This window comes from Sturnus vulgaris, chromosome 11, assembly GCF_052056855.1.
Source record: "Sturnus vulgaris isolate bStuVul1 chromosome 11, bStuVul1.hap1, whole genome shotgun sequence".
Lineage (NCBI taxonomy): Eukaryota > Metazoa > Chordata > Aves > Passeriformes > Sturnidae > Sturnus > Sturnus vulgaris.
Window position 1 is genome coordinate 6,582,229 of NC_142253.1, and position 142,399 is coordinate 6,724,627.

At 47.1% G+C, this 142,399-nt stretch overlaps 2 protein-coding genes across 4 annotated transcripts; both read left to right on the top strand.

Annotated features, from left to right (window-relative positions):
• Positions 1–4,493: 4,493 nt before the first annotated feature.
• PRICKLE2 (prickle planar cell polarity protein 2) lies at positions 4,494–106,419 on the top strand. Of its 3 annotated transcripts, none has more exons than XM_014873113.2 (8): positions 4,494–4,574; positions 73,879–74,062; positions 85,575–85,688; positions 87,399–87,536; positions 88,188–88,391; positions 90,046–90,232; positions 92,535–93,398; positions 103,710–106,419. In XM_014873113.2, exons 2-8 carry the CDS (start codon positions 73,931–73,933, stop codon positions 104,576–104,578), a joined length of 2,508 nt encoding a protein of 835 aa, XP_014728599.1. In that variant the 5' UTR covers positions 4,494–4,574; positions 73,879–73,930; the 3' UTR covers positions 104,579–106,419. The 3 variants fall into 3 exon arrangements, with proteins under 3 accessions (XP_014728599.1, XP_088027421.1, XP_014728591.1); XM_088171295.1 differs by lacking the exon at positions 4,494–4,574 and adding an exon at positions 48,751–48,897; XM_014873105.2 differs by lacking the exon at positions 4,494–4,574 and adding an exon at positions 63,676–64,191.
• A 27,178-nt stretch (positions 106,420–133,597) lies between these two features.
• On the top strand, positions 133,598–140,102 carry PSMD6 (proteasome 26S subunit, non-ATPase 6). Its single transcript, XM_014873100.2, has 8 exons — positions 133,598–133,864; positions 134,932–135,137; positions 135,633–135,778; positions 136,800–137,019; positions 137,128–137,236; positions 138,246–138,414; positions 139,575–139,652; positions 139,797–140,102. Exons 1-8 carry the CDS (start codon positions 133,720–133,722, stop codon positions 139,891–139,893), a joined length of 1,170 nt encoding a protein of 389 aa, XP_014728586.1. The 5' UTR covers positions 133,598–133,719; the 3' UTR covers positions 139,894–140,102.
• The last annotated feature ends 2,297 nt before the right edge of the window (positions 140,103–142,399 follow it).

The following is a 142,399-nucleotide window of genomic DNA, read 5'->3' on the forward strand; positions in this document are numbered from 1 at the left end:
CCAGCAGCTGTGGCACTTAGAGGTGTTTTTAAGCCTTCTTTTTGCTGTTTGAAAGGCTTCACACAATAACTTCCTAATAACAGTCAGACATTTATTACCTTCAGGGTACTAGATGGAGACAGGATTCATGTTGAGCTGTAATTCACCTGCACAGGCTGCTGGCAGGAGGGACCACGAGGGGACTGACTCAGTATATAACAGCCAAATTCACCTTGACATCACAGAGGGGAGAAATGGATGGTCCAGCATCAAAATGAGAGCTGCTTTCTGCCTTACTCCAGTGCTTTCTGTCGGTGCTACCCCTGCTGATGGTCAGGGCTGGACTGTAAGAGGCACAGGGGTGTCAGAGCTGATGGAGGGATGCTGAGAGCTTCCTGCATGTGAGTATTTTGGAGGTGAATTCCTGACATGAGGCATGGTTTGTAGGATAGAAGAGCCAGGGGCACTTTCCTGGAAAGACTAGCAAATTTTCCTGGCTTCACACACAGAATTGTTCTGTCTGCCAGCTAGCTCCCATCCAGAATTGCTGGACCAGAGCTGAGGGCAGACTTTCCATGGTCTTTGGTAGCACAAGTTGTCCCATATTTCCCATCTCCTGGCTGCAGCTACTGCTGTGGATCTGCAGCTCCTCTCCGTGGGTGGTAAGGGCTGCCCACTGGGCTTGGACACAGTCACTGCTGCTATTGCACATGCTGCTGTCCTGCATGGGATGGAGGCCACCAGGAGAACAGAGCCCTAATGACAGCTCTGCCCTGCTGCTCAGGCTGCTCTTCTATCCCATGCCAGGCCCTGTTCCTCCTCCCTTGTGACCAAAAGCTAACACAGGAGCTGCATTTTACCTTTCCCTGAGCTCTTTGATTTTCATTATAATTATTTCTCTAGTATCAGGTGCAACAGGGAGCAGGAAGCAAAGAGCATCCCTGTCATTTCCCTCCTCTTGGCCATCCACAACTTCAAAAGGGAAATGGGTCCAACTCACAGTGCACGAATGGAGCAAATTGAGTTCTAAACTGGTTTAGTCAGGAAAAGGGCTGGAAGGAGAGTCATCTCTAGGCAGGTTTGATTGAAACAGAAATGGGAGGGAAAGATGACGTATGGAACAATTTAAGTGACAGCAGAAACAATAATTTGTCAGACAAACTGTCTAGCATGGATTATACATGTGTGTCTGTTTCTGAGCCTATTTGACAGCAGTATCTGACACCCCCCACCTCCAAGCTAAGTCTGCCTCCACTCAAGAGAAAGATCTCCATGTCTATAAAAATAATAATGCAAAATCCCCTTTTGAAAGTAGTTCTCATGGTAGCACAGGTAGGGCTGGAGCTTTGTTGTTGTCCCCTGCCCACCCAGCCATGCCAGGATGGTGCATCATCCCCTTTGCACATGGTGAGAACAAGGGAGTGGGTGTTTATTTCCTGAGAGTTCTTTACTCTTGGCAGCTTTTCTGGGGGAGGAAAGAGAAGAGGAGCATTCAGGCCAATGAGATAATGTATCCCCTCCCTTTCCCAAATGCATCCCAGAGATGATGCTCTGGCCTGGCTGTTTCCTTATGGAAATGGACCATCTGAGCATCCCTAAAAGTGGATGGAGTCATCTCAAGCAGCCCTTCATTTACCCTGGATGTCTCAGACCAGAGAGAAATTGCTGTTCTCATGAGATATCTAGGAGTCCCTAAGGACCTGACTTCACTGGGGTCTGTGCTATCTGAACATTTTCATGGCTCTGCATGGACCTGATTTCCCCAGATCTCTCTACAGGCACAGCAGAGCAGAAGCAGTGAGCACCCTTCACCCTTCTTATCTGCATCTTCTGCATTCCCAGGCTGAGCCCTCATCTTCCCTCTTCTGAACACAGTGATGCAAGCTCAGAGCCTCCCCTGCCTTTTGCTTGTGCCACCCCCTGTGCCTGCAGTACCTGCTGGCATGAGCCTGGAGGATACAAGCATGCAGGGAAGTCTGGTAGCTTCATGGACAGCTTGGGATGGAGGGAGGGGACCAGCCAGCCTTGTTTTAGGCAGCAATTTAGGACCTGCATCTTCATCAGCAGACTGGAGCTGTGATTCAGTACAGCCACACCTCCAAGGAATTTATCCTCCAACTTTGACTTACATTTTCTGTTTTAAACTCATAGCAGATGTCCTCACCAGCCCTGTTATTGAGGGCGCACAGCATCTCTTGCAACAGCAGAGCAATTAAAGAGGATTTGCAGGTCACCTTTAAAGCATTTCCCACAGCACGTTGAATCTTGTTATAAGTCCTGTACCCAATACTGCTTTTATTTCAGCAGTTTTAATTGGAGTTTTAAATATTCTGAATCTTATGCAAGACACCCAAAGTGCTGTAGGTTTTCAGGCCCTCTCTTGCATGACACCCTTTCCCTGAAATCCCATTGTCCTTCTGTAGAGATAACAGTAACTCAGCACCCTGATGATGTATTTGACACTGGATACTGGCTGTAGGTAGAGATGTTTCAACGTGAGGTCAAACCCCAGTCTGCAACCATTTGCCCACTGTGTGAGGAAATGTATACTTAGAGAGATCGCCTCTTCCCTTGAGAGCTTATAACATATTCATGCACCACTGTATGAGTTGGAAACTGGGAGAGAAACCAAGAAGGAAAATGATGAGGAAATTTAGCAGAAGGGAGCAAAAGAGGGAAGCTTGGAGGGTTTTGGAAAGGTAAAAATAGCAACCACAGAAAAACAGAGCAGGGAGCATTCAATATTTTCCCAGTGCCATGAAGAAAGCCTGTGAAAAAGGAAATTTTCTCCATGATAAAATTCTCTATGTGGAGTTTTTTTTCTTAGGTTGGGTTTGTTTGTTTTATTTGGGTTTTTTTTAAGGAAGCACAGTATTTATGGCAGGAAAGAGTAAAAATCTCTCCAAAACTTTTTACCTGAGACTCTCCAAAAGGCTATCTCAGCTACAGAGCCCCCAGCCTCATTTCAGCCTCATAGGGAGAAAGATACAAGAGAAGAATTGACAAAAATGAGAACTGATTAAATGAAAAAAGAAATTATCAAGGGGTTACCATTTTAACCAGCTGTGAGGCAGCAAGGCAAGGGAACAAAGAGGCAGGGAAGGAGGGGAAGGAGCTGACAGGATCTGCAAACAACCACAGCCCTGAGTGAAGCTGTGAAATGCTAATGGGGAAGCTGCTCCGGCCCCACTGGGGAAGAGTTTCGGAGGAGCCCTGTGCTCTGTGAAGCGTTTGCTGCTCCTCCTCTCCCCACCGGTTCATTTTGCTCTGCCTTGTGCCAGATGTGCTGTTTGATTGCAAACCCCAGGGGCACGGGGTGGTTGTTGGCTGTGGGCATTGCTTTCAGTGCACTGTGTAAATGACAAGAGTGGGCTGATGCATGGGCAGCCCCACGGCTCACAGCCCCGTGGATCCCAGGATTACAGCTCACAGTCTCATGGATCCCAGGCTCCCAGCCCCATCGATCCCAGGCTTCCAGCCCTGCTGGTTCATAAGTATCTGTGGAGGGACCATGAACTCCGGGGCTGTAACAGGTGCTTTGTGTCCCAGTCCAGCATCTCAGGCTGCAAATATATTTCCTGTGACAGTGTTTTTCCTGCACCGTGCTCGTGTTTGTGGGCTAAATCAGTTCTCCTTGAAGAGGGGATCAGACGCCCGGCAGGAATTCTGGATGCCTGTACTGGCCTGGGGCAGTAAAACCCCCTGCACAGCGCAGGTAACCTCAGCGTGCGTCTGCCCTTGGCGAGCTCAGCTTCTTTATCACACCCGAGCTCCGGAGCGTAACGAGGACATTGCTCCAGCCCCGGGGGAGCGCGGTGCTCCCGGGGGAGCGCGGAGAGCCCCGGAGCGAAGCGATGACAGCGGGGCGGGGAGAGTCGGTCCGTGCCGGGACAGGGGAACCGGTCCGTGCCGGGGCAGGGGGAGCCGGGGCGGGGAGGAGCCGGTCCGAACCGGGACAGGGGGAGCCGGTCCCTGGCGGGGCGGGGGGAGCCGGGGCAGGGAGGAGCCGGTCCCCATTGCGGCAGGGGGATCCGGTCCGTGCCGGGGCGGTGCCTGCCGGGCCGAGGGCGGGTGAGGGGCGGGCTGCGGCCGAGGGGCGGCCGCCGGGGGGGCGGGACGGGCCCGGACGGGGCGGCCGCTGCTGCCGCGCACTCGAGCTGGGCTGCGCCGGGCTCCGCGCCGGGAGCGCTGCCATGTTCGGCCGCGGCTCCCGCAAGCGGCTCTCCAGCCGCTCGGTGAGTGCCGGGGGGGTCTCTGTCCCCTCGTCCCCCGCTCCCCATCCCGCTCCAACCTGTGGCTCTGTCCCGCCGCCCGCCCCGCCGCTCCCCGCCGCTCCCCGCCGCTCCCATGTGCCGCTTGCTCGGCGTGCGTCCCCGCTCCAGCCCTTCCCCTGCCCTGTCCCAGCCGTGCGGGTGCCTTTCCCACGGGCGTGCCCCTTTCCTTATCCCCGGGTGCCTGTTCCCGTCGCCCCCGTCCCGCAGCCGGCGCTGACTCTGCTGTTCCTTGCAGCTGACGGCGTCGGGGGAGCCGGAGCGGGGCCAGCCCTGCAACACCTGCGGGGACCAGTGCCCCGGCTTCGCCCTGCACAAGTGGAGGTAAGGCCCGGCGAGACCCCGAGTACCCCCGAACCATCGCCCCCGTCTCCCCAGGTCCCATCGTGGCTCTCCTTTCGCAGGATTTTGCGGCGCCCTCCCAGTTCCTTGCGCATCCGGGGTGCAGGTGTGGCTATTTTGGGGGTGCTTGTGTTAGTCCGAGGCGCGCTGCCCACCCACATTGGGGGTTCTGGGGACGCGGGTGTGCCAGCCCCGCACAGGTGTGCCCGTGGCCGCCGCCGGTGCGGGGCGCAGCAGCGTCCAGATGCGGGACTGGGGTAACTGGTTTGGTAATTACCAACTCGCAGCTTCCCCGCTGCGGTCAGGAGCCCGTCCTGCTGCTCCGGGTCATGCCGGGGGCTGGAGCCGCCCTCACCTGTCCAGGACAGCCGGGGTGGGGTGGGGTGGGAAGGGAAAAATGGGGCTGAAGGGGTTCTGGCGGTCTGCACCAAACCGCTGTGTGAAACTCCTGCCTCCCCTGTCAGTGATGCCAAGCAGAGATTTAGCTGTTGGAATGGATGGGAATGTGTGGGAATGAACAAGTACTCTTGTCTATTTCTGTTGTGTCTCTTTACAAACCTGGCAGTGCCGGTGCCTACTAAGCACAGCAAGCCCTGACCTTCTCCTGGGTCAGCCCCTTCTCCCCTCCCCACGTTCTGCTGCCTCGAAATGAGTTCTGCTGATGGGCGATCTGGGACTTGGTGATATTAAATCTGGGCTGTGGGCTCTGGGAGCTCTGCACAGTCTTAGTAGGCCAGGGAGCCCTTGGCGACCTTTTAACCTTATTTTTCAGGGTATACCCTTTTCTCCAGCATCTGCTGTGCCTGGCGTTCCTCCCAGCCTCTGCCCTACTTCTCAGAGCTGTGTCTCACCAGATTAAAGCTTGGATTCAGAACAAGAAGGGGGATTGATATATTCCTGTTGAGTTGTATCTTAATGTTTAGCCTTGCAAATCATTGTTCCCTTTGGCATTTGCCCCAGGGTGTGGTGGGACGGGTTCCATAGGCTGATCTCTGCCCTGAGGGATGCACAGCAGCAGGTGGGGCTTGCCGTGGTCCTCAGACTGTTCTGGGTTTCCTCAAGCTGTCCTGGGTTTCCTCGTGTCACTGCAGAGCCGCTTTGTAATATTTAGAAGTGTCAAGGAGAACTTTCGAATGCAGGATAAGAATAAAAGCTGTGGTCACCAACAGTATTTCTCCCCTGCTCCAAGGAGTTGGGAGGTGCTGTGCTTCATGTCTCATTATGTCAGAGAGTACAACTGTACAGTAGCTTTTGTAGAATTAAGTGAATTTTGGTAGCATCCCGCCAGAGGCCAAAAGGTCCAGCAGAAGGGGGGCACACAGCTACCTGGGGAGTGTCAGATGAGAGGGATGCTGCAGCTCTTTTCAGACTGTGCCCTCTGGGTCACATCCTGCCAAACCCCATGTGCAGGAGTCTCCAGACTGCCAGGACTACCCATAACCATCTCCTTTACTGAGGAACCCCAGGCATGGGAGAGGATTTTTTGCTAACACAGTCTGGATTTTTCCAGCAGCTTTCTCTCAGGAATGAAGTGGTTATGTCCCCGGGGGCAGGAGAAGGATGGGGCCCCTTTGGGTATGGGTGGGGTCAGCCCCCAGAGGCATTGCAGCCTGTGTGCTCCGGGTTTGCATCCCACTGAGCAGGTTAGACCTTAGACCAGGACTCGATGAGCTGAGAGCCCTCCTGCAGACATTCCCATTTAATTGCCTTGATGTAAGAGTAATTACGCAATTAAACCAAATAAAGGCAGTCTATTTGCCAGAATACAATAGAGAGGAAATGCGTTCATTTTTTACTAGCCAGTGGTCTATTAATGCCAGGAATAGGTAAGCAGGCAAATTATTCACAGTAGTTTGTAGGTTGAAAACATGCTGAGGAGCCTGTGCCCTCTGTGCAGGAGATGTTGCAGTCAGTGATTGGTGGGGCTGCTGACCTCAACATGCAGAATGAGATTGAAAGAAAACAAGGAGATCCTCAGATTAGGGATATAAATCCAGATCAATTGACCTGTAGAGACTTGTAAGGCTTTTTATAATCCTTTGACACAAGAGTTTTGCTGATAAATGTAAATGGGATGTTTTTACTTCAAAGATGCAGAATGGTGATAACACTTTAGGGAGACAGAATTTATGAACTTGCATACACTGAAGCCATTGCTGAGACAGGCATTGTCTATACCTAATTATGCTGGACTGTGTATTTTCTACTTACCTGTGATTTTAGGTGTGATCTGTGCAGGCACTCCCTCAAGCAGGCAGATTGCTTTGTTAGATGAAGATTCCTGTGCTTCTATGTTGCCTTAAAAGCCACTTTTCTCAAAGATGGCTCTGAGCATTCGTTGCATTTATCATTCCTGGAAGCACAGGCATGCTTCCTGAGACAGGGAAACCTCTTGAAAATAAATTATATTCTGCAGAACTGTTTTCAGAATAAGACTGGTCTCTGTACTGCAGATGATGTGCAAAAAGAAGATTAAGGCGATTGTTTAATAATTAAATAACGTCCCTGGTTTTTGAAGTTTGTTTTTGAATCTTCGTAATTTTGCTCTGAAATTATAATCCCACATTCAAGGTAGTGGGTGAATTATCCTGTAGCAGTGTCAGTATATTTAATGCTAATCTGGTGAAAGCAAGGAATTGAAAACACCTCAGTTAAACTGGAGCCCAACAGGAGCCTACATCTTACTCTGTCAAAGCTCTCTTCTGCACACCATAGATCTCTGCCTCTTGTTGTAAGGCAGAAATTCAATTTTTAGTTTTAAATCGTTTAGTTCAAAAGAGGACAAGTAAGTGGTTTGTCTGAGAAGGATGAAGACTGAATTCCACCCTCCGTGGACACAAAGTCCATAAAGATACAACTATCAAACTATAACCAGTAAAACCCTGAATTTCTCATGGCCCGAGCAGAAAAATGATTCCTTCCTCTTGTCTCATCTTTCTGCTGTGGTGGGTTGTCAGCAAAGAGCAGAAGGACTGAGTTCATCTGTGTGGGCTCCAGTCTGGAAGATGGAAATGGCATGTACGTAACCAAATCCTCATTAATAAAGGTGGCTTTGTGTGGAAAAAGGGAAATCAAATTCAATAAAAATTGAACTCCTTAGGAGCCCGGTTGCTGTTTTCTAATCAGATCTGCATTACATTAAACTGTGTGCCATTCAGCTTGTTAACAAGCTTTGGCATTAAATAAAGCTGTCACTGGAGTTTGGTGAATGAATAGCCATTAGGAGAGTCTTTTGCATAATGTCTTGCAGAGAAAAGCCTTCGAGGGAGGTGGTCCAGGAGCAGGGAAGGGAATTTATAACCTAGTCCTGGTGCAATTAGTGTGAATATGCAAACCTTAAAGGTGACAAATGGTTGGCTTTTGCTGCTGTTAAGCTCACTGTGAAGAACTAATTTCAGATTTACTCTGGGTGAAGTAAAATTACAGCCTTAGTGCCGCAGTTAAAATAGCGGGTCCTTCGTGTGGGGAGATTGGCATGTGTTTAGCACACGGAGCCTTGGTTTGTTTGCTCCTGGAGAAAGCCTTGCAAAATACTCTTGCAGTTCAACAGACCTTGCTGTTCCCTGCTTCTCTGCCTTCTCCAAACCCACCAGCTAAAAACATAGATGCAGGACACCCAGGTCTCAGGATGGTATTTGAGCTTTGGTGTGAGGAAGGAGGGATGTACCACCTGGTTTGCAAAGTCTGCAGAGGCAGTGGCATACGGCTGGTTTCTGAGGGAAGGAATTTGGATGCTGAGACAGAGAAGACAATTTTAAAAATAGAGTCTGAAAACCTTTGGAGAAGTCTTTGTTGCCATAGTTATTCTTCTGGTTTGCAGAAGCATTTGAAAAGCAGTAATAAATATGACATAAAGACAAAGACTGGTTTGCCAAGGTTTTAGTTTCAGTGTGAGATTATGTATTACATCTTGGAGCATCTTTTCCTTGAATACATCATGCAGTCTTTGTCCCTTGGAGTCACATTTTGCCAGGGAAGAGATCTGCTTCTCTTCATGCGTTGCTGTCACACGTCGTGCTCTTAATATCAGTGGTGTGTGTTTGTATAGCACACAGTCCCTGCCCCTTGCCTTCCAGGACAAATCTATGTGAGCTGATGTAGTATTCAGTAATATTCCATATTAACAGATTTTGCTGCATACAGTTGTTTTGAGCATTTATTTATTCATTTCCACAACTCAGCATTTTGATACAATCTACTGCAGTCAGTCTCACTGAAGTCTGATCTCATCTGGCCTTGTTGGATCAGGGAGGGTCTGCAAGGATGAACTTTTCATCTTATCAGGAAAGATCTGCCTGGAGATGCCAGGTGACCAGCCCAAAGGGTTGTGATTGACCACTGGATCACAAAACTCTATGGATAGGGAAGAGAAGTGTGTCATGAGACAGTGACCCAGAAGGAGGTGGTGGACCAGAAGCCCTGTGATGTTTGACATTGTTTGTGATGGTGCACAAGTCACTTTGCAACTCCCTTCTCAGCCTTGTTGACTGTAGGTAGGGAGTTGCTCATGGCAGTGGAGGTTTGTTTTGTTTGTGTGTTTGTTCACTGCCCAGTGCTCTGGACATTGTGCTGTGTACGGGCAGTGAGAAATTCTGTGTTTGCAGCCTTTATCTGCATTCCTACAGCCCTGATCCTGCCCAGGGGAGGTACACCACAGCATGCTCCTGTATGCATCCCGGGGTGCCTTTGGGTCTCCAGTTTGATGCCTAGTTCCTCATCCAGAGAGCAGAAACAAAAATATTTGCAACACAGCACATGAACGAATAACACCGAATTCTGAAGCATTTGTTTCTACTTCCAAAAAAAAAAAAAAAAGTACAGATTATTGCTTCCATATGTTTTCAGCATTTTTCATAGGTTATGTCTCCTGCACACACACACACTCCCAGCTTTTCCCTGGCATGAATAACAGGCTTTGTGCCTCTCTTCTTTAGAATTCAGATATTCCACACTTCCTTAATGTTTATTTGAAAGGATTTGGAGATGTGAGAATAGCAATGCCTTATCTTGAATAGGCTGATGTTCCTATCACTGCCAAGGTGAATTGTGCTAGTCTGAAAGGTTTTAGAAAATTCATTTTGCAGTTGGGAACTTGCTGAAATGGACAAAATTCAGCCAGTGCAGGTCTAGCCCAATGCAGATCCTGAGGTGAGTCCCTAAGGGGCTGCAGAGGGCTAAGGGTGCTACTATCCCTAGGGGACCTGTGCCTGTCCTTAGGGCTGGGCAGGAGTCACCTGCTTCCCAAGGATACTGTGACCCTGGCGGAGGGCATGCAAAATAAAAAAAAAATAAAAAAAAAAAGGTTGATTTCTTTTGCTGATTTTAAAGCCTTTCACAAAGCAGTTGGTGTCATTACTTTGTTTTTAATTTATTTTTGTGTACTCATTTGGTGACAGGTTCAGAAAGGAGAAGCCATTCCCTGCCAGGTTCTTCAGGGACAGTCAGAGCCCTTCAGCCCCTGTGCCCAGGGTGGTTTGGTGTGGGTGGCTGCACTGGGGCTCAGCTCAGGGGGATGCTGCACTGTGCACTTGGCTTGGCATCAATGACTTCAGCTGTCCTATTTTCTTACACCTGCGAGGTTAAACACTTGTGTAAGTGGAAAATCTGTCTTTTTGGGACTTTCCACCCCCATGGTAGTAGAGGGAGCAGAGGTAATGAGTGATGGCTCATGCTGCTCCCACTGTTCCAACAGCAGCTCTACCTACCAAGGGGCAGCCAGGCTGTTGGGATGGGAGTTTGGATGGATTGTGGTGTAGGTATCAGCTTTATCCTGCCCTGGGACAATTTTTTCCTACATGTTGAGTGCACAGTTGCATTTAAGGAACTCCCAACCATTTTTTCTGACTTGTGGGTTCCATTTCTTTGTGCCCTGCTGCTGAAACAGCACTTGAAACAGCACTTAAAACAGCCAAGACTGATAAGGTATCCTGTTTGTGTTGGCTGGGAGACAGAGTATCCACATTACCAGAGCATTACAGTGTCAGAGGCAGTGTTGTCGCTGGCAAAAAGCCTAAAATAAATTCTTTAATTTTTTTGTATGCAATGTACAAAAGAGCAGGTGAGGTATGTACTTGTTTCCGGGCAAGCCCAGGGAGCCTGTTTGAAGTCCTTTACAAGCCACTCAGGATTGTATTGCAAGAACTCAAAGGAGTTTGGACACTTGTTGATTGAATTTCAGCTGAGCACAGAGCTCTGCTCTGCAGCTGCTCTAACTGGAGCTGTTCTGCCCAGCTCCATTGCCGCTGAGCTGAGCTGCCAGCAAAAGCCAGAAAAGCAGAATTTCTCCTAGGGAACGGGCAGTGTGGGTAGATTTTCTGTCTGTTTTGAAGTGGCTTTGTGCAATTCTATTTTTATGAATGGTGTGAAAAAACACTTATAAGCTGTTGCGGGATTTGGGCTGATTTTGTGGGGTTTATTCTGTTTCTGGTGTGATTGTGAATTGTGACACCGAAGATGGATAGCTGTCTGCAGAGCAGACACACTGAATTTGGAGTTTGTGTGATATTTTACTTCTATACAAATAATTTTAAAATTTGGTCCCTTTTTTTTAAAATGACTACAACTGCTTCTTGGTATGAAAAGAGTAGAATGTGACCTGCCTGGTATGCCCGAGTGAGGTTTGCCATCTCGAAGGCAGAATTTGGCTGATTAGTCCTTTCGTGGTGCCCAAACACGGGGCTGTGCTGCTGGACACTGGCAAAGCTCCTCATGGAGCCTTTCCAGATGGATTTGCCCGAGAGAGACCCACAAAACTTGGAAGCAGGATGGATTGGCTTGCACTGGGCTCTCCTAGAAGCAGACACCCGTTGGTGCTGGAGGCTGTGGTCATGGATTTGGGAGCTGTGATTTAGTGGGATATGGTGAACTGATTTAACAGCTCGGTGCTGCTGGATGTCTGCAGTCCTGAGCTCCCCGTGCACCCACACAAGCCCAGGGAAATGGGTGAAATCGCTCGTTGAAGCCTCTGCTGAGCTGGTGAGAGGGAGGAGGTGGGAGATGAAGAGTTGCCCTGGTCCTACGACATGCAAAGCTGAGCTGTCCTCCCTGCCGTGGGCATCCTTTATCCCCGTGCTGAGCGCTGCTGCCCGGCGCGCAGATCCGCGGGATGCGTCCCGCTGTCCCGGCGGTGCTGTGCTGCCTGTGCCGTGTGCTGGGCAGGCAGGAACACTCCTATTGCTTTATCAGAGGGTTTGCAACAGGCCTTTCCCACCAGCGTGGCGTGGCCTGAAAGGAAAAGCTGCCAAGGCAGCGCTTTGGTGGGATAAGAGCTGGCAGCCGGGATCCCGCTGGAGGAGCCGGGCGCAGCTCTTTGGCCGATGCCACTGAGCGCTGCCCTCCTCTTTGTTGCTCTGGGCTGTAGAGAGTCCGTTCAGTGTTTTCAAGAGTTTTTCTTTGGTTTTGTTCTTTTTCTGTTTGCTTTAAAAAGCCAATCTGCAGTCTTTTAGACTTTTTCAAACACACTCTCCCCCCGCCCAGTAATCCATCCTTCTTGCACCAGTGAGTCACTCTTCAAATAATGCATTGCGTTTTCATTGTCTGGCTCGTAAGTCTATCACCGAGTTTAAGGATGGCCGATAGTATCAGCTGAGACCTTTGGCAGCTGGCTTTGCAATTTGTGGTGCTCGTTTGGGTATTTGCTTTTTTCTCCAATGAATAATCTCCCGGCCGTGGCGGTGGAAAGCCGGACTAAAGCCGGACTCTTCCTGCGCTCACAGCATCTCTGCGGTCACTATCTAATGTTGGAGGAATTTGTAACATTAGCAGAATTGTCTGATGTGAGGAAAACTAATTTCAGGGTAAACCTCATGAGCATGGCTGTAAAGAACATTTTTCTCATGCTTGCAGACCCCAGACGTGCAGCCCCAATGGCCAGAACCTTTCTCAGTTCCCCGGTGCTTGGGCCAAGAGGTGTTCAGAAAACTCAGGGTGCTCCTCTCTGCTGCTGGAGAGGCTGTTTATTCCCACGTGCGGCTCTGCTCTTCACAGGACCCTGATACCAGAGCTTATCACTTGGAGAGCTCAGTGTGACAATTATTATTCTCACTGCGGAGGGAGGCACTTTGTACTCAGCCATTGCAGCAAATATTTCATCCCCTATCCATTGCCCTTGTGTGGATGCTGCCGCTGCAGCGATAAAAAACATAATGGCTGCTCTTGCTGATAAGGGGAGTGTGTAAGTATAATTATTGAAATCCCTATGCAGAGCTCTGTGGATGGATGGATGCAGAGTCCCTGTCCCTGTGAGGGGTTTGTGTTGCTCTGGAGCCTGCAGCTCCTGGCAGCTGAAGTGGAGCTGCTCGGACACAGCTGTGAGCAATTAGTAAGGGATGTCTTTTCCCCTCCCTCTACTTTCTTTCCTCCTCTTCTCTTTGAAACCAAGTCACAGGCTCCAGGGAGTCCAGAGGAAAGCTCAAGCAGTTCAGCTTTGAGATGCTCCTGGACCAGCTTGAAGGTGGCCACTGCTCAGTTCATTCACATTCCAGCAGCAGGGTGAAGGTCTAAGGATCCAACCCAACCTTGTAGGAAGCATAGCCAAGGAGCCAGAGATTATTTAGATCAAGCTAATAAAAAAAAAATATTTCCATGGCAGCAGTAACCATAGGAAACCTCCTCAGCATGTCTTGGGTGGTTCCTGTTTCCCTGCCTTCATCTGTTTGCTTTGCAAGTGGAGCAGTGGTTGCAAGAGCCGCTGGTGTCACCAGGAGTGGCCCATGAGCCCTGCTGTCCCCAGGGGCTTGGCAGCCACACTAGGGATTGTGTCACTGCTCCTTGTTTTCTCTCTTGCTCTAGTTGGTAAAAAGATGCTTTGAGAGGCTTCTTTAGAGGCCATAAAGTCTCAAAAGTCTCTTTACCTGGTGTCAGCTCACAAATGTGCGTTTGATCCTTAAATACCCAAGGCATAAAAGCGAATTGTCTCCCAGGGTCCAATTCTTCTTCTTTTCTATAGCGTCTTAGAAAGATGCTTTTATATTCCCTCTGGCTCAGTTAGTGATGCTTGGCCTTCAACCAAGACAGGGAATCTAGGACAAGAATCTGTGAGAAGAGCAAGATGAGAAGTTATAAAAAACCACAGCGTTTTGTTGGCAGAAAAAAAAAAAACGGTAAAAGATTTTGTTTAAAAAAATAATCTAGAATATTTTTGATCAGCTTCATGTGGACACATTTACAGGAGGGCGTAAGAGGAGGCTTGTTTTCCTGGGTAGTGCCTCCTCTAGGAAATCCAAGCTGTGAAGTGAATACAAATGCTGGAAATGGAGAGGTTTTGCAGTGAGTCACTGGAAGGGATGAGGAACCAGTTGTTCTGGTGTGACTGTGCTGATGGACAGCCAGCTCTTCAACCTGACGGGGACAGGATGGCTGCCTGGAAGCACCTGGGGGCTTGGGCATCTCAAGCCAGCACCCAAGGGTGCTGGGACGCCCCTGTCCCCCTCCCACCCTCCAAGGGCAGTGTGGAGGTGTCCTCACGGAGCTCTGTGAAGCAGATGGGCTCTGCTTGCAGAGCTGAGGTATTGCACAGAGACAGGTTAAAAAAAGATGTCTCCTTCTGTGGGAGCGTGACACAGAGAGAGAGAAAATACATCGTGGTGCCAGTAACTGGGGTTTTGATGGTTGTGGAGCAGACAGGGCTGCTCTGACCTCTCCAGGCTGTTGGGTGCTTGTCGTGCAGGGTTTGCTCTGTGGAGAAGGACCCGGCTGCTCTTTGGCCCGTCTGCCTTGGGTGGAGCTGTGCAGAGATGCTACTGGGCTCCGTGTCCCCTGTATTGCCCTGACTTAGCAGATGATTTAATCCCTGTTTTTGCAAAACCCTAACTCAATCAAAGTCAGACTTTTGCTTGAAATTACACATTTGAAGAAGTAGCAGCAGGAGGGGGACGAGGCTGATTCCCTTTCTCTTCTCACCTGTCAAACAGTGGGAGCACTCATTACAGTGCTGTGGCTGAGCTGTATCATCTGTGTTCAGTGCCATGAAGGCCACGTGTCTAAAGTACAGCCCCTTTAAATGTCAGATATGAGGAGAACTGGGACATGAGAAGACAATAAGAGCTAATATTCCAAAGTCAGGTTTGTGCAGCATAGCTTGGATTTTTAATATCAAGTGCATAATTTATTACAAGGTGTAGCAGTTCGAAATACATATATTTGAATATGTTTTAATATTATCTTTCCTTCCAGTACCAGGAACAATGCTACTTTACAATAGAAAAATGATTTCACATTGCCACGTGACAGTTTCAGCTTGTATCTCTAATAGATGTGTGGTTTGCTGAAGTGTGAAGGCTATCTGATAAATGCCTGAATAATAAAGCTATATTGTTTGTTCTGATCTCCCTTTTTCATTTTCAAGTATATAAATAAAACATTTTCACACTGGACCCCGTGCAGTTCCAGCCCAGACTTATTTACTTTCTGCTGATGTAACTTGGAAGAGACATGAATCTTTCAGTCTGACAGGAGAAATCTGGTGGCATGTTGCGCTCGAAATGATCAAATGTAATGTTAATAACTGTTTTCCTAAGAAAGTTATAAGTATTTTAAGAATATTTTTAAACAAAGAAGCATTTGTCTCATGTACAGCAGAGGGCACTCGGCATCGCTGCTGTACTACTTGGCTGCTGCTCCAGCTGCCCGAAGGGAAAAAAAAAATCCCTGTGCTTAAATTAGAGTTTGCAGAAATTAAATACTCTGTGTGTGTGTTTGCTTATACAGGGGTGTGAGTGTGTATATAAAAAGACACAGGGTGGCGTACATATAAAAATAATCCCAGCACATAATGTAAAACTTAAATATTCGTAGTGGTTGCTGAAGTTGGGTGAAGCACATGTTGTGTTGATTAATGCTCTGCCTGCTGTTATGCTGAGCTTCAGAGGGGACTGAAGTGTGCTGAGAGGAGAAAATGAAGAGGCCCTGGCTAGTGAAGGGTTGCAGTCTTCATCTTCCTAGGATGCTGGGAACTACCCGAGCAAAGGAAAGATCTTGAAAGATGGATAATATTGGAGGGTGCAGAATAAAGAGTCCTTCTGTCTATAAAAGCAGTAGATCGAGGGTTCTGTGCTGGAGTTTGCCATGCTGAGGTCTCGTTCCCAGCAGCACCAGAGCTTGTGGAGTTGCAAGGTTCTGGTGCAAGTCCTTGAGATTGTTCTTTTCTTTACCGTAGAAGTTATCTGTGTTAGGAAATTTAAAATACTGGGGTTTGTGCCTGCAGCAGGGAGCAGCCCTAACCCCGAGGATGCTGTGGAAGGGCTGGATGCTGGCTGGAGTGTTGTTAGTTGGGAGATGAAGCACCTTGCTAGAGGAGGGACCCCATCCTGGAGGTGTGAGCTTCATGGTCCAGAGCTGATCACAGACACTGGGGCCATCTCATCTTCTGTAATAAGTTTTTTCCAACAAAAATATACTTATCATTTTTGTTCCATTTAGCTGATTACTCAGACACTGCCAAGGTGTGTTTCTAGTTTAACTCTTAGTGCACCTTGTGTTTTTCTTTTAAGAACTCCAAAGCCAAGTCCTCGATCAACTTTTGGCTGAATTGTAGCTCTGTTCAAGTATTCTGGGCAGCTGGATTTTGTGCCATGCTTTGGGTGACGTGTTTCATGGTAAAACCATATGATGCCATGCTGAATTTTCAGATTTTAGTAATTAATTCAAGAGGAATTCAGATTTCCTCCTGTCTCCCCTAGTGAGCTGCTTGGGCTTAATCTAAATCTCTCAAAGCAGGGTTTCTCCAAGGGGCTGGAAGTATCAAGACTGTTGTATAAAATATGGGGCTGGCAACAAGAATGAGAGGACATGTGGTTCAAGATAACCAGTTTATGCAAAATACACAGCTGGGTGGATTTTGCTGCAGAGTGTCTGTGGAGAGTGTAATGATCAGAGAAATATGGAAATGCCGGAGGGGCTTTATAATAATGGGTGCTAATTATGATGAAATGGATTTGGGTGGTAGGGAATAATCCAAGATTACAACTGTAAGGTTTTTTTAAAGTAGCTCCTGCTATTTGGGAGGGCAGCAGAGCTCCTTGTTACATGGCTTAAAACAGCCTCACCGTGGGATTGTTCGCCCTTGGCTGGTTATTTCACAAGGGCTTGGTATAGCTCAGACATGACATAGGTGAGAAATTCCAAGGATACAAGCTGGCCCACGTGCTGCAAAGCACCTTCTCACGAGGATGAAGATGCTGTTATGTCACTGTGCCTGGATAATTACTTTTGTGGGGGTGTCACTGGAGCTGGGCTGTGGCATGGGGCGTTTTGTCCCATTATGGTGATGCCTGGACTGTGTGGTTTTGGGGCTGTGAGAGCAGTATGGTGCTGCCACCACCGCTGAGATGCTCCTGCCTCTTCTGGTGGGCTGGGAGGTACTGGGAGAGCTCTGCTGGGAATGAACTGCTGCAGCTCTGGGATTGGGACCAAAAGCAAATTGCAGCACCACAGCCTGGAGCACAGGATGCTGGTTCTGCCCTGCTGGCTCCAGGTTTTTGGGCAGGAGCACATGTGTAGACCAGGCACTTATCTGCTCATGCTGCTTGGCTTTTCCTTTCTTGTAAGGCTTTGCTGGTCTTTTTTTGGTGCTGACCATGCCACAGAGCACTGGACTGAGCACACAGAGTGCCTCAGGCACCCATCTCCTTGGGAAACAGTGGTTGTGAAATGTTTTGTTGTTGTTAAAGGAGATGTGGCAATGTGGAGCTTGTGAATTGTCCAGCCTTGTGCTGGAGACCAGCAAAGCTTTAGGACTCACGTTAGGCAGTGTCAATAGAAATGAAACTATTTAAATACACAGTTAAAATATGTTGTTATGTTAGCATGTGGACCTCCATGTAAGCTTGCTCTTTAACTAGATCAATTAAAGGACCCCCATGGAAGAGATGTTGGAGGCTGGTTAAAAAAAACCCCAGTCTTAACTGCTCGTTTGCTGCCAAGTGGATTTTGGTCTGAAGCGAAAGGCATAAATGCACCTGGGTTTGGGAGGTTTATCTCCACTTTAGGACTCCAAAATCTTAGGCAGTGGGAAGAACTGGGTTAAAAAGATGCTGCATGCTTCCTTTCAGGGGATGAAATCCAGCTGCCCTGTGTGCTGGCACACAGTGCCCCAGCCCTGGTAGCAGAGAGGGTTGTTAGCCATGGCTAGCACATCGTTGTGGTTCTTTTCCAGATGATCCAGGAGCTTGAGTAGTTCATAAAAGGAGTGATAGCCAAATGGACCAATAAAAGGAGTTTGTGGAAAGGCCCAATATATTTTATGAAGAAAGAAATGGGTCCTGTAATGCGAGGGTTGTGTCTTGTAAAATTTTGCAGGGCTGCAAGTGCTGTTAAACACTGGCTTCCTGCTCCAGCCGCTCCTCTGAGTGCACGCAGCAACTGCTGAAACTTCCCTTTTGACCTGAAATCTTCCAAGCTTGGAGTGAAATCCTGACCTCGGGGAAGTCATGTCATGAATTTCCCAGGGACCGAGAGAGCGGTCATCAGTGCAAGACCTGTGATAAAAGTTTTCGAATTAAAGTTGTCTGGCCTTTGTGGGTTTTTTTAGGCAAAGTGAAACACAGCTTTGCATCTTCTTAATGCTCTTTGATGGCAACAACAGCAGCTGGAAGACCAAAATTTGGCCTGACCATGGTTATTGCTGGGAAATGCCTTAGTGTGATCCAGGAAAAGTGAAGCTGTTTGGATGTGAGCAATGAGTGAGTTTGCAGAGTGGGACGCTCCGTGCACAGGAGTGAAATTTCAGCACAGGGGACACACCAAGGGTAATCAGTGATTTAAATCCCACCTCCCCCAAGCTGTTTAAAGGGTTTGAGGCTGGCTGTGGCACAGGGAGCTGGGGTGCCCTGCCAGCTCGGGTGGCACCATCTGTAGCTGCAGAGATCTCATCTCACCATGCCACCCTGAATGCTGAAAGATGGGGAGGCAGCAAAGGAGGCACAGCATCACTGGATGTGCCATTGAAAGAATGGGCAGAGAGCTGCAGGAAAGCAGAAAACAAGGATCTTGCTACTGATTCATTGTTTTCTATGTCTGCACAGGAGTGTCTGCAGCTTCGACCTTGATGCTGGCTGACCTGTGAGATTTTCAGCTAAACCTTTTTTAGTATTCTCCTTATGTCATTGGAATTTATTCTCATGGACTGCAGTGATGAGGTGGTGTTCAAGCCAGGCTTGAGTTTCTTAACTGGGGGGATAAGTTACTGAGGGATAAAAATTTGATATCATTTTTCTGTCTTGGCCCCAAAGAGCAAAGCTGCAGAGCTCAGCTAATCTTACAAGATCCCTGTCTTTTTGTTCTGACAGCTTCTGAGAATGGTTTCTGCTGCACCCAGACTTCAAAATAGGACAAACTCGCAATTTCCAACCTGCAATTAAAATTTGGCTTCAAAATCAATGTCTTTGGTCCTAAATGCTGAGTAGAGAGAAATTTTGGGTTGTGTCCCTCTTCAAAGTGACCACGGAGATGATGCATGCAGGTGTGTGGCCTTTCCCTGAGCCAGGGATGGGGTGACCCCAACTGCAACCTAAGAGAAGAGTCCAGATTTTAAGGAAATGGCATTACATTTCCCAGTCACTGGAAGTCTTTACAGTCGAGGGAGGATTACCTCTGGAGATGATTTGGTCATTCCCAGTTCTGGAGAACTTTGGCTTTGCTGAGATCTCCTCACTGGGAATGCTCAGCTCCCCTTCAGCTTCATGGGAACACCACAGTATCTCCTCTTGTGTATATCCATCTTTTTAAGCAGAGATGCCTAAAGAAAGGGGCTGTAGGACTGAATAAAGGTGCCAGCCTTTTGGCTACCAGGCCCCTTCCTGTGAGCCTTCTCAGAGGCAAAGGTTGAGTTTTACTGCTGGAGCTTGGCTGCAGCTCTCACTTTCCCCACAGCCACCTCTTGAGGGGATCAATGATTGGTTTTGGCAGGAACTGTTTTATTTTGTGCTTGGAAATGCAGTGATCTCAGCTGTGTGCAGGTCTGTGTGAGCTGGGTATTAGAGCTGCTTTGATGTCTGCACTGATATATCTTAAGGCAGCTCAGGATGATTTTATGCAGTAGCCCTAAGGTGCTAGCATGGAAAAAGGTGCTTTAGAAATGTAAATTCTGTTTGAGAACAGATTTTCCTCTGCTGTTCTCTCTCAATTCAGGATGAAGCGGTAAAAATGTAGCATTTAATTAAAGTTTGTAAAGGTTTGGAAATGAATTGCCATAAACATAAAAGATGTAATCAAATGTCTGCCTAATCCCCACCTTAAGGGCACATTAAATGCAGAAAGAGTATAAGAAACCAGGATTGAAAAGCAATGAGGATTTGGGAGTAGATCTTTTCTACCTGAAGCTTATAAATTATTTTACTTCAGGCTTAGGGATTTAGACATCTACGTACAATAGGAAGCCACGTAGCAGCCCAATTCTCAGTCAGCACAGCTGGCATCATTCTACTGAGTCATTTTAGCTACAAATCCATACAGCACAGCCCTGTGACGTGTGTGTCTGGACAGAGTGTGACGTGGGAATCATTCCTCAGTTCGTCACTGAGTGGGGGGGCTGCTTCTCTGAAGTCAGTAGGTAATTAGATAAAAGCACCTAACTGGTTTTCATTGTTGGAACAGAACTGAATGAGGAAAGGGAATGTGGCATTGCACAGTGTCAGCTGGGGAGCTGGGCTTCCTTGGCTACAGAGATGCCTTCTGCCATCTCCAGCTTCAGTCTGAAATTAAAAAAAAAAAAAAAATTAAACCAGCTTTTTATCCTGAAAAACTCAGCAGGAATCAAATGCTGTTATCTCTCTGAGATATTTTTTTACCTGTGTCGTTATTTTATCTCTCTCTAGAGAAATAAAATCAGGACATGTTAGAACTGTCTGGCTCCAATTGCCATTCCCCTGTATCTGTGGGAGTCAGGCATCCCAAAGATCTGCTTTTTCCCATAGGCCTGCTGGACCCTCAGGCTACCCCTCAGCAGGACCATGCCACGGTTTTATTTTGCAGTTAGTGATATTTGCCATTGCTCAGTTTTGGGTAGAAACCAGGCTGTGCTCTGTGGTCCAGCTGTGATTCTTGTTGTGATTTGTATGGAAATCAGGAATATTTCTCTTGGTGGAGAAAGAGCAGGGAGGTGTGACCAAAACCCCAGCTAGACCCATGTCTTATGATGCTTTGCTGGTGGCAGTAGAGCTTTGCAACCTTTGGGACCAAGGCTGGAGGATGTGGGATGGAAAGGGCTGCAAGGAGTTGGCTCTCATGGATTGTGGTGGAGGTGGTGATGAACCCTTAGAGGAGCAGAGGTGGTGGTTGGGATTTGCCCTTGATGGTAACATCAAGGAATCAGCAAAGGATTAACTCATTCTCTAAATGACAGGGAGGAAAAGAGCCTGGGCAAAAGGAAAGGGGCCAAAATACTGGTGGCAGAGCTGAAAGTAGCCTGGTTAAAGGTAAAATCAGTCCCATGTCTTATACTGCAGGGCCCCATGGAAACGGGGAAGGCTTTCTTTTTCTGTTGAATTGGGCTCTATGCCAGGTGAAAGAAAACATTTTCCCAACACCAAATGGAAAAATGCAAGGCAGACATCTTAAATGAACTGTTAAAGGAATAGAGCCGTGAAAAGAATACGTTTGCTGTGCACTGGGGTTATGGATTTAACAGATTTTTTTACTATATGCAACCTTTGCAGTTTGTAAAAAGTGAAATCTGCTGCAGAAACTCAAATTGTACTCAGGGCTGAAGGCAAACCTCAAGTTTCATCGCTGTTCCTGGCCTCGGCTTTCTCAGGAGGAATGGACAGTATGTCTCTGTCCTCCTCAAATCTTGCTGTGATTTTCCTTTCCCCTCTAGCCCTCTCCTTGCTCATTGTACAGATCATTGGCGGTTTTGCTCGGGCTTTAAAATATCCCAGGCTAAAAAGTGTGATCTGCATTTCAGCGATTTTTGATTACACCCACGTCCTATATTTATTGCCGTTTAAATCATCTATGTTAGTTTGAGATATGTTTCTTGTGAGCAAGGCAAAAAAACCATGACTCTGTTGCTAACTGTTGCTAAGGGAAAGAAGATATTTATTCATCAGGGCACTTCTTCAGTTCTGCAAGGATGGTAGCCATGGAGGAGGAGTGGAAGGAAAAGAACTGTTATGTATTTAAGCCCTTTCTGTTATTATTGTTGGAGTCTTGCCATATCTACTGATGGTCAGCAGATGTCTTTTTTCTCCCCTCCCAGCACTGTGCATCTTGGGTTGGAGGTGCAGTTTGGGTTATGGTGCAGGGCAGCTGCTCCCAGGAGCCTGGGGTGAAACCCAGAGGGTCCCTGGAAAGATCCACAGGGCTTTGGGGAGCCCACGGTCCCACAGGCGCTATGAGGCTCCCATCTTTTGTAGCTCTTTCTCCCCAGTCTGTCCAAAGACACTTTCTACTTCCTGGCTTCAGAATGTCCTTTTAAAAAATCCCATCAAATCAAAGCCACCAAGAGCCAAAAATGATGCACATGGCTGTGTTCCCTCCCTGAGCTGCTGCTGGGGGATGTGCTGCAGTGCTGTTAGCTGGCTTGTGCCAAGGGAAGAGGTTTTCCTTTCAGCTGTCATAGCAACAAGAAAATATTGTTTTGATGGGGATCAAATTAAAAATTAAATTTGTCTCTTTCCTAGTAAGCAAATTGCTCACTCATGAAAAATATAAATCACTTTGATCAGGGTAGATGTCTTTTTAAGCACCTCTGTGGATTTCCAAAGTGGATTCTGCAAACGCCTCATGCCACATTATGTCTCTGCTGGGTTTATGTAGAGTGTCCCGTGAATCTGAGCTTTATTTAATGCTAGGCTTGGGTTGAAAAACTTCCTTGGTGTTGATAACCAGCCAAAGCACTTGGGGGAGAAGTGGGGAAACAGATCTGAAAAGTTTCTGGAAGCAAATGGAGTGACTTGTCAAATGTCGCATTTCTATGTTTTCAACTAAAAAGCCAGACCAGCAAACATTCATTTGGTGGTTTACAAGGTGCTCTGGTTCTTGGAATGCAGAGGTGAACACAACCTGAGAGTGGAGAGGAGGGGGTGAGTCAGGTAGTTGGGAGTGACTGTGACAGTGCTGGGGGGAGAGCAGTGTGACAGTCTCACATGTGTTCCCACACCCAAAGTGTTTCCAGTTTGGGGGCTGTGTAAACCATGGTGATTTCCAGGTGTTAGGTGTCCCTGGGGCCTTTCTGTCCTATAAGTTATCTTCTTCCTTTGGGCCCAGGGGGACCTCTGGCATCCACAGCATCACTGGCCATGGCTTGGTGCCCTGCATGAGGTTACTCTGAGCCCAGGGAACTTCCTTCAGCAAGGTCACAGCATCCAGGTGGGGAAGCAGAGGAGGGACAGGGAAAGACCTTCCCAGGCTGCCCACAGGTCCTTGCCAGCCCCAGAGCTGCACTGATGGCCACATTTCTTCTCAAAGCAGTACTTGGAAGTTCGAGCAAGTTGTCTCCCTTTCCCTATTGGCTCACAGTATAGCAGCAGTTGCAAATTTACTCAGCCTATCTCATTCTCTCATCAGTTTATCTGTAATAAAGGTTCCTGATAGATAAGGAAGAAGCTTTGTGGTTGGATGTAAAGCAAAAAAAGGAAAAGGTTTTTCTTGGAAAGCATTTAAACATCACAGGCATTGATGTGAAATGCAGAAATGAACAACCCCCTGTCCAACGTTGTGCAAATAATTGGGTTTGTTTTGTTCAAAAGGCATCCTGGTAGCTCAGATGCTTAGATGGTTTGTGGATGTAGCCAGGTTGTTTGACTGCACGAATGACTCTGACCTGACATCTGCAGTGCAGTACAATATATTGAGGGCTGCAGAAGTCCATAGTGCTTTGATTGGAAATGATCTCCCAGACTTTGGTGACAGAGGGAGGCCAGGAACTTCCTCCACATTATATGGGCTGTACAAAGTCAAGCTGTCTATGAGAGGGGCTGTCCCTTTGGCCATGTCCCTTCAGCTGCCCTCGAGACTGGCTCTGGCTTGCCAGAAGCAGGGGAAGAGGGAGAAACCATCCAGAAAATAACCAGGTTCACATTTTATACCAGTGACTGGTGGGCTTTGGGACATCTGAGCTCTCCAGGTGCCCAGGCCCTGGTGAAAAAGTGGTGACTTTGTGCAATGACTGTGCCACACTCTCACACACTCTTGCACACTCAAATACACACAAACACATAGACACACTCACACACCCTTATGTATTTCAAAAAGCAATACTAAATTACATCTATAAATGGCAACATCTGTTACAGAAGCCTGGTCCAGGCAAATTGCTGCTTTGGAAAGTTGGTGCAGATTCTCCTGTGATTCACTTTTGTGCTTGCCAGAGTCACATCATACCCACAGCGCTTTTTTCCGGCTATGATAGGTGTGTCTTCTTTCTTTTACACCCACATCAAATTCCTAAAATAAGAGGAGTGTACAAGGGAAAAGTAACTGGAGTTTATTTTCCTCTGGAGTCCACGGGGCTCTGGAAGTTATTATTAGAGGTGAAGTCATCACAGAGGAGGCTGCAGCCCTCGGGGAGGGGTGTGGGCGATGCTGCTCTTGCAGAAAGAGAGGTGGTGGCAGCAGTGGAGTCCTGGGCCAAGGGGACACAGGCACCAGTGGGAAGGCTGGAGAAATCCCTGTCTACACCTTGTCCATGATTTTGGCTGGACTGGAGACAGTATTCTGCTGTGTGTCCCTCCTCCAGTGTGGTGGCACTGGCAGCAGAGCAGAACTGCCCTGGGTGCTCCGAGCTCCACCACGTCTGCAGCACTATCCCATCACTGGATTAAAGTGCCCACACCACTCTGGTAGCTGGATGGAGCTATTCTTTATTTTTACTTCACCTAAAAGAGAGTTGGATCCTTGTTACCTAGGAAACCAGCAGTCCTAATTATAAGGAGTTTGATTCATTGGATGTAAAAAGCTATATGATTCTCCTTTTTCTCTTTAAAAAATAGGAATTAAAAATGCATTTCATAAAATGATAACCCCGTGCCTAATGTAAGGATAATATTGAATGTTTTGTGTGTGAGTGGTGTCCTAGAAATATACAAAATGACAGTTCTGCTGTGTGTGTAATGGTGAGCCAGGCTGGGATCAGCAATACCATCCTTTGCTGCCCAGTGCTTGTGCTGAACTGTGGCTGCCCTCAGGCCAGCACTGAAAACAAATCAAAGTCATTGCATTCTCTGTGATTTTCTTGTGCGGGGGGGGGAGTTGGGTTTGGTTTGGTTTGGTTTTGGGGGATAATTGGTTTATTTTGTTTGGTTGGTTTTGTTTGTTTGGTTTGGGTTTTTTGGCTGTTGCATCATGTGTAGCACGAAGAGAGGAGATAAAGCCAGAGGGCAGAAGTGGAAATATCTCCTGCTGGGAACTCCAGATTGCAGCCAGGCAAAGAGCTCAGCACTGCTTGGTGCAGAAAGGATTAAAGTCTGTGCAGGGCTTATGAATAGCCCCATTGAGCAACTGCTGGCCTGGAAGCTAAGCAGTGGCTAAAGTGTTTTGCCAGATCTGCTGGAATTTGCATTTTTCAGACGGCAGTGAAGTAATATTATGGTTTACAGCAAAACAGGATGCGAGTCAATATGTAAGTGCTGAATAAAGAATGCTGCGTGTGTGCAGAGTGGCCTTTGCAAGTGGTCTCAGAGTTCATCCTCCCCAACCCTCTGTCCTTTGAGGGTAATAGCTGAAAACTGCAAAAATTAGGGAGTGTTTTCTGCCTTGGCTTTCTGGCTTCCTTGACTTGAAGCATACAGCAAGGGGTCCATCCCATGCCGGTCAGAGCATTGGCTGTATTTGGGTCAGGAAGGTTACCAGGAGGGCAGAGATTTGCACATGGAATTGATTATTTTATTCCATTTTTAGAATGTGCTTAATGTGGTTTAAGGCTAGAATTCGTCTTGCAACACAGATATTTCAATCCTGGCCTGGAACTGTAGCTAAGAGGAGAGCATTTAATACTTGCTAAATCCCTATTTCAAATAAACACGTGAGAGAGCAGCTTTCTGGTTTATTGGTGAAGAAACAAAGCTGATATTTTAGAATGTATCCAATTAAATTCTGCGGAGTGGGCTTTCATGTGAGGGTAAATACATTTAGAGCCGTGTCCCTTCAAGTATGAGAAGCTGGGGCTGATGAAGAGGTGTTTAGCTGTAACTTCATCCATGATTTTGACAAGGACTGTTTCCAGCCCTGGGTGTGGTCACTGATGAATTGGGAGCAAGCAACTCTGAACAACCTGGATAGAGGGAATGCTTTCTATCCAGGGCAGCCCAAGGGTGGTTTGATGTGTTACTGCACTTCATTTTTGTCAGGATGATCAGCACCACTCTTTTGAGGGAATAATTTGGGAGTGGGGAAGCAAGCAGCATATCCTGTTTGCAGGACTGGGATGGGTACCTGCACCGTACCTGTGTGCAAATGGGATGAGGGAGCTGGAAACCCCAAGGACGCTCATTCTGCAAATGGTTTTCAGTTAATGGGGTCCTGATATCTGTGATTATGTGGCAAATTGTGTGCTTAAACTTGCACACACGTGGTTTATCAAAGGCAGCAGAAATGACTCCTGTACTCACTATTAGGTGTGTGTTTCAGTGCCTTGTTGAATTGTAGAGAAAGCAGCTAACCCCAGCCAGGACTTCAGCTGGGCTTTCTCTGGACTGAAAGAAATTTTCAGCCTTTTAAATACATCAGGATTTTCACAAGACATCCATCTCTGCTTTTAAAAACCCATCACCATGGTATAGCCTATCAATGTCTGACAGCTGTGACCAGGTAAGAATTACCATGTCTTGAAGAGAATTTATGAAGCCACAAATTACCTTTTACCTATTGAAAATTAATGCAACGCTAGTGGTTTTGGACTAACACAAAGGAACCACAGTACTTTTTTCATTTAACAGTCAACTTGTGACTGATACAATTTTTTAATGTACACCTCCCCAAATGTTTGGAATGTATAAATATATATTGCACATTTTAAAAATTATAAAAACTATTAGGCAAGAATAGCACATTAAAATGTATTTTACGTGTTTTTCTTAGGCTCAGTTGGCCATATGTTAAAATAAACTTCAGCAATGGCAACAATTCTTGTTTGAGATTATGTCTTAATAAAATAGTATGTGGGTGGTAAATACAAGCAGATACATTTCTGCGCAGGAACTGGGATTCAGCTATTTTATATGATTCTTATCTAAACTATCCCCACTGAGTAGCTTCCACCTGCATCCTCTAGGTTAAGAAATGGTCCCATTCCCGTTGGAGCTAGCAGGACCTCTCCAGTGGTATTGGTAGGATGTGCCATTGCAAGGGTGTGTTACATCATCCTGAAGTGCCTGTGGGGTGGATGGAACCTTTGCAGCAGGAGTTTGGTGCAGAGCTGCTCCTCTGAGAGCACCTTAGAGCTCCTGCATCTTCTCAGGCACTGGGAGCATCCCACCCTGTTCTCTTCTATGAGGTGCAATGGTTGGAGTGGGGAGGATGCCAGGCAGGCTGGATAATAACTGTATTTTCACCTGACATTGTAGTAGTGAGGTGATGCAGCAGAAAATGAACAGTTAAGTCTGCATTGAAGACAGTGAGCGGTCTCCTGGTGTCACTGTCACCAGTCTTAGGGTTGGGAAGGGGATTGGCTCTACCTGGGGTCCATGCTGTCACTTTCTGGGGTGTCCTGGCCTCTCTGCCTCCCACCTCAATGCCAGACCCATCCCTGTGTTATTTATCTTCGCTGCTGATCATTTGCTTAACTTCACATTTATTCAGGGTTTTACTCTGCAGGCTGTTTTAATTGGTGGGGCTGCAGCGTTGTTGAGCTAAACTCAAGACAGATGGTGCTTGATCAGGGACCACACACAGAGAGCACAGAAATGGTGCTGGCCAGTCCAGCCAAGCAGGGTCCTGTGTGGATATTGGTGGGTGGGAGCCAGCCCCAAGTCTGGGATGTTTTGCTGAGCTGCCTTAAACACCTTCTGGGGAGAGGCAAAGGGAAGGGGCCATGCTGGATACAAGGGACAGCATCGCCTCTCCAGCTCACACACCTCTGTTTTCCCCATGCAATGGAGTTTTTAGTAGAAGAGCAGCAGAGAGTTTGCCAGGTCCAGCTCCATCACCTGTCACTTTTGCTGGAAGGAGGGGCTGGAGTGTGATGCTGGTCTCTTCCCCTTGCAGGCAGAGCAGGGAGCGAGGGCAGTGCCAGGCAAAGGCTTTCTGGTGAGGTGATGTAACTGTGGCCAGGCAGCATTAGCTCAGTGCACCAGTTGCCATGGCATTGGCACATGTTGGCATGGAAGGCTGGGATAGCACTCTGCCCAAATGCTCAAACAGTTTGTCTCATTGCTTGGAGCCCAGAAAGGGGCACAGGGATGATTCTCTACCAGGAGATCCCAAAACTTGTTCTCTGCAACACCTGCCCCGGGACCCCCCAGGGCATCACACATCAACCCAACCTCTGTGACTGTAGTGGTGCTCAGTCACTGTACCAGGGTCTGTCTGCACACCCTGACAGCTCTTCCTGCTGTTGTGGAGCTGGGGGGAAGGAAGGTGTAATGCTGGCTCCAACAGGTGAGGCTCCTCACAGTGCTCACAGGGCTCTCTCAGAAGATGCTGGCAGAAATGAAAGGGAGGAACACTCCTAAGGGCTTATGAGGAGTGGTGAGTGAGCAGGGGGGGCTCAGCCTGGAGGAAAGGTGGCTCAGAGGGGCTCACTCTCTACAAGTCCCTGAAAGGATGTAGTGAAATGAGGGTCAGCCTCTTCTCCCAGACAACAAGCAAGAGGACAAGAGGAAATGGCCTCAAGCTGCACCAGGAGAGGTTTAGATTGGATTTTAGGAAATAATTGTTAACTGAAAGGATTGTCAAACGTTTAACAGGCTGCCCAGGGAAGTGGTTGAGTCATCATCTCTGAAGGTATATAAAAGCAGACTAGAAGAGGCACTCAGGGACATGGTTTAGTGGTGGGCTTGGCAGTGCTGGGTTAATGGCTGGACTTGATGATCTTGAAAGTATTTCCTGGCCTAAACAATTCTGCAATTCTATAAACTTGTTCTGTCCTCGAGATGATTACAAGCACTTTGGGCACATGTTTGTGGGGTGCCTGCTTTGCAGCTGGGCTTTTTTCCCAAGGTGTGTAGGTGTCCTTCCTTCAGCCCAGGCACCAGCTGCTGGAGGTGTAGGGCAGAGTGTCCTGAAGAGATGGTCTTGCAACTAAGAGCACATGTTGATGACCTCAGACTGTGAGAGGCCATGATTCACCAGAGCCCTCTGATGAGATTAGAGATTTAACCTCTTGAATTTCTTGAGACCTCTGAAGAAGGAAGAAGCCACTGGTGCACAGACTTGTCCAGTCCTGCAGGCAGGCAGTGAGGCTGGTGGACAGTGGTTTTTTGAGCTGCCAGGAGGGCCAAGAGAATGTGCTGACCATGTGAAAGTGCAGGGTGTGCAAAGGCTTTCTCATCTTCCTTATGGAAATCGGTTTGCAAGTAGAAACAGTTCTGCAATTAGAAGCTCATCTGTCTGTGACTCGGTTGTATAAAACATCTTCACACCTTCCTTGGACTAAATGCAAGGTAACAAAGCTGGGATGCTGACAGCTGGATTAAGGGTGATTATCACAGGATTTCAGGAGAATTAACATGACAGTAAAATCAGAAGAAACCCTGGGAAACAGTAAGAAATACAACAGGAGAAGACACGTCCTGTCAGTCTTCCAAATGGCTGAGTGCTTGGTGTGGTCCAGTCAAAGCAGCTTGGGAAGTGGGAGCAGGTCCAGGGCTGTGGACCTTGGATACATGGCTGGATGGGAAAGGCAGAATCAGATATCTGTCTTGGGGTGTAACTCACCCAATATGAAATAAAATGCAGTCCTGGATTGTTGGTTGTGCTGCAGCCAGGGTGCTATTATGTGCATTTTTATGAGGCATTTTATCTAGGAGCGCTTTTTCTCTTGAGGACCCTTTAAATTGATATTCCACACTAACTTATTCTTATAATTGCATCATGTTTACTGATTCTGGCTCATGAACTTATAACATCTGAATGCTGTAACTGCAAGGCAGCCAGCTTTTCTGGGGGGGGGGGGGGGGGTCTGCCTTGAATAAATACAGGAACAGATAAAGTCGATTAATTAGCTGGCACCCAGCCTCAGTAACGAAGTGGCTCACAGGGTGTTTATCCCGGGAGTTGCACCTTGCCCTGGGCTCTGCCCAGGGGCAAGCAGAGGACAGGTTACCTTATTTCAATTGGCTGCAAGTCTGCTGGTGCAAGATGAAAAGCAGCAGAGTGGAGCCAATGTTCAAAGCTGAAGTCTAAAATCTCCAAGTAGAAAATGGAAGTAAACAGGAATAAGAAAAAGAAGAAAGCTCTTTATTGAAATTCTGATAAACAGCTGAAGTAATGCAGATGAAAAGTGAGTTTGTTGTTGTTAATGAAGTAAACAGGAGTTACACAGGATTTTAAATAATTTGACTTGTAGCTGTTTTTCCTTTTTTGTACTAAACTCGGTTGAGTTGCCTGGCCAGTCATTCAGGGAATACCATTTTACTGGGGAATATTGGTTTTCATCACACCAGCTGCTGATCTGTGGTGCAAATCTGTTGCCATAATATTGTAAGTGCTATTTCACTCGATTCCTGTGGCAGGGTTCCCTCCAGCTGTGGGGTAAAATGGTGACAACACAGCAAAAAGCTCTCCTGACCTTGCCACAGTCAGACATTTCCACTCAGAGAAATGTGCCTTTTTAGAACCTCTTGGGGCTTGCAGAAAATGGGTTTGCATTTTGGGCTGGCTCATGGTGCATTAAGGGGCTTGCCTGGCATGACAATGTGCTCAGAGCTCCAGCAGCTCCCTGGTAGCAAGCTGGGGTTCCCTCTGATTTCCACCCCATCAAAGCTTCCCACATTTCTCAGATTTTCTGCCAAAGTGTGAGTGCAGAGTTTCACAGGCCTTGGTTCAGGTGTCGCACTCTGTGTCTGTCATTAATAAACAGGATTTACATAAGTAAGAGGGTGGAATATTGCTCAGAGCCCTCGTTTGGTGTAGAGTAGCTCTCCACTGATAAACTCTTTATCTCGAGGAGGAAAATAATGTTTAAATGAAATGGATAAGCAAACAGCTGGATTTGGCAAACAGATGTGAGAAGTGGAGTAGAAATCAAATTGTGGAATTGTAACAATAGGTAAAATATTGTCAGGATTCACTGTCCTAGTTCCCCTCTTCCTGTGGTGCAGCAGAGAGGAGGAGCAGGCACGTGGTGACCTGCCCCACAGCCACCCAAGCTTTGGGTGGGAATTTCAACCCACAGTGAACATTTCTTTAAAATCACTGACAAGCAGGAAATTTTACAACAGCTTTGAGAACAGCACGTTGATGGCAACAAAGCAAGTTTTTAATAATGAGGAGTGGAGAACACTGTTATACTCCCAGGATCTGTTGCTCTAACACACAAGTTTGTACTGGGATGCTTTGCTAACATGATTTATTACCAGCCTCATTATTACATGGCCTTTCTAAATGATATTTTATTAATTCCAAGTGTTTGGTGCCTTTGTAATAGAAAAGAGCCAAATCTGACAGTTCAATAGTTTGATGTATTTTTTGAGATCTCTGTACTCTCTCCCTCCAGCTCCACAATGGGTTTCTTTACCCTGAATAAGGGCTTATGTACTGCACATGGAAGTACTATAGAATTAAAACAATTAAACCTTTTTTTTTTCTTTCTGTCTGAGCTCTAGCCTCACTGTCCATCCCAGCCATCCAGAGCTGGAAGAATTTGGGGGGAGACAAAAGCAAGGTGTGGCCATTTTCATTCAAATTCTTTTCTAAAGTAGAAGGTCCCATTTTGAGTCAATAAAATACCTTATGCTTAAAAGAGAAATCTTGATACAAAAGAGGCACAAATTACGGGAGAGCTGTCATAAAGGCTCTTTGGAAAAATGTAAGCAAGATATATGTGTGCTATAGATATAATGTATGTGTAGATCCTGTTCTTTTTTTTCTGTTTTATTTAAAAAGAGGTTTTTTTTCAGTCTCTCTATACCAGTGGTGTGGTCCCATCTGGAAACCATTCTTTCAGACCTGCATCCCTACACAACAGATCACAATTTTGTTGTTTAATATGAGCCCAGTTCCCCCGAGCATTCGGTATATCCAGGCACTGGATGTATTCCTTATCATCTATATTGCCTCATTAATGCTGCACAAACTGACCCTGTAGCTGTGCAGCTGCTTTTGTGTGCCTGGTGTCACCTCCTGCAGCCAAACAAAGGCACGTGCCAGGTCACAAATCTGGGCATGCAATGTAAAAACATGGACTTACAGGGCTGTTAACCACCACAGCCTAATTAAAGCTGGACTCCCATTTTCTAACCCTCTGACCCAACAGATTGCTGGAGGTTTTTTGTTTTGCTGGGTTTTTTCTTAAAAAAAAAAACAAAAAACACAAAACCAAAATCAAATTAAGCCTCAGATGAGAAGTCTGAAGGAAGGGAATTTCTGTGCTGGCTGAAGGGTCACTGGGTGCTGGCCATGTAGATGTACCTTGGAGGCAATTGGATGGGGATCATGTGCTTTAATTTGAGGTGCTCACCTGGGGCCCTTTTTTTTGGCATCCATGGCACTACACATAAATGAACCCCAAACAATTCTCCTTAATGAATTTTTTCCAGATGTAATAAATGTGAGAACTTTTTCTGCTGCTGGATAGGAGAACATGGAAAGTTCCCAGTGCAGCTCAATGTATAAGGGAACCCCACTCCTCCAAAAAGGAGAAAAGAGAAGTCAAGTCCATATGGAAAGCTCTGTTAGAACCAGGAAGAGGGCAGAGGTGTGCATGGGCTCAACCTTCCTGAAATCCAGCAGGATTTGTTATCTCAGTGAAGAAGCTTTTGAGCCCCTCTCTGTGTTTGTCTGGTAAGAGTGGTATGCACCCAAGGAACTATAGAAACAACAAATAATAACAGCGGCACTAAATGGCTTGCTCTAATCAAAAGCAGACTGTTGTGGTTGTATTTGAGCACTGTCATTACAAGAAACTCTGTAATGAGGATTTTTTTTCATTTTTCATTTGCATCAGATTCCCTGTATTAGCATTAACATCCTTCTGTGGAGCCCAAGATATTTACAAATTCAATGGTGCTGCTTCAGTCTTGTGGGAAGATTTTCAGTTCTTATTTAAATCACCCAAGACAGTTACACTAGGCAGATTGGAAGCATGAACTACATGGATAATGGCACACAAAAGCTTTGCTGTTGATGAGGGTCTGTAGTCCTATGCCTTTGGAGACCCAAAGTACTGATACGTAACATATGTAATATATATGATATATATATTGACTCACTGTGTTGTGGTTGTGATGCCAAATGCCCAGAGCATCTGGGAAGGTAAAGATGGACCATCCTTCTGCTGACAGCAAGTGAGGCTTTGTTTTCCTTATTAGATTAAACCCTTCTTGTAGGAAGCTTTGGATTTTGATAGTTGATAATTGGTTTATTCATAAGATAGTGCTCTTATTAATTGAAATGTGAGTTGCCATAAGTACTGTGGTTAATCTTCTCTTTGTAGCAGGGGAGAAAATGTATCTCAGACTCATCTTGACATTCTGTAAGCAGATTTTGCTGTGGCATTAGTTTTGTTTGCAAACAAGAAGCATGTTTATGGTGAAAGGAGTCTATCCCTAATTGCTTGGTATAAAAGCGAGGCTGAGGATTCGTAGGGGATTGTACATCCTCCTTCTCCCCTCACAGTCACCACAGTGCTTCTGCTTCATGATGACTTCACCTCCATCTCTGCCAGCTACTTGAAAGCAAGCTGTGTACCAGCCTCAGCCTCTCACCTCACCCAGGTGTGAGCAGGGATTGTATCTGCTCCTGGGTCAGTTATACCACAGGCAATCCCACCTTGCTGGTGCATTGCATGGATTTGCAAGCCCTAGTACTGCAGAGGTGATGGCTGATTCCATTTGATCATTTCCCAGAAAACAGTCATTAAAGCAAAATATCTTCTCATTTCTGCATCACTGTGTGATCACTCCATCTTGCAAGGTCATCCCTCATCAGCTGAGACATGGGGTCAACACCCTGGATCAACATGTCTGTACAATTTAGCACAAGCTTAAACTGAGAATGGAAACTCTCCTTTTCAGGTTAAGATATTTCTTTAGTTTTCAAGTATCCAGAGAGTTTACAGAGTTTTGGAATACTTGGATCTTGTGTCAGCTTTTATTCTCTTTGGCTTCCAGATGTTAATTATGGATGAACCAAGCAGTGATGCTGACGAGCCCATTCCCACACATAAATGCATATGAAGAATAAATGAGTATCTTGGCTGGAGCAAGCACACACTCCTGCTCTGCTTATGTGATTCCACATACCTTTGAAATAGATTCAAATCCACGTGTCACCATGTCACCATATGTTCTCAATATAGTGAGCATGTGTGTCTTGGGAGATGGAAATCATAGAATCAAAGTGTAATTCAGAGCCAGTTGTTGTCGGTCCAAGTTCATTTATCATCATCATTTTCCTTATCAGTTGTGATTCTGACTGTGGGCTGCTGTTGGGCAGATATTGGCTCTTTCCTGGATGGTGTGGTTGGTGTGTTTGGTTGCAGTGCAGCTGTTTTTTGGCACAATAACATGAACTGTGAAATTCCTTTTTCATAATATTATTTTTCTGCTGTTCATGTGTATGGCATCTTGGAAGTAGAATGTAATTTTGCACATGATTTTTTTACATTGTGGAAAAGCAGTCCAAGAGTATTTGATATTAACAAGATTTTTTTTAATGGGAAACATCTCTGTAGACAGAGACTCAAGTTTTCATAGCTGTCTGTTCAGTAACTACCAGTTGTGTGCTCATTTAAGCAGATGTGTCTCCACCCATTCATTCCCTTCAGTTCGTGTTTATTAGGATGATTTGTTTGGTTGCGAAGCTCGGAGGATTTCAGTCAACCAATTTGCAATAGGAAATAAGAGAATAATAAACTTTGCAGAAGTTGGTGCGTGATCTGATTCAGGTACAGGGGTTGCTAACTGTTTTTTCAGACACGAGCACAGCTGAGGTTGTTGCACACAACAATATCCTGCTGCTCTTGATTTCTTCCGCTGCCTCTTCCTGCATGCACAGACATAGCCAAGGTCGAGGATGCACACCATTACTCACACAATCAATCCCCCTTCCCCTTGGGGCAGGTGGCTGCACTCAGGGACCTTGCATGAACCCTTCTTTTCTCATTATTAGTTGGTTGAAACATTGACTTTGTATCTTGTGCACACACAGTTTTGCAGCAGGCTACCAGTTCGATACCATTCCCTGCTCTCCAGAAGATTTGCAAGGTGTTAACCATTCATCAGAGATTTGCTGTCGAATTCTGTGGTTGTTCAAAGTTCCCAGCAGCTGTTGGCTTTGACTCTCCCGGATACACATTGCAGAAACCACTCTCTTCCACAGTAATCATTCTAGCAGGAATATCTTGGCCCCGGCTGCTTTCCAGTGCTGTCTGTCACTGCTGGTTTGTGTGTTGGCACCACGTGCATTTTGCCACCTGCTGATATCTCAAATACAGTTTTGCACACAGGTGGGCAGAGTCCTTTAGAAATTACTCTAGCACTGTTGTATTCATCACAAGACATGAAAATTCAGCCTTTTCCTATATTGTCTTTATACATCATAGTCTTCTGTTGGGTCTTTGAAAGCCGACTGTGCAATGCACAGTTGGGCTATCAGTAAAGATGCTTGACACTTTCCTACAGTGGCTAGAGAATTGTTTTGAATGTCTCTGTAGATTTCACGTGGTTTGATAAACATGTTTAGTCAATCATCCCTCCCTCTCTGTTTCCTGCAGTGATAATGGATTGTAGAAACCTTAATAAATAAATTCAGGCCGATCCATCAAATAACCAGCTTGAAAAACATCGTGTTTTTCTCTCACTTGGTAAACAGATGCCAGATATTAGGGCTGCGAGTCACAAACCTGAGTGAATTTAATAGGGAGGTTCTCATCATTCCCAGGGCCTTTGCCGAGAGTTGTAAAATAAATGATCCTCATTAATTTTAATATTTCATGAAATCTCACAAAGTGATGGCATTCTGGGCACATTAATACAAAAGCTATAAAATTCACATGTGCCATATGTTATATGAGCACCAAATGGGATTCCTGGGCATCAATATCCTTTTAAATTTGGCTTCAGCAGTGATTCATGACATGCTCGTCCCTGATGAGAACCTTGATATTGCGAGTGACATTATTTCAACGTGTATTTGCTCTGCACAACTGGTTATTGGACTGGATTTATGAAATCCAAGTCTACATGGTGTTTGCTGGCTGTTTCAGCTGCCTTGGTCTGCGTGGTGGCATGGCACCACCAGTGAAGTCTCATTCACCCTGGGTTACATTGCTGGGCTCAGTTGGCCAGGTTAGTGCAGACCTGAGCTCTTTGATTGCTGCTTCCACGCTAATGAGCCAGCTCGGGTTTCTGCATTAAATTCCCCCTTACTGTTTTGTTTTCCTGCTTGCAGCCTCCCCAGGTTCCTCACATTTAGACAGCCTTGGCTAAAAGCAGGTTAGAATGTATCCTGTCTTGGTCTTCCTGACTCTAAAGTTTTTTGGGAAGTGCTCTACCCAGTCAGCATTATGAGGTGCTGTTTGCAAACTTAAAATACTAGACACAACTATACTTTGGATATTCCTCCAGCGTCTGTGCAAATGTCTGTAAAAGTGATCTGCCAGCTGAGTTTAGGGGCTTTTATAATTATTATTTTTTTATTTCTTGCTTGAAAACCGTGGCAGCATGGAGGCTGGACTGTGCCAGCATAGTCTCAGGCAACGCTTGCTACCTGTCTCTGCATTTTGCCCTGCCTCTCCTCGGACACTGCATCTGTTCATTTATCAGAGCTATCCATCATTTCTTAGAGCTCAGCCTGTCTCACCCAGACTACCTTGTGGAAGGGTGATGCTGTGAGGAGCCTGGGCATTTTGACATTGTTCCTTTGGCATGCCAGGCTCCCCCACAGTGCCTGCATCCTGCAGCAGCAGATCCTGGGTCCCTGTGCCAGTGCCAGCCCCAGCGAGGTGGCCAGGACAGCTTGTTCCTGCCACTAGCAGCAAAACAATGGTGTGGTTTGTTTGTGCTCACTTGCTGAGAAGCTAAACCTGTCCCTGAAAGGGGATTTGAGATCCACCCTCGACAGACATGTTTTGATTATAATTGTCTTAATGCACTTTTAACCTGGAGGTTACTCTGCAGCTCACAGAATGGTTTCAAAAATCCTGTCCCACGGGCTTTCCTGTGTGCTGGGCTTTAGTGCCATTAACAAGAAGTACAAAACTGTGGGTTTTTTTCTTCCTCTATTTGCTGATACTTAACATAACAGTCTAATGTGCTTAAAATAGCCCATGTTCTTCCTAAGGCACTAATACAATTTATTTCTTAGTCAGTTTTCAGTTTTTCAGGCTGCTGCTTTTCCTCTGAATAAACAGGTGTGCAGAGAAAGCTGAAAAAAAATATCCAGATATAGTTACTATGTAGGAAAGAAGGGATTAGTTGGCAACATACTTAGGGTTTTGTAGAAATAAGCCCATGAGGTGTGAGTCCTTAGCCCAGTGGAAGTGTAGTTGCTGCTAGACAGTATTTTATACCCTTTGCATGCTGATTTCATAGCACTGTAGATGCCCAGGGGTGGTGTGTGTGTACAGGAAAAAACAGAGGCCAGCACTCTGGATTGACACTGTGAGTTTATCCCCGTCTCTTGGATACCTCTTGAGAGAAAAGTCCAAGGTTCCCGAAAGCATCTAATCAAGGCAATCCAGGAGCAATTAAAAGCCTGCAGGTGTCTGTGCCGCAGAGTGGGTGTGGGCATTGATGAGGAAAGCATCAAGAAGCAACCGGGAGAAAGGCATGGGGACTGAGGTTCAAAATAGAAAACATGTTAAGTGAGAATGGGAGCATTGCCTCCCGCTGCAAAACGTGCCTGAATCCCTGTGCAGCCTCCTGGCTGCGGGGAGAGAGGGGAGAAGCCAGAGCTGGGAGATGAGTGGGAGCCCCATGGCACTCATGAGCCATCAGTGAGGAATTAGCTTGTCTAGGATCTCACTCATCCCCTGAGCATCCCCATTCCCTGGGTATCCCCATCCCCTGAGCATCCCCATCCCCTGAGCATCCCCATCCCCTGGGTATCCCCATCCCCTGAGCATCCCCATTCCCTGGGTATCCCCATCCCCTGAGCATCCCCATCCCCTGAGCATCCCCATTCCCTGGGTATCCCCATCCCCTGAGCATCCCCATCCCCTGGGTATCCCCATCCCCTGAGCATCCTGTTCCCCTGGTATCTTTATTAGGCAGAGGCTGCCCTGCAGTGCTTCTCTCCTCTCTAGGCCTTCTTTGTCCCCTTCTTGGTCCAAGATGGGAAGGCAGGAGGCAAAGACTGGCAGGACAAAGGCAGGGTTAAGCTTTGTGATAGTGCTGCCATATCACTCATTGGTGCTGGGCAGGCAGCTTGCTCGCAGGCAGCTCTCTGGAGGGAATAGAGTCATCTGGAAGGCTGAGGCACACATTTTTCCTTTGCTGCATGGCAGTGGGGTATCACTTTAAATAGGTTTTCTTGATGCGATTTCCACTGTTCACTATCCCCTTGGGATTTTGGCGCGTGTGAGGCAGGCGGGGCAGGTTTCCTAGGCGAGAGACGGTGCAGCACTGTGCCTGCTCACCCTGTGTGTCCCCAGGGACATGTCACTGTGCCTGCTCACCCTCTGTGTCCCCAGGTGTCCCCAGGGATGTGTCACTGGCTGTCTCACTCCTGGCACAACGCTGTGACATCCCGCCCTGGCGTTATCCGCCTGCCGTTCTGGAAGCTTCGTGAGGCTGGAAGAATGTGGAGGAAAAAAAAGATGCAGCTCCAAAAGGGGCTTAGGGGGTGTCACTGCGCCAAACCCAGCAGGACTGAGCAGGAGTTCAGCCCAGACCCTGAACAGATCCCTGCTGTGGGATGAAGATGAGTTGTGGGGATGTTGGGAGGAAACTCAAACTATGTGGTTGCAAGGAGGAGAGGAGGAGAAGCCATCCATGGGTCAGGCAGCCCTGGCCACCCCCAGAGCTGTTGGAATTTTTCATCCTTCCCCCTGTCCAGGGATGCTTGTTTGGGTTTTCTGGTGGTATTGCTGAGATGGGTCATTCCTAGCTGTTAGGGTACTCGGGGGTTAATCTGAGCATTTCTCCATTCTTCCAGCAGAAGGACAGCAAGTCCTTGCTGTGTTTTGTTTTTAATCAGTTGGCCAGTTCAAGTAAAGCAATGTCAGAAAAAATATCTTCCAGTGACAATATGATTAATTCCTTCTTAAGGAAAAATAACAAAAAGAGTTGGGGGTTTTTTTCCTCCTTTTTTTGCCATTACCTGGAGATGGTCTGACAGTAAAGAACCTATGATTAATTGCACCAAAGGAATTATAATAGACACCTTTTCTTGGCACCATCTGTATTTTGTATGATTTTGCTGTTATCTCGTTTGCTCCATGCAGAAAAATTATCTCCAAGACTGCTGTAAGGGATGTAAAATTCCTTTCCTTATTATAGATTGATCTTTGATATCTGCTTTTCTTCAGGAGCTCTTTTATTCCCACAAGTGATACAAACCTTTTGCTGTTTTCCATATATTGCACTTAAGTAGTTCAATACCTTTGGAAGCCCATATGAGAACATTTAATAAAGACTCAATGATTCCTGTATTTTGAAGGGTATATGATATGAGAAATCATATATTGTTTTAATAGCTGAATATATCTATGCTGTTGATTTCAGATAAACCAATATTTTTTAATAAGATAGAGAAATTATACCTTCTTTTTGTTGTTTATATCCACTAGAGTGAGAATATTTTCCCATCTGCGGTTTCCAGTTAAATGGATTTTCAATCTCTCTGAAATTTCTGCTCAAGTCTCAGCAATATTTGCTTAAGAGTAATCAGAGTATTACCCAAATCTCTGTTCAAAGCAACAGTGACCTTACCAGTGGTAAGCAATAATTGGATTATTTTCAGAGATGTAGGAAGGCTCACTGTAATAACAAAGGAAGAAATACCAAATGATAACACCACTTGTCTTCAGCACTGTAAGCCACAGCACTTCCATAGGATAGTTTTAATAGCTTAGCATATTATGGATACTGAGTGAGAAAAGCAGAGATGCAGGGATTAGATGCTGCCTTGCAGTTTGGGGGGATGCATGTGCTTATGGTGGGGGGTTCTTTTATTTATTATAAAATCCTTAAGGTTGGAAAAGACCTCTAAGATCATGAGTAAAACAGTTAACTCAGCATTAAACCATATATCCCAAACAATAGCCACATGCCTTTTTGGTTTTTATTATTATTATTATCAGTATTGTTATTATTGAAGTACTTTGGTCAGGGTGTGATGCTCTGTATGTACCCAGGGCAGTGCTCACCTGCCTGCAAGGTGAGTTTCAGCAGGTGCTGCCTCACTCTGATGGTGCACACACAGACACAGCCCAAAGCATCCTCCCGTGGTGGCTGGGACATCTCTGTGTCCCAGGTCCCTGCTCACACAGCCTGGCCCTGGGTGCAGGAGCAGCATTCCCCTGCAAATACCAGTGAGGTTTCCTCCAGAAGACACATTGGAAACCATTTGGGAGAGCAAATCCATACCCACCCAGTGCTGGTGAGCCTGATTGCCTCCCTGTCTGCTTTTAATTGTAATGAATTATCTGGCTCAGCACAGTGGGGTGCTGAGACTCTTGGCTGAAACTTGTGTAATTCACGTGAGTGTTTACATAAAAGCCAAGTAAATGTTAAGCTTCCTACAGATTCCAATATACATGAAGCCTTGTTTGTATTCAGTTTGGGAGAGTGGGGAAGCAGAGCAGCCCATATGGCTGTGCACTGGAGCAGGGAATGTGTGTGGCTGTGCATACACATGCACAGGTCTCTTGTGGCACTTCAAAACAGGGTTCAGTGGTGGCTGTGGTAGTCCTAGTTAATGGGTGGACTCGATGGTCTTTGGAGGTCTTTTCCAAACTAAATGATTCTATGAATTGCACATGTTAAAATAAAAATGTTGACCCTTAATTTTCCCCTGGAGTGGTTTTTGTCATTACTTACCTGGTTACCCTGCCAAAAAAATAATTCTGTATAATTTTGGTTTATTAAGAGAAGCTCAAGGGCACAGAGGAGTTTTTGCCTCTTGACCACTAAAAAAAGAGATGTGTGCCATCGAAGCTACCAGTGTCCTTTGATGTCCTCCCATGTGCCCATATCATGCATCTAATTACTACAAATGATCCTCCTGCAGCCCAGGCTGCTGTGTAATTCTAACCAAGTCTGCTCACCAGATGGGATCCTTTCTAGGCAAGAGCTGGGCAGTGTCTGTCCCCACACTGGTGACAGGAAGCATGTCACACAGGTGGGAGAGGTGTTGGTCCTGACCTGGGATGGCACCTGGCTGTGCCCTGGTGGGTTCAGAGGTGACCCTTGGCTCTAACACAGGGTCTGGCTTTCTTGGCTTCCCCCTGACCTGAGAGGAGCCAAAATTTGTGATGCTAAGCATCAGCCAAGCCCTTGTAATTGTCCTGGCAAGGCCGGGTTTGCTTTGAAGTAACCAAACCAGGCTGTTAGAGATTTTGCATTAAGATAATTCCCTGGGCACAGTGCAGCCAGGAGATCTCTATACCTGGATGTAATTTATTTTTAGAAAGCATATTTAGGTGCATAATGACCTCATTATCGTGCCAGTTGCAGCCCTGCCTGTTTAAGAGTATTTAATTGTTTTCATTCCCTGTGCACAGCCGTGTAAGTGGATAGGGCAGAAACAGGAGAGGAAGGGAGGCTGCGTGATGGAAAATTATAAAGAATGCTGAGACAGAAAGCAAAGTGCTTGTCTTGAAGCATCCCTGTAAGATTCCTTCCCCAAAGCATCCCGATATTCAGGGAACTTGCAGTGTTTTGGAGCTCTTTCCTCCAAAGAGGAGAGACGGCTCCTTCCATTGCCTTTCCAGGAGCCACAATTCTTTCCTCTCTTAGGTTTTTCTGCTGGAAAAAAAAAAAAAAAAAGTTTGAAAGGCAACCTAAGCTCCCCTTCATCAAATGTCTGGAAGCTGGGGATTGAGGAGGGAGATTCAGACACTGCCCCTTCCTAGCTGCTCCCCAGGGATTTCTGTCATGTCTGCTTGCCAAAATCTCGAGGTGTCTCTGCCCTTCCCCAGAGACCCCCCCAGCAAAGAGAGGAGCCTGCTGCACCCTTTCCCCCTTCCCCCTCCCAACCACATCTTTTGTCTCTTCAGTACTGGTCGTTGTCATCTCTTAGGCAGCAAATGGGACAAAATTCCCTGAGAGAAAGGAAAAAAAAAAAAAAAGGAAAAATCCTAACCTCCAACACCTCCTCACTGCTCCTGTGCAAGAAAATGTATAAAAGCGGGTAAAAGAGAAAGAAAAGGAAGGGGGGAAAAACCCTCTTATGTTTCTCTGGCAGTGGTTTTCCAAGGAGCCTTGATTATTCAGCAGCAGTGGAAAAAAAATACAGAAGATGTAAATAATCTTCAGGATTATGCTAAAGCCAAGCTTCAGTCATTTTCCTGGAAAAAAAATGCATGAGGCCTGTGCATTTAATAACGATCAACCAGAATTTCTCTAGGGCTTCTTATATTTTCATTAAAAGGATCAGTTGTCTTGAAGAGAAATGGTAATTCTGGTATCTACGAATACCCTTTGGTTGGGAAGCATGTGGTTCAGGTTGGTATGCTTCTGTGATTGGGCTTTTTCCTCCCGTTTTCTTTTCGTTATACTAATGTACATTCACATCCATGGTTACACAGTAAAGTGATCAAAAGCAAAGAGTTGGTTTATCATGAAATGGCAAACCAGGGCTGTACTTTGCGGTGCAGGATGTATCAAGATAAAAACACAACATGATTTTTAGCTTTCCCTGTGTTTATGTTTGGTGCCAGAGGTACTCAAGTGATTTTTCAAAGTGTATACATTGCAGTCAGGTTAAAAAAAAAATGATAGTATCTGTTGAAATCTATACAGGATCTTACTCACCCTGCTGGGCTTAATTTTAGACTATTGAATTTATCGTTCAAGTAGAAAAAATGGGTTTGTTGTGTGTATTTAATCAAGTGCAGGAAAAAAGTTTCACAGGCATCATTCATCTTTGCAAGCCAATTTTGATTTCCATTTTGTAGAAAAGCCCTTCCCCAGTAAAACGAACTCATTTATTGTGCAGATCTGATGGCACCGAGATTACAGCTGCTGGCAGGTACCAGCTGGCTTATGGGGACACTCCCCATATGGATTTTTGTTTTTATGGGGTTTCAGTGTTGAGAACTGTGTGTTTAATCACTGTAGAAACGCCGGGAGCCAAGGATTTAGGGATGCTTGGAAAAAAAAAGGGAAAGTGCATGGTGTTCCCATTGCAGCTTCCAAAACACGAGATGTGCTGCAGACGCCGGCGGCTGCTGGATCACCAGCAACTGGCAGGGCTTGGGATGCTGGTGCATCCTTAGGCAGCTTTTATCCTCCACATCCATGTGCCCTCCTGGGAAGCCTCATCTGTGGAAGAGGTGCTCATCCCTCTCACGGTGAAGCCAGGAGAGCTCAGGCAGTTCACTGGGTGTGAAGGAGGTCTGTGGTCCTGCTCTGCTCAGCTCCTGCTCCATTCCCCAGGCTCTGGCTGTTTCCATGGAGTGCAGTACCCGAGGTGATGAGAGCAAGGTGAAGAGGGGAATTGTCCTTCATAACTATTGTCAAGGAGCCACTCAATGAATGCATCTCTTCTGTGTGAGGCACAGCAAAGGTTACACCTCCCAGCAGACAAGGCTGCAGCTGAAGCGTCCTCTGGGGGGAACCCTACTGGCTGCAACTGCAGAATATTTTAGTATTTAATAAAGACTTGAAGAAATGTCATGATTTGCCAGTCTGGGCTTTGGTGGCACATGGGTAGTGCAGAAGGTACTTTGGCTGTGGTAGTGGTCACACATGTGAGCAGCCAGTGAGGTGCCTGGCTGGCATAGCTTGAGCAAATTTTGGGCAGGCAGGCATGGAAATCCATGTCGCAGGAGTGAGGTTAGTGAAAACACTTGGCTTTGTATCAGATAGCCCTTTGTGTGTGGGAGATACTCTGATTTATTAGTGCAAGAGCTTTTCAGGGTGAGACAGTGGGGCTCGCATTGCTCACAAACAAATCCCAGTCATCACTACTCAAACACCTGTTTGGGGTTTGTTACCAGCAGCCTTTAACTCAAGAAACAGTTTCTGTCCCTCCAGGTTAAGACATAGGCAAAGAACTGGCTGGGGGAGAAAGAAGTTATAGTTCCTAAGCTGCAGGAAGGGAGCACTGATATTTTTCATAATTTGAAGTACTAAAACCATAATCTTCCAGTTCTGTTTATGAGCACCCTGGCTGTCTCATACATCTGTGGGTTGCTACAGCAATATATTCTTCTTCAGGTCCAGGCGTGCCAGGGGTGGTGGCTTGTGAGCTATTCTGGCAATACCAAAGAAAAAAAAAAACACAAAAAAACCCCAAAACCCCCAAACCAAACAAAACTAACAAACTAACAAAACAAAGAAGAAACCTGGGAAGGGGGCAGGGAGGGTATGTGATGCCAAGTGGAACAGCTCTGTCTCACCTGCCTCGAAGAGAAATGATGGAACACTGAAGGAGACAGGCTCCATCGCACAGATTAATGTGCAGTGTTTGAAAGCAGCCAAGAACATTTTATACACACACGGCGGGGCTGGAAGGAGCTGGGTGGCTCATCTCTGCAGAAACCATTCCTTTCCCTAAGAGAGCATTTTTAAAAAAATAAAAAGGAGAGTACAAAGGTCTCCAGGAGAGCTCAGCTGCTCAGGCAGTTTAATTGGCTGAAAGTAGAGCTTTACAGTTGGGATTAATGTGAATATTTCTTAATAATGTGTGGTGACACATTGTCAGGAGTTCCAGGGTCAGGACTGCAAGGCTGCACAGTGGTTGCAATGAAAATTCTTGCCTTTCCTTCTGGTTTTTATTACTACAATAACTCCCAATAGTGCATATTGAAAGGGAGATGTTGTTAAGTTGGTTTCTTCATTTATTCCTGCAGAACTAGTGAGAAAAGTGGAATGATGAGAGGAATAACAACTTGCAGAGCCTGGCAGTGATACCTGTATTGTGGGTTAGCCAGTGGATCCACACAGGTTTTGACCTGCACACAGGGATGTGCAGTGCACCAGTATAAACCTAAGCAAAACCCACCAGAAAGCAAGTAAAAGTGATTTAGCAGTGCTTGAGGTGGCTTAGCAGGACCTGAGACCATTAGCGTTTTTACAAGCATTTTTCAGCTGGCCTTACTGCCTTTTAACTCTGTGGGTCTCCCCTAAGTGACCACCAGCACAGGTTGCCTGCAGGGAGGAGGTGGCTCTGCTGTCCCTGCTCCCAGGAGCCAGGGTATGTCTGCAGCTGTTGTTGAGGGTTATTTTGCTGCTCCTGTTTATTTCCCTTTTTTCCTTCTTTCTCTCACCTTCCCTTCCCTCCTAGTAATTTTAGAGCAGATTCTGGGAAGCCTGCCTCCTTGATCAGCATGTGTAATTGCCACCAGCCCTAATGGGATGCACTCAGAAGAATGTTTCTGTAATTTCCCTGCACTCCCACCTGCCCTTGCCCTCTCCAGGAGTGATTGCCTCCACAGCTTTATAATCAACAGCCCAGCACAGAAGAGAGGTTCCTGTGCCTGGAGCCACTGCAGAGCAATGAGGCTGAAGCCTTCCCCACTCCCTCTAAAGCCTGTGCCTCTCTAAATTAGTGGCACAACAGCGAGCAGCAAGCACACAGCTGATAAAAGTCTCAGCAAGGTGTTTGTTCCTGTAATGATTGTCTTTTATGCCCAGATAATTTTGATAGAGTTGGACTTCGAAGCCCACTGTCATCAGGGTGGAGTGAGCTGACCTGTTAATCATAAGAGGAATTAATGGGAATTACAGCTGGTGGAGCCCCCCTCTCTGAAGAGCTTGGTTCAGGGGTAGCACTGGAGGGGAATTTAAAAACGAAGCAGTGTGTGTTGTCTTTAGAGCTGCAGATAAAGTGGCAGCAAGGCAGTTCCCCGGGGAGAAAGGAGGTGTGGAGGAGATAAACTCCAGGAGCACAAACACCAGATTAACAGCCTAATTCTGAGGAGCATGAGCACACATGCATTTTCATTGCATCCACTTGGTAATTAATGGAGACTTTTAATTTAACCAAGAGGGAGGCCAGAGCCGCCAGGATTTGCGACTTTTTGGTGTCTGTGTCCAAAGGAGACCCGGGTGGGGTGATCCTGCATTGCCTCTCTTGATGGGACTCCTGTGGTGTAAGTTGATTTAGCACCATTGATGTGAAAGTGAGCTGAAATACAAAAGATTCCTGCTGATGTTTTTACCCCATCTTTTACCCCAGTCCTGACTATCTGCAGATATTACCAAACAGCTACTAGATAAACTTCACCAAGCATTTCCTCCCAGTTTTCTTTTCAGGATAACTTGTGTTTAAAATACCATATATCCATGCAGCCTGTAGAGATTAACAGAATGTTTATCTCATCCATGCAGAGGACTCATAAAGTCTTTAAATAGGCTTTATATTGGTGTTTCTCAAAGGAAGGGTTGATTATCTGGTCTCAAATATCCAAAATGTGGTCATTGTGTGCCTGAGCATGTGTACACAAGAGCTCTCTGATGAGTAGCTAGAGAGGCTGCTCAGACAGACCTTACTTAGGAATCTGTGAAGAATAGCACAGCAAGTTGCATTGAAATGCTGTTGTCATTGTGCATTCCAAATGCATGTGCCAGGGTGTGAAACAGAGGACAGCAATTAGTCAGTCCTGTTAATAATGAGTGTGGTGCTGGGAAGGGAAAAATGATGATAGAATGAGTTCTTTCTTTTGCAACAGTAAATGGAAGGTAAATGGCATTTGGTCAGTTCCATGTGTGCACTTCAGGAGTTTTTAAAGTCTGCTTATCAGTTTGGGTACTAACAGATAGGGAGGAGGGGTAGGTTTTATGCAGAAGCAGCAGCAGGCTTGTACTTTGGGAACCATGATGAAGTGGTTTTCTTCCAGGACAGCTGAAGAGGGATGCCCTGAGTGAAGGTGATGTCCTTGCCCAGCACTGATGGAACCATGGGCACCCCTGTGCTGTGCCTGCCAAGGAGGAGTTTCCCTGTCCACCTGGCTCCCTCCAGCAGCAGTGGCATTCCCTATTTCCCCAGAGAGCAGCAATGGAACTGCCAGTGCTTGGGGAATAGCACAGCCAGAGAGGAAAGGCTGGTTTGGGAAGAAAGAGCTGTTTCACGAGCAGGTACATGGAGCTGAGTGTCCTGAGTAGCAGCAGTGATGCTGTGGGATGGTGTTTCCTGTGACAGAGACCAGCAACGTGGGTTGGGACACAGAACCCACAGCCTGAGCACATTGCAAAGGCTACGTGGACACAGCCTTTGTGTGAAGTTTACTGTGTGGTTGCAAATGAGGGTGTGAAAGTCCCCATGCAGAATATGTGTTCAGGGAAGGGTGAGCACCTTTCCTCAGGGTGTCCTTCAAGGATTTAAGAGCAGGGAGAAAGTACATTACACTGATCTCTGATGATGTTGAGTCTGGCTCGGCTGAGGCTGGCACCGGGTGGCACAAGGGTGGCTTTAACTCTGTGTTTGTCATGGGGAAGCTCAGAAGGTCCCTGTTTGCTGTCCCATGTCCTGTGGTGAGGTGCTACTGCTCACCTACAGAGCAACCCAGGTTAAATAACACCGCGGGGAAAACTCAGACTTGCAGGGGAGGGTGGGGAGAATATATTTTGGGTAGTCTGTCAGTCAGCTTGACACTAATTGGTTGCAGTAAGTAATCGTTCTCCATGTAAATTAGACTCCAATTTCCTCTGTAGTCTGTCTGTTTGCTGTGTGGGCTTCGGTCTCTAATTAGGCTCTCACGTGGCAAACCTGGTTTGTAAGCTGCTTTTGTTCCTGGAGAGCCAGGCTCAGCCCTCCCCGAGGCTGCCAGTGCTCTTCCAGCCCCGCTCCCCTGTGGAATGTTTCTTAGATTAACACTGCCAAGTTCTAAGTTCTTCTTTTAATGTACATTTTGATTACTTCTATATTTAAAGCTTGCAGTGGTGGTGGGGTTAGAATGCAAAGAGGCTTATTGGATTTGCAATGGGAATACCCCTCCGAAATGCTTCCTCTGCGTTCCTGGAAGCTCACTGCTCCATGAATAGACCTCATTGAATCCCCAGCCTGTGCTCGGGCTGGGGCAGCTTGCCCACATCTGGATCGTGCTGCCTGTCCTCCGGAACACCTGGAGTGCAGACCACTGGCTCCCCCCTCGCTTGGAGGAGCTGTGTGAGCACATTCAGAGGTCACCCAGATGCCAGCCCACGCTCTGGAGCTGCTCCAGGGTTGCACATCTGTAACTGAGTGCAGCAATGTGCAGTTGCACGAGAGGCTTTTTTCCCTGCCTGTCGGTTGTTTGCAGATGAATGCAGGTTTCCAGGTCGCTGCCTGCAGCCCTGTGCTTTCTGTAGCCCGAGTGTCAATCAGGGTCAAGCATCGAGGTCTGTGTATAGCACAGAAAGATGTATCTCTACAGACAGTGTCTGCACCAGGCTGGAAAAAAAGGCAAACCGTGTGTTTTGGCCAGCCAGGCTGTTTGCCAGCAGCACTTTATGATTCAGTAGTTACCTTTGTGAAATTCAGTATAGCTTCAGGAACCATGTGCTGATGGTTTCTGCAAACCTTCTCCGTATGTGTTACAGCCCTGCCCCAGATGTGACAGGAGCACTGGTAGGCTTTCTTACAAACAGTGCTTTTATTGGCATGCTGAAATTTACCATACTGATTTTTGATCTGGTGATACAGGCTGAGAGTTGCCAGCTTTCTTCAACGCTCTCACATGGCTGTTGCTCCAAGTAAGTAAATAAGAAACTTTTTTTTTTGTGAGAGAGAGGCGAAATAAAACTGAGCACGGGGGTGTATTTTTTATTGCTTGTCTTTGTGTGATTTATACATTGGCAAGGTAACTTTGCTTTCATACCGCTAGTCAAAACTGGGAAGGATGTTGCCTCTGCGGAGAGCTACATTTAGGTGAAGGGACAGGATTGGATCGGGGTTTAGGGTTTTCACCAATAAGCTAAAGCTGTGGTGGGCGTCACTCCGGCAGCCTGGGACCAGGGACCTGCCCCCCCAGATGACCAGAGCCCCTGGCCGGGCACAGGCAGCCCCAGCTCCGCGTTCTGCCATCGCTGAGGATGCTCCAGGGTCTGTCCTGCCGCTCCTTCCCCCTGCCCTCACCCCTTCCCTGGGGCTTTTCCAGCGTGTGAATGCCTGCTTAGCCGGGGTAAGTCATCGCGCCCCGGGCACAGCATCTGAAAGTGTAAGTGGCTTTAATGCTTTACAAATGTTGGCGTGAGGAAATGGTTTTCTTTTCCAGCTCTGATTCCTGCCTGCCTCTGCGAGCATCGGTTCCCTTTGCAGGCAGAGTCCGGGGCAGGCAGGGGCTGTGCTGTGTCCTCTGTAACATTTGACTTAATATCCAGACCTGTAAAACTTTGCCTTGATGCAGACGTGACGTCTGTCGCCAGTCCCTGAGCTGCTCCTGCTTTTTCACTCTCTTTAAAACCCATGAAGAGTAAAACCCCGCGGGAGGCTGTAGCTTATCTTCAGCTCCGAGTTTCCAGACGTGCTGTGTGTCTTCTCAGCTGTTGCAAGGATATGTGTGGAATGACAGAATGCGGATTTTGGGTCTTTGGCAGCTGTGTTTAATGCAGGATAAAGGGGTATTTTAACTTTGGGATGTTGGATTTCTTATGCCTTTGTTAGTATGAATTCAGGAGAAAATCTCCAATTTTCTTTGAGGCAAAACAAAAGCTTCTTTTGAAGGAAACAAAGTGTTTTAAGTACTTAATCAACTTGCTGATTTCAGTTGCTTTAGGATAATTTAGGAATTAAACAGAAGGAGGCTGTGTTAGTAACAAACTGTGGTTTTGGTTGGAAACAAGGATTCATTCCTGCTGGAGAAGGCAGAGGAAGCCTCAGCCCATGGGCAGAGCTGCTGAGTCTGTTTGCTAGGCGGGGGGGTAGGGGTTTAACAGCATCCTCTATTTGCCTTTGTTTAGGCACTGCAAATTATTTGTGTGCTTTAGGATTCCTCCTCTCCTTGAGCAGATGTTTTGTCTGTGCAACTGGTGGAATAATTAGTGAGAGATGTGGCACTGGTGTGCAAACACCCCTTGGGGGCGGGTAGAGAAATCCCAGTCCATCCTGGGAGCAGCTGGCTGAGGAGCACAGTCAGCACAAGATGCCAGAAGCAAAATTCATATGGCCCAACGTATTTGATTTTATTTCTGCAGAGGGTTTGTTCTCCCCGCTGCCAAAAGCAGGCAGGGGCTGCATCTTAGGGCAGAAGACCCTGCTGCTGCTTATGGTGAATTTCTCTCAACACGTGAATCATTCACTTGGGATTTTTATGGTGGTGGCTGGGGATGATTAAGTGTTCAGACTGTAGGAAATTACCAGGAGATTTGAGTGTTTTCCTCAGTGGTTTTGGCCCCAGTAGTGGGGTGACATGGGAAGCTCTCCCTGTGTGATCAGGCTGACTGTAGATTTTGAAGTCGCAGGTTGTGTGAGCATGTTTTTGCTCAGCTGCCATTTCAGTAATGGCAGCAACATGCTGCTTCCTCTAATGATCTTGATTTAAGTTATCGGTTATTTCCTTAATTAGCTTCTTCATCTACTTACACCTTAAATGAGTCTAGTTGTTCACCCAGAGAAGGGGAAAAAAGTTCTTTTTTTTTTTTTTTCTCTTTCAAAGGGTGGCAGTGGCAATGTGCTGGTGTGTGTGGCTCTGACTCCAGGAGATGTTGGTGCTTCTTGGGGGATGACTCTCCTGGCAGCACGAATTTGAAATCAGATGTAGATGTACATTTATTCCTGGCATCTGTGCTATGCAGACAAACAAAATGAATTGAAGTGGTCCTTTGAAAGCCCTATTCGTGTGTATTAACTTGACTGAGGCTGGGGTTGTGTCTCAGGGATTCTGAAGGGGATAAAGTATCTTCTAATCGCCAGTGGACTTTATATTTCCCATGCACGAGCACATGGCACTGTGGTTGACCACCCAGTGTCTCCACACAGCATTTCAAAAGCATCCTCTCCAGCTGGCACCAGTTCCTCACCAGTATTCCCCACACACTGTCCTTTGCTGCACTTCTCCCTGAATCTCAAAGACACTCAAATGTTTCTCTTTGGACACTCCTTGTGATACGTGTGGCAGCAGCCCCTGCTTCAGCCCAGCCTATTCTGGCTTTAGTACTGTTCCTGCTTTAATACTGTTTATTCCTTTAATGCTATTCCCTTCGTTAGCCTTAGCTTCACACTCTGCCTGGCGCAGAACTCGCTGAAACACATATTGCGTAATGAGCCTGCTTCCATATTTAAATCGGAGAGACAGGAGCTGGGACTCTCCCAGCTAAAATGGAACTAAATGCTTGCCCTTCAGTTACATTGAAGCATTGAAGTGCCAAAAAACTATGTATTTGGGAGAAATTACCGAAAGTTCTGACGTACACAAGCTTTAGTCCTTTGAGTCTTCTACATTTTTAGCCGTTTGGCATGAATTTGGGCTGTACGACTTTCCTCTGTCAGAGAAAACATTTCCTGTGGCCCATGTGAAAGGCAGAGCATCACCCTGAAAAGCAAAACCACAAACGTGTCTCCAGCACCAGCACTCACTCCAGCTGGGACCTGCTTGGATGGCAGTGCTGGGAACCCCACGTGTCACGTTTGGCAGCACACACAAACCCCAGCCCCAGTGCTGCCAGCCCAGCTGGCTCTGGGCTCTCAGTACTCTTGTGGTCTTGGGTATCCCAGGGGAATTGCAGCTTCTGGGTTGTGAAATAGCTGAGGGTTGGTGGGAAGGACTCAAATACAGGAATTCTAATGGTCCAGAAAACAATATCCTAATATTTATATGTCATGACTCCTAAATGATTGTCATGATATTGTGCAAGCAGGCGTGGTACATCTTGTGGTCAGCTGTGCTTTGGACACCATGGTCACCAATATAACAATGCCTCTGGGTGATCCATGTTCCCTTACATCTGTCCTGGATTGCTTATGTAACCTTGGACAAATCATGGACACCCTCCAAGCCACAGATGGGGGAGAACAGCAGAGTTCTTGTTGCAGCTGTTCAGGAGTTGGTGTCAGAGCAGAGCCAGCCCCAGAGTGGTACCCAGGGATTCATGTATCTGGAGGGTACCTGCAGTGGACCCCTGTTGTAAGAAGGACCTCCAAATGCAATGGAAGAAGACATTAAAACCAAATAAACTAGACTCAAGAAGAAAATATATTGCAGGCTTGTCCCCTCTGCTTTTCTTCCTCTGCTGATCCTGGGAGGAGGTAGCTGAGAGGAAATATTTGCTCTTAACAGGGTTCGATTACCCTTTGCATTCCTTGGAAATCTGTGTTTGGATTTTGCCCTGTTGGTGTTGGTTTATGCAGTGATGTTTCCAGCAGATTGTATGGGTATAGTTCCAACTCTTGGTATTTTGTGCAAAGATAAAAAAGAAAGAAGGATGGTACTGAGTAATGAGGTGGCTATTTAATCACAGCAGGACTCGCAGGAAAATGTGCATTAAGTATTTATGGGACAGTATTCATTAACATTTTCACTCTGTTGGCACTGGGCAGTTCAAAAAAGCTGCCGAGAGAATTGGAGTCTGTGTTGCACAGCCACAGACCTGGAAAGGGCTGCAGCAGAGGAAAGGCATGAATTCTGGCTTTGTTACCAGATGTGTCCCTCGTAGCTGGCATTGCATTTGGAGTTGCAGCAGTAAGCAGGATTTCAGTAGTTTCACTTACCGTTCTCAAAATGCTTGTGGTAAATATTTTAGGTCTGCTTTTTCTGGCTGCCGTGTCTTATGAGAGTGCAAGTGGCTGACACTGAACCCCTGGTTTGCAGGCAGGCAATTAGAGAGATAAGCCTAAGTGACTTCATGTGTCTCCTTTTAGATTGCTCTGAGTTGATGTAAAGGGCTGGGATTAGCAGAGATTGAGTTCTCAGAGTGCTGGAAACCAGCTGTGGCCAGGGGCCTCATCCAACATGAGCTGTAGGTACCGAGTTACAGAGTGAGTTTTCTGTGGGCATGAAATGATGCCAGGAAGATTAGAACTGATGATAAAATGGTATTAATGCTTGCTTCATTAACAGCATAGAAGGTATCAAATTACTCTGGTACTATAAATCAAAAGTGTTTCTTATATTTGTTAACTGAAGCTATTTAAATGGTTGAAATACGTTTATTTGCTGGCCATTGCATCCTCAGATACAGGATAACAGCAAAGTGTATTAGATTTCCCACAGTGTTAATGGAAGGTCTGAAGCCTGATGGTTTAAATTTTCCTTTGAGATGACACGGGGTCTTGTGTTAGACTTTAGGATGCCTTGTTTTAGACCAGTGCTGTGAGCCCAAGACTTGTCTCAGGCTCATGTCAAATGCTGTAGTAGTTGTACAGGTCTGCCAGATTTGGGATTTGGGGCTGAAGGTCTGTGATGCTGGCCCTGTCCAGCCACAGCAAGCAGGTTCCCTGATGGAGACAAAAGTTCTTTTAGGATTACTGTCATCAGGAGACAGCCTTGTCCTACTTCTTAACAAGTGTAAAAGAAACGTATACAGAGAGAGAATTACCTCCTTTACCTGAATGCCTGTTGGATAAAATAAATGTTAATCTTGACTAATTAGTAAATGGATTCAATGTGGATGTCTCTGTGATCCATTTATGTACTTGAAACCCCCATTGATTTCCACTGGCACCATTCAGCAGAGCAGCAAATGAAAGGTCTGACTGTAGCCACGCTCTTGGCTTGCTGATACCTTTCCCCTGTCCTTCGTATGAGAAAGGAGATCCTGATGGCAGTCAGGACAGTGGTGTGGTTTTGTGCCAGATGTGCAGCACAGAGAGCTTCTCACTGAGCTTCGGCCTCTGGTTTATCCTGTTTTTTACTGTGCATGAGGTGATGCCTTGTGGCACCCCACGTAGATGGCTTTGATTAATTTGCCTCTGACTTTTCACTGCCTAAATGGTCATTCAGGAAACATCCAGCAAACCTCCTGGTTGCACTTATTCCTGAACTCTCCTGCCCAGCCTGGGCTTTTTCCTTTCATGAGGGGTTAAATTTCCTCAACATAAACATTCTCTGCTCTCCGAGTTTGTCCTTATTTGTTGTCTCCATACTCTCATTTTCTTAAGCACTGCAGGAAACAGTCCCTTGCTTGAAGAGCTTAGAACTCACACCTCCAAACATCTTCACAGCAGATACTTTCTGAGTGTCTTAACACCCACTAAAAATCATTGGGAACTGAATCCTTAACTACTGCCAAAATACACAGATACCCTGCGGATCTGACTGCTTCCCCTGACCACCTCCATTAGGCCAAGGGATAGCAGAAAGGAAGTGAGAAGAGTATTCCCCCCTGGAGCTTGAGCATCAGAAATTACTCAGAATTAGTCTGGGTCTAAGCCACAGCATATTTTTGCAATTTAGGTCCTGTAGCTTGTCACATCAGCAGATTTGCAACCCTTGGGCTGACTGTGGATGTTGAGCCAGCCCCCAAAACTGGTGGAAGAACACAGTTTTTTCTGTGCTGTGTGCTCACTGCCAACTTTGTTGTTCTTCAAGGGAATTTAGCTTAAAGATGCGTCAGGGAAGGACATTAGACAAATACCCATCAGTGGAGGAGGGTTGTATATGCCCACCGAAAATTGTATTTGGCATGTTTTGTCATTTTGTGTAGAACAGCTTGTCTCTGAGGCTTCAGGCACTTCAGAAAGTTGAGTATGGCAGGCTTGCCTCAACACAGAGGAAACAACGTTTTGTTCAAAGTCACAGGCAAAATCATAGTTGACATCAAAACTAAACCCAATTTCATGTCCCTCCTGTTAGCACACGGTGCTGCTCGCTCAGGTGGAGGTGGAGAGGCTGGAAAAGAGTGCTCTGCTCTGTGTCTTGTGTGCAATGAAGACTATCAAAGTCAGAACTTTTTTCACAGCAGAGATGCTCAGAGTGCAGCAAGTGTCAAAATCCTTGGCCATGGTTTGTGCTGGTGCGTGCAGCAGGCGCCAGGGAGGGGAAGGCAGCTGTTGGGCTGAGATTGCTGCTTATTGCACTAATTACAATCGTCTCGCTGGTATCAGGAGCTTCCCTTCTCCTGCCCCCATCTGTCAGGTTGGCCATCCATGGTTGCTCTTCTCTTTGAGAGACGTTTGAAGTGTTTCTTACCCCAGAGAGCCCAGAGTGCTCCCGTTCCTCTTCTCCGTACTGACACAAGGGAATGATCGCAGTTTGTACAGAGAAGGGATTTGGGGGCTCGAGCTGTTTGCCTTGAATTAAAGCCATGGAAGGGAAAGGCATTGTCCTTACTCTGCCACTCCACGGTTCTAAAAATTTCAGCCAGATGAGCCACCCTGGTCTAGAGTGTGCCAGCTTGTTTGGAATGGAGGGAAGAAGACCTTTTTCCTTTTTTTTTTTTTTTTTCTTTTTGCCCTGTACCAGTGCAACCAGGCTAACTACTGGTCAGAGCAATCCCCTCCAGTCAGGGCATGCCACAGGAAGGCTCCCAGCTTTAACCTATCCATGGTTTTCCAGAAATAGCCTCAACCCTCTGCTGCAGGAGCCTGGCTAGCCCTGCCTTCAGTCAGCAGCCCAGCTGGCCCCGAACTGCTGGTTTTTTGTTGCAAGGAGACCCTGTAAGTTAAACACTCAGCAGAAAGAAAGCCCCTCTCCTTGGGATGCCCACCTGTTATTTATTTCCCTGGGCTTACGCCTTGTCACAGGGTGCTGGCTTTGCAGAACACCCCCCTCCAAAGAAGCTGGCTGAGCTGCAAAACAATGGGACTCACTAAGTCTCCAGCAGCAATAATTGCTTCTAAAAGGCTGATGAATTTAGTCTGCTCGTGTTTAGCAAACATCTTTGCTTTGCCCTTTGAAGATAATGTTGCGTGTTCAACACAGCTTGGTAGGAGAAAAAAGAGGAAGAAATGGCCTGTAGTTTCATCATGTTTAATGAGCAGTGGCTGGTGGGAGCCATAGCATTCAATATTGCTGGTGTCCCCTGTTAATTGCCAGCAGTTGGATTTCTCCACCCCTCCTGGTGCTTGAGCTGTGGGCAGGATGCTCTCGTAGGCTGGCATGAGCTGGGAGCCCCACAGCTGAGGCTGGTGGAAGGCCAGCAGCAGCCTGGCAGGGTGATGTGGTGTCTCTGCAGGCTGTGCCTCGGGGTGGCTGTGATGGAAACACCAGCATCCTTCCCTAGCACTGTTCCAGGTGTGTGGGTCTGGGTCTGGCACAGTGAGGAGGGATGGTCCCATGACACTGCCTGGACTGGACCCCTCCAGGGGAGTGGGGACACTGTGGGACCCCATGGAGGAGGGAACCAGTGCAGGAATCATTGGCCACGTTTCTGGCCAGCCCTCTCCTGATACGGTCTTAATCCCTCCCTGCAGGTGCTGATCCCCCTGTTTCCAGAGCAGACTATATAGCTGCGTTTCCCTCTAGATGATGATAAGATAAAAGCCTGGCCATGTTCTACAAGAAGAGAAGAAGGTTTAGGGGATGACAGGCTGCTGCAGGAGGAAGGGGTGCTGGTTTGCAGCTGCTGCTGAGGCTGCCTTTGATGAGGGCTGTGATTGATGCTGTGTTTGGAGCTGGCAGTGACGTGCTGACCTTTCCCTGACGGGCTGAGCAGCTCTAATGATCTTGATGGAGCTGGCGATTTGTGTATTGGGTTTGATGTACAAGGCTTGACACGGCATGGAGAGATGGGACTAGACTATGACTGACAGCCCATTCCCATTAAGGATCGTGAGGCACAGGCTGTTCTCTAGTGATTCCTTTCAGTGAGAATGCTTTGACGAATTGCAGTGTAGCAGAGAAGTTTTGCTGTTAAATACCATCCCTTTAATAGCTTCCAAGCAGTTAAAAACAGATGAGAATGAAGTAATTTGCAGGCCAGAAGGCTTATCACTAAAAAGGCTGTCTTAATTATACACTTAATTAATATTTAGTGAATTATTTTTACACTGACTTTAATGTTGAGTCCTTAGGCAGATAAAACAATGCAGTGGCTCGCATCTGAGATTCTCTTTTTTTCTATAGTTCGGCTGTATAAGATTTCAAATCCTGGACTTCTTGCAGGGAACATTAAAACCTTTTAATTTCCATGAGTTGAGCTGTGTATAAATCACACTCTGGTTGGCACATCTCGTGGGTGCTTGTGGCAAGAGTAATGAATTTCATGGTTTGTTATGAGCTACTAAAACCAACAGAAACATAGAAAGCCTGTTGTAATCTCAGCATATCATTCAAGGAAGCAGTTTATTCCTAAGTATGAACAAATGTCAAGCCACGATAACAAGTTGTTATTACTAATTAAAACAAAGGGGAAAACAGCAAACATCTCCTGTCATGTGTGTGCAGTTGCCAGGCTGTCTGGAGGACACAGGAGCTCCATCCAGCTTCAGCCAGTGGGACAGCCAGGCTGGGAACCTTGCCATTGCCTAAGACAGGATGACCCTCTGTGTGCGTTCCAGGAAGGGCACTGGACCATGATCCTAAGAGGGCTGGGGCTGGGAAACCACCCAACCTTAAATAGAGATGCCACTTTTCAGAATTTTATTGTTTTCTATGTTTTGGAGGGTTTTTTTAAATCAAGGTTGGCTTGATTTAGAAGTCTTGTGGAGTTTGAGGTGTACTGAAACAGCACATGCTAGTCCATCTGCTGGCACTAGCTGGTTTTATATCATCCAGGGCCACTTCTTGCTCTCAGGGGTGAAATAACCCGTTTGGGCACCTTTCTTCCCACTGCTCTGTTGGGAGGTGAGGAGCCAGGTGCATTCCTGATCACATCTGATCTCCCTGTGTCTGCAGATACATTGGGAAATTTAAGACTTGCAAAAGCCCCTTCTTGTTCATGACCCAGTGTGCATGATTCCCTCCCTGACATCATGGGAGAGAATTGGCTGGATCCAAAAATATGCTGAATTTACCACCTCCCTTTGCATTTAGCACTCTTTGGGAGCAGGGGCTCATGTGGTGCCAGCCAAAGTGAGGGAAGCACCAAAATCCTGCTGGCAGCCAGGGAAGATGTGCACAGTCGGGTTTAAGGAGGTAAAAACCAGGCTTGTGTCACTTATCTGGGACTGGGCTGGCTCAAGACTGGCCTGTGAGCGTGGAGATGGTCAATTGCCCTGGCCCTGGGGGATGCACAGCTTTGGTGGTGGGGCCAGGCAGTGCATGACTAGTGCAGAGGAGAGCTCAGTGACTTAAGACAAGAATTCCTCAGTACATAACCACTGACCCGAAACACTCTGTTAGACAGGTTTGAAGCCAAAAAATAAAATAAAAATCATCTGATGTGACAGCGACCATGACAGTGTCAGGCAGGGAGAAGGGCAGCAGTGAGGGAGTCCTGAGCTGCTGCCAAGGCACATGTCAATGCAGACTTGCAGGGTTAGTTGATTATCCTGAAAATATATCTTTTATTTTGTGTAAATGGAAAATTAATTTGTTGCTGATCAAAGGTTTAGATCTTTGGACAACACACCACCAGATAAGCTGAAGATTTATGCATTTCCTTTGTAACATATTTTCAGTGAACATTTTATTGTTTGTGGAAAGGCCCCAAGAAAATGATGTGATTACAAAAATAACTGTGTTGAGCTTATTTAGCTTAAATTACTATAGAGTGCTTTAATGAGGCTTTTGCAGACATCATTAAAGGACACTATTAAAAGTGTTCAGATGAGAAGCCTATCAGGCTAGCAAAGGGGAGAAAACCACAGGAGCATCTGGATTGTTCACATTCAGTTACAAATTTGATTTCAACATATAAAAGTAAAAAACATATTAGTGCCGAGTGGAAGCTGGAGGCTATGAAAGCCTTATTGTGTTAAGCCCTCTAAAGCTTCTTACATTAAGGTGATTAAAAAAGGAGAGAGAGAGAGAGAGAGAGAGGGAGGAAGAGATAGTGATTGATGAAACCCTGTTGTTGGTGTGCTCTGTGAGTCATACCAGTGCTAGGATGGGGATAGTTGGTGGGTGAGGGTCCTTTTGGGGTGCTTTGCCGTGGAGGGCATTGGGGTACCAGGCAGCAATGCTCAGGAGAGTCAGCACAGTGTGCTGATCATCCCTGCATTGGTGTGGTTCAGTGCTGCCAGAGGACATGGGCAGCACAGCATGAGCTCTTGGCCACACCTCGCTGTCCAGCTCTGGCTGTGGTGCCAGCCAGGGTCAGGCTGTCTCGCTGGGTGAGTTGGTAGGAAACAGAAAATTGTCTCTAAAATCAGCCGCAGTGCGTATGGGCTGTGCCTCCCCTTCTGCGTCAGCTACTGCTGGGCTCGATGGTCTTTTAAAAACTGAATTCCTCCTTGCAGACTTGACAGCACAGATCCTTACCCATGGCTCTGCCAAAAACGAGTGGAAGGCAGCAGTGGTGACAGCCAGAGGAGTGGGTCTGTGGTGGTTGGTCTCAGGCAGCAGCCACGGGAAGGTTCAAATGGCAGTCCTGAGGAAAAGTGGAGGAGGCCAAGTTTGGGGATTAATGATCTGCATCTGATGTTGCTCTCTCTGCCTCTCTGTCTACCCTGTTTTTCTTTGTGATAAGACATCCCTGCTTTTAGCATTGAAAGCCGTGAGGAAGCATTTGCTGCCTTGCTCGAAAAGAATAAAGAAAAAACAAAGCCCATCCTCATTTAAAGTCCTGACCTGTGTTTCATGACTCAGATTCTCCAAGGAGCTTTCCCCATACCGTGGGCACATCCTTGTGTGTCTCCTGAAGAGCCAGGTGTTTGGCTGGGCAGAATGGGGCTGTACCCTGCCACATAGGGTCATTTCCCTTCCCTGTCACTAACAGCTTTTTGCAGTCATCTTGCCTTTCCCATCCAGTGTTTGCAAAGCTGTGCCCTCTCCAGCCTGCTGTTCTGCTGCTTGTCACTGCCGTGTGCCCAGGGACCACACTGAGCTCATACTGTGCTGGCACTGGGCTGAGAGCACTGGCTCTGCCAGTGGGGATTGCTCTGCAAATTACAGGGCAAGTGTGGGAACAGAGTGGAAAAAACCCACTGTAGTGTCCAATTCTGCATTTCTGTGGTCAGAAAGAGCAATGGGAAAGTAATCTATTGCTATGCCTGTGGCTGTGAGCCAGGATGGGCTCAGTGGTGGTGGGGGGGACCTGCAACCCCCCTGGTCCAGGACAGGCTGGTGGTGTGTGACATACAAGGGACAGTCTGTGTCCCAGTGGGCAGCATTTTGGGGTGGCAGAGTCTGAAGCCTCTTGTGACATCCCAAGGTAGCAGTGCTGTGTAGTGCCCCGGTGTGCTGCAGAGGATGCTCACTAAATAATTCAGAAAGGCAACTTGATCTGACATTCATCAGGTCAGTAGCCCAGTGACCTTGAGGACAGCAGTCTGCTGTTGCTGCGTGTGGCTCTGCTGTGCAGCCCATTGTCATCAGGAGAATCAACATTGTCACGTGGAACCCTTTTGATTGACAGACAATCAATACATCAGGGTGATGAAACACAGCATTTATGAAGCATGGGCTCTTGCAATGATTTGTTAAATTAGCCATAGGTCTGAGTTTGTGCAATTGGCAGAAAGTTTAGAATTGACTGAGTTTGGCTCTTTGTCATTAAAACTAGCAACAAAGGGAAGAAAGATGGTGCAACATTTACAAACAGAGCTGTCTGTTTCACACCTCTGGATTGGAGCAGGGGCTTCTTACTCTTGATCTTTCTTTATTTTTGCAGCTTTTTACTTCTGGTTTGCTTCATTGCTGGCAGTTGTCAGCATCCATCCTTATAATGGTGCAAGTTCTTCACCTAACCTTTGATAATGTGCTCCACCGGCTCAGTATTCTCTTTGCTGCCTAATGAAACACCCATTTCACCTGCATAATGTGCAGAATCCGTTAAGAAATCTTGTGTGCCTTCTGGAGTTATTCCAACACATGACCTTTTCACAAGTCTCACAGTAGGTAATGGTAATATGGAGCAATTGCCAGCAAACCAGCAGCCTTCAAAGCAGGAAGGCTCATTTCCATTTCTCTGAGACAGTTGTGTGTCCAAACATTACACAGCTTCTAATCTGATTTCTTGTCTCAGAAGAGGCTGTTCCTTGGATTTTGTGGATATTTAGATTTGCAAGTATTGGAACAAGAAGTCTGTCAGGAGTGATGACAATCAGAGCCGCTGTTTGGAGACACAAAGCTCTTCTGCTCACAGCTAGCCCTGCAGCTGAATTGTTACAGACATTGGTCTTTTACTCATCTTTTACTTCAGTTCGTGATTCTTACATCCATTTTATCTTTGTGGATGAGCTTAGACTGAAAAGTCTGCAGTTCCTGGTATGATCCCTTTGTGCCGATGATCAGAAAGCCAAGCAGAACTCACCTTTAGGATGGTTGGTTGTGTGGGGGTGACACTGCCACATGCCCTGGGGTGGGATCATGTCAGGCTGGTGCAGGGTGATTAAAGCTGCTGTAGATGGTGGCACAGAGGGTGTTGTACAAGAAGTGTGTGTTTGGACACTCATGCCTTGCCAACATTTCCCCTGAGGGCAAGGCTGGCTGAGGAGACTCTTGGAGCGCGAATAGAGACTTTGTTCCAAAGTCTTTGCAACTAAAGGGCCTTTCCTCCTTGAAAGGGAATGCCAATAAATTTTTACTCCTGTTGGGTGAAAATTAGTGCCTACAGGGCGTGTCCTATGGAGCAGGATGTGTTCCTTGTGCAGTTTGTAGCCCCGAGTCACTGCTGTGTGCTTTTAGGGATATGTTTCCACGGAACACGCATAATTTCTGCTCTACAGCATTTCTGCTCAACATTACCGTTTTATAAGCAGGCTTCTTGGTTTGCTTTTGCCCAATTCGGTTTTGTCTCGTTCTCTTTGTGTTGTAATTAACATGTTCTGAGTTGAAGAGGAAAAGTAAATCATCTCGAGGCCATGGCATGTTAACCACAGAGAGGCAAGATTGACAGCCTGCCTTCAGTGCTGATTCAGGCTGGAAGGGGCAAAATGGGCCAGTTTAGGAAGCTGAAGGATCAGGGAAGATTTTTCCTACAAGTTCTGTTGCTCTTTGTAGTTGGAGGAGTTGAAGGAGACCATCCTCAGCACTTCAGCCATCTCCAGCAGAAGCCCCTGCTCCATGAAAGGAAGGTCTGATCTGGCTGGATGCACTAAGAGTCAGTGCTCAGCTCTTGAACTTGCTGCTCAGACTTAATATAAATTAAAAAACAAAAGAGAGAGTTCAGATCTCTGCACATTCTTGGTTTGTCCCACTTGGCCAAGTAACTTGAGGAGGCTCTTAGTGAGAGCTGGGCTGGTTTGTCCCAGCTGAAGATCTCATACTTGAGATTCTGAGTGTAATTCCATGTAATTAAACCTAATTTATGAGCCTTAATAATAACAATTTAAGGCATTTGAGGCTGCAGAAAGGCTCACAGCTGTAGTTTCTGCATCTGTGTTCTGTAAACATAGCTAATATTGCCAAAATCAAGGGTTCTGAAATCTGGAGTCAGGCATCAAAAGTCAGGAGCGTGTAACAGAATGTTAAGGAAACTTCCCAGTCTGACCATTCACGAGGCTCTCTGGCAGTCACACTCCCCAGGCCAGAGACTTTGACTTTTGAGACTGAAGTCCCTTCACGGTGGCAGCTCCAATGAGCCAACAGAGCCACGCTTGGCTTCCCCACACACCTCACTCATAGCCAGACCAGGTTTCCTCCCCGGTTCAGCCCCACGTTTCCCATAGCAGTCTCAGATGCCCTGTTCCATAAAGTCATTTATTCCCGGGCAGCAGCACAGACACAGCCCGAGCTGGTGCCTCTGAGAAGAACCCTCCAAGAAAGGAACTCCTGGGCTTTTGTCCTCTCTCAGTCTGCCCAGGTGCAAGTCTTGCTCCTGCCCCCGAGTCGTGTTCGGCTCCTGCTCTCCTCTTCCTGTCCATCCACCCCACTAGCATCACTGGTCTTCAATTCCTTTGTTATCCAAAAGGTCGGCAATTCCCAGCCCCTGCAGTGTCTCAGTGTCCATTCTTCTGGCTGGCATCCCCCATCTTCACGGCCTTTTTTATCTCAAAGGTTGGCAGTTCACAGCCTCTTGTCTCGAGGTCCCACCCAGAGTTTAAATTGATTGCATTTCAATCTCCATCTCAATCAGGGTTCGTGAGCCCAGCTACCCGGACCAGGTGTATTACTCAACAAGAGGCGCTATGTGTTGGGAAAGTTTTATTTGCTTTCTGTGAAGGTTTTCTGAGTCCACAGAAACGAGATTTTTTACATTTCACTCGCTTTTTGCAAATGCTACAAACTGAGCAGTACACTGTCCTCCAGATGACTCGAATTATTCATTTGTGACCACTGAATTCCCAAACAACGCAAGAGATTTGGCAGCGTAGCTCCCTCTCTGCGTTTTCTTTTCCAAGGGGAAGGAAACACAGGGGGAAGAGGCTTAGCATCCCCCTGCTGACGTGGTGTATTCCTGGGGCTCGCAGTACTCACCTGAGACACACATAAAAAGGTGTGAATCGTTCATCTGTCATGAACAGAGTGAGAGAAAATATATTAAAACACGCAGTGACCAAAATGCCACGCTAACAACCTGTATTCCCCAGAATATTTAGCCCTGCTGGTCACAAACATGCTGCGTCTGAAAACCAGTAGGGAATCATAGCAAACTACCGTAGAAGATAATTGAGAGAGGGCAGTGAAAGCCAGGAGAAAAATGCTATGCTGCTCGGAGCCAGCGGATCATTGCGTTAACAGCCCGCGTACCTAAGGAGCGGTGCCTGAAGTTTGACAGCAAGTTGAGGTTGGGTCAGCATCTAATAAGAAGGGAGGGATAATTAGTGTCTTCACACCGTTCAATTTGGGCTGCTGGTGTGGAGCCAACTCTGAAACACGCAAGCGAGAGCGAGGAGGATTTTTTTTTTTTCTCTCCCATTGCCTAAACAGGATTTATTGATTTCGGGGAGCGGGCTTGATTTCCATGTAAATAAAGGGGCGTGTGGCCGGTCGGCGGCGCCGGCCCGGGTGGGATGCGGTGACTTTGGCTTGCTGACATCATTGCTCATTAACATGCAGGAGAGGAGAGCAATGCAACAGCAGAGCCCCGCGCCGCTCCCGCGCCGCCAATTATTCTGCATCGCTCCTCGTTAATGCCTTGCGCTCGGCGAGCAAATTGGACATCCTCTCGCCACCTCCGAGGGTCACTTAGCGAAAGGCAGGCTGGAGGGGGGAGCTGCTGGATTCATTCGGATTGGGAGCAGAGAGGGAGGGACCCTCCGGAGCCGGATTTCAAAGCGAGGCAGTTGACGCGCAAGCCTCAGACGCGGGGCAGGAATGGCACGTTTTTCCAGGGCAGCTTTCCTTCGGGAGCGCGCTGCGTGCCTGCTCTGAAAGGCTCCGCCAAAGCCCCGCTGGCGCCGGGCAGAGCCGGGAGCCAGGGATGCTTTATGGCACTGCGGTGCTCCGGCTGGTCCTGCGAGCATCCCTGCAGCCCGCAGGCACCGGGCACAGCTAGGACAGCCGGGCAGCACCGGAGACCCTTCCCTCCCGCGCTGTCACTGCCCCTGGGAACAGGTAAGGAGCTGCCTTGGGCCAGCCGCTTCCCATTTATCGCGGATTTTTAGAAGGGATAGAAAGTAGAAGGGAGAGGAGGAATGAGGAGCGTTCCATGGATGCACGCAGCTGCCTGCTAACTTTGCCCGGTGTGCTGCGAGGGGCTGCGCTGTTTTTCCAGCCTTTGCTGGTCTCTGTGTTTATGGATGTAAAAGGTTAATTGTTAAATTGTATTTCTGCAGCTGCAGGACGTCAGGGAGAAATGCTGATGCCATTGTAATGGAGTTTTCGTTTTAAAAATAATCAGGAAGGCTCAGCTGGCTCTAATAGGAGTTTAAAAATCTTCATCTTTTGGTGTTAATTGTATTGCTCTGGTAAATGCAGCCCCTAGAAGCCTGCGTTTTCTGCACATTTTCTGAGCAGACTGCATGCAAGCTGGGGCTGTGAAAGAGGACGTTGCCATTCAGATGTTTATTTTGATGGTTTTGCCTTCCTGAGAGTAGGAAGTTTTAAAGTAATAATCTTTCTAAGCCGTTGTTGTTCATGCCAGAATGGCAAACTATAAACCAACCTAGAACTGCAACGTAGGGGTTATGTTTTTCAGTGCAATCTTTTCAAGTCCAATTTCCTTTTCTTTCTTGTCCCTTGAAGGAACATTCTAAGCAGATGTGACACAGACATGACCTGTGACCATGGAAAGATTTTAATCCAGTTATTCTTTGTTTTCTGGTCATGATTCCTTGGCGGTGCTAAACAGTGATTGAATCTTTTCGAGCAGTTGAGGATTAGTGCTGGACAGAATAATGCCAAAATAATTATTTGCACCAGATGCAGTGTCATCCTTTCAGTTTTAGCTCTGTTATCTTGTAACTTATCTGACTTATTTTCATTCGGCGATTATTTCGCCTGCTGTGGGAGCACTTACATGTCTCGCATCACTGCATTGTGTTTATAAGGGTGCCAGCTTGAGCCTGTGATAAAGATTTGTAAAGTAAAACTGTCTGCAGCTAACAAGATTATATTTTGCTTCGTATTTTAATCTTCTCCCGTTGTGTGTTTTCTGCCAGCCAGGGCTTAGCAGAATGACCCAGCCTTGCGCATTTGCTGTTGGCAGCCTGGCTCTGGCTCAGCCAGCACAGGCACGGATCAGGCTGGCAGTGTTTGCTTTCACTGTGGGTCAGTATTGCCTGCCTCAGGGGACATTGTCTGAGCCTTAACTTTTGAAATAATGACAATTTTCAGCCTAGCTCATCCTGCTTCTGAGCGCTTTGCCTGTCAGCCAGGTTTTTTTCCTTTAGGATGTATGGCCTGGGAGATGCTTGGATTGCAGCATGTTTACTGGTTTCTGCTTGTCATGCTGCAAACACAAGTGAAGGCCCTTAAAACAGCACGTATAGCCCTGGAGCAGGTCGCTGGGAACTCACTTAGCTTAGCTAGTCTGGAGTGATGGGCTTTGAGCCTGGAATGGGATGGGGGAAGAGAGAGGCAGGAAGATAAATACTGCCTGTGGAGAGCCCAGAGTTATTCAACCTTGGGAAAACAGTGACGATCCGCATGCTGCACAGAGACAGGTTTCTCAGTGGACAGCTGGGTTTGGATCCAGGGTGCTGGAACCCCAGGCTTGGAATTTTCATCTTCAGTTAAGAACAAAGCAGAAAGGACCTCATACCTGATACAGCTCTCCATCTTGTTTGGCTGAAAAGACACCCATTAAAATCTGACAAGATAACCCTCAGGGTAGGGCAGGGCTTTGTGCACAGACCCGAATTGGCTGTTGGATGGGGAGCCCAGAGGGAGAGTTCCTCAGGGCTCTGCTCTTCCTGCTCCTCCACTACCTCCCCTGTCCCATCCCCATCAGCCAGAGGCCCCACTGCTCTCTGGGATCCTTGGGGTTGGGGTTGTGCTGCCAAGGGGGACACAAAACCCTCTTGGGTGTCCACAACCCCTGCATCTGCCCGTCCTGTACCTTCTTCTGCCTTCTATATTCATGAGCTTGGCTTCAGCATTGTTTGCCCACCAGCTTCAGGGTTATTACTGCTGCTGCTGCTGCTCAGCCTGTTCTTCTCTTCAACTTGTAAACTAGTGGTTTGCATTTCTTCTCCGTGACTGGGGAAAAATATGTGGTTATTACTGTTTCTGTATGCTAAGAGCTGGACCTTTAAGGGGAAAAAAAACAACCCTAATATAAATATGCTGAGAGTAGCGGTAAGCCTGTGAGCTGGCAGACTGCCTCCATCATCTTGGATGTGAAGGAGCAGCCTGTTGGATGCCTTTTCTCCTGGTAGCATGGCTGGGCAACAGGCTGGGGCTCACTGCAGCTTCTTCTGCCTCTTCTCTCCTCTTTGCTTGATCTGCAGCTCACACGGGTGTAGCACTTTGCCCACTTCTGTCTAACCTCTATGATTAAAAAAAATTATTGAATCTTCTGCAATATCCTGAGAGATCCAAGTTGAGAGTTCTTCTGAGAGCTGCTGAGTTATTAATATCCTTTAATTTAACCATCTCATCTTTATGCGTCAGAATTTTCAGTTTGTGTCAGGGGTTGTGGCTCATGGGAGCAGCCTGCCAGTGTGGTTCAGGTCAGGAGGGTGTTTCAACACCCTGCTGCTCTTATTCAGCTCACTGGAGCCCAAGCTGGGTCCTGTGTTCATTGCAGAGCCGTGGGGTGCACCTGGGCTCTCCAAAATGGCCTGTGATGCACCCCACATCCCCCACTGTGCTTTACCACAGGCTGGGAAGGTTGGTCATGTTTTTATTCTCATCCTGGGCTCTTGCTGCAAGGTCTGGCCACAGCTTTGTTCTGTGGTTCTGTGATTCTGTGTTTGCCTAAGAGGGCACCAGACAGATCAGATGAGGAATTTAGGGGGTTTGTGCATTGTGTTGTGTTTTGTCCTAATTCCTTGGTCTGCCTCTGGTGTGCTGGTGGCTGTTGTCTGCCATGTGGTGCCTCAGACCACAGACAGCAGGATTGGGAGCAGCCTGGAGGCTGCCCCAGGCTGTGCCTCAGGGAAGCAGTGGTTTGGGGACAGGGCAGGTGTTCTACCTGCTTGTGAAAGGGATGGTCCTGATGCATGATGGAAGCGGAGCAAATGGAAAATCCTCAAAAGCTGCTTTTGCTCATATTTGGCTGCAACTGGCAGTACTGGGGATAGTTCTTTTTTTATTCTTCTATTTCTTAATTAAGCAAGAATAGCTTTTGCATTGGTAAAGGATGAGTTTCAAAAATAAAATTAGTCTCCAGCCTGAGGCCAACCATGGACAAATCAGCTAGAGAGGAGAATTCTTCCAGGAGTGGAAATGGGCTTTGTCATAAAAGCATCAGTGCCATCCTGGATACCTTCACAACTGCTGCTGTGGGCATTGCATGAGTCAAGGGGGAACTACAAATAAAAAATACTCTAAAGTTGACTTGCCTTGAGGAAATCGAGGAGGGAGAGAGGAGAAGGTGGATGGGGAAGATGGAGAAGAGTCTAATTTCCAACTCCTCCATCCTCTTAGTGTTTCCCCACCTAGTGTGGACCTTCATGGAGATTTGGTGGCTACACGTGCTTTTCCTATGGCCTTTGGGATCTGGGGGACTTGTATTTGTAGATTGCAACTGGTTTGGTTGCTGGATTATTTCTCTTTTCCTTGGTTTCCTGGCATTACTGTTCTGCCAGCTCTGTTGCTACCACCTGGTGTTGATCTATCAAGCCAGCTGTTCCCACAACATGTTGTGTCAAGTCAGTGTTGGCATCCCTTGACTGTCCTTGCAGGCCACCAAGGGCACCTTGTCCTCACTTTGAATTTCTGCTATTATAGGTACCCATGTGCAATTCACCTCCTCTTCCTGCACCACAGTGGGCAGATAAAAGTTTTGCTAAGCTCTGTTTTCTACCCAGGTAACACAAAGTCTTTGCAGTTCATTCCCACTTGATAGGCTGGGGTTTTTTCAGAGCTGGGAAGTTGCAGAAATATTTTGTCTGGAGAGATGCCCCTTTGTCACTGAGATCCATGGGTCCTGAGGCCATGGGCAGCACTGGATGGGGGCTGCTGGGATCCTTTGGTTCAAAATACAGTGTTAGAGAAGTTGGAGAAGAGGCAGAACTTCAGCCAGAGCTGTCTGTTTTGAGCACAAAAGCTTGGGGCTCCTCTGATGTTTAGGAAGTCCATGGGGAAGCCACAGCTGGATGTTGGTTGTGGTTGCTCCGTGCCTCAGTTTCCCTGTGCTGGAGAACTGCTGGCCTCTCCCTGTGGCAGGGAGGACTGTTAACTTTTCCCTTTAGGTGAATGTTTGCCCTGCCTGTGGGGTCTGGAGAAACGGGTCTGTATAGCTGGAGCTCACTTGGGATGGGAAGATGCCTCATTAGCTCTCAATTGAGGGGAGGAGATAACAGGCAGGGATATAAAGATACCCTTGTTAAGAGACTCAGGGGTCATTTGAGCTACCCCAAATCCTGAGCCTCCTCTCCCTTTTCCAAGAGGTCTTGGAATTTTGTGATTTACTGATTGACAGCTGACCCAAAAGCCTTATTGCAGTCATGATGATGGCACGATGCTGGAAAGAGATCAGGCTGCCATGGATGCCTTAAGCCAAGTGAGAAGGGAATTGTCCGTCTGCATTTACACACCCCACCCGAGCGGAGCAGACAATTGCTTTTTGAGCGATTCCAAATCTTGCATGTTAATGTGTGCACAAATGCATGCAAATCCTGTATTAGGGAGCACAGCAGAGGCGTCGCCTGGCCGTGCACGGCCATGGCATTCCTGCTTCTGGCTTTGTCTGGAGAGGGAGCTGCTCCCTGATACAGCCCATTTATTTCCATCCCAGAAGAAACAAGTGAGAAGCGGAGATAAGCACCCGCTGGTGGGTGATAAGGGCTGCTTACCGAGTTCCTTCTTTGTCAGAGAGGAATTTTAACATTTCTGCCACAATTTTAAACTCTGCCTTCATTCCTGCTGTTACTGGGCGGCGTTGGGCTTCCTTTCTCAGAATATCTGGACCCCAGCCTGGGCAGGCTTTGCCTTGGTGCTGTTTGCTGTGGTTTGTTCTGCATGCCCACCTATTAAACGGGAAGAGAAGAGCCCTGTGGCCTGGAGCATCTCCTGCAGGCAGGGATGTGCTGCCCTCAGCATCCTTGGGAGTCCCATCCTGCCTGTGCACCCCAAATCCTGACACGCGGGGACAGGGAGCTCACGTGGCTCCTTTGCTGGAGCTATTGGCAAGGATCCCCTTTGCCTTGGTGACCGGCTGCCCTCCATCTCTCTTCCCCGACTTTTTAGCTCTGTTTGTGCTTTCCCCAATTGGAGTCTGCTAGTTTTTCACAGCAGGGAGACCTCATCTCTCTTCAGAAAGCTGGGGTCACACTCGCAGTTCTCTCCAGAGCCTCTTGCACAGCACTAGTGTTTTCAGCATGGTTTAGCTTTTTGTTGGTGCCATTGCTGAGATGAAAGGGTTGTGGGAGGCTCTAGAGATGGCAGAGGCTGTGCCTTGCTAGTAGGGCTGTACAACAAGGGGCTGCCTCGTCCCAGAGACCTCGTGGGTCAATTGGCTTCGTGTCAAGATCTGCGGAGGTGGACCAAAGCTGGGAGTTTACTTCTGCATCCCAAGCAGCAGGTACCTCGAAGCCAGGCTCTCTGCTTGGTGTGTTGGGTCCTGTTTGCTTCAGATTCCCCTTGTGTGCCTGTTTTCATCTCTAGAGAGAAAAGGGCTGGCGTGGGGTGGTGGATCTATTTGCACCTTCCTCCTACACCAATGTGGGGGTAGGAATGTGACTGGGAATGGGCTTAAAGTCTCCTCTGAGGAGAGGATTTACCCACTCTGCCAGGAGCACCATGTAAAAGCAGGCAATGCAAAATAAAACACATCCATCTTGTAACTTCGCTGGCCTTGAGGAGAAGAAATTTTTCAGTCTGTTTCTGAGACGTTGCTGCTTTGTACCATGTGAAGTCAATTCAAGGCAGGCTCCTTTCCAGCTAAATCTGACACCAGGAAATGTTCTTTTTCTCCCCATTTGCTTCCCGCCGTCCTGGCCCCTCTACAGGACAGCTCTGTGTGAGCTCCGTGCTGAGCAGCCCTGCTGATGCTCCCCAGCCCGTGCCTCCTGCAGCAGCCTGGCTCCTGCTTGCCTTTCCCCCCTGTCCACAAGCTACAGCTGCTTAAAAGCTCCTTTATTCACCCTCTGTGCTCAAAGCCAGGCGTGCTGTCAGCCATCCCTGCTTCGTTGTTTCCTCCCCAGCGCTGGTGATATCTCTGAGTCACCAGGGCAGGTTCTTCCTTGAGACAAGCTTGCAGACCTGGGATAAGAGCAAGATGGAAAGGCTCATGAATGAAGACGGGATTTCCAGACAGTGATTGGTGTTAATTTATTCTTGCTAAAAAAAACCCAGCTGCCTGCGCTCTTCTCAAGTTGTGCAAGGCTGCACAGGCAGCAGAGGTTGTTGTTGCCGAGGCTTTGGTGGTGGTGAGGCTTGGCCAGAGCCAAGCTAATGGGTTTCCCTTTGGAGGAGGTGCCACCCCACTGGGCTGCAGCTCCTTGTCCAGGGTAAGGTGTGTGACACACCGATGTGCTGAGCATCTGCAGGCTGTGCTGCACGTCCTGCACTAGTGACTAAGGAGCTGCTGCTGGCAGGAACAGCCAGGCAGGCTGCCAGCCATGGCCCTGCTCGTCTCCAACACCCACCAGCTCTCTGCTGTGGCAGTGGCACCCACATTGTCACTGTGGTCACTGCAGGCACAGGCGAGTGCTGACGTGTGCATTGTCTCGCTTCTTGTGGCTCTGCTCTGAGTGTGGCAGGGGAAAACGACTTTTTCAATTTCATCTCACATTTGAAATGTACATTCTGATATTAAATTTTTGCTATGGGGAATTATTTTTAATTATAGTGAGCTGGAAGATGATAAAATAAAGTTGAGTAAGTGAGACCTATGTGAAGAAGTCATGGAAACCTGATCATAGAAGTGGAAAGACACTCCTAGGACGCTGGGTATTGTTCCCATGAAACAACATATCCTAATGTAAAGAAAATTGTAATTAAAGCTGTTAATCATCTGCTTTTAATGAGGGGGGAAAAGCTGAATATCTCAGAGGAAAGATCTTGAATTTTGTACAGTTTGCCCAGGGAGGTGGCAGAAACCCCATGCCTGGAGATGGTCAAGCTTTAATGGTGCAAAGTTGTCCTGTCTTGGGGACATCACTACTGAGCAGATAGGCTACCTGTGGTGTTTTCATCATTTGCTTTTCTGACCAGGGAAGCCACTCACTGGCAGTACTTGCTTGGCTGATGGGGCAGGAGGGAGGGTGGGGTACACCAATTTCCTGGCCAGTCCTCAAGCTCCTGGCTGCACATGGTGTGAGCTGGGAGGATGGGGGTGGGAGTGATCTCTGGGGTCTAACTGATCATACATCTTACCTATTCAGTCTTTGACACTGTTATTACAGGTCCTGATTTATCTAATTTATTAAAAGCCAAGATGTCTGATGCTCTCCTGCCATCTCCCATGGGGAGATGGATGGGGAGGGGATGTATCTAGAGTGGGAAGGAGGAAGAAGCCTGTGGGTTGGCTTTTTCCCCATTTTAATGCTCGTGCTCCCAGTGGACTGTTGGGTTTGTCCCCCTTTGAAGCACATGATCAATACCCCAAAAGTCAAAATTTGGTTGAACTCCCTTAGAATGACTAACTCTAGTGCCAAATCTGGGGCTCTATGAATTATTCTTAAAATCTTGTTTCCTATGATTTTAATCATATCACGAAATGAGATGGAAACAGCAATGACACCAGCGACTTTACTGATGCAGAATACCCCTTCCATACCCTCCCACGGTAGCTGATTAATTAAAATATTCAAATGAAATGGTACCTTGATTATATTTTAAGGAAACAGCCAGAGGTGATGCCGAGACTCCCTGACTGGACGCAAACCAGACGCTGGAGTGTGTGGGGGTTGCTGTGTGGTTTAGATCTGATGAAAGGCAGGAAATGGGAAAATCTGGCAAATCTCCCTGGCTTGACTTAACGGAGCCTCTTGACTTTTGCTAGAGTGCGTTTTTTGTTCTGTAATGGCCAAATGGAAATTTAGACTTGAAGCTGGATCTGAGCACTGCTATGCTTAGCTGGCTTGTATACAGCAGTGAAAGAGAGGGAAAGGTGTTTAAAAATTCCAGTTCCCAGGTTTAACTATTGCTTTCCTCTGAATTTCTTTTCTCTACCGGAGAGCAGAGAAACCTGCAATGGCAACTGTAAATTTTCCCTTGATTTTGTGTGGTACCTTATTATTTCTCCCTTCTGCTACCCAAGTGAAACCTTATCTCGTTCCTCAGAAGTCAGTGGTGCTTCATTAGTGCAAATTAATTCAGAATCCTGTGTGGTTGCTCTAAAATAGATACCATTGACCCAGCCTGTAGAAAAGCATTGAGTTTTCAGAAATAGAAGCCAATTTATCAGCATTCCCTTTAACCTCTTTTTCTTTGTCAGGGGATGTTTTCAGCCAGGTTTGTCCTTCGCTGTTACCGTGGTGAAGGGGTGCCATGATTAGAGGGAGGACACCTGTCCTGTGAGGAAAGGCTGAGACCATTGGGATTGCTTAGCCTGGAGAAGAGGAGGCTCTGTGGTCACCTTATCAGCCTTTCAGTACCCAGAGGAGCCTGCAGGATTGCTGGAGAGGGACTTCTTACAAGGGCATATAGTGATAGGACAAGGGGGAATGGATTTAAACTGAAACAGAGTAAGTTTAGATTGGATATTAGGAAGGCTTCTTTACTGTGAGAGGGGTGAAGCCCTGGCACAGATTGCCCAGAGAACTGAGAGATGTCCCATCCCTTGAAGTGTTCAAGACCAGACTGGATAAAGCTCTGAGCAACCTGGTCTTGTGGAAGGTGTCCCTGCCCATGCACGGGATGTTGGAACTGAATGACCTTTAATGTTCCTTTCAACCCAAACCGTCCTATGAGTCTGTACTGTCCTTGCAGCCCTTCAGATAAAAGTTCAGCTTCAAGCCTGTGAAGAAAATCTGTCACAGGCCACAAGCTGCAGGAACAGCCCCTTTAAATAAGTGTTAGGAACAGCAGATATTTGCAGTGAATTAAGCTAATGGCTGTTGAATTGCAACCTGTGGGTTGTTCTTTCAGTTCTTGTGCTTTCCTCCCTTGCTGCTGAGCTGTGGCATGTGCCACCAAGCTAGATGGTTAAGAATCATTGCAGTGTGACTGAGGGTTTTGTAGCCTCCCTTAATTTAATTTAGCTTTATATGTTCAGACTATAATCAATTTTTATGCTACTTTAATAAGCAAATTTATGCTATCAGCATGCTAAAGAGGCTTGTCATTCACAGCTTCCCAGTCAATCTACCATTTCCCATTTTAGCAAAGTGCTCAGTTGTCCTAAATTCGGTAATGACTTCAATTCTGGCTGGCAAGTCAACCCCACCAGGCATGGCCTGTGCCTGTGCTGGCCCCTGGAAATACTCTTTGTGGTGCAGTAAAGGGACAAGCAATTGCATATCCCCAAACATGGGGCAGTTTAACTCAGATGGATTGCCAAGTGTTGTTACAGCAAATAGGGACTTTTATTTCCTCCTCATAAGAGAGACAAATCCTGTGTTACAAAATGCCTGTGCGTAAGAAAGGGTTTGAGTTTAGTCTCTGCAGACCAGCAACTGGCAGGAATCACTTTCTCATTTAAAGCACTGCTCACCAGGACATCTCTTTTTCTTTCTCCTCACCTTACAGGAAGATTTGCCTTCACTGTAAGTGCTCCCAGGAAGAGCACATTGTAACAGTTATGCCTCTGGAGATGGAGAAGACAGTCACGAAGCTGATGTTTGACTTCCAGAGGAATTCAACTTCTGATGACGACTCAGGCTGTGCTTTGGAGGAGTATGCCTGGGTCCCCCCCGGCCTGAAGCCTGAACAGGTAATGATGACACTACCCAGCTACCAGAAAATAATTGGTTTTGCATGTTCTTTGGAAATAGTTTACCTGATTTTTCTTCTAGGGCTGCGAGCACTTGTTGTGTGTGGTTGTTTCTGGGGGTACTAGAGAGACTTGTGGGGATAGGTCTGGTCTGAGTGCTCAAATAGAACAAAACAGACATGTGATCCTTGCAGGACCTGTGGTTTTCTGTGTCTGTGGATGTAATTGGTAATGGAGAGGGGCGAAACAAAATACCTCCAGGATGGGATTTCTTGTGGTTGTGCAAGGGAAAAGACATATCTAGTGTTTCACTGGGAAAAAAGCAATGGGACTCCAGTGTTTCCCAGGGGCTTAGTGCCTGTGTTCTGCCCTCCTGGACTCCTCCTCTCTGTGGTAAGTCCAGGGCAGACAGTCAAAGCTGGTAGATAACTCTGAAAAATGGGCCAAAAGCTTTGTGGTTTGGGTTTTCCAAGCATCATGTTTATGCTTTACTGGAAGGAACAGCTTAAATAAAGCTCAAGTCTCTTGATGCAGGATCGAGTGGGTTGGATTAGACCTCTGTGTGCTGTGTGGAGCGTGCATTCATTCTGCTCCTTCCAGCTTACATGATTCCTTTGATTTTTATGCTGGTCTTTTATATGTTCAACTCAGAACTTCATTTGCAGTGGAGATGGCAAAATGAGCTTAGCCTTGATTATTGCAGTATGATATGATACGGCAGTAATTTTAAACTCTATAAGGAGGCTGGAAGGGGGTGGAAAGCTTTCATTCTTATTGCCATAGTTGCTGTCCTTAAGTACTGTCTTTTCCTGTGCTTTTATTCAGACAGGCTTAGGAATTTCCTGAAATATTTTGGCACCACCCGTAGGCTGTAAATATTATCTGTCTGATTAGAGAAAATCCAGTTGTTTGGTGGCTTGTTTCTTTTTTTTTTCTTTGTCTTTATAAGCCTTGCTCAGTGCTCACTTGAAACTCCACAGCACCATGTGTTTCATTTGGTGCCATCCAACCGTGCAAATCAGGCAGCAGCCTTGTTTTCTGTCACCTTCCTTATGTCAGAGGCTCTTTTTTTGCCTCACAGGAGGTACAAGATGTGGTGTGTGGAGAAATGCAGATGGTTCTGAAGTAGCTCTGCTGGTCCTTCATGCTGTGGCAACATGAACTGGTTGGGTTTGGGGGTCCCTCCTGGTTGGGGGACCATACCCAAGCTGGTGCCACCTGCTCTCGTTGCTGGTTTCTGACCAGGCGTGTCGGCAGCTTCTGGAGCACAAGCTGGCCCGTGTTCCTGTAGCTTTGGGTGGAAATACAGGTATTTAGTGACAGATGGCACCTGACCAGGTAGACATGGTCTCTAATGAGTACATCATGGCATGGGCAGTGATTGAAACCCACTTTCAGCATGGTGGTGACATTGCAGGAGACCCGTGTGCTTCTTTGATCCCTTAGGTGCTCTTGTGGCATCAGGGAGTTTGGGGCACTCAGGAGGACATAGAAGTCCATTAGCTCTACCAGTAGCTACTGACATCTCATGCATTACTCAGGTTAATGTATTTTTAGGTTCTTCCAGCATCTATTTCTTGCAGAGGTCATGGTGCTCCTCAGTCTGAACGCTTGTTTCCTCAGTGCACTCTTCAGTCTGATTGCTGGGCCTTTCAGCAAATTTGCCACTTCAGACCTATCTCTAATCACCATGGAGATGAAGAGCAGCCATAAGCAGAGCCCTGAAATCCGTCCAGCAGAGCTCATCCCCAGCCCTTCATGGCTTTTCACGTGTTAGATGAGCCATGAAGATGGCAAAAGCGAGGTGTGACTTCCCTGGGCTGTGCAGGAGCCACACTGCAGGCCTGGTGTGTGTCCCTGGGTGAGGAGCAGCACCCTCAATTTCATGGAATAACAGAATGGTTGTCCCGTGGCTGGGAATGCCCCATAGTGCAGGAGGGGCCATTTACCTCCCATGGGGGTAGGAGATGCCTCTGCAGCAGCTCACTGGGGATGTGTAATTCTGCAGACATGTGTGGGTTTTGGGTCAATGAGTCAGGTGTGTGCATGTGATGTGGAGCCTCTGCAAGGTTGGTGCCTGCCATGGGGCAACTGGTGGGCTCTGCTCTGGCTGAGGGTACTGCTGTCAGGCTGGACTGAAAATACAGATTAACAGGCAGGGAATTTTTCTCTGCCTCCTGCTGTTTCGCTTTTGTATTTTTTTGGACGTGAAACAGATTAAATGAAACAACTTTTTCCGCAATATTCTACTTTATTAAAATCTCTGTGCAGTATATGAACTGGGGAGGTAAGTGTTCCCCTGAAAGACTAATGCAGTTTTCTTATTTTACTTGGACGACAGCCTTCCTACCTCGCTATTCTTGGGAGACAGCGCTCACGTCTCACTCAACACAGCAATTTACAGGATTTCAGTGGGGAGGAGTTGGCCTGCAAACATGACATCGTTTTTTGGCAGTGTCCACAGGTCATTTCAGTATTTGAAGAGTCCCTTCAATCCAAAGCTTAAATTGCTGTCATCTAGAGGGGAATCAACTCAAACCTGTAAGGTCTCACTGTACTCCTGGACACTAACTCAGGCATCAGCTGGTCTGGGATACCTGTCACTAGTGAAAATCATCTTGGTTACTCAATGTGCAGTATTGAAGACAAAAAGAGCATTGGTCCAGTGTTCACAGATACTGATCCAAACATTGTAATGAGAAGTGGAGCTGGAAGTTATTTATCCCTTATATTGTGGCTCATTGACTAAAGACTCATTGACTCTAAGACTAAAAAGGGCTTTACTCAAAAGCCATAAATGCAATATATTTCTAAATGTGTTTATAACACGGGGATTAGGATAGTAATTTAAAAATTGATAGCTCCCCTGCATAAGGTATGTTAAAAATTTTTCTGGTAAACCAACTAAAATGTATGACATGTCTGCTCAAGAAAGAGGGGTATAAACTGGAAGGACAATGGAAATGTTGTTTCATTGAAGAGCCTACGAGAGTTTAAGAGCTTAGTTTGTCCAGCCTAGCAAATTGTTAATTTGAATTGTTCTTCTCCCTGTTCATTATAGAGGGAAGAGCAGTTATCCAAGCTCCAACTTTAGCCCAAGAACATAGACATAACCTGTCTCCAGATGCGTTCAGGCAGGAAATTGGAAGAGGTTTGAAACCATCAGAGTTGTAAGGCTCAGTGACAACCTGACAGCCAGGAGAGCGACAGGTGAAAACCCAGGACTGAGCTCCATAAATCACAATGTGATAAGGAAACAGGGTTTCTTGTAGTAGCAATCAGCTACACAGGATGGCCAGGAGGCCTTTGTGGGGTCTAATCCCACTTGGATTGGAATTCGATGAGAAGTTGTCATACGGCAGAAGAGGGACTTCTCTTCTGGAAGATAGGGATGAAGATGGGAATGGCAGAGATGGCTGTACAGAAGCCAAGAAGGGGATGTGGGCTTTGTGAAATGCTCTTTTTTTCTGTCTGCAGTTCAATGGTTGGATAAAGAAATAACTGTCTTGAAATGGGCAAACACCTTTAGAAGTGTGTCCTCAGCAAAGCAAAATGCCAGACTGAGCCTGGCTGCAGAGACAGAGGAAGACATCTTTGGGAGTCAGCTTGTCTGCTGGGGCTGGCAGTCTGACAGATGATCCTCCTTGCACTGACATGAGTTTGAGGGCAGATGATTGAAAATAAGTCCTTTTGTGATGTGCTTTTTCACGTTTTTAGGCAAGGCATGTGTAAATACATGTGAATGTGCAGCCTTGCATTCCTTGGGGCTGTGGTTTGGAGAAATCCAAAGGGGTTATAACATGCCACTTTGAATTTCTGAATACAAGGGATTTTTTAGGATTTCTATCTTTATTGTGTCTCAGTATTAAGAGCAGCTGGTTATGGGCAGAAATTTCCAATTAAACAAAAGATGGGGCTCTACTTTAGCCTCAGTGTGGCTTTTTGTATGGCTCTGGCATGCCAACATCTGAGAACCTTGCATGTGCTGTAAGAACTTAATTCCCTCTGTTGTCAACACGGTTGCTCTGGTTGAGTCCCTTAAAAAGTTATGAAAATCTCATCTGAGCTAAAATTAGCAGTGTGAAGGTTCAGGGGGCCATTTTTCTCTAAGGCAGCCGTTAGAGCTTGGACCTCAAGAGCTTTGCAGTGGTGTGAAACTTGTAGCTGTCACAGGGAATTTATTCAGAGGCTAACATACATGTTAATCCCTCTTCTGGATATTTTGCAAGACCTGTTGCAAGGGCTTAAGTTATAAAACCTCCAAGTTTCATCAGTTGCCGTTCAGGTCACAGAGTGAGGAAAGGAGAATGGAGATGAAGCTACACTGAACATGCATTTACACCTTATATAAAGATTTTCACCATTCTGGTGAGGCAGAAAGTACATTATCTGGGCCAGGCATCTCTGGGGGACATGTGTCTCACTTGTGCCTGTGTGGCAAGGTCACTATACCATCTCGTTCTTTCTTGAGCCTTCTGAGTTCAGCAAAGTGTTTCACTCCTCAAGAGACTGAAGTCTTGCATGCGGCAAGGAAGGAGTAAAACAGACCAAAGCGACCCTGTGCCCCAAAGCTGTGTAGTAGTGGGGAGCAGACAAGCTAATTTACAGCCCGGTAGAAGAAGGGCCATGAAGAACTCTTCCTTCCTGGTAGATCCTGATCCTGAGAGCAGAGCAGGGTGCGTGGAAAGCCGAGAGCCCTGAGGAGAAGCTGTTATTCTGCAGCTGCCTCTCATTTTGTCCCCTTACACACGTGCACGCTGGAGTATTTTACCCAAAAGCTGCCTTTCAGTACATTTTGAAAAGCTCTCCAGTTTCACTTTGAGGTAGCGGTGAGTCCATCACCTCCCCAGTGAACTCTCTCAGTATCTAAATAGCCCGGCAGTTAGCGGCTCTTATTTCAAGGCTGGAGCTGTCTAAACCCAGCCTCCAGGCATCGGACTGTGCCGAATGCTTCCCAGCTGCTGCATGCACACGGAATGCTGTTTCTTCCTGTGATGCCATGCTGTGTGACTTGGGGGCAGCTGGAGTGGATAGGAGGTCCTGGAGCTGTTCCCCTGCCCTGGAACAGAGTGGATGGAGAAGTGTGAGCACATCCCGTGCTGCAAAAGAGCCTATGGTGAAACCGTGTGCCTGGATTTTGCTCTATTTCTGTATCCTGGGGTGTTGTCCTGATCATGGTTGTCCTGATCATGGTGCGCCAATGGAAGCTGTAAAAATTATTTAATCCTTGAACAATCTTATTATCAGGGAGGGAATCAGCTACTTTTGGTGGGTCACAGAAACCAAACCACTGGCCTGACAGGGTTTGCTCGATTCTGAAATTTGAAGAAGATATGTGGAGGTCAGCAGAGGTGAAAGGCAGGGAGTGGAGAAGGAAACTGAAAAACCCTTCACTCCCCAATAGAAACTTCTCCTGGAGCTTTATTCCAGTGTGCAATTACAGCTTTTCTGTATTGCAGTGTTATGCTGGTGTGCTGCCCCATGCCTTAGAAATCCAAGAGCATGTTATGTGGGATACCCAGGGGAATGATCCGTGATGATCAATGCAGCAGATGATCATTATCATTCCTGGTGCTCCCGGGGACCTTGAGCCCTGCATGGACCTCGCAGCATAGACCACTCTCGATGCTGTTGAAAGCACTGATCTGGCTCTTTTTAATCCAAGTTCAATTTCTGCTTAAAGAAAGAAAAATCATGTCATAGGCTTTCACAAGTCTAAAACGTGTGGACGCAGGGCCTTCATTCAAGCGTTGCTCTTTGATGCCAGCAGGAAGCGGCGCTTCCGCAGGATCTCTTACAGACCCAGGGCTGCTCCAAAGGCTTGGCAGGGATGGATGTCGCTCTCGACTGGGGAGCAGCAGCCTCAGACGCCTCAGCTGCCGTCAGCCGTGGGAGAGGAGCGTGCGGAAAGCCGCAGAGCGTGCCAGAACAAATAGCACTTAGGAAAAATGATTTTTTTCCTTTGTTCCCTGCCTTTGTCCCTCTGAGTTAGGAGCGGGTTTCCAAGAGCAAACCCAGCGTTGCGGGATGCCGGACTGCCCGGCGCCGGGATCGCCTCTGCCTCCCGCTGCTGTGTGCCGGCCCCTGGGTGCTCACAGATCCGGGGGGATGCAGACCTGCTCCCAGCTGGGCCTTTGGGCTCTCAGGGGCACTCTGGATCTCCCCAGGCTGCGTGCCTGCTTGCACCCCACGCTTGCAGAGCCAGCCAGCAGTTCCCACTCTTCGTTTCAGAGCATCTGGCCCTGCTGTAAGGATTGTTTTGCTTCAAAAAATAAATCAGTGCTTTGTATCCTAATGGCCTTGGAAAAGGACGACATGCCAGACTTGGGCCAAAGCACACTGAACCCGTTTTCCAGGCTCACACGTGCTGTCATCTGTGGAGCTTTTGTGTGAGTCAACATGTACGAGCACTTGCAATGTTTCACAGACATATTGGGAAGTTTATTTGCATGTGGTTTGTTTGGGATTTTTTCCCTCCTTGTTTTTCCAAGAGAGGCTAGCAGGAATGAGAAACATACAAAAGCATCAGGTTTGTTTCTCTGTCAATTTTAAGTGCTCAGTGTAAAGGATCATTAAAGCCTGACGTGTGCTGTTCAGAAGCTGGCACTGGGGAGGAGCAGGCAAGCCACAGGAGCAGCCCTGCTCGCCTGGGCCAGCACAGGCTTGTCAGAGCCACTGGCCGCCTTCTTCCCTCAGCAGCCAAATCCCGTGGGAGTTTGCACGCAGCAGTGAGCCAGGAGAAGGGGCCACAATTAAGCACGCACACATCAATGTGCCACCAGCTCCCTGTGCTGCCAAGTGACATCTCTGGGTGTCATGGAATGGGCTGCCAGGCCTGTGGTACCCTGGCAAGTTCTCAGGGGAAATGATGCTGTCCTGGGCATGGGGGGGGCGTTGGGGAATGCTGGTGTGCCTGTATTTTGAACAGAGTCCACTGTGTGTGATGATTTACTGCCCTGTGCCTGAGTGGTGGCTGACTCACCAAGGTCCCCTTTTTGGGGACATCTGCGTTCAGGCACCCTGCTGCACACAGGCCAGCACGTCCTGCCTTCACAGGGCTCTTTGCAAAAGCCTTGCAGTTGGTTTGGTTTGGTTTGGTTTCATGAGAGCCAGGCGGGATTGCCCAGCTGGCTGTGCTGGAGCTGTGAGGGCTGAGCAAGTCAGCACCCGTGCCAGGACACCGTGTGCTCCTTTGTAGTCCATCCCAGCCATAGAGTCATCCCAAACAGCCCGGTTTGGTGGGTGCTTTAGGAAGGGGTGAGTACAACCAAATGCTACTTCCCAACAGCAATTTGTGGTGTAAGAAATATGATATTTCCCCTCCACCTCCTTTAATTCATTGATCAAAGAGATCCTTCATCAATAGCTTGAATTTGCAGGATGTTTGCAAACTTTTTCTTCTAGGAGGTGTAAGGCTTTGCTCACAGATGTACTGGTGTGGGTTTTGTCTTTGGTCACCCTGGGACCGCTGGGACAAGCTGCAGTCCTGCCTTTATTTAGCAGGGCCAGGGTAGGTTTGCAAACTGTCAAAGTTAAACTGGAAACATACCCCAAACCTAAGAAGACCACAGAACACAAAGGCATTTGTAAACTAATGTAATTACTTTCCTCAGTGCCTTTGAATAAAGTTGGCTCCAGTTTAAAGGCTTTTTCCTACCCTGTTTTTACATTATGTTCTTTCCTTTCTCTGGTTTATTTCTTTTTAAATTTCTACCTCCCCCCTCTTCCCCTCCTCCCTTTTAGCATCAAGCCGCTATTAATTTCTAAAATGTATATCAATTTTTGTTAGCAAAACTTGGTGTTTGGACATTTTCCTTTTGAAGGTGAGAATAACACCTTGGGAATCTGCTGTGCCGTGTTCTGGTAGCACGGAGCCTGTCCAAATGGGACGTCCCTGGGGCAGGATGGAACTTGCCCAGCCTGCCAGTATCCTATGGCACCTAGCACCCACAGCTGTCCCCGTGCCCAGTGCACTGGCCAGACCATCCCCATGGCATCTGCGACCTTATGATGTTGTCTGAAGCCTTATTTTAACTCAGCGTGATGTTTTCCAGTTTCCTTTGGGATTTCTGTCATCCAGATGTGAGCAGAAGTCAGAGTGAAGTGGGACAAGTGGGGAAACTGAGAATGAACTCTAGTCCAGGTTTTAAAAACCTGTTTTTCACGCAGGTTTAACTCCTGTGTGTTAATGATGCTTGTTGGGATAATCACGGGCAGAGCAGATCTGTTGCGAGGGGAAATAGGAGGATGCAGAGCTGCTGTGTTGTACAGCAGAAGTATTTAATAATAAAACAGTTACAGATACTGCACAGTTTAAAGAGGAAATGTTATCTCTGTGGGGTCACTGCCCGCACTGTTATCCTTATCTGGGTGCACCTCCTGTTGCAGAGCCTGTAAGGGCACTGGAGCCATCACCAGGCACGTGGGGGGCCTCACCCTGGCCCTGCAAGGCTCAGCAGCTACAAGGCTTGTGCGTGCTGCAGCACAGAGCTGGATGGAGGAGGAGTTACTTTAGCATAAAACAGTGACCTTTTGTACAAAAGCAAAGTGCAGATTGAGCAGTTTTAGTTTTCCAGCAACAAGTTAACACTTTCTGCAGGCTTTTACCCTGAAAAGCCAGATTGAGCTAAGAATCCCCTATTCCTTCTTTATTTTTGAGCATCTCACAGGTCTGTGCCAGCTCAGCTGCCAGCTGCTCCCATGCCAGGTCAGAAATGCTGTCAGCAGCCATCTGGGCACAGAGGCAGGGACACTGGCAGCCTGTGACCCTGTCCCTCCCAGTCTTGGGTCTCCCATCCAAGGAGCTGGGTTCATGCCATGGGAATGGGTGATGGATGAGAGAGTGTTACATGCACAGGCCTGGCCTAATGTCAGCCTCAGCAAGGGATGTTCTTCAGCTCTTCATCTGCCCTCTGGATGGATCTCTTGGGATAGAAGTGATGTCCCAGGTGAAAGGATCTGTGCATCCCTCTGGTTCAGGTTTTTCCCCAGAAGAGGGTAGTGGCTGGAGAAGCAGTTGGCAGGATTTTCTCCCCATGAGATGTTCCACAGGCACTGGACAAGGATTGGCAGCTGCTTCTGCTCCATCCTCTCCATGGGCACTCCTGTAGAAGGTCCCCTTGGCTGATGCAGATCCAAAGCAAACCCTTTCAGGTTATTTCAGGCAACAGAACACAGGTTGGAGCCTGTTGTATTTATTTTGTTTTGCTTCTCAAACCAAATTGCCCATCCCTGCCAAGCTATGTTGCTGGTGTGATGGGAACCAGTTCCTGCAGTCCTGCTGAGACTTAATGGAAAACTTCCCAGCGGAAGCAGGAGCAGAGCTGGGCACGTACGTCCTGCTGGATTGTGCTCCAGGAAGGCAGCACCCTGGCAGCTGAAGGAAGAGCTCCCATCCTTGGTTTTTGCCCAGGGTGAGCGTCTTGGGTCTTGTTGCTTTAGTAATTTGGCGGCTCTTCAAAAAAAAGTAATTTATGGTCTCCACCGACTTGAAGGACTTGGTGGGCAAAAAAACTTCATTGCAAGAAATCAAAACACAAGCTAACCAATGTGAGCACAGGGCACAGTGAGCAACCTCTCTGCACGTGGGGAATTTGGCAGCAGAAGGCAGCAGGAGTGTGTGCTGGTCAGGCACGCACAGAGTGGCCGTGTGGAAGCCTGGCAGCCCAGGAAAGGGTCTGCTGTGGCAGCTGGGGTATTGCTGGGAGATTTTCAACTGCAAACTCTGCTACAGACTTGCTGCATGAACTTAGGGACCTCATTTAATATCATGATACTGCAGTTAGTCCTTTGCAATATGTGTATTTTCTACCTTGTGTAGCATAAGAATTTTAGTGTTTTTAATGTGCTTTGATGTCTCTGGATGAAGGATGCTCTATAAATGCAAAGTAAGTGTTTTAATGTATGTAGTTTGTTTTCTTTTTAACATAACAAAATCCTTTGCACCCATTCTTTCTTTGACAGTTTCCATAGCTGGTGGGTCTGTTTCTGCTGTGTCTTAGCAAAACAAATTTAGGGTTTTGCAGTGGCATATGCTCAGCATGTTCCTTGGCATTGTGACACAAGCAGTTCCGTTGTCATCAGCCCTGCAGACCTGTATGTGGAAATCTGCTAAAATATCCCTTTCTGGAAAACCTGATGATGGGGAAAGGTGGATGGTGACATCGATTTGGGAGGAACCATAAATTGAGAAAACCACCGGAGCAGCTCTTGCTCACAGGTAGTTCTGAATGAGAGCAGGGAGTGAGATGAATGCAGAGCAATAATTCCTGAATAAAGCTAGTTTGGATAGCTATTCTGGAACAAAAAAGTATTTCTTCCTGTAGAAGATAACTGTGTGTGAGCCACCCTCACCAGCCTGCGAGCCCATGGGTGAGCTCCCCTGCCAGCCAGCCTTGTGTGACCAGCCTGTCCCCATTCCTCCCAGTGACCCACAGCAGCTTGTCATCCACAGATGCTGTGGGGCTGTGCAGGCAGAGAGGGCTTCTCTGGAGAGAGCTGGCCCAGGTGATGCTTTCTAGGCCAAAGTCCAAAGCATATAGTAAGGGAAAAAGCTGATCTGAAATCACTGCAAAGAAAGTGTTATTTGGGAAAAGCCCGGTGAAAGCTGCAGGCAGTGCAGCCACTCCAAAATGAATTGCTGATAGCTGAGGGAGCATCTCGGGGCTAATCCCACCAAGGCAAAGCAGAAAGCTGTGCACATTGGGAGAACAGCCTGCATCTCTCTAGCCAAGAGTAGATTTAAGGACGTCAGCCAGCCCTCTGCTTCTGCCCAAGCTTCTGGAGACATCTGGGACTGCAGCAAATCCCAATCCCAGCTGAGCTTTTCCTTACCTTTCCCTTCTCCTGGTTCTTCCCAAGCTGTTCAGCATCACCGTGGCCATCTCAGAGCAAATCCTCAGCCAGCGAGTCCCCTCCCGGTGCTGGCCCGGCCCTTGAGTGCACATCCCAGGTGTGGCAGTCGGAGGAGAGATGCTGGGGTTCAGGGTGTGCTTCCTCTCTGGGCTGCACTGCGCTCCCAGCGTCGGGCACGCTGCTCCTCTGCCTTTTTAATAGCTGATTTTAATTACACGCTCTGAGACGAAAGAGAAAAACTAAGCCTTCCAACAGATTTTATCTGCTGTTTATTTCCACAAATTGCTGCAGAAAAAAGCCCGGAGGGGTTTGATGGAGGTGGAGGCTGAGATAGCCGGCAACACGGAGACTGCTGGGGCGCAGCCTTTTTAACCTCCCTGCCGAGGCAGGTGCCGACACATCCCCGCAGCCGGCACAATGCTCACGCTATGGAGGCTGACAGAGCAAACGGTAACGTGCCCACCTCGCCGGGGCTGCCAGCCCTCTGCCTTGGAGGACTAAAGAAAACAAACCCGAAGCAGCTCCTGGCTGTGTTTCCACAGCTCAAAATCTTCGGGAAGACCCAGCGCTTGCTGCCGCAGGGGGTGGCTGCTGGCCGGGCACAGGGGCGTGGGCTCGGCCAGGGAACCCCACTGCAGTCCCCTCTCTTGCTCCGTAGGTGCACCAGTACTACAGCTGCCTGCCCGAGGACAAGGTTCCCTATGTCAACAGCCCGGGAGAAAAATCTCGCATAAAGCAACTTCTTCACCAGCTGCCACCACATGACAATGAGGTCAGTATCCAGAAAATGTCCTTGGACATCAGCAGGGCTGCGGGTGGGGAATGGACACTCTTCCTGGGGCTGCTTGTGGGAAGCATGGCTTTCCTTTCTCAACTCCTTTTGCTTTTCAGGGGGATATACTTGAATTTCGATCATACTGGTATTAAGTTGCTATATTTGCTCCCTGCTTTGATTGTTGGAGGTAGGGAGTTGTTTGTTTCTAAAGTTAAAATTTTTAAAAATCATCTTTTTTCAGTTGTCTGAAATAAAAGCATTTTCTCAGCCTTTGGAGGCCAAAACCCGGTTAAAAGTGTCTTGGAATGCTGTTGAGATTATCTAGAGACAGATCCGAAGTTGCAAAAGCCTTTTCCCAGGTGCTGCTTCCGACTCACTTTGGAGTGGGAGTGGGAGTGAGTGTGCTGAGGAGGGGCTTCACCTGGGCTGAGCCTCACGAGCTGGGAGAGCCTCTGAGGCCGCAGATTGAGTCAAAACCAGTCAGAGCAAAAGAAACCCTCTTATGTCTCACAGGAATGATGTGAGGCAGCAAAAAGGGTCTGGTCTTTGACGTCCTGATCTCACCAGTGAGAACACTGGCTTCTGGTAACCCACAAAATTTCCCTCTGTAAACAAAAAGAATTATTTTCACGCTGCTTTCTGAAGAAGCCGCTCTGGGAAATGCACGCAGGTAACTTGTTTGATCTCAGTCAGATTTTTACAAGTTTGCCTGCATGTGGCTGGATGCCATGGGCACAGCACTGTCAGCATGGGGCGAGCTCCAGGCACAAAGAAGGGACTTCTTCCCGTACACCCTTGGGCCCCTGCCTGCCTGCTTCCCTGGCAGCTGCTGGAAACCCACAGCCTCTGACAGCCAAAAAACATATGAGTAAATACACACAAATGCTGCTACTGCAGCCTGTTTTCCTGCGAGTTGGACATGCAAGTCTGCGTGTATTTTCTGCAAATTGGCAGAGTATGCATCCAGTTTCCCTTCATGCTCAGTTTTGCTCCTTTGAACATTCAGGGTGTGCTGGTTGCTCATGTGAATAACCCTGCTCAGCTCCATGAGCCTGCTTTCCCAAGTAACAGAGGGTGGAATGGGCACTGGTGCTACATTTCACCTCCCTGGTTCTTCAGTTGTATTCCCCATTGAAATGCAATCAGCCAAGACCTAAGCCTGCAGGATGGAAATTGCCAGGAAAACCTCAGAGTTTTATAAGCTTCAGGGAAATTGCATCATTCATTGTATCCTTTTATTTTACTTATTTCCTTATTACCTTGCAGTGCAGAGGTTTTACAAATGAGCAGGCTTGATCCTGTGCTGGAAGAATCGTTCATAAGTCACTGGAACTCTGTCATTCATGCAGAGAAAAGGGTCTGTGCTCTAGAAATGCCAGTGGAATATTATGAAAACCTCTGCCACAGAAGGCCGATGGAGAAAGCAGGAAAACCATCAGTCCAATTGCTGGTCTGGGTGGTCCTCTGAGAACTTTTAAGACTTTTCTACAAATTGAGCACCCAAAGAGCAGCAATCCTCCTGCCCTTTTTTCTTATCTCCACCGCTTGAAATTCTGACCAAACCCCAGATAACTGAAGCCCATGTACCTTTGTTTCTCCAGCCTCCCCACAGCCAAAGGCAGAGGTTTGCAGGGCCCATGGAACTTTGCCTCACTGGGCAGCGAGCCAGGGACACCACAGGCACTGAGCATCACTTGTGTTTTTTAGGTCCGTTATTGCAACTCATTGGATGAGGAGGAGAAGAGGGAGCTCAAACTCTTCAGCAACCAGAGGAAGAGGGAGAATTTAGGGAGAGGCAATGTTCGGCCATTCCCTGTGACTATGACAGGAGCCATCTGTGAGCAGGTGGGTAGTGGCTGATGGACTGGTACCTGCATCACCCAAGTTAAGTGAAGCATGTTTCCTGTGAAGACAGGCTGAGTTGGGGCTGTTCACCCTGGAGAAGAGAAGGTTCTGAGGTGCCTTAAAAACCTTTCCAGTACGTAAAAGCTACCTGAGAGCAGAACAGGGACATTTTACAAGGGCATATATTGATAGAGGGAATGACTTTAAATCAAAAGAGGGCATGTTTAGATTAGATACTAGAAAGAAATTCTTCCCTGTGGGGGTGTTGAAGCACTGGCACAGGTTGTCTAGGGAAGTTGTGGATACTCCGTCCCTGGAAGTGTTCAGGCCAGATTGGATGAGACTTTGAGGAACCTGGTCTAGTGGAAGGCATCCTTGCCCATTGCAGGGGGATCAGAACCAGTTGATCTTTTGGTCCTTTCCAAGTCACACCATTCCATGGTGTAGTGACACTCATGGAACACGCATCTGCCCGTGACCCTGCGAGGTGCGAGTGCTGGGGTCTGTCAGGGCCCCTTTCAGGATATTCCACGTGGAATTGTCAGTTCAGCTCTGGGCATTATGCAGGGCAGTGGTTGTGAGAGCATCCTGTTGGTGATGGGTGGCAGTGGGCTCACCCACGCCTCCGTTAATCCCTGGCTTTTCTGACAGTGCGGCGGGCAGATCAATGGAGGGGACATGGCTGTCTTCGCTTCACGAGCAGGACACGGCGTCTGCTGGCACCCTCCCTGCTTCATCTGCAGTGTCTGCAACGAGCTGCTGGTCGACCTGATCTACTTCTACCAGGATGGGAAGATCTACTGTGGCAGGCACCACGCCGAGTGCCTCAAGCCCCGCTGCGCCGCATGCGACGAGGTAAGAGACAGCATCTGCCACAGGTGCTGCCACCCACTGGGGTGGCACAGGAGGGTTGGGTGGCATTTCCCCTCCGTCCCTGGCTTTTTCATGGAGGCATGCACACCAAACTGATGGCTTGGCTTTGCCAAGGGTTGGAGCAAACTTTTCCTAAGGTTTCAGGTATTCTTAGTTGTAGTCTGCCTAGGACTGTTATGAGTTAGGACCTCATCTACACACAGAAAGCTGGGGGGTTTCCATGCGTGTTTCCAGTAGAAGCACAGCCTCCTGGCTGTGTGATTTTAGCCCAGCTGGGTGTGGTGATCCTCCCTTCTCCTCCATTTCTCCAGAAGTCCCTGGTGGAATGAGTGCTTTGTTTCTTACAAGTCGGTCATGTCTGAGTACACACCGAGCTGAAATAGGCTTTGAGAGAGGCGATTAACAGGCTATAGGAAGCTGAACAAATAGAATACAAAACTAAGATAGAAAACCATACAGAGTCTCCTCTGAGCATTTCTCAAGTGTCAATCTCTGTTTAAAAGGCTGGTGAAGGAAATTGCTCTGGTTTTTGAAGTTATGAAAACCATAGCGTGGAAAACTGTATGTACTATAAAATACCATGTCCCATCCTTGTAAGCATGTAATAGTAAATATCCAAGGCTATATGTGCTTCAGATATAAAGAGCATTGATGTATGTGTCCAATTAAATTTGTAGTGTTACCAGTGAAAGACAACCCCTAACCATTCAACTGGCTCTATTTCTTTGTGGCTTAGGCTTGGTAATTTTTCTTAATGTGCTTTTTATCCCTGCAAATTCTCATTTAATTCTTTCATTCAGCTCATTCTTCAGCATGCTTTTCTTCCCTTAAAACATCAAGTACTAATTGTGAGAAACAGTAATTCAGGGGTAGGAGGGTGTGCAGGGAAAAACCTTTCGGTGTACCCTGTGCCAGCATAGAGAACCAGGGAGCAGATCTGGGGCTGTTGGCTCCCTTGACTTGGCTTTGGGAGTTGAGATGGGGTGGGGCTAAGAAGAAGACACAGCAAGAAAGCATCTGCTGAAGACATTTTAGATGGCTGCTTCTCCAGCTCATCCTTAACAGCACTCTGAGCCTCAGTTTCCTCACTGGTATAATGACTGTAATCATCTTTATAGGCACCCATCTGGGGTAGCATCAAGACTAGGAGCCAAGGTAGCTCCATCTTTCCTCCTCTCTAGAGAGGTGCCCCTTTTCCTTGTGTTTTGCTCATCCTTTGTGGTCAGGTCCCTATTTCAGAGATGGGTGACTGTGTTCCAGTAAGCAGCTGCTGGTTTATCAGAAGCCCACCAGATCAATAGGTTGTATATAAGTGTGTTTATTACCCAGATCGACCTCTCTGTTTGATGGGTGAGCTTAGGAGCACATTACTGCAGCTCTGCCTTAACGCTTTGTAGTCTGGGCACTTAAGTGCTTCTGAAGAATTTGCATTTTAATGGATTTTCCTAAGAAATGATGGGTGCCCCTGCCACAAACTAAACTATGGGATTTTCCCATGCAGGACTGGTGGAGTTAGCTGTAAAACTTGGAGGTTGCATGAACAAAGGGGCACAGCTGCCGTGCAGGAGACACAAAGGTCGGTGTCTGCACCCCTTTTCTAACCAACTCTGCCCCACTCTTGTGCTTCTTCCCCCAGATCATTTTTGCCGACGAGTGCACCGAGGCCGAAGGGCGGCACTGGCACATGAAGCATTTCTGCTGCTTCGAGTGCGAGACGGTTCTGGGGGGCCAGCGCTACATCATGAAGGACGGGAGGCCCTACTGCTGCAGCTGCTTCGAGTCCCTGTACGCCGAGTACTGCGACACCTGCGCCCAGCACATCGGTACGTGCAGGGGCACAGCCCCAGGGCAGCTGCCTGCTGACAGGAGCTGCTGCAGTCAGTCCTTGACACAGTGGGGCTGCGGGCAGGACGAGGCACGGCTGGGGCAACCAAATGTGCTTGTGCCTCTCTCCCATCCCACCAAGGTGATTGATTTGGTTAAACCACTGTTTATTCGTTTTTGTAGTCAGAGAGGGGAGGATTATCAGAGGGCAACCTCAGGAGCCGTGGCAGCTAGTGAAAGCTTTCTCTGGCGTAGTAAAATTTCTCTGGCATGTTTTTTTCCCTTTAAATCTCATTTTCCTGTAAACAGCCTGACTCTTTGACTCAGATTTTTACCATCCAAGCTTGCCAAAGGATCACGTGATTTGATAAGCTACTGTCAGAAAAGATGCTTGTTCATTAGGCATCATTATTGTTTTTGAGCCTTTTTCAATCAACTTGCAGATAGATGTTCTCAGACAGAAAGAAATAATGCATCAGGGTCAATTTATATTCCTAGAACAGTGATTTAAATGCACTTCAGTCAGGAGGCTAGATGTTCCCAAGCTGGGCGGGCTGGGAAGCACCTTGCTGGTCTCCCCAACCCCCTTTGCCACTTGGCTGAGCACAGTGAGCACATAGACAGCCCTTCCTTTGTCCATGGAGGTGTGAGCTCACATGTTCAAATACTTCATATGCTGCAGAGGAAAAAAAACCCAAACATTTTGCTCCTGTGCAGCAGCCAGATGGCACAGGGAGGGGAAACACAGGGTTTCATTGAAGCACTTGGAGGATGCATCTACTGTGACCTGCAGCACATCCTTCCCAAAAGCTCAGCTGCAGAAAGGTGAAGAAGCAGCTGATAATGTTTCTTGCATGTTCCCTTCTCTTGTGCTTCCTCCATCTGCTGTCCTTCACTCCAGCTGGCCTGCTGGAGCCTGCTGACCATCAGGTTTTCAGGGTAAAATGTCTGGTTTGGTGCATATTTGCACATTTCTAGCAAAGGAAGGACTGCCACCATTTTGCTGCAAGTTTCCCATAGTAGTGAACTGAGCACTGTGCCAACGAGCTGCAAAAATCAGAGGTAAGCATGTCTTGTAAGGCTTGGGTTGGGTAAGTGAGGATGGAGTAAAGAAGCTGCACTCCTTTCTCTGCAAGATGGCTTTGAGCAGTGAAAATGGAGCTAATAAAATCCCTTCCCCTGTCTTGTCTCTCTTTTGCCCACAAGTGTAGCACTCCCATCGGTATAAAAGCATTTTGCTCACTATAAGGGGAGGAAAAAACCGATTATACTAAACCTAATTTTGCTTGGAATAAAACAGGCCATTAACATACTGTTCATTTATGAGTTACCTGGCAGCACTTGGCCCCACAGCAGGTGTGCAGGCACGTGCTGTGCACGTGTGGGTGCAGCACCCACCGTGCCAGCCAGCCCACTTTGTGCATGGCACTTCCTCAGGGAAGAAGGGCAGCGAGGGCTTTGGCCAGGAGCAGCAGCTTAAACAAGTGTGCAAACATTATAATTGAAACCTCAGGAGCTTTGCTCACGGCTCTGACTGAGAGCACTGTGCAGATGTTGCTCACTGGGGTTTGGCTGGAGGGAGACAGACTGTCTGTGTCAATTCCTTTACTGAGCCCAAGAGGGGCCTGGTGAAGCAGCCCAGGAAATGTGGCTGGGTGCAAGACAAGGGTGTGTGCTCGACCCCTGGGGCCAGCTCTTTCCATTCTCTTTTGGATAAGAGGCCTCAGAAGCTAAAGTAAAGTTAGGATAGGACCACAGTAGCAGCAAGGGACCAGGATGTCATCTGCTCTGTTACATACTTAACCAAGTCAGCACAAATTCCTCATTACGGTTTAGTTGGAGGCTTTTTTTTTTAATAAACAGCATATTGCTTTTACTTCAAGGACTTTATGGGGAACTTCTTGCATTCTTTTGCTTTATGATCGGAAATATCCTCATTTAATACAAAATAGCCTGAGGCATGGTTCTGCTGCCTTTCACAGCACTGAGTAACTCCCAAGCAAAGGCCTGGAATTAGAATTGGGAAGAATTAAAAATGGGATTAACTTCATGCATCAGAGAAGCCCTGATAAAGGGCTTTCAAGAGCGAGGCTGAGTGCATATCACTCATAGGGGATCACAGAGTCATAGGATAGTTCGGGTTGGAAGGGACCTTAAAAGGTCATCTCATTCCAACCTCCCACCACCAGCAGGGACACTTTCCATTAGACCAGATTGCTCCAAAGCCCGTCCAGCCTGACCTTGATGCAGGTGTTAAGTGCAGTGTTGATGACTCTGACACTGTGCACCTTCTCCCTCAAGGTATCGACCAGGGCCAGATGACGTACGACGGCCAGCACTGGCACGCCACCGAGACCTGCTTCTGCTGTGCCCAGTGCAAGAAGTCACTGCTGGGACGGCCCTTCCTGCCCAAACAGGGGCAGATCTTCTGCTCCAGGGCCTGCAGCATCGGTGATGACCCCAATGGCTCCGACTCCTCCGACTCGGCTTTCCAGAGCGCGCGAGCCAAGGAATCGCGCCGCAGCGCCAAGATCGGCAAGAACAAGGGCAAGGGCGAGGAGGGGGCACGCAGCCCCTGCAACCAGCTGCAGGTCACCTCCAACCGCCTCTCCACAGATGTGGACCCGCTGTCCCTGCAGATGGACCTGCTGAGCCTGGCCAGCCAGACACCCAGCCTCAACAGGGACCACTTGTGGAGGAGCCGGGATGAGCTCTATCACTATGGGGGCAAAATGGAGCAAAGCCAGTCTCAAACCCCCTTGCAGCTTCTCAGCCAGTGCAACATAAGAACCTCCTATAACCCCACCCAGGTCCCGGGCTCGCAGTCGGATTTATGGGCCAAACACTTCAGCAACCCAAAGAGGAGCTCCTCGCTGGCCATGAAGACCCATGGTGGCAGCTTCATCCAGGACTGCAGAGAGGACTACTACTCAGGGAGGCTCCGCTCGCAGGAGAGCTACAGTGACATGTCCAACCAGAGCTTCCCAGAGACCAGAGGAAGTGTCAAAGTCCCCAAGTACGAAGAGGAAGAGGAGGGTGGGATGCCAACATCGCAGTGCCGCACCCGTCACCCCATCAATGCCCTCAAGTTCACAGAGGACCTGACGCCCACTGAGCAGACTCCCCGGGGCTCCATGGAGTCCCTGGCACTCTCCAATGCTACAGGTATGTCACCCCTACTCCTGCCACCCTGAGACCACCCTGGCACGCCCTCCTTGCAGTTGAGTCCCTTGCATTCCAGTGTCTTCCCAATATGAGGGTGACCAACAGCTTGGGGACCACTGCTCAGTGACACAGCCTAGTCTGCCTGGTCCCAACAAGCCTGACAGTTCCTTTCCATGTGCTTGCTTGTTTACCAAATGCAGAACTTTATAGATGGCTGGCCTTTCTGTGCAGCTCAAAACAAATGTTTTCAAGCTCTTTAATCCTCCCTTTTGTGAAGAGAGGGGGAAAACCAAGGCCAAGTGCTAACACAGAGACAGATTCCAGTCTTCAGCACTTGAAGGACTGCTGTCACCTGCCCTTGCAGGCTAAAAATATTTTTGAATGCTTTGAAATAGGCCTAGTTAACCCTTTTTGAATGTTATGCAGTTCTCAAGCACGTGACTAGTTAAAAGAAATTCCTCCCCCTCTATGCAGAGCTCTTTAATTCTTCTTCCCCAACCCATTGGTAGAAACTGCAGGGAAAAGCCAGGCAAGATGCTTGTCCCATCAGGCTGGGCTTGTTTCTCACGAGCACATCCCAGGGTCATATTTCTCAGTCCTCTCACCCCAAACATGTTTGGGTTTCACTCGTGGCTGCAGGGATGGGTGTGTGTGTGTGCACGGACGTGTCTGTGTGCGGCTCTGGTCTGCAGCTGGTGCTGGGCAGGCTCTGTCCTTCCTGCAGCCTGCTCTGCTTCACTCACCCACCACATCTCCCACGTCCCTCAGTGCAAAACTGCTCAGAAAAGGGAATACTGAGCCTGGTTTGCTCACCAGGGAAACTGCCTTGCTTTTTCTTAGTGGCTCCCCTGGTTTTTCTCGGTTCCAGCCAATCATTTCTTGGGTTTGGGCAGGTCCTGTGTCTGAACCCCTGCAAAGTGGAGCCTTTCTTCTGGCAGGGAACGGCCCGTGGGGTGTTTGTGCCTGGTCCTGAGGATCCCCCACAGGATACTGGCAATGGGTGGTGGGGACTGCCAAGCCCACAGAGAGCTGAGCCCCCCTGAATCTCAGTTCTGGGCTCTGCCCTGCCTGGATGGACAGGTTTGCTCTGCTACGCCCGTGCCTCCTCACCCGCACCCGGGGTTTGGTGTGTTTGTTTAGGGAAGCTGCCAGCCCCGTGCCAAGATGTGAAATGATCTCTGTTTCAGCCAGGATCTCCTATCCAGCAAGTGGAAAAACGGGGGGTAGAGGAGAAGCTAATGAGATGAGAAGGGTTTTACTTGAACAGTCTCACATACACACAGAGGAAAAATAGATGTGAAATGGCGAGGGAATTGGGAATTGCTCTCTAAAACAGGATTTCCCTAAGCAAAGCTCCACATTTCCAAAGCCTCTTGTGTTCCTGGAAACTTGTGTTGTGTAAACCCCATCAGTACAAAGAGTCTTGAGCAACACCAAGCTTGGATGAGCAATCCTTGAGCAGTGGAGAGGTTGTTGCATGTTTTGGAGCTGAAGTGTAACATATTATTGGGGATATAGGTCAAGACACAGAAAATATGGCAAGGCCTTCATATCAAGTGAAAATCATTCTGCCTGTCATTTTAGAAACCTCTTTTTAAAATGCAGGGAGGGAGACCTCCCAAAGGCATCCATCCACCATACAGAGCCAGAGTCTGAGTTTCCTCAGGGTCAGTGACTGTCTTACTGGCTTGCTGCTTTCCTGCTTTCTGGAGCAGATGCTCAGCATGATGGGGCTTGCAGTAAGTGTTCAACTTTCCTCTGTGGAGTGAGGTGATAATATTTTTATTAATGTGTAAGGTCCTAATAATTTCCTTTGCTCTGGGAGCTGGCTCAGCTGTGCTGGGGTCACTGCAGCAGCAACAGGCAGCTCTCCCAGGGCCATGTCTGCAATTATGGAGGACACAATTATCATGCCATTTAATTGGCAGTGTTTTGAGGACAGGGAGATTTGGTGACCTGGATGAGGTCTGCGAGAGAGCAGGTTTTTTGCCAGGTGATGTCAGGGCACAGCACCCTGCTGCCTGGCTTTTCCCATCCCTGCACTCCCTGCTGTGGCTGATCAAGCTCTCCACAGAGCTCCCCCCCAGCCACAGCCTGGGGATCTGGCTCACCCCATGTCCTCCACCCTGCATTCTCCAGTTGTGCTTTGCTAGAAGCTCCCAGGCATCCACACACAAAGTCCCTTTGAGCTACCAATGCTGCACAGTTGCTCCACCTTACAAAGTGAAATAATTAACACTGCATCCATGTAAGGTTTTAAGGCATCACTGAAAACAGTCTGTTTTTTATGGGGAGCTGAAGGGCAAACAGTCCCTGACCTGGAGAGCACATGTTAAAAGCTGGTACCTCCCTGGCAGCGGATTTTGCTGTGATGTTTCTATTACGACTTAACTGCTAATTAGCCAGAGACAGTCAGTAATGCAGATGACTCAGGGCTGTGCAGCAGTAATCCCTGTCCTTTGGCCGGAAGGCTGCCTGCCGTGAGCAGATGTTGTTCCCTGTAATATTTTGGGGTCAGCCATTGTGTGGGTCAAGATCTACGTGACCCCAATCTCCTGCAAGACCCCAGGTTTCTACCTTAGCAAAAGGCTCTGTTTAATCGCTTTAAAGCCAATTCTTCATGGGTTAGTAAAGAGGTGAGGCACCGTGTTAATCCTGGGCACATGCTCTTACAGTGCTGGGCTGTGCTCTGCTGTCACCCTGGGCTGTAGGGCACCAGCAGAGTGGCAGAGGTGGCTGTGACCCTGCTTGTGCTCTGTGTCGGGGTTTGAATTAGGTAGGAGTGTCTCTGCTATCCTCTGATTGTGCTTGTGTAATTGCCACAAATGCTGATGAGATTTAAGCACATCCCATGGCAAAGGGCAGTATCTCTTGCTGGTGGAGGGCATCTCTCCTTCCCTTCCCTGTTTCTATTTGAAAAATCCCTATTCTGCCATCAGCTGAAGGCCACAACAGACTCCAGTCTATTTGAAAATCCCTATCCTGCCATCAGCTGAAGGCTACAATAGACTCCAGTTTGCTATGGCTTCTTAGAGACACTATCCTCCTGCACTACATGGCCATTAGATGGAGAAGCAAAAAGGAAACAGTATTTCTTAGCCTGTTTTCTAAGAGAGAGCTCATTTTTGCTGATTTTCTTTTATATTATCTTCTATATTGTGCTTCCTTTGTCTGCTGTTGGGGGTTTTGGGTTGTTGAATTTTTTTTAATGGCAGTAACAAGAACAAAAGCCAGTGGATCCTATAGCAATGTTTGCCTTGTAGCTCCCTGCATTAAGCAGTTGGGACAATGCTAAGATGGAATTTGTCCAGGAAGGTTTGCTCGTGATGAGAAGCCTGATCCTACCAGAGGTTAATCACTTCCCAAAAGATACTTGGCCCATCAGCCCTGCTCCCTGTGTTTGTGTTTCCCTCCAGAAAGGTTTTGCAGTCGCTGCATGTGCGTGACAGTGGAATTGGAAATCAAGAGCTGATCTCTGCTGATTCCAAGCAGTTCTTTCCACAAAATGACAGCTGGTCAAATAGCTCACTTAAGAAAGTACCTGCAGGCTAAATGTTGTTCTCTGGGAACAGTCTCTTTGTGTGCTGCTTGCAGAGAGAAGGAGCCTTTTGGAGGTAGAAGTCACATTGAATGGCACTGCTGTATGCAAAAGGAGAAACAGATTTTAAGGATTCCTTGAGAAAATTAGTTTGGGTGAGGGGAACATCTGTCACAGGCATAAATCCAGTTTAAAGGTATGTTAAACTGGTGCTGTTACAGGGTGGAATGTGATTTCACTACTATGGCACACACTGGTCCTGTCATTTGTGTTGTGTGATTCCCAAAAGCCCAAATAGTTTGTTTTTCCAGGACTAGACAGCAACTGTGATATAACCAGAAAGCAGAGAGAACAGGGCTGATCCCTGCACGTCTGAGCTGCAGAGTGACCTGACAGCATCATCTGTCTCCAGTCCCTTTTCTTCCTCTGCCTGCAGAGGAGCTAAAAGCTACAGGGCAGGTGAGGGTAAGAACAAGCTCCGGCTAAGGGCCAGGGCTGTATTTTCTGGAGACACATTAATTAACCCAGCCTCTCCTGCTCTGGGGGCTTGGGAGCAGCTCCTGAACACCCTCGGGGATGGCAATGAGGGGTCTGAATGCTGGTCTCCCTCCCTGTGTGCTCCTCCCTGCCCTGGGCTGGAGAAGGGCGGCTGCCCCACGTGCTCCAGCTGAGTTATGCAATCCAAAACGTGACACATTGGCTGTTCCTGAGTTTTTCTATGAAAATAGGAGGCTCCCAGCTCTCTGCCATGTTCTTATCACTCTCTTTCTCCCAGCAACAGCCAGTACAAAACTGCTTCCAAGTTGGAAGATCAGATCCCTGGGGGGAATTCTTGCAGTTTTGAGGCACAGGTGTAACATTTCCTAATCCGGGGCAGATAATTTCAAAACCAATGTGAAGATAAAGGTTTTCTACCCCAAAGGGCCAATGCCAAACCAGTGTAAAACTGTCAGGAACATTTTTTCTCCCCCTCACTTGCCTTTTGCCACTCAACAGTGGGAGGTTTGGAGTGCCTGCTGCGGGGGCCATCCTCTTGCATGACTTCACCCCTTCAGTGTCACACAGGGACTTGCAGAGCAGGTGGGGTAATGCAAACCAGAGGGAGAACCAAAATGGACTTCTGGGAGATGTAACTGGGGGAAGCATCATCCCCAACATGGTTTGTTGGCCGTCAGCTGGGGAGGATGCAGGAGATGGGAGTGCTGATAAAGGAGCTGTAGGGGGGTTTCTAGATTAAAATCCAGCCTTTTTCCAAGCAGCACCCACATAGGGACTTCTTCCACCAATCTGGAAAGGACTGATTGGGTGGGAAATACCCAGTGACATCCATGGGTCACACATGGGGACACACCATGGGAGTCCGGTTGGGACTGTGACCCACTTGGCTGGGGCTCTGTCTTCCCCCAAATTGTTTATTTTCCATGATTTCCAGTTACATAAAGGCTCTGCTTTATTTCTTCATGCCCCGAGGTCGCTCAGAAGTGAGACAGGGCTGAGCTATAAACAAAGCTCTGTGCAGGCTGTTTCTTCTTACATTTCTTTCTAGTTCTACAGACTGACCTTGAAATAAACCCTGTTCGAGGGGTGGTGAGGATGCCTGACACTGTGTGAGAGAGAAGGCTCTGGCACAGGGGGCTGCACACAAGGGATGCTGTGCTGTACCCTCCTGTGCATCTATAGCTGCATTTAAACACTGGCTGTCGGGCTTTGGTGCTGGCAGGCACCTCTGTGGGGCTCTGTGGTGAGAGCTGTGATGCACAGATGTGTGTGTCTGCTGTGATAAATGTTAAGGCAAGAAGCACAGCCCTTTTCATTTGCAATATCCTATGTCAGGATATTTTGCATTCCCTGGCTGGTGCTCTTCTGCAGTGGGATGCTGGCTCACCCTGTGTTAGCACAGCTTCACGGGGAGTTTGATTTAATGGAGGCTGGGAGCTGCTTCCCCTCATGGGGGGCTCCATTCCCAGCCTCACACCCAGCCCAGTCTCTCTCTGTGGCCTCTCTGCTGTCATTTGCCAAGTGCTTTAATAATTCATAATGCAACTTGCAGCCCCCATTTAGCCAAGCACACAGTGGGACTGGAGCACCTCTGAGGGCTTTGTTGTGGCAAGGTTGTAGAGACGATGTTCACCAGGGGTATCTTTGTGCTGTTGCTCTGCTTATTTGGGTGTTATTTCCCTTGGCAGTGTTTATGGGATAAACATGGCACTCAGGAGGGGGTGGGGATGGACTTCAGAGAGGATTATATAGGGTGTCCTTAGTGAACCTGAATGTTAACCAGAAACCTGCTTGATTTTCTTGGTGCTGCAGCTAGCTCCAGTCGAGCACCCACAGCCGAGCTGCAGCTTTCCTTTGTGCTCATTGGAAAAGCGTGTGTTTCCATGGCTCCGGGGTGAAATATTGAGCCTGGCAGCCCCATGCAGTGGAGAGCAGCAGCAGAAAAACCTGCTGTGTCTACGTGTGCTGCAGTGCTGGCACCAGTCTGGCTCCAGGAAGGCCACCAGCCAAAGCACCGTGCTGGAGGCAGCAGTGACATCTCTTCCAGTGCATGAGCCTCTGGGGCAGCCAACAGTGCTGTGCTCAGTGTCTCAGAGCATCATGCAGAAGTAAATTTTGGTGGGGTCAGCATGTTATACCTGGGTTTGCACCTTTGGAATGGTCTTGGTAATGTGATAACAACCATCTCACACCATGGGCCAGAGCAGGGTTCCTGCTCTGTTGGATAGCCTTGGGAAACAGATTCTCACATTTCTTCATTAGGAGAAAGTCAGGGCTGCATGGTGAGGTCTCACCTCGTGTGCTCTTCCAGACTGCAGCTCTCTTGGGTTATTAGCTGTATTCCCAGATGAAACACTTCATTAAGTGGGAACTGCAAGAGCTGCACATAAATACTGGTAACTCAAGAAGATGTGGCCTCATGGATGGGTGTGGCTCTGGAATGGTAAATGACCTCAGGAGACAAGGGTTGGTGCCACCTTCACCCCACCCAGGGCAGTGTGGGACCAGGAATCTGGAGACACCCTGCATATGCCTGGGCACTCACTGCCTTTGGGTGCCAGGGAATCCCTCTAGTGCCAGAGCCTGCCCCAGTCACCTTCTGCTGTGATTACACAGAAAGAGTTTTCTTCTTCTCCAATCCGAAATTTTAGTTGCAGGAGTCAGCAGACCTGGAGAATAATGTGTTCCCTCCTCTTTGCAAGCATTTTTTTCTGCCTTTGAAGGTTGTTACTATATCCCCTTCAGCTTTCTCTCCTCTAGACTAAACAACCTCTGCTCTTTCAAACTTTATTCCCAGGTTATTTTTTCTAGATGAAATTTTTTTAGACAAATGGTTATTGCTATCCCCTGATCTCGCTGCGGTCAGACTGGAGCACTTCTGGCTTGTTTCCACTATGCCTCCTGTGGTCTTGTGGCTCCACAGAGAGCCACAGACAGGGACATTTTGAGACCTTAGAAAAACTAATCTGGGCCTAGCCCTGCTCATGATGCCTTGGCATAAATGTAAAATTCAGCCTGGAGACACCTTTGTGTTCTGAAAGGATTGTGGATTGCATCCTGGACTTGGAAACTGCTGTGGGCACTATAAGAGCCGTGCAGAGCTCTTTGTGCCTTCAGCTGGAAAAGCACAGCTTTGCTTCTGAGCAAGTGGAATAAATCCTTCGCTGTCACCATGGGCAGATAAAATAAAGTTTCACTCTCACAGCTGCATGGCTTGCTGGGTCACTTCCAAGTGTGGCTCCCAATAAAAAGGCTTGTGCCTGTGCAGCCTACCCAGTCTACCTGGGAAGACATATTTTGCCCTCAGCATGGAGCCTTTGCCATGCTGTCATATGGAGAGATGAAGCCACTGAATGTTGAACTGGCTTTGCATCAGAGCCTCCCGAGCACGGGCTCCATCACACCCCAAGTTCTTTGTGCTGGCAAATGTGATGGACATGTTAAGTGCTGGATTCCTCTTACAATCAGCATTTTCCCAGCGAATCAAGATCTCAGAATGTTTGTGCTTAATTATAATCAAGCTGTCTGAATGATCAGCCAGGAACATCCCCATGACTGATTAAACCTTGCACTCTGAGCATGAGCCATTCACATGGTCACGGGATCCTTGTCTGAACTTACTGCCCTGTGCTGCCTTCTAAGGAAAAGAGACTAAAGCACTCATGGTTGTCTGCTGGAGGTGTTTGAGAGACTGGAGACCCCTGTCCTGCACAAACTAAACCAATGAAGCTCTGGCTCTGCCCTTCCCAAGCTGGAGCACCTCACTTATCACAGCTTGCTTTACTGTACACAAGAACAGGTTTCTGTCCTGGCCATCCTGCTTGATCTTGGCCACATCATTCCTGCCTGTGATGTGAAGGATGCAGATAATGTCTTGTTTAATTCAAAAATACTGCTTCACTCTTGCCATGTCTCCCAAGCCTGTGTCCAGACACTAGTTTTATTCTTGCTGGATGCAGGACCACAGGAGGGAGATGGCTGTGAGGGGCCTCTGAGACCCACGGGTACCATCTGATATGGCTGGAGCTGGGAGCAAAGCACCAGCTCATGCCACACCCCTGTGAGTGAAGCAAGGTCAGCCCCTTTTTAATGATGCTGCTAAAATGAATCTGTTGATGCCACAGGAGCATCCTGTGGTGTTGGAGCTGTATTTCTGCACAGCACTGCTGTTGCTCGTTCTTATTGCAGAGCTGCACCGGCTCCCTTAATGAAGTGCTGCATAAATGTCACCGAGGGCTCATTTTCCTTGGTGTCAGCTATTGTCTGACAGATGTGATTAAGGCCACATTGGGCTGTCAACAGCCATGATTCTCATTGTGATCAGCTCTGCTGGCAGTCCTGCTGTTGCTCTGGCTTTTCAGGAAGTCTTTGTGCACGTTACCAAGTTGTTTTTCCCTCCCCAGGGGCTGCTGAGCTCTTCCACAGTGGCACAGGAGGGACATGGGGAGCAGTGCCTGATGTGACAGATGCCTTCACTGGGTTCACAGGCTGTGAAACATAATGGGAATGTGGAGTGTCAGTGGGCAGGTCTTCAAAGGGGACAGGAAGCCCATCCAGGGCTTTTTCCAAAAGGCAGTGGGTGGGGTTGGGCTTGCTCACTCAAAGTCAGTGTGACTTAGGGAGGACGAAAGAAAGCATGAAGTTGACTTGAAAAGTGTGTCCTTTTCAAAAAAATCCATGGCTTTTCTTTCTTTTAACCCAGCCTCTCCCTCTTCACCTTCACTCTACCTTCCTCTGTAATAATGAATTTCGAAAAGATCTCCATTAACAGCAGAAAAGCAAAGAAGCTGGGACTCAGGGAGCAACACCAAACCATGTGAGGGCCAGTAGTAGGTAAAGCCCTCCCTGATACCACTGAGAGCAGGGTTTGGAAAACTTCGCACAGCTTTGTAGGATCTGTTGATCTTTTCAAGGCTGAGCCCAAGGAAACCCTTAAGCAGCTCATGAGTGGGGTTAGTGACAGCAACCCTTGTTCTTGCTCCGGTTTAGCAGCAGCAGCCAATGCAAAAGGAGCTGAGCTCTTGATGAAATGCAAGCAGCTTTTGTTAAGGGAAAAAGGGCTTTATTCTTGAATTGTGGGCTGGGTTGTTATTTTTTATAATTAATTTACAAAGTCATAAATTGTTGGCAATTGCATAAAGGCTGTGCGTCATGTTGGAAATTCTGCTGACGGTGCACAGTTCTGTGCATTGGGTCTGCACCGGAATGTTGTCGGAGAGGGATGGGGAGAAGGGTGCCAAAGCAAACATTCCGCATTTGGTTTGGGATGGAACGAATTTCCTTTGAAATAACTTGCGAAACATCTTGTCCTGAGCTTGCAATGCAACCACTGACTGCTGCCAGTTGTCAAGCCAACGGGGAGATAGTCAGAAAATAGTTAGGAACGCCCATAAAACAAGCCAAGGAATAGGGCACCGTGGGGTTGAGTTTCTTGTTGACAGGCAGGTGCTGAGCAGACACCCCACTTCTTCCCTGCTGCCAGGTGAAGGCTTCCTGGGCTGAAGGAAAGCACCTTGCAGGAGCTCAAGGCTCGTTGACACATTGGAGAGATCTAACGGGTCACCTTCCCAAGCAGGGCAGCCCATCAAGGTGGAGCTCACATTTCTGGCTCCTGCCATTGCACATCTCCCTGGATATCTGCAGGAATAGTCTTACCCTCCCACTGTCCTGCTGCTCACTGGGAGCTCCAGCAGACCCTCTGGTGCTTGGGTATTTCCTTGCTTCCTGGGAAACCCAACTGTAACTTTGGTCTCTCCTCGGGTGTCGTTCAGGGGACCTGTGAGGTGCCGCATAGTGACAACCCTGAATTAAGTCAGCAGCCCCGTTTTCATCTGCCACTGACATTGTTTAGTCCTCCAAAATGTGCTGTCATTGCAGAAGGTGTGAGTGCTGGATCATGGCACCCTAGTTAGCTCGGCATGCGGGAGGCCTGAGGTTACCTCTGACGCATGATTTCTCCCTGGCATCGTTGGTTATTCCTATCAAGTCGCAGACAGTGTAGACATATGGGAAAGGAAGTCGTGAAAAGCAGCTTGGAGTCCAACTCAAAACACCTTAAATTGGTGTGATTTCCCCAAAGGAAGAACTGCCTGCTCTTTAAAGAAAAATAAAAATCCTCCTCTTAAAAAGGGCTCTTCAGGACAGGATCGATACCACTGAGTTACTTTTTAAAGCAAAAGTTTTGGGCCAAAGCCAGCCTCCACCCTGCATCTCCGCTGACAGAAAATTCTCTTTCTTAACTCCTTTTTTTTTCCCTTTGCCCTTTTCCTGCAAAGGCCTCTCAGCAGACGGTGGAGCCAAGCGCCAGGAGCACCTCTCCAGGTTCTCCATGCCTGACCTGAGCAAAGACTCGGGCATGAATGTCTCCGAGAAGATGAGCAACATGGGCACCCTGAACTCCTCCATGCAGTTCCGCAGCGCCGAGTCGGTGCGCAGCCTGCTGTCGGCGCAGCAGTACCAGGACATGGAGCCCACCCTGCACGACCTCGCCAGCCCCCTGGGCTACCAAGAGCGGCCATCGCACGGGCGGATGCACCAGAGCTTCGACTACGGCAGCGGGGTGCCCGGGGGCAAGCTGGGGGCGCAGGAGATCCCGAGGCACACCCCCATGAGCGAGCGCACACGCCGCAGAACCGTGCTGCGGGACGAGGAGCGGCACTACCGCCCGCACCGGCCCCGGCGCTCCCGGCGCTCCCGCTCGGACAACGCCCTGCACCTGGCCAGCGAGCAGTGCTACCGCCTGAAGGAGAGACCCTCGCTCCGAGCCAGGGACGACTACGACCCCTTCATGCACCAGAGGAGCTGCAGGGAGACCATGGAGCAGGGTCCCTGCAGGGATGTCTACGGCCACTGTCCACGGACGGTGTCGGATCTTGCCTTGCAGAACCACTTGGGTGAGAGATGGGGGCCCTACTTTGCCGAATACGACTGGTGCTCCACCTGCTCCTCCTCCTCGGAGTCTGACAACGAGGGCTATTTCCTCGGGGAGCCCATTCCGCAGCCTGCCCGCCTCCGGTACGTGACCAGCGAGGAGCTGCTGCACAAGTACGGCTCGTACAGCATGCCCAAGTCCTCCACCGTGGGGGCCAGGGGACAGTTGCACAGCCGGAAAAGACAGAAGAGCAAGAACTGTATCATATCCTAATGGCATCCTTGCCAGGCACCTTGGGAGAATGTAAATTAACTCACGATCTTGCACTGTTTTAGATCATGTAAGTGCTTTTATTTGTAACAAAAGAAAGGCCCGAAGAATAGGGATTTGGAAGAAGGTTGTAGACCGGCTTCTATAAATAGTCATAATCCTGGGCACAGTGAATATATTTTGCACATCTTACTTTGGAGATAAAAATTTTAAAAGTTCACTTTAGCCTGTAATATTTACCCAGTAGTTTCTCTTCCTTCTCCCAGATACTGCCACCCCCTTGAGCTCTGTTTGTCCGCACGTTTTGGTTGCCACTGTTGACTCTCAGCATCAGTTTTTGCTGGTAGCTTTTGCTTTCCACCACATTTTTGTTTTCCATTACCCATGTTGGTAGGTGATTTGTCTCTTGGACAGTGTGGGAGCCTAAGTTATTTCCATGATTGTTGTAAATGCGATGTAAATGAGAGTTTGGAGAAAATATTTTTGTATTTTGTAATATCAGAGGAATTTCTATATCTTAGGAGTCACTGGGAAAATGCATGCACGTTCAGAATTGTTTTCAGTCAGAGCTAACCAAACAGTACTTTGCATCCCCCTTTCCATTTCATCATCAAATTCCTTAAGTTTATCAGTGAGAGTCTGAGTTTTCATTGGTTTTGAGGGTTTTTTTTGTTTTAACCCTTTTTTTCTGTTCATTTGTTTTGATCCTGGTCAATAAACAGAATGTTTTTTGACTCATTAAATCTTGACAAGCCTCAGTGGCATTTTGAAGCCTGTGACTTGCAGGCTTCTCCTTCAGTCAGATACAGGAACCCCTGACAGCTGCAAAAGGGACCTTTTCTTTAATTATAATTATAATTATTATTATTATTAAATAGAAAAGACCAGAACTACCAAATGTCTGCAACATTGTAAATTACCAAAGCTGGAGAAGGAATTTCACACCTCTGTAGAGAACGCTGAAGTTACTAAACATTGAACTATTATTTGGAGTAAATAAAGTGTAAATGGTGCAATTGTGTGATGTCAGCATGACGTTGTTTTGAATATAGACTTGTCTTATGGTGCTCTAGTCTCCTGGGTTATGTTAACTGCTGTTCATTACCAAGTGGAAGTCTCAGTATTGCCTCCTGCCTAAGATGTAAGAGAACACCTGCAAACTGCTCCCCATGGGCCCCTCCTGCCCGGCAAGATGCCCTCGCCCCTCTGGGGCTGTTTGTGGCCAGGGTTTGTCCCCTGGAGGGGACAGCCCCTTGCCATGGCAGAGGGCCCCTGCATAGGGCTCGGCTGTGTTGTATTCTGGTGGATGTGAGTTTGTTCTCTGTGTGCTTTAATCCATTGGGGTTCTGCCATCCCAGCGTGTCCCAGCTGTGAGCCAAGGCCACGTTGTCCCAGTGCTTCCCAGAAAGGAGCACGTTTGCAAAAGGGGCTCTTGGCACCCAAAGCACCTGTGGGGGTTAAGTTCAGGCTGGGCTTTGAGCCACAGGAGGACTGGGAGCTGCATTGCCCTCGCCCCATGTGCTGCTGGCAACTCAGGGTGTCCCTGCACCTTGAGGCCAGCCCCTCCCTGCACCCTGGGAATGTGGATCCCACTGCAGGGATGGCACTGGCAGCCCTGGGCACACACAGGGACACCCCCATGCCTACTCAAAGCAGCAGATGCAGAAAAATCTGGAAGATGGATGTCTCCATACCACAGACTATTGCTAGGAATTTTTTTGTTGTTTGTAAAGGACAATGTGATAATTATTATTCCTTTAAAAAGAAAAAAAAAGAAATGATACTTAAATATATTTAAAAAAATGTTTTTTTCCAGTTGGAATAAATGGAAATATTCATCCAAAGGGAAGAGTCTCGTGTATGTTTTTTGCTCTTAAGGAGTGTTGGCTAATTGTGAGTAGAAAACTTGATTTTTACTGAGCTGGTCTTGCAATAAAAACACAAGGATTAGCTCAGCTCCATCGTTGACATGATTTTGAGGGCAGGGAAGACTGGTGGAGGAGCATCTCCTGCACACCACACATTCCCCAGGCTTGGTGACCTGGTGTGGTAACACCTGGACCCGTTATTTATTGTTAAAAAAGCCACATCATAGATTTATTAAGGTTGGAAAAAACATTCAAATCATTGAGCAAGAACAACCCAACACCAGCATGTTCACCACTAAAGAATATTCCCAAGAATATTCACACAGCTTTTGAACATTTCCAGGTTGTATTGAAATCTTCACCTGGTAAAGGCAGCACAGCTCAGCTGAAATCCCTGCTAGGCCTGTGGCATACTGGGGGAGACTATCAACCTGTAATGTCTAAATAACAGCCTTTTCTTAGAAGTTCACAGATTTTTCTATGTTTTCCAAAACAGACCTGCTAAGCTGGATGGGGGTATTGCTTACAGCTACAAATATGACACTGTAACTACAGGTTATTAAATAATTGGAATTTAATATGTACCATTTAATTCATTGTCAGTGATTAAAAGCACGACAAATGCCTGTCAGATCCAGTACAGCTGAGCTGCTCTTGTGCAGCAGGAGCTTGGATTGCTCAGCAAATGATAAAAAACTAATCCCCAGCCTTTCCCCTTCCCCTGCTTGCTCTCCCCAGGGGTGACAGAACAAGTTTAGAGACTCCTTGCAGCAGAATTGCAGCACTCTGCACATGCAATTTCTCTACTAAAATCCCAGGCACAGTACTTCTGTTCACACGATGGTTTTGCTGCTGGAAGCAACGCTTCAAAATTTGGTTCTCACTGCAGAGCATCTCTGCATCCCTGCAATGCACCCTGGTTTTAATGCAGTGCTGGAATTGGAACAGATGGGCGACAAACAGGGGAGAAAAGAGTCTCTGGGGTGATGCTCCCCTCTCATGGACCCTTCACCAGCACCACAGAAAGGTGTCAGATCACTTTTTCTAGGAAAGTCAAGAGTTGGTACAAAATTTCAACAATAAATGCAGCTTCCAAACCCTTTTGGTTTTTCGTATGGGCTCCAGAAGTCCAGTATACTTTGAGGCACATGATTAAAAAATAAATAAGAAGTGATTTTTTTTAGCCCAGCTGGAGTATGATTAACCATTTCTGACAAACCCACTGAGCTTGAGGGATGGAGCTACAAGTCTGTAAAATCTTGCTCCATTGCCATCTGGCCCTGCTGATTCCCCTCTCTGTGCCCACTGCACTCGGAAGCGGGGCACACGTGCTGACGTTTGCTTTTGCCTCTCCAGAACTGAGTGAAGGTGACACCACCTAAAGCTTGGGGTGGGTGTCAGTGGCTTCCAGGTTCCCTGGGTCACCTGCAGTTCCCCTGGTTTGGCCAAGCAGGAGGCTTTTTGCTGGGCTCCTCTAGACAGCTGTGCTGCCAGAGCCAGCCTGGCACACTTGTCACTATCGCTTACCAAAATAATTAAATCTGATCAGGTCTATTGCTACCACAATTTTCTTCTGTAAAATAGGCCCTTGTTTTCCCTCTTTTTTCCTTCAAAAAGTCCTTGGCAAAAGCCACCCAGTGTTACCAAGGGATGGGCTGGTGTTAATCTCATTTGCAAAGCCAATGTTCACATCATACACTTGGCCACAACTTGTGTGATGTGGGAGCACAGCATCCTTCCCATCCGTGTTCCCCAGCACACATGGGGGGCTCCCTAAGGTTCCTGCAACACCTGAAATGCCCCAGCATGACAACATATTGGCCCAAAAGTCACTAGATCTGTGCAGGGAAACTTCCAGCACACTAAGGCTTGTTTTTCAGGAAGCCAAAAGCCACACAGCCTTGAACCTGGCAGATACATCACAATGAGTTGAGAAGATCAGAAGTTAAAAATGTTCACCTTGTCTGGAAATTATCATCCACAGATAATCCCACATTTGCTGAAGTCCCAAGTGGCTCTGGCATAGTCCAAAGCACTCAGTGGCTTTGAAAACCCAGTTGCCTATGAAGGGAGGGACAACATTGCTTAGTGGGGGGTTAATAAATTACATCAGTTTGACAAAGACTGAGTGCAGGCACACGTTTACCCTCACAGTTTAATACCCCAAAAATCCATGCCTATGCAGTCTGGGGCTGGCAGCACCCACCTGGCATTGGTTCTGTGCCCCCTCCCCAGCTCTCAGCTAGTCTGGGCTCCTGGGCTTTGAACTGCCCTGTTATCTGATGAACTTTGCTCTTTCAGACTAAAAAAAACTCCCAGTTCCTTGCAATTACATACAACTTTGCTATTCTTGAAATCTAGGGTGTCCTCGTTCTCCTGAAAATTATCTGCCACCTATTAGATGACCATCCTCCATGTCTGGAAAAGCTCATTAACTAAGAGCAATTCCAGAGGATTTTATTTTAAAGATTTTGGGTTTTGGGTTTTTTTTTGTTTTTGGTTTTTTTTTTTTTGTTTGTTTGTTTGTTTTTTGTTGGTTTTTTTTTTTAATGCAATGCACTTTCAACCTAGATCCTTAAAACTATTTAGGAATTCAGATCCAGTCTGAGTACAAAGGGGAGTCACTGGAGAGCTGGGGCCCCTTTCCAAAAGCATCCACAAGTTGTGACCTATCAGTGCAGGAGAGAGGAAAAAGGAAGGAAGGGAGGAGGGAAGGAAGGAAGGAAGGAAGGAAGGAAGGAAGGAAGGAAGGAAGGAAGGAAGGAAGGAAGGAAGGAAGGAAGGAAGGAAGGAAGGAAGGAAGGAAGGAAGGAAGGAAGGAAGGAAGGAAGGAAGGAAGGAAGGAAGGAAGGAAGGAAGGAAGGAAGGAAGGAAGGAAGGAAGGAAGGAAGGAAGGAAGGAAGGAAGGAAGGAAGGAAGGAAGGAAGGAAGGCCAAGAATGCTTGTCTGAATCTCTGAGGAGGGGAAAAAAAGTTAAAAGTTCAAATTATTTGAATTTGCTGCCTCTGCCCATCAACAATGGACTCCTGTGCGTTCCCTCCCTGTTAAAGCATCAGCTTCCTCTGTGTCCAGGCTTCACCCTCAGCTGGGAGGAGCAGAGGAAGCCAGGTCACAGGCTTTACCCACCTATGGGACACTGGTCCTTAGGTCAGTGACCAAAGGCAGCTCCACCTTTCTGCTTCTTCACTTCTTATTAAGCACTCAGCAAATTACCAGTTTCCCTGTTCTAGGCAAACTCAGTCAGTTGCTAAAGCATTCTCAGGAGAATTTTCCCCTTGTAAAAGCAAATATTTATATCTGCTGTGCTCTTAGAGGCTCTGGATATGATCAACTCTTAAGGCAAGATTTAGCTGAAAGAGATGATTTATTAAAATGGATAAACAAAGCCCTGTGAAGCAAGTTAATTCAGTCTAAATAAAGCATTAAACTCTGAAGAGCACACATCAGATCACAGTATATATGTATATGTATATATATCCCATGTAATTCCTGCAGTCAAAAGCACAGCCCTCTGGACTGGGATCCCATATCAGCACCCAGGAGAAAGCCAGCCCTGAGCCAGGCTGGGCTGTGTATTAGGCCATGAATGTATCAGCACATGTCCTGCTCTTGAACAAACCCAGTCATGCAATCCACTCCCACCCCAAGCACAGGGAACCCTTCAGCTGTCAGCCCTGCGTGTGCTCTGTGCCTCAGTCTCCCCATCTCCACCACCATGGTGCTTTTAACAGCAAGCAGCTTAAAAATCTGGGGTGAAGGAGGCTGGCAAAAGAGTTCTGATTTAAACCAGTGCCTCAGGATTTGAGCCAGCTTTGTTGGCAGTGCATGCCAGCAATTTCTATCAGAGTTGTTTCCTCCCTTAGATCCTCGCTGCTATACAGCTTTAGCTCTATACAACTTGGGTTTTTTCTTCTTTTCTGTAAGCTGGGCCTTAATTGTCAATTATTTGCTCATGAGAACGCTTTCATGGCTGATGCTGGAGCAGACTCAAGCAGTTTTTATTTTGGTACTTGGATTAATTAGCTTTATTGGAAGAGGGAGGCAGAGCAGGGATTTATTCTTGCTGCTCATCACATATTCATTATTTACATTTTTCAGTATCCCACGTAACTCGGCACAGAAAACAAGTAAATGAAGACTGAAACATACACAAAACATCTGGAGCTGCTGCAATTCCATGATTACCACTGCTCGTTCCCAATGCACAGAGTGCCTGTTGGAAAGGCCTTTCACGTATTGGAGATTTTTCCTGTCAGATGCTCCCAATGAGCACCCCCATCCTCTTGCCCCATCTGCCTGGCTTAGGTCTGACCTTGACTCCCCACCAAAAGCCAAAGCAGCAAAATTGCTCGTTGTTGGGAGCAGCAGCCTCTGGAGATCCTGGCCCAGGACAGTAAACACAGCTGGGCACGTTAGGGCTGCTGAATAATTTATGTGATGACTCTTCAAAATAGTAAATCCTGCTCCCTCAATCCACTCCATCCTTCATCATGTGCCTGCTGAGCAGTTTGTGAACATTTAGGAAGTTTTACTAAATTCATAGACTCTTGTAGCAAACAGTTTTAACATGTTGAGTGAAACACTTGCATTTCACACTGCACACTGCTCATGTGGTCACAGGGGAGGAAAGGAGAGCCAGGGAGAGTCACTGCAAAATCCTGTTGGCTTAGATGAAAATTTTCAGGATTTTGGTGCAGCAGATGCAATCCTGTGTGTGCCCCCCACTGAAGCTCTACCCCCTCTGCTCACCCACCACTGAGGAGTTAAATTCAAACTTCATCCTTGGGTAACACATGGGTGAAATGGCAATTTTTTATATGCCAGGAAGGCCAGGCCTTGGCACAGCAGCGTTTGAGTGTGGGGAACCTCAATGAGACCCTCCAAAAATGCTGGTGTGGCCCCAGCCTGGGGTGGAGATGGCTCAGCACTGGTGGGGTCTGCCAGCCTGAAAGGAAAGGAAAAAAAAAAAAAAGGAAAAGGAAAATGTAAATAAGGGAAAATTCAAAGGGAAAAGGGTAAAAGGGAAAATAAATGGGAAAGGGAAAAGCAGAAAGGTAAAGGAGAAGAGGAAGTGAACGGGGAAGGGGAGAAGCTTTCTCCTCACTGGGCACAGCAAGGCAGTGGGCAGCCCCCTGGGCAGGCACACTAGAGCAGCCTCCTCTCCCAACACTTGGTCTTCTAGCAGTTCATTTTGGAATTCACAGTGCTGGGAATGAGCCTGGCTTCACCACCTGGCCCAGTTGTGATGGTAGAGGGTTTTGCACAGAGGAAGCGAATCTTTGCATATTTATGAACATAATTGTTTATGGCAAAAGATACAAAGAGGAGAAGTTGATTTGGGATGCACAGAGAACTGGAGCAAACAAGCCTGGCTCCCCACAGGGCTTCACTGCAGCTCCAGAGATCTCTGCCTTTAATGCTCCTGAATTGTTAACAGCTGAGAGAGGGCGGGGAAAGCCTGTCTAGGGGGGGAAAAGGCAAAAATCTCCCAGTTTCACTTTCATAATTTGGAGTTTCAAACCAATGTTTATGACAATGTCATTATTGCTGAGCATCCGCTGGGCTCAGGGAATAAAATTCCTTTTATTCATCTCCAATGTCAGGATTTGCAAGTGCAAGAGATTTTCAAGAGCTTCTCTCAGTTCCTGTTTGTATGCAAATCATGTTGTAACATTTCTTAGACTACAAGACCTGATTTTTGCTATCATCAGTCAAAGCATCTGTCAGTCTTGTCAAAAAAGAAAGACTTTGATTCTTTCAGGTCAAAATAACCCAAAATTATTGCTAGAATATTGAGATGGGTTTAAGACATGAAGATTACAATGAAAATTGCTCAAACCTCATTTTCCCTTTCAAAGAAATTTAAATTTTGATTTTTTTTTCCACACGTAATGCAACTTTATTTCACAGGTGACGGTTTTAAAACCAGAGTTCAATTAAATATTCCAGATCTCCATAATCGATCAGGAAGCAGTATTGGATTCAATCACATATAGGAGAAAACTGAGATAAGGAATGAAACAAGCTAAAGAATGGGCAAAAATAATAGAAAATTGAGCAGGAGCTTGTGCCAAGGCTTGAAGGCAGCAAGTGAGGCTCCAAAATCAAACACTTCCAGAGGTCCTGTAAGCAGCAAGTGCTTGGGAATAGGGTCCTCTCCAGGAGGTAAATCCTCTGTCCAGAGAGGAAAATGTGCCATTGTCCCTGCACATCTGAACCCCCAGAAGTCTGAGGTTTTGTTCATTTTAGAAACAAAAAAGGCCTGGTACCTACAGGAACACTTATCCCTTGGTGTGGCCTGGGCCTTTTGGCAAGACAGTCAGAGCATCTTCCATGTGACACAGGTTGGCTGGAAGTGGAAAACTGATTAGCAAACGACACAGTCTTTCTAAGACCAGGATTTCTGCTTTCTCATGAAAATTATTTTTAACAACCTGCTAGATGGAGAGCTCACAGTGTTCCTCTGAGTCTCTGTGAGGGGCTGTCACTCTGCTCTTGGCAGAGAAGTTCCATCTCCCAATAAATCCCCACTCACCCACTCACTTGTCATTGAGGGAGTCGCTAAAACCTGAAAGACTTGAGTGCAGCCACCAACAAAAAAGGCACCTCCAGCTCCACACCTGGTTAAAGACTGGGAGGACTGGGATGTGCTGGTACAGCTTTGGATCTCCACCAGCACCATCAGCAGGTTCCCTGCCTGTTGACATCAAAGCGGAGTTCACATCCCCAGGTTTGCTGGGAATAAAGAAACTGGTTTGAGGGTCTGTCCTGAGGCCAGTGTTTTTCCACAAGCCAGTGGGAGGAAGCTGCCCAAGGTCCTGTCCCCACAGAACCAGTAACAAGCTCTGCTGCAGAAACAAGGAACCTCCCAGGTACCCTGAGCTGCTCTTTGGGCAGCTTTAGGACCTGGGAAGTTGCCAGAGGAGCCACATCTCTGTCCTCGAGCAAGTTTCTCCCTCCTTGTGCCTGCAGTTTTACACCTTCAACTGACCACTGCTCACTGTGACCACCAGAGCAAGCAGCCTCTGCCCAGCACTGAGCATCCACCTCAGAAAACAGAAAACAGATGGGTTTTCATTTACAGAGGCACAAGGCTCTCTCTCTCCTGCACATACACACACAGCCTCCACCATTTATATGAGGAACTGTGAAGAAATAATATGTTATAATAACAGCATGGATATATCCCTCAAGCTTTGAATGATAAGGCACTAGTCATTTCACCAACATGAAGAAAGATTTCCCAGGACTCTTCCCTGAAAGAAAGATAAGCATGGGACCAGCATGATACCCTCTCGCCACCAGCATGCACGGTTTTCCAGAGAAGTGATGTTCCCAAAAGCCACTGCATTAACCTATAGGCAGAATTGCCAGTCTAAATCAGCTCCAGATGTGCTTCTATCTAACAGCCCTGATAAACACCTTGCCTGTATTTTCATACTGTGTTATTTATTCATAGCACCTCGGGAAATGAGGAGCCTCCGGAGCAGTGGGAGGACACTACATACCCACAAAGTAATATTTCCCTCTCACTGATGCATTACCACCACTTTCCCAGCACAGGACTGTGCAAATGGATTGCCCACCAGCATCTTCCCAGGCCTCTGCCCACCTGCAGAGCATGCACTTCTCATTCTTCTCACAGCACAGCACAAGCATGGGGGGCATTTTATCTACTCAACCTTAACGTGATTGCTAATTTCCTCCCTCAGACTGTGTGTCTCTGTATTTCAGAAGCCTGAATTTCTGAGGTTTGTGGCTGGCTGACCCATCTATCCTGCCAAATGCCACTTGCACCATCAAGTTTGAACCTTTGGATGGGCAAGCACTTGAGTATGAATATGAACAGTCACTCCTGAGTGTGCAAACAGGACTCTGCAAACACAGAAACTTATAACGGTTTGGGCTGTAAAGGACTTCAAAGATCATCCAGTTCCACTTTCCCTACCACGGAACACCTCCCACCAGAGGTCCACATGGCCCATCCCACCCACACACAGCAAGGATGAACTGACTGCTGCAATCATGGTGTAATATTTTGTCCTTCTAAATTAAGCACACAAAGTGAGTAGATGGTATAAAGTACAACTGGATGTGTGGTGGTGGTGATTAAAAACTCCAATTTAAAATGGTAGGAAAAAAACCCAATGGCTTTCTTGACTTCCCCCACATTTCCAAGGTCAGTCACCCAGTCCTGAATACCAGGAGGGAAATGCGATACCTCTCCAACTGTTTTTGGACAACTGAAACATTTAATGCCAAGGCCATTTGGTCCTTGTCTCCAACTTTGAGCTAAAAATATACTGATTTCTAAAAGGTTCAGGTGAGAAAAGAGAATTTAAAGTTCTTTGCAGAAAAAAAAAATAAAAAGGAGATACAAATTCCTGAGAGATTTTTACCTATTTCATGCCATAGCTTCAATCCCATAATTAGGTCTCCTGTCACTTCACTTGATGCTCTGTCCCATTTATCTGCAGCTTTTTGACCCTGTTTTAATATCAGGTAATATTTTTTTTCCATTACCATTCTCAAAAGAAGACAGGAAAAAAAGGATTCTTGACCTTCACTCTGATGACTGAAATACATAAGAACTGTTTTAACTTTCAAAGGGGGTGATCATAGTGTCAGGGTAAGATATCTATAAAGTAGGAGATATATATATACACACAGATATATAGATAGATATAGATACATATATATAGATAGATATAGATATATAAAAAGTGGGATGTATATAAAGTAATGACATCCATAGAGCAGATACATCCCAGTCAGTGCTCCAGTGGTCTGATTGGCACTCCTGAAATTAGACGCTGAAAGGAGAGGGCAGCACTGGGTGCAAGAAGTCTGATTTTTTGGGCAAACCACAAATGCAGGCAGTGGCTGCAATGAAAAGCTGGGGCACAGAAGCCACCTGCTTATCTTGCAATTAAATCTCAGTCAAAATTTATTAACAGTGAAGGACCTTCCTGCCTGTGAAATGGCACATGCTTCCAGGCAAATCCAGGCAGTGAAACCATGTTCCCAAATGCCAGATCTCAGAATAGATGAGCCTGATGTCAACTGCATCACCCTTTTATCAGTTTATTAAGTGAAGACAGAATATCTGTTGCATAAAAGCAAGCCAAGCCACCTGCTGCCAAAGAGCCACCTTCCCTCTGCCACAGACAAATGTGTTCACAGCTAATTTATGCTCAGACTGTACTTCAAGTCACACTGTGCTTGCCAGATTTTGAAAGACCAGATTTCTCACTGCTACAACACAACCCCAGAAGGAATTACCTCCTCCTCCTCCTCTGGGTATGAACACCCAGTGACAGCCACAGCTCCCTTGGAGCAACTCCTGGCCAGGTCAGTGAGACCAACGAGAGAGAACCTGCAAAAGGCTGGACCCAGGATATTTGGGACAGACCCCTCCTGTGGCCAATCTCCTTTTGCAAATGTAGATGTTGGACTTGTCTGTATTGCTCCCAACAGCTTTACCACTCTGGTGATGGGTCCTGCTCCAGCCACCAGCACCTGGCTTTGATCCCTGCCTGCAGCACAACTGCCCAGGCTGAGGCTGCTCTTCCTCCCGCCCCAATGTCAGGCTGTGTGGCCATGTCCCCCACGAGGGATGAGCCAGCAGCAGCAGGAGCACTTCACCTGGCTTACAATCAGTCTTGGCATCTCCATGGCAACTCCAGCAGATGCTGTATCCCTAATGGCTCCCAAGGAACCGCTGCACTCTCACAAGCAGCAGTTGCAATCAACTTATGTCTTGGCCATCTCCAAGGGAGCAAGAGGATAATGCAGAAGAAATTAATAAGTGGCACTGAAACCACTTTGAACAGTGTAATTGCCTCAACAATTCCTCTGGATTACAATTAGTCTGTTCCTTAAAATGCACAGTATTTCTTGTGTCTCTCAGCGTTTTTTCTGCTACTGCTGCTAACTGCTGCCCTATGCATATCCACGGAGGAGGCTGAAAGGGACTGTCTTGGTTTCAAGATACATTTCTAGAGAAAATGCCCTGGAATGAGCATTTCCTCTAAGGTCTAAAGGGCTTCAATAACGCCCTTTTCTTCTTCCAATGAGAGAAATGGATTGAGAAAGAATTGAGATAAATGAGAGAACAGGGGGCAAAAGTGAAAAAACCCAACAGTTTATTAACAACAAAAAAACTGAATAAATGCTAGCTATTGAGACTGTGGAACCTTACCCTCCCTCCACAGACCCAGTCCCGGCCTCTCTCGGGCTCTTTCCCCTTGGTGCAGTTCCGGGCACAGCCACCAGGGGCGCTGCTGGCTCCCGGCCGGGCAGGGGGCGGTGATTCCTCCACGCCTGCAGGGGGCGCTTTCCCCACACGGCCATGGCGGGCAGGGCGGCCGAGAGGGACGGGGCAGGGGCTGCTTTACAACTCACAGGGCAGCCAACCCTGGTGCCCCTCTGCATGGAGAAAGGGGCTGTAGCAAGAAACCTTTGAAGCAGCAAGCTGGAATGGCAGGGTGGGCTCCCCTAGGGCAGCAAGCGAGAGGCAGTAGAAACTCTACAGCTGTACCCAGAGTGCAGGACCTCCCAGCAGGCAGAGAGTGAAACGGCTCCAGTGTAGCCAAAACACCTGGAGCAGCAGTAGAGGCATGGTGGGGAACGGGCAGCAGCAGCCCTAGGCTCCCAAACATGGCAGAGAGAGAGATTCCTCAGGATTTCTCACTGGCTGATCCCTGGGTCCAGGCTGTGAGGAGGGTGAGGGCAGCTCCCAGGGGGAAAACAAGGATGTTCCTGGGTATTGGCAGGGCACGCACTGGCTCTGGGCTTCCCGACAGCAGAGCAGCAAAAGGAGCCCAGCTGGCAAGCTCAGTCACAGTACCAAAGTGAAAATGACCCAAAAAGAAGCAGGCAAGCCCACAGCAGGATCCCTGGTCCAGTGGAACAGAACACACTCAAAGGAAGTGCTGCCTCTCATCCCACACCCAACTCCCTCTAGAAACCCCAACTCAGCTCCCATTTATCACAACAGCCCCAGAGCCAGGCAGGATGAGAGCTGGGGCAAGGACAGCAGCCAGCCCAGGCACAAACAAAACAAAACAGATCAAAAACCCCAAAATTGTATGGGATAATAAACCGTCCCTAAGACAGGGACTGAGTGGGATGTGCCATGCTCAAATGGGGTTACTCTATCAGAATGACGTTTCATCAACAGAACATGACAGATCCCAAAATGCAAGCATGGAAAATCCAAAATTGTTACCCTACTGTGCCTTTCAACTTCAGTATGTCAGGGGCAGAAATGTATGAAAACCTGCTGGAGAGTTTTTGCTGTAAAAACACTAAAAGCTGTCTCATGATAAGACATAAAAGAGTCCTGACTTAAATTCTATATCAAAGGCTCAGTCCTGCCCACAACAGCATTTCAAATCCCCAGCCTGTATCTTTCCTGAAATCTTTCACAGGTGAATGATCATACTGCAGCAACCCCTGAGGGATTTTTTCTTTTCAGCTAAGTGAAAAGTATATTTTTTTTCATGCAAAGCTCCAGGGCAGCTCTCCCCGGGGGCCACACTGACACAGGAGTTTGCACCCCAGTATTAGGGCAAGATATTTAACACCACCCAGGCACCCCCAAGTGATGTCCCCTCTCACTGCTGGGGTGCATCCCCGAGGAAAACTGGGCAGGATTTAGCTATCCATCACTATTCAGGAGCCAAAAGGCATTTCTGTCTCATGGCCCACATCTTACTCACCCCTAGGCTCTGTGGTGGGAGTTCTCCCTGCCAGCCCCTCCAGCTCCACACATCAGAATTTCAGGGAAAGCAAATTGCACTGGTTTTAGGGTTAACATGTTTGCATTCATATTCCAAGCCTTGCTTTCACATCTATAACTCATTTTCCAGCATCTTCAAGCAAATTTCACACTGTTGGAAAAATGTCAAGGGTTTAATCTGATATGTGTGATACTTACTGATGCCACTAGGGAGGGAGATGATCGTATCTTCCACTTCCCATCATGTTTCTTGCAGGAGTGAAAACATGTCAGGAGAATTCACTGGGTTTCACTATACTTGGTACATGCAAATGAACACAAATCAAACTCTCTGAGGAGCACAGACAAATAACTTTGCATATAAGAGAGCCAAGCTTATGTGACTGAAAGCTTATCTGTTTTTTCCAGTTGCATGAGATGCTCTGAGGGAATGGGGACGTGGCTTTGCCAGGGAGCCTTGCCATGGCTGTGACCTGCATCAGAGAGCAGGACCTGAAGCCTAGGACCAGCCTCCTGCAAGGCTCATGCTTGGCTTCAACTGGATTAAGAGTGGAATAAAGACAGCAGGAAAAAGATTAAAACTGTAATGAATGCATCAATACTGGGATTTTTGCTCAGATTAGTTAGTGTATTCCCTGCAATATCAGCAGGAAAAGATTCCTTCAAATCTGCAAGAATTCCAGAGGGCTTCCACATGTGGCAGAGAAGTCAGTGGCAATCTTGTGCCACAAAACAAAACAAGCAGAAGAAAGCAAGTGGGAATGTTCTTTCTGTTCTGGGTTGGTTTGAGACCCAGAGTTGAAAACAAAGTGGCTGCAGACTGGAAGTTAATGGTTTGCAGAACTGTGGTAGGGGTGGGGCTCCCGGCGGGTCTCAGTGAGGGGGTGGCAGGGCTGATTTGGGCACAGCTGCCCTGTGTTCTGGGCACGGTTACCGGATGAGCAGCCAGAACGCAGAGCCATGCCGGAGAGTTTGTGCCATGAGGGCTTTGTGCCATGAAAACAGCTGAAGGATCTCAGTATGCCCAGTGCCAGAGGGAGCAGGGATGTGCCGCAGGCTGGAGCCCCAGCTGCTCACACTGTGCTCGGGCAGCCAGGCTTGCATCACTTCACATCCCAGCACAATGAAATGGCTCCAGCCAAGCCCTTTGCTGTGGGAAGTCCTTTTCTCTACTGAGAAAATAAATGCTCTATTTTAAACCTTGGGATGTGGCAAGCAGGGAAAAAAAAAAAAAAGATTCAATATTTGAGTTTTGGTCCTAGCCTGACCACCTGCAAACTCAGGGCAGGGCAGGAGGCAGGGACAGGCACCAGTACCAAATGGCAGGGAGGACACCCATCGCTGGATGGAGGGGACCAGGCATGTCAAATGTCACCTGACCAATCCAATACCCACATTGCTGCTGGCAGCCCTCGTGGCGTGTGAATTAAATTCAGCTATCACTAATGCATGGTATTATGCTGATACCCAAATATCAATCAATATTATTGACTGCAGTAAATTTTCCTCTGAGCTTATACTGTAATTTAATTTTGCCCAGACCAAATTAGAAAAAGCAGGCTGCATGAAAGCAATATTCCTAAGGCTTCATTTCGGAAAGACATTTGGATCTCAGAAATAGGACTTGAAGTGTTTGTAGCAAGGAATATGCTTAATTAGATTCATGTCTGAGAAGTCCCCAGCTGTTCTGCAGACAAACAGAAATATCTGAAATTTCTTCCAGCTCTATGGAGACATAGAGATTGGCTCCTCTCCCTGTTGCCCCAGTCTGAGAGATTTGCACTTGTGATTATTATCTGGTGCTGTTTCAGACAATACAAGATGCCACACAATCTCTGAGCACAGAGCAAATATTCCAGCATTTTGTTTCATGATTACTTCCACCCTGTTCACTTCAGCATTTGAAATATTCTTCGCTATTTTTTTTTCATGTGAAAGACTTTCTGGAGGTTGGATGTAACATACATTCATTATGAAATGAAAATACCTCATGTGTTCAGGATGGAAAAAAAATCCCTAGCTTTCAAGAAAGCTTTGTGAACTTATTAAAAACAAGAGTGCTCGCTATGCATGCTCTTCTGCCAAATGAAAAATTCCCTCCTTGTTTCTCAGGCTTGTAAGCTGCTTTGTGTGCTCAAGACATCTCTTTCCAGTGTCCAGCACATTTTCATCATTAATCCAACTTGGAATAAAATATTAGCTGCCTTGTACCAACAGAAGGGACTGCAGGGCAGCCACATCTTGGCTCCATCTTCATTGGAAAGAGATTCTGGAAAAGTCACCAGTGACAATGCCCATGCAGCCCTTAGACTTCGGGAGCAGACCCCTGTGCCACAGGGAACCTTCATACCCAAATCATGCATCTGGGGAGAAGCTGAAACGGGAACTGTGTGCCAAAACCACAGAAGGCCATAAACACCACAGCTTGAGAAGAAGCAAGCCATGACTGCCTCCAAAATCCACCTCCCTGGGGCACTGCGGCAAGTCCAACCACACAGGGAAAGGAAGATGCAGTCTGGGAGCTTCAGTTCCAGACGAAATTTCCAGGCCCACCTCACCAGCCTGGCTACCTTCCCCTTCTCTTCCTTGTTTCCCCATTACTCACCCTGGCCCTTTTTTTAGGGGTCCCAGCCCCACTCCTGGCTAAGGCTTTGGTGTGGGCTGGTGAATGTACAGTTGATCCTCAACTGCCTTCTTTCCTCTAATTTCTTCTGCCACCCCTTGTACTTCCCCATAGCCCATCCAACAGTCCAGGCTGGGCTGGGAAAAAGTGTGGATAGACACTGTCAAAACAGGCAACCAGCCCCTCACTGCCCATGGAGGAGTCCAGCTGGGCATCCTGGCACAACCAGCTGCTGTGCTGCTGGGTACAGCCCTTGGCATGGGGCATTTTGGAAATGGAGCTCTTACCACAGTTGTATTAAGAAGCTGGGGAGCATGGGGACAGGAGAACATCAAACATGAGTGATCCTCAGGAAAGAGAGGTTAACTCCTTCCTGCCAGAGGTACCCAGAAGGGGGTGTCTCTGGCGAGGCACATAAGACAAGGAGTAGTGCCTCAAACCCTGCTGTAGCTGGGCTGGATCTCACAGTGAGCAATACACCGTGCAAGGATCAGACTGACAACGTGCATCCATGCAGATCACCTCCAGCAGCCAGTAGAACAAGCCAAGGAACTCACCCAGCAATTCACTCCACGTGACTGCAAAACCCTGCATTTCGTCTGACTAAGGATGAGATGAGTAACAGCAAATACAAGGATGAACAAATATTTCAGGAGCTTTGAAGAGCTGCTCTCAGTAACCAGCAGACACATTCATTATCCCATAGCCGCCTAAAATGGGAGCTCTCAGTCTCCCTTGCCACACTACAAGCCAAGTCAGTCCACTGTTCAGTGATGGTATTTGGGCCATTGGTCAGTGGTGCCATTTGGGTGGGTAGGTTGGTAATTTGGGGCTATTCAGTACTGAATCACTCACAGCTCATGTGCTGTGGCTGATCACACTCTCTCTGCAAGAGCTCTCTTTCCCCTAGTTCTTCATTCCCATTTATCTTACAAACAATTAAGACTCTTTAAGAAGATAATCAGTTTAGACTTTGAAGCTTTTTTCTCTGATCTGTGTTTTTTCTTTCAAATATAACTTCAAATATTGTGGCATTCTGGATGTTTTCTGTTTCAGTAACAAGCTGCTAATTGTAATTAGTTTTATCATGTGGAAATTCAAAAATCTGCTCTGAATGCTTTCCTTTGAATTTAGTTAAAAGGTACTTTTTGAGCTGACAATCACTTTGACTGTAGCTTGTGAGAAAGAATCAAATTTTAAACTTACAGGAAAAGCTCATTTTACTGCAGGGCTGAGAATCCACTGTCCCAGAGCTCACTGGCATTGAGAGGTGCTAGTGAGAGCCAGAGCAAATATTTCTCTGGGCTTCCACTTTCAAGCAGTATGTTTTAGATTACACATAAGTGGATTCAGGAGAGGAAACTGGGGGTGGTGGGTGGAAAGGATGCAAGTAGGTAAGAATGAAAGGAGGCAGCACATGGAAAATTGGAAGGAAACAGTCAACCAAAGGAAAAAAAAAAGATGCACAGAAAGGGTGAGGAGGTACTGGCAGGATTGAGAGTAGATCATACAGAAAACTCAGTTACATGTAGCAGACTGAATAGATAAGGATAATAAGGAAATGTATAAGGATAATATATCAAAGGATTGCTGCTGGGCACTTCAAAAATTGCTGTGAGTCACTAAGAGGTGGGATGGAGAAAACAGGAAAAGGGGAATGAGCGAGAGGAAAACACCAAGATGATAATGACATTAAAAGATATTGAAATATATATTAAACAGTATACAGTTCAAAATATTAAAAATATATTATTTTCATGGCATCCTGTGCCCAGGAGGGAGAATATGGCCAAAAAGAGGCTGTGCCCAGTGGGGAGTCGGTGTTGGGGGATGGGGGGCAGGAGCCAGCCAGGGCTCAGGTTCTGCACAAACCAGCACCACACATGACACAAACCCGTGGTGCCCACCCTCCTCTTCCATCCCATCAGGAACCAAACCTGGCTCCACTGCACTGTGGGGAATTCCTATTGGGAATACCTTGCACCAGGTGAAGCTAATCCTTTGTGTGAGTCCTTCTGTGGACAATGTGTCCTCTTTCACCAGCCAGAATATCCTTCTCCTTGTAAGGATGGGATGCCTCTGCCCTCCAGATCATTCCCATGGCAATAGGCAGGATGCAATATATATTACAGGAACCTGCAGAACCCAAGTAGTGCTATTGGGATATAGAGAAGCTATACAAATAAAAACTTGTATTAAACATGAACTGCACTCAGATTCTCAGATGGGCAAGAGCAATGGCTGCTTTGCAAAACAGCAACTGAGGGCAAGGCTGCCTCTAACTCTGGGGATAATTGTCATGGAAACTACAAGTAAAGTAGCACAAAACACAAGTAGGTATGAAAAAGGTAGCTGAAAATAGCTGCTCTGAAATATTTCTTTGCAAAGGTTCTAGACATCAAAAGGCAACTGAATAAACAGCTTAGTAATTTTAGATGTTCTTGGAAAATGGATTTTAAAGGGAAAAATGGGGCAAACCACAAAACTGTGGCTCAGGGAACACTCCAGGAGAAAAAAAAATCTCTGAGAGAAAAATGAGTGCAAGTATGACTCCTACAAGATTTACAATGCACATATATACAGATGTATAGACAGACAGATAAACTTAGGCATGTGTGTGATTACATAGAGCACGGAGTGCACATTTTTAACTACATAGAGTGTGCATACATATATAGGTGTATACACAACATATGTACACTACCAGAAAAAAAATACTGAAAAGCGAAGGCAGCACAAATGAAATCCTTCCTGCATCCAACTGAAGATGAGAGGGTTTCTCAGAGGTTAACTTGACTGAAGTCCAAGGCCTTGAGCAGGAAAGCAAGTTGTCTGATGAGTTGGACCAGTGTCTAAATGGCATCTGCCCAAGGATGGCTGTGACCAGAAAACACACAGAGAGGGTGAGATCCAGCACCCGACAGCAGAATGGATTTGTGCCAGAGAGCCTCCAGCCGACAGGGAGGCAATCAGCAATTCCCAGCAAGCAGAGATGGCCACAAACCAGACACCTTCATCCCTGCTCAAAAAAGCAGCAAACTGCATTTCACAGAGTCTTTTCCTTGCTCCAAGGATCACCTCCCCGTGCCAGACGGATGGTGGCACATCCAGGGATATTATTCCAGCCAAAATTGCCAGTACAAGGAGCTGCAAGCACAGGGGAAGGAGCAGGGGTGCCAGTCCAGAAAGTGGAGCAGCTGGTACAACTTCCATGTAATGGTGCTGGGTATGACAGGGCAGGATTCAGCTTGAAAACAGAGGAAAGCAGGTGAGATGTGGAAGTACTGTCATGCAGGCCACACTAGGAAAATATTAAAAGGTCATTTATATACTTGGAGAGGAATGAATTGTGTTGTAACAGAGAAAATATTAGCTGGAAGATGCAAGAAGCAGCAGAATATATGTTACATCCCTCAGCAGCACTTGCTGCTGGCTGGGGCCAGGATAATCCCACCCCAGTCCTTGTGTCATGCTGGAATAAACAGTGAATTAACCAGGAATAATCCTGCATCGGCAAATTGTATATATGCCCTAGTAAGGGCCAAGCAGTGTGTCTCAGCAGGCAAGACAAAAAGAGTTCAAGGTGAGTACCAGAGGTGTTCTGGCATTGCAGCAGTAAGTTGGTGGCGGGGGGGGTTTAGTGGTTAGTGTTGGGGGTTAGGATTTTTCCTTTTGTTTCTGTCTCTCACAGAATTTTGTCCCATGTGCTGCTAAGAGATAATAAGGACCGGTAGGTAAGAGAGACAAAAGATGTAGCCAAGAGGGAGGGAGAGTAGTGCAGCTGAGGGGCATTCTCTTGGGAAGGGCAGAGATACAAGATTTTGGTCCTGGGGAAGGGGCTGGGTGCAGCTCCAAGCTCTCTCTCACTCTTGGCATTCGAGGACGGTCGAGCTGTTACTGCAAGGAGAATTCACAGCCACTGCCAGAGCCCAGCCCTGTACTGCTTCTTCCTTACTCTGGGTGAGCCTTTGCTCATAGGAGCGAGCAGCCGTGGCACTGGGACCTTATTAACACCTGATCTGACTGGAGAGGACTCTCACCATCTATTTGGGTGCTTTAGGAGAAAAACCTGGGACCATGACCGCCTCCCCTTCCTGGAGGCTGCATCTCCCTGGCTGTATGGAGAGGCCTGGCTGCCACTCGGGCTTTTTCACCACACTCTAACCCAGCACCCCATGTCCACCTGAGCCCCGTGGCTCCAGCTAAGGCTGTGGAGTTTTTGGTTACCTCTTGCTTGCCACTCTGTGGGGTGTGCCTGCCTCTGCCATCCCAGCCGCTGCTCCCAGGGTCCTGCTCCAGCCCATTTTTCCATCTGCTCCCCCTGCAGGCGTGGAGGAATCACTGCCCCCTGCCCGGCCGGGAGCCAGCAGCGCCCCTGGTGGCTGTGCCCGGAACTGCACTAAGGGGAAAGAGCCCGAGAGAGGCTGGGACTGGGTCTGTGGTTCTGTTTGGAGCTGCTGCTGCTGTTGTTTTTTTACTGTGTTATGTATCTAAGTACTAGTAAAGAGCTGTTACTCCTTTTTCCATGTCTTTGTCTGAAAGTCCCTTAATTTCAAAATTATAATAATTCGGAGGGAAGGGGGTCATATTTTCCATTCCAAGGGAGGCTTCTGCTGTCCTTCACAGACACCTGTCTTTCAAACCAAGACAGCTGGTCATATCCACACTGTGTAAAATATAATGATCAGTAACTCAAATGACACCCCAAAAGGAGGCAACAGCAGAACCATTTCATTCACCAGAAGTGATTGCTACTCAAGTGCAAGGAACTGGGAAAAAAACAAAGGTCCAGAGAGCAAAAGATGAGGAGGGGAAGGTCAAGAGAGAGGTGAAAGGAAAATGGAAATGGAGAGAAAAGTAATCCTAGCTAAGAGGCAATTCTAATCAGCTACAGGGGGAGAGAGTTCAGCACAGCCCCATCTGCAGAGCAGTGTGCCGTAGAGACAGGAGGCAAACTGCCACAGCAGCAGAGGCTGGATGCTGCAGCCAGTCAGGGCTTCACAGGGCATGAACCAGTTTTTTATGAAATACCAGGAGGTACAGGTTTCTTTACTTCCAAGAGGTTACAACATAGAAAGATACCAAAAGGAATTAATTACATGGGATTTTTTACTCAGTAATGTCAAGTTATAGCTCAGGAAGATTAAATATGCAACCAGAAGTCACCTACATTGACGTAATGCCACTAATAACAGTAGCATTTATAGAGGGCTAAATCACACTTTCCTTGCTTAAGGCCTTTCTCTTTGACCTTTGAAGGTTTGATCTCGAGTCATGATGTAAATCATCTGGAGAGTTTTCTTCACCTCTAACGGGTGAAGGATATTCCTACTCTGTGAAAGCAGAGTTAGTCTTGCAAATGAAAGAAAGAAATAGACTGGAGGTATTTATCTTTCCGGGTACCTGAGTTCTCTGCTTCCCAAAGTCACTCTGTGCAATGGCAGAGCTCTTTCCATCAACTGAGGAGGATCCTCTAGCACTGCACAGAGATAGACTCTTGATTCCAGATGGTTTGAATTTTCTGCTCACTTATTAAAACCAACATAAAACCCCCTAAAGTAACAATCCAGCTATTTCCACCAAAACTGAAATTTCTCAGGCTTGCAACCTGCCCATTAGTAAAAGCAAAACATTTAGGGAGATCAGTGCCTGGGCACAAGGGCACAGCACTTTGTGTATCCTGAAATCCACTCACTCTGCAACTCAAAGTGAACTCAGGAGAAGGAAACAAGAGCGTCTTCCTCATTTAAATTGGTGTCCAAGCCAGTGGGCATTCCACAGGCAATCTCCAGGTAAATAGTCTGCAAAAACAGCCAGAGCTAAATTCCCACACATTTTAGAGAAATGCCTTGTCCTGTGAACTTACCAGAATGTTCAGACTGTGGTCATTCAACTCTGGGTTTATTTTAGAAGACAACACAATATTAAACCATCACACCATGGTTTGTGTCAAACACCCTTTGCCTTAATTAATAAACGTGTGGCTGGTTTGCTGTTATATCTCAATAGAAGTCACACAACACTTCTCAGCCAAGTACTTTTCCTTGCATGATGTGAAAATCACTTGTGTTATAAAGAGCAAAAAAAAAACCAAACAAAAAACCCCAGCCTGTGTGTTTGAAAAGAAGCTGTGGAAAATACATCAATATTTGCAATTACAGTGGCAGCTGCTGCTATGTGAGCAGTCAGGGATGAAGGCTGCTTTTCCACAGATCCCATACCCCTTCTCCCCACTCTGCCCCATCCCCACTATGGTGAGATCTCCAGCTCTTCCTTCCTCTGCTCCTCACTCTTATGTATTTCCCATTCCTCCATGCACCCTGCAATGGCCACACAGCAATCTTCACTGCTGGCCACATTCCGTAAACACCGGCTGAGCAAAAGGCTAATCTTCCCAGTTTGGATCTGCCCTCCCTGATCTCATGTAACTTCGAGGAACTGGATATTTCTAAGGAGCTCACGACACCTATCAGATTTGGTATCAGGCTGACCAAGTGGTTCAAAGGCATTAGAACACAGAAACACAGGCTAATGGCAGAGGGTGTAATCACATGGGACTATTGCTTGAGAAAAAGAGGCTTAAAAAAATCATCAAAGGACAAAAGTCACTCTGGAACCACAGGGAAGGCTGACAGGGCTGAGCTAAGGAGGAAGAAAATGGAGTAGCTTCCCAAGGGGCTGAAAGATTTCAAATTCCTTGTTCTTAATTTCAAATTATCTCAGTAAACTGATAACTATCACATCAAGCCACCAACAACCTGAGGATTTAAATAAGCTTTTTTGCCATCAGCACATATAAATCCCAATGTATTCCAAACAGATGGTTTATTTAAAGATCACATTATATGTACTACAATCAATATCCAGATTATGCCAGGGCTGCTGCAAGGAAAAAGATATCATTTTATACATGTAAACCCCCTCCAGTTTGGACAGAGGCTGGGCAAGAGTAATCAGCACTTCTTAAAGTCTTAGAAATGTAGTGAAAGAGCTGAAGTGTGTGTAATTACCAGTGAGAGGCATTGTAGCAAAGCAGATAAAGTTAATTATACAGTACAGGAGCGTTTTCAGTTGATGTGGTAGTAATCATAGTCAACAGAGAAGTGCCCAACAGAAGGATCCATATACAATAAAAGCAATCATGGGGTGAAAGTGTACAGCACAAATTACCTAAAAAACAAAGGCAGACACTGACACATAGCTGGAGCTGCCAAATTAATGCAGATTTGTGGATTCCTACATGCAATAGGATACCTTAAACAGCAACACACCTTACCCTGTGCATAGTACCCCCTAAAACTGTCACATCAGCCTGGAGGAGGTATCAATATTTGTGCTCCATGCGGGCCAGATCCAGCACCAGCCTGTGATAAAATTGACACCATTTATCATGCGAAACACTGGGTGCTGTGGCTGTGTATGAAACAAATACATAAGTGGGTTGGCCTAGAGTATCTGTTTTCTGAAACTAAATCGATACTTAGGAGACAAGACGCAACAAACAGACCTCAATTCGATTTCAGACTCGCAGGCTACCATCTCCCATGGACCTCCTTTCTGCATTGTAACAGGCAAGCTGGAACACAGGATCTGAAACAAAAGGCTCGAGCATAAAACACTTGTGTGTGTGTATTTACACATCTCCATAAATGTCATTTCAGTTTGATGATGGGACAGACACTGAGCAGGATTTCATTTCCCTGTGCCAGCAGCTCTCTCTCCTACTCGCCATTACAGCCATTTCACCCAGGAGCTGTCACTTGCTGCATGTCTTCATGGCACCAAATCCACTAGATTCTCACCTGTTCAGAAACACTTTCTCCCCTGAGATTTCCTGAGGCAGTAGTGTTAAATATATCTAGCAGTAGTGTGCCATCACCCTTCCCTGCACTCAGGGCTGCCAGAGGTGTGGAGTAAAGGAAGAGGCTCCTCCACTGCCCCTACCTGTCAGTTTGATTTCTCATGGCCATTACACATTAATAGCTTTTCAGATCTCTAAGTAATGATGCAGGAGTCCTCTCTTCCCAGAGTAGTAAACTCCCCCAGCGTGTCTGTTTGTTGGAACACCCTGATTCTAATGCTGCAAAAGATTTAATTTGGGCACTATGTAAAATGTTGTCCCTCAAAACGAGGATTTACTGATTTGAAAATATGCAAGGGAATAAAAGACTCTAATTGCTGTGAAAAAAATACTTGGCTGATCAGATGCAATTAGTAACATGGAAAGGATGAAAAAAGAATATCAGGGAGGTCAAGAGATGTAGAAATCCCACTCCAAAGGCATTTTCTGACTATTCTTACACTGGTGCCAGGGCTTGTTTAACACCAGCCAGCCCGTGGAGCTGCACTAGCAGAGGGCTCGACCCTGCGCTCCTCATTTCTTCCTGACACAGGCTGTAGTTTCTGAGAGCCAGATTTCCTGAGACAACAGCCATACCTATGCCAACAATAATTACCTAGGAAAACAGGCAACTTCTAGGAGCTTATTCAGAAGAAATCAATGCCTAACACTTGTACGCTTATACAGTGCCACTGTGAGTATTGCTGTCAACACTTCCACTACTGAAGGGCGAAGAATGAAGCCAGATGTGATTCAAGTGCCATCTTTTCCCAAGTTCAGTTAAACCAGCCTTGCAAATGAAACAAATGCACTGGCCTTGAAGATGCCTGAGGATGACAGCGGGGTATGAAAGCATAATTGGTATTGCTGAGGTGAGCCTGCAGCTCACAGCATGGTGGCTGTGCACAAAGAGCTTTTTGTTACAGCATGGACAGGTCCAACAGCTTCCAGGGCCCTTCATGCCTTCTGCAATGGGAATTAAAGTCACCCAGCAGCACTCGGGTCCAGTCCTGGGTCCTGCTCAGATCCTGATCTGCAGAGGATGCTCAGAGTGCCAGGGTGGTCCCTATCTCTGAAGCCTGGGAGAGCCAGGTAGGGCTGCAGGAGCTCCTTGGAGAGGAAAGGGGAGCATTCTGTGACCTGCTGCTGGAAAGTGCCACATACCCTGAGTGATGGGAGCTTTTCCCTTTGTGGGCTGGGAGAGAGGAGCCCCTGCACTCAGCAGGGCTGGACAAGCAGAGAGGATTGGTGACAGACACAGATTGGCTCCCTTGATGGCACTGACAAGCAAAATACTCGGCTCCTGACACTACCTTAACAGGTATGTTATACATCCCTGCCAGCAGCAAAGTGGTGTCTGGCTGGACACAGGGGTCTGCAAACCAGGCAGTGGCTGGGCAGGGGCACAGCAGGTTTTGGGTGGTCTGTGCCCCGCAGAAGGCTGCCAGTTCGCAAAGATTTCCATCAACATTCAGTGATAGCAGGGCTTCACTTGTGACCCTGGGGGAGGGGGAAACAGCCCAGCGAAGCACTCAGAAGAGACAGCGTGCAGTTACTGCTCTGAAACACTGGCACCTTGTGGCAGCTCAGCCCCAGCTGGACACGCTGTGCCTGACTGTCCTGATGGACATCGGGGTGGCCTGGGCACGGCTCCAAGAGCCAGGACACAAGCAGGAGCAACATCACACGGACACAGAGAAAGCCACTTTGCTCTGGGTAGCATTTACTAACAGCTGCTACTGGGGAAGGAGGAGATCTGGAAATCTGTAGTTGCACTTCTACCCCTGTTTATGGCCTCCCACAGCTACAACAATTTTAACAAGGAGGGTGGCATTACTTGGGATGCCCATGATTGCTCTCTGGGGCACTGACCACACAAGATGTGTCCAACCCAGGAAACTGCAAGGAGTAAACAAACGTATTGATGCATGTGAGCATCACCAGGGCAGTGCAGGGTCTGGACCCCACCTGTAGCACATCCATACTGTCACTCGAGAAAGGCTCCTCACTGCCCTGATATATCTTGAAAGGAAATAAACAATCATTTGAGAACCCTTTCTGAAAAAAAAAAAAAATTTGATCCTTCTGAATGCTGTAAGGCCACATTAAATTATGGTCACCACAAGGCCTTATTTAATCATATAAATATTTGAGTTATAAGTATTCTCCCTGAATTTTTTTTCACATTTAGTAGTGAATATCACAAGTGTGTACGCAGCTCCTTTTCTCCCTGTTACTGCCGAAATACACATAAATATGAAAATATGGGCAAATATTTACAAGCAATGAATGCTGTGTGGGGAAATTAACTAGTGTTTCATATGGATACAAACCAAAACACGACATTTCAGTAATAACTAAACTCAGGAAAATTAAAACTCAGTTCCCTTACTCTTCTCACACCTAGCAGTTTATTTTTTAGTCAATTAAAAAGTGGCAAATCCAGAAATGTGAGAATGGAGAAATTTTTCTCCCACAGTACATAATGAATCTGTGGCTTTTACTGCCACAATGAGCTGAGGATACCAAACCCAGCAAGGCTGACAGGGTGTGGGTGTTTCTGTGGACAGTGAGAATGGCCAGAACTATAATGGTTATGAATGATGTGAATTTTGGAACAGGGCAGACCTCCAACTGTGGCTGCAAACCAATCTTTATTAGGGATTAGGAAAATAGCTGTGGTGACAGCCAGGTTATCTGCTTACAAGGGAGCTGCACATACTTTCCACCTTCCACCCGTCGCTGCAGGGACTGTCTGTAATAACTGTATTTTGGAGCTGGTTCAATTTTTTTCATCTTCAATTTTTGTGAGCTAATCCCAGCTCAGCCACTCACACAAGCAACATTCACCCATGTGTGCAATGCCTGAACACTTGGAACATCAGCCTTACTTAGCAGAAAAAAACCCAACCATCCTTTTCTTCCCAAACAAGGCATGCAAAGAATAAACAGCATTCCTTAGCTCCAGAACACGCTGTCTAAGGAATGGAGCTGGGGACAAGATGCGAAAAAAACCAACAACCCAGAACATGCAAGGCGACTAAAAGTGTCTGTCATAAATAAAACTAATTAACAGGCCTCTGAGCAAACGCAAAGGCCAACAGGCAAATAACATAAACACTGCTGCAAAAGATCTTCGTGCTGTTCCCCACAAAGCATCAAAGCCATTGCTCCTTGCACAATCGATACAAAAGCGATTGCAGCTCAAAAAGAGAAACAGAAGACAAAGGAAAAAATGACTGCTCTTAAAGAAACAAAGGCACTGCCCAACTTAAAACATAGTTTCTTCTTTATTTTATTCTAAAAAACTGTAAGTACAAGACAATAAATTAAAGGGGGGGAAAAAGTCAGAATCAGCATAAAAAATACTAGCACTTATCAAAAACACAGCAGGCAACTGTTTTCTCCAGTGATCTCCTAAATAATTCATGCCCAATATACAGAAGCCAATCTTGGGAATACACAGTGCCAAAGCAGTCAAGGGAACTGTTTCTCCCATCACCCAGATACAAAGCACAACTCTAAAATAGAGGCATCAGCCAACAGCATTGTACTTAAACCCCAATTCTAACAAACAGCACCAAAATGTGTCTGGAGGAGCTCAGCTATACAGCAAGCGTGGTCCAGGAGTCTGGCTGGGATCCTGCATCCCACAGGACAGCCCTGGGCACCCAAAAATGCCCTTCACAGAAGCCAAGCACCCTGTGCCTGCCAAACCACCCAGCTGTGCTCCACTCCAAAAGCACCAAATATGTTTTCATCTTATTGCCAGCTTCCAAGGGAATACAGATTCATAAGGATAAAAAAAGGGTTTGATGTCAGGTATCACCTGGGGATGAACCTCAAGGACTCCACACACAGGGCTATGGAGGCACAGGCCATGTCCCACCTGTAACATGTGGCACAGACAGTTTGTGGTAAGGAGGGAGAGTGGGGCAGGACCAGGGCCAGTAGGGTGGGGGTGACACGTGGGGACCACCCAGCCCTTCTGCCACCATCTCCACTTCATGTTCCCGAGGGAGGGAACAGTGCTCCAGCATTTGCTGGCAGTATTTGCTGTATGAAGTCAGGAAAGACACAATCAAAGATATTTAATAAACAGATGGAGAAACATCAAGAAAAGCCAAATGAGTAGTAGGTGAACACAGGCCAGAGTCAGGTATGACTTCCCCACCATCCTGGATGAAATACAACTGAAACCAGGGCTGTTTAGAGCCCCTTTTATTTGCCTTCTACTTGTTTTGAGCCACAAGCTCTGGTGTAACACATTTGAGCTCCTTTCTGAAACTACAAAGGCTACAAATCCACTTTTTCCTGTGACCCCTTGTAGGTCTGTGTCCTTCCCCTGCACTCAAACACCAGTCAGGCCCTTCCTAGGCCATTTCAGCCTTGAGAAGAGACAACCGAGGGGGACCTCAGCAATGTGTGTGTGCCCAGCAGGTGACCCGGGCTCTGCTCAGTGGTGCCAAGCAATAGGGCAAGTGACAACGGGCACAAAGTGATGCTCAGGAGTTCCACCTGGAGATGAGGAAAAACTTTCCTGTGCACAGGAACAGATTGTCCAAAGAGGCTGTAGAGAAACTAGAAATGACTCACAAGAAATATTCCAGAACTGTCTGAACACACCCCTGTACCGTGTGCTCTGGGATCATAGAACCATAGAATGCTTTTGGTTGGAAGGGGATTTTGAACATCACCCAGTTCCCTGCCATGGGAAGTAACACCTTCCACTAGACCAGGAGCCCCTTCCCCTGGCTTCGGACACTTCCAGGGATGGGGCAGCCACTTTCCCTGTGCAGCCTGTGGCTGTGACTGTTATGTTTTGCTGTTTCTGTGTTTGTGTCCCCTGTGGCCATGCCCGTCCCCACCGCCGCCGCCGCCAGGGGCCGCCCCGCACCCGCGCCGCCCGCCGGGGACCTCCGCGCCGCCAGGGGGCGCCGCGCGGCGGAAGCGCGCTGCCGCTTCCGCCCGTCGCGGCTGAGTCACTGCGCCGCGCCGCCCTCCCCTCCCGCTGCCCACAGCCACCCGTCCCGCCGAGCCCCGGCCCCGCGGCCCCCGTCCGCCGCCGCCATGCCGCTGGAGAACCTAGAGGAGGAGGGGCTGCCCAAGAACCCCGACCTCCGCATCGCCCAGCTCCGCTTCCTGCTCAGCCTGCGGCCCCGCGCGCCCGACCCCGCCGCGCGCGACGAGCTGATGGCGGCGGTGCGGCAGCACAGTGAGTGGGGCCTCAGGGAGGCTGTGTGTGTGTGTGTGTGTGTGTCTGTGTGTGTCTGTGTGTGTCTGTGTGTGTGTGTGTCTGTCTGTGTGTTCGCCGGCCCCGCTCCGACCGTGTGTGTGGGGGGCAGCCGTGTGACTGTCTGTGGTCACCGATCCCCGGGCAGGGGCTTGTGTACACGTCCCCCCGCAGTTCGGCATCGCTCTGCCCACGGGACTGACTCCGCCGGGGCATGGACAGCTGTCCCCAGCTCCGACCACTCTTACATCGTTCTAGGCTGTAGGAGCTGTGAGTTGAGCACCATGGGCTGCTGTGCTCGCGGAGTGATAAAGAGAAGCACAGAACATCCTGAGCTGGAAGGGATCCACAAGGATCATCAAAGTCCAACTCTTGGTCCTGCACAGGGCACTCCCAACAGTGCCACTCTGCCTGAGAGCACTGTCCAAGTGCTCCATAAGCTCTGCCCTGGGGAGCCTGTTCAGTGCCCGACCATCTTCTGGGGGAAGAACCTTCTTCTGTTCTCCAACCAAAACCTCCCCTGACACTGCTCCATGCTGTTTACTCAGGTCCTGGTTTCCAGAGAGCAGAGATCAGCGCCTGACCCTCCACTTTGTCTCATGAGGAAGTTTTAGACATCTTTGAGGTCTCCCCTCAGTCTCCTCTTCTCTAGGCTGATCACACCAAGTGACCTCAGCTACTCCTTATACATTCCCTCCAGACCCTTCATCATCTTCGTGTCCCTTCTTTGGATGCCCTCTGACAGCTTAATGTCCTTCTGGTATTGTGGTGGCAAAAACTGCCCCCAGAACTCGAGGTGAGGCCACCCCAGTGCAAGGTAGGGAAAGTGCAAATGGGAACAGTGTAAAGAGCAGTGATGAGAAAGGATCAGTGAAAGGAAGCATGAGGGGCAAGGCCTGCAGAAACAGTGGCTGTGCAGTGTCTGGATTCAGCAGGTACCTGGTCATAGAAGAGACATCTCTGGCATTAACAGTCATGTTATCCTTTTAAGAACAACCACACTCTCGTTGCAGCAATGAGCAGCAGAACTCTTCTTGCTTCTCTTTCAGACATGGCTCCATACTATGAAGCCCTGTGCAAGTCTCTTGAGTGGCAGATGGACACAGATCTGCTGAACAAAATGAAGAAAGCCAATGAGGAGGAACTGAAACGTCTCGACAACGAATTAGAGGATGCAGAAAAGATCTTGGGGGAGAGCGAAATCCGGGATGCGATGATGGCCAAGGCTGAGTACCTGTGCAGGATTGGGGACAAGGTTGGTGACAGCAGACGCTTTATAGACTCGTAGAAAACACTGCATGGGAAGCCTGTTAGCTGGGCAGGTCCCAGTGAGCACTGGGGGACTTGCAGAGCATTTTCTCTCTGGCACAGCTCACACATGGCTGGCAGATAGGGAAGGGTCTTACTGAAGTATAAATTATCTAGAAAAAAACAGTCCTTGAAAAAAAACAACTTTTTTCTTGACAAGGGGAAAAGTTTGCAGATACCATTATTCACTTTCCTTGCCTCTTTAGACTTATCCAAGCTATTTAGATCGTGCAGCTGAATTTCAAGTTACAGAGTAAATTTTCATAGTCTTTAGCTTTAAAAGATACATGAGGAACAGCTTTTCTAACTTAAGATTATTCAGAATGCATAATGTGAAAGTCACAACTATCAGTGGGAGAGAGCACATGTTCTTAAAACAGGTACTTTGTGAATGTTCTGGGCGCTTTTAGCATTCTTACAGTAGCAAGTACTATTTTGCCAGGAGGGAGCTCTGACTGCATTCCGCAAGACTTACGACAAAACCGTGGCCCTGGGACATCGCCTGGATATCGTGTTCTATCTGCTAAGGATTGGCTTGTTTTATATGGACAATGACCTCATCACACGGAACATTGAAAAGGCGAAAAGGTACTGCTTGGGTTGTCTGAGTGCACTAAAGCCCTTTTGAAACAAGCTGGAGCAAAAGAAATGGAAGATAAATACCTTTTTGTCCAGAAATGACTGGGACTGCTTGTGAATGAGAATCAGAGTGATGGGTGGGTGTTACTTTGCTTTAGAGTACTTCCTACTCCTGAATTGTTTTATGGGGGGGAAGAGAAAGGTTAAGATCTTGTGGTGTCTGTTATCTAGCAGCTGGCTTAATTTGTATTTGTAGCCCAGCTCCCACTCCCACTTTAGATGTGACTGGACTGTGCCTTTGTCAGCTAAGTCTAGCTGCTCCCAGTGGCACCCAGCTGATTCTGTAAAGAGGGACCTTTTCCTCTAGAAGCAAGAGCAGCATGGTGTGTTTTGGTGCCACTGTCCTTCCCATGTTCCCATTGGTAGCTTCAGTGTCCCTGTGCTCCCAGCGTTTTGAACCTCAGCAGTTCCTGTAGCAAGCTGTGGTTCAGTGTCTCTGCTGCTGTCATGAGACACCAAGACAGAGGAGGTTCCTGCACCTCTTGTTCCTTGGGCGGGGATATTTTGTGTTTCCTTCTCAGCAGTTTTGTCTCATCCCTGCCCTTCTTACAGCCACACCAGGTTTGTGCTCATCCTTAAAAAGTGGTAACTTGTATCTTTTTTCCTATGTTGCTGGTTGGACAGCTTTGATTTTAGCAGCAAAGGCAGTGGAAATCTGTTGCCACAGTCCAGGCCGACAGTAATATTTACCTGCACAGCCACAGAGAGTGTTGTCACAGCTGAAGAGGCTGTAAATCTTTTCTTTCAGCTGAAACTTGCTCTGTGCAAAAGGCTCTGGCCTCTCCTGTCCCAAGGAAGCTGCTTTTCCGACTCCAACAAGTATACAAAGCCTGGGCTATTTCAACAAGCTGTAACATAAACCAAGTTATTTTTTCTCTAATCTCATGGTATCAGTTGATTTGTGTTTGTTTCATATAACTTACTACATGATACATTCATAATATGTAAATATTCTTTGTTCTATTTTAAGTCTAATAGAAGAAGGAGGAGACTGGGACAGGAGAAACCGTCTCAAGGTGTACCAGGGCCTTTACTGTGTAGCCATTCGAGACTTTAAACAAGCAGCAGAGCTCTTCCTTGATACAGTTTCCACGTTTACATCCTATGAACTGATGGATTACAAAACCTTTGTAACATACACTGTGTATGTCAGCATGATTGCCCTGGACAGGCCTGACCTGAGGGAGAAGGTAAGGAGAGAACATGGAAACACTGGTGCAAACTGACAGAGCCTTTCCTTAACATGTTCATCTGGAGGCTGAAAGGGATGGTGGTTAAAGATGTGTGTTTGCTTTCAGGTGATTAAAGGAGCAGAGATCCTGGAAGCCTTGCACAGCTTGCCAGCTGTTCGGCAGTATCTCTTCTCTCTTTATGAATGTCGTTATGCAGCCTTTTTCCAGTCACTAGGTAAGGCTGGGTTGTGTCCCACAGCACTGCTTCAGGTGTTCCATTTACTTGTTTCAGATCATACACTACTCTTGTGGAGTAGCTACAGTCTAGAACTAGAGCTATGTGCAGACAAAACAAACTGTAGAGATTTTTTTAACAGTGACCTAAAATTTTCTTCTTTGATTTTTCAAGCAAAGAAAGACAAATTTCTCATCCAATGAGCCTTGTGAAAGGTCATATCTGATTAGGAGAAAAAGCACTTTGAAAATGGCTATGAAACACCATCTTACCTCAGGAGCCAGATTAGGAAAGATTTGAAATCTTTCTGTTTAAAAGGGTGACACCAAAGAAAAGCTTTTCAGAAAACCCTAATTCTTGCCAGTTCTCAGACTGCTTGTTTTTCTTCTGTGAGATTTAGAATACAAAAAAATAAGATATTTAGAAAAAGCAAGGAAGAACCCTTGATTTGTGGAAGACTAGGCTTGGTGAGACTGAGTTAAAGGGGAGCATCTTGCTGTTGGCAGCCTCACCCCAAGCCAAGAACCGATGCCGTCAGGGAAAAAAAAAATCACTTCAGTGCCTGGAAATCCTTGTAAGTAATTTAAGAGCTAGTAGCAGAAAATTAACATTATGTCCTTATTCAGGTGTGGGTAACAATGTTTCTTCAAGAAGTTACATACCGAGTTGTGCTTGTTACCCAGCTCCAGGCTGTGCTGATCCAGCTCCTGCCTTCAGCAAGGGATCCCTCTCCCCCCTGAAATGAAGATGCTGTGTTGATTACAGGCTCCCATTAGCTCTGCCACAATATTGTTTGCATGTTCTTACTGCTCCTGGTTCCTGAACTGATACAGATTACATGAATTTACTTCTCTTTAGTGCAGAATCCCTTTCATATCTTGAGGAGTGCAAGAATACAGTGTAGTTATGGTCACACTTATTACTTATTAACTGGTGCCATGTGTTTTATTTACAGAACTGATACTTGATATTTCTTAGAAATTACTGACTTTTTTTTTTTTCTTTTCAGCTATTGTAGAGCAAGAGATGAAGAAAGACTGGCTGTTTGCACCTCACTACCGATACTATGTCCGGGAAATGCGAATCCACGCCTACAGCCAGCTGCTCGAGTCCTACCGGTCCTTGACGTTAGGGTACATGGCAGAAGCCTTTGGAGTCAGTGTAGAATTCATAGATCAGTAAGTTCTTTGGCTTTTTCAGTTCAGAGAGATCTGCCTTTATACCTTTTAAATTATCTCATTATGAGTAAAAATCTTTATTCACTTGTATTCTAAATATGCCAAGTTACACTTCTGTGGAAGAGTGTGAGAAGCTGGTATTTTATTGATTACTTTGTTCTTTGTATTGCTGTATTTATTGACCTCCATATGCTATGAAACTTAAGATTTTAGATAGCTTAGTTCACAGCTATACAAACACTGAGCTGTTCCAACTTTGGGGATCTGCACATTTTTTGTACTCTGCCAGTCTCCCTCTTTCATTTTGCTTCGTTTCTGGTGTGTGGACAGGATCTGATGTTTTTCACTTAAATCAAACATACCCTGCAGTCCCAATCTGAAATTCTTTTCTAGAATAAAACCAACAGACATAAGAACTAAGTGGTGAGTGAAGTAAGAAACTGACTTCTACTCTCTGTACATGAAGCACATTATTTCAAATGCCTTCACAAGAGTTATTCTTGTTTCAGGTTTTCTAACACAGAAAACTTACAGAAATATGAAACTGCTTGAAATATTCAGAAATTAATAAGTGTTTCAAGAGAAATCAAATACCATTTCATTCAAAAGTAATTTTTTAAAGTCATACTAATTCTTATGCTTTCTAGTAATTTATTATGAGTTGTAACTTATCTTACTGTTGAGTACAGGAATATCTTCTTCTACCATCAGTACTGTAGACCACTGTTGATAAACAAAACATTAGTAATAAAAATTTTTAAAGCATTTTTAAAGAATTAAATATGAGATACTTAGCTAATTAATTGACTGGAATAAAGATATTTACCTCAGGATAAATTCCAAATAGCCTTGCTGCATTAGTGCTGCCTTTGGATTTGAAGAGTAGTTGATACAAAGCTCAGTGGTAAGCTTCACTAACTCAAGTACAACACTTTGTCCTGAGAAGAAAGAACAGAGAGGTTTTGTGTTCACATCACTAAAATGATTATTTTTGGGTGCAGTGTCCAAGCCCTGATAAGATGAGGATGTATAAGATACCTTTTGAAGATCCAGAGGTTGTTGCTTCAGAAATACAGTGTGGTGTAACAGCAGTTTCAGTGCTCTTAGGTCTACAGGTCCTTTGGGAAACAAGATTTAACCAACTTTTTTTCTTTATTTAGGGAGCTTTCAAGATTTATTGCAGCTGGGCGATTGCACTGCAAAATAGACAAAGTAAATGAGATTGTAGAAACTAACAGGTATGTAACAATTCCTAGAGGTTGTTTTTAACAGGCCAGTTGAATTCTATGTAGTTTGATGACATTTACTACAGAAATGTTTAATGCTTTGGTATAAATCATATTCTTAGCTCTAACCCCTCTTTTTTCCCCCATGATTCCTAGGCCTGATAGCAAGAATTGGCAGTACCAAGAAACCATCAAGAAAGGAGATTTGCTGCTAAACAGAATTCAGAAACTTTCCCGAGTAATTAATATGTAATTTTTTTAACGCAAGGGAATGCAAAATTTAGCTGTTTAAAACATTTTGGAAGTAACCTATAAATATATTGCATAACTTGGTATACTGTAGGGAAAAAAATAACTAGCAAGAAAGGTAGTGTTTTTACTTTCCACTTCATTATGTACACACTGTTCTGTTCTGGTGTATGGAACCCAGTTCATTTATTAAATGTATGATACCATTGGTGATCTCTTGTAAAAGACTTTGTTCCTTTCCTTGCCTGTATATCCAGTGTTCCATATTGAACAGCAAAGCAGGCTCACAACCTGTGAACACAGAGAAGTCACAGCCATTTTATGCTTGCTCTTTTAAGACTTTCATATTGGAATCAGAGGTGAAAACAATCAGTTGCATAATAGTAAAGTGGCCAGAAATGTTAGTGAAGAGTGCACACTGTTCAGACAGGTCACAGTCTTGAAATGAAGGGATTACAGATTAAGGGAGAAGGAATAAGGATGCAAGTGATTGGGGTGAAACATTAATATAACCACAGAAACAGTGGGACTGAAACTTTGGGAACAACTGTAATAGAAGTAGCCTCTCTCTTTAAACTATTTTTTTGCAAACTTGAAAAGGAAGTCAGCATGTGAGCAAAGCATTACATTTGTAATTATTGCCCGAGTTAGATTTGCAGATGTCAATGATACAGGGAGCTGTGGGAGGGATTACTGCAGTCTGACAGAGCTGATCAGGTACTGCAGGGGTTACAGTTCCTTTCTTCACAGCTGCTGAGGAATGAATGTCTCACTAGGCTGCTGCCATGCTGATGACACATGGTTTCTGGCATGGCAGAGCCTCCAGCAGCAGCTGTTTACCCTGCTGGCCTGCCTTTAGGGATTTTTACCCTCCTCCCAAAGAGGGCCTATGAGTGAGTTCTGTGAGCTTTTCATGCTACTGCATTTGGAACATTTACAGCCTGTATGCATTGCAACTTCAGTGCTGGAAGGAGCCCCAGCAGGTAGGTGTACCCAAAGAGCAATCCTCGCATTTGGAAGCTACTGTGGCACAGACAGGACAGCTTGGAATTTCCCCTGCCCACCCCTCCCATTGCAAGATCACAGAGGGTCTCCTGCCCTGGAATTTTTGCTGCCTGCCCAAGGTTGGACCCCTGGGTCCTGAGGGGCCATTACTATTCTCTGATGAACTTTTCTGAAACCCAAAATACAACCTAATGAGTTTGGGGTTTTTTTACTACTTAACTCGAAGCTGTTTTGGTTGTTTCCCCCTCCAAGAAGCAGGTATTTAGCCAGAGTTCAAGACTGACATTTCAGACAGTACTAGTTAGAAGAGAATTCTCATCTTTCTTCAGAATAGGCAGAGTAGTAAACAAGAACTGTAGTTTACCATGTGGTCAGCTATGAGTCTCTGTTTTGTGTGTTCACTCATATGCCATTTCCCATAAAGTTTTAATTGATACAACTCCGTATTCAGACTTTTCAGACCTGCAATAACCTCTCTTGTTTTTCTACATCTATTCCATGCCAGATAGAGGAAAGCTTTAATCAGTCTGACTTTTGGGAATGTTTCTACCTTCCATAGGTGCAGGTGTGAAGCCTTTTAGAAAACCATACTGTCTTCATGTCTCCACTGACTTGAGAAATTTCTGTTTGGTGCACAAATAAATTTTTCTTTCCAGCATATTTATACATGAACTGGCCTTAATTAACTACATCAAAGCTTCCATTCAGCATATATATTACTGTGTATTTTTTAACTGTAAAGATAATAGAAACCTACTCAAGAAAAATTAGGCTAACAGGGGCTTCATGCATTCCAGAGAAATCTTGCTGCTCTCTTAGTGTAGGTAAGAGCAGCAGAAAAAAAAGATGTCAATCCCTACTCTGTGTGGAAAATAAAAACATTGCTAAGGGTTTTAGTGCTCTAAGATGCTTCCAACTGTTTTATCCTGTGGCTTTTCAGAATCCAATGTTTCTGCTCAGGTGGGTGCAAAATAATGTTCCAAACAAAAGTGTACAATCCTACTACAACAAAGACCTCCCTTTAAAGATCCCAACTTACTTTCACGTTTCCTGATGTCAGCCTACATCCTGCAAAAAAGGATCCAGGGAGATCCTTTCTGGACAAAGATTTTTGTGCCAAGGCCTGGCAGGAAAGCATCACAGCTATTTTAGCAGAACCTTTTAAGGCTTTGTGCAGCAGTTCAACCTCTCAGCCATGCCAAATAGTGATGGGATAAAATTCTGTGAAAGGTGAAAAGCAGCACCTCCTGAAGCCCACAACTGGAGGCACACAGTTTAGCCAGTGCTTCTGCTCACATTGTTCTCCTGAAAAATAAAAATAATCTGATACACTGTTTTTCTAGAGTAGGAAGGCTGAAGGGTCCAGGGTGGTCAGGCCTTGAGCTGATCAAGGGCATAATTTTGTCTATTCTGTTGTTTTTAACTGCCTTCTTCCAGCTCCATCTTAAACCAGAAGCATTAGAATTTCTACTTCCTGAAGCAATTTCAAGTTGATTTTTACTGTC

Bases quoted from the DNA above. Each gene is read 5' to 3' on its own strand.
- PRICKLE2 (XM_014873113.2), top strand. From the start codon at position 73,931: ATGCCTCTGGAGATGGAGAAGACAGTCACGAAGCTGATGTTTGACTTC. The intron at 74,063-85,574 runs GTAATGATGACA...CTTGCTCCGTAG, and splicing joins CCGGCCTGAAGCCTGAACAG to GTGCACCAGTACTACAGCTG. The intron at 87,537-88,187 runs GTGGGTAGTGGC...CTTTTCTGACAG, and splicing joins CAGGAGCCATCTGTGAGCAG to TGCGGCGGGCAGATCAATGG.
- PSMD6 (XM_014873100.2), top strand. From the start codon at position 133,720: ATGCCGCTGGAGAACCTAGAGGAGGAGGGGCTGCCCAAGAACCCCGAC. The intron at 138,415-139,574 runs GTAAGTTCTTTG...TTCTTTATTTAG, and splicing joins AGTGTAGAATTCATAGATCA to GGAGCTTTCAAGATTTATTG. The intron at 139,653-139,796 runs GTATGTAACAAT...CATGATTCCTAG, and splicing joins GAGATTGTAGAAACTAACAG to GCCTGATAGCAAGAATTGGC.